The sequence below is a fragment of the Xenopus tropicalis genome, chromosome 10 (genome assembly GCF_000004195.4).
Source record: "Xenopus tropicalis strain Nigerian chromosome 10, UCB_Xtro_10.0, whole genome shotgun sequence".
In the NCBI taxonomy this organism is placed as follows: Eukaryota; Metazoa; Chordata; class Amphibia; order Anura; family Pipidae; genus Xenopus; species Xenopus tropicalis.
Genome location: NC_030686.2, coordinates 42,507,291 through 42,611,280, shown reverse-complemented (window position 1 = coordinate 42,611,280; position 103,990 = coordinate 42,507,291). Strand labels below are relative to the sequence as shown.

The following is a 103,990-nucleotide window of genomic DNA, read 5'->3' as shown; positions in this document are numbered from 1 at the left end:
ACTTCCATTTTGCCCTAATACAGTTTGTTTTTCCCCCAAACCTTAAGCTTCCGATATTTTCCATCTCCAGTTTGCCCTAGGAACCCCAATCCTGCACCCTATAATATCAATATAATACAAATCCATTACCCCAAATATCCATCTCCGTTGCTCCCATAACCCCTAATCTATCGCCTATAATGTATTATAAAATCTATATTAAAACAGAATAATAAGAAACCCTAATCCAGCTCTTTCCCACACAATACACCCTGGCCAAATTTCATTTAAAAACACTTACCCACTTTTATTCCTTCCCCCATAAACCCTAAACTACCATCAATAAAATAAAATTAGCTCTATCTAACATCGGTAATATAATTAAAAAGACCAGAAATCTAACCTTCCACCTATAATTTATAATCAATCTATAAAATCAATTAACATGAAAAAAAATTCAAATACAACTCCATATACCCCCCCAGAAGCCCCAATAGTGCTTGGGCTGTGAGTTTAATTCCAGCCTATGAGAAGATTTTCAGTTCCCCCCCCATGTTTAGTTACCATTAAATAAAGAAAGAGAGAGTAAGAAAGGAGAGTGGCCCGGTGGCTGAGGGGTAAGTGCGGCTGAGGGGTAAGTGCCACTGGGGGGGGTGGCGCTTGGGCTGTGAGTTCAATTCCAGCCTATGAGAAGCTTTTCAGTCCCCCCCATGTTTAGTTACCATTAAATAAATGAAAGAGAGAGTACAAAAAGAGAGCGGCCCGGTGGCTGAGGGGTAAGTGCCACGGGTGGGATAGTGCTAGTGCTTGGGCTGTGAGTTCAATTCCAGCCTATGAGAAGCTTTTCAGTCCCCCCCCATGTTTAATTACCATTAAATAAACGAAAGAGAGAGGTAGAAAGGAGAGTGGCCCGGTGGCTGAGGGGTAAGTGCCACGGGGGGTGGTAGCACTTGTGCTGTGAGTTCAATTCCAGCCTATGGGAAGATTTTAAGTCCCCCCCATGTTTAGATAACATTAAATAAAGGAAATACAAAGGCAGAAAGGAGAGCGGCCCGGTGGCTATGGGGTAAGTGCCACTGGGGGGGGTAGCGCTTTGGCTGTGAGTTCAATTCCAGCCTAGGAGAAGATTTTAAGTTCCCCCCGTGTTTAGATAACATTAAATAAAGGAAAGAGAGAGCAGTAACTCCGGGCGCCACGGTGGCTCGCTGGGAAGCGCTACTGCGCAGTAGTGAGTGAGTCCTGAGTTCAGTTCCAGCCGGAGCACGAACTACACACGGAGTTTGTATGTTCTCCAATGAGTGTGAGCGAGGGCCTCCAAAAACATACAAGCAGCTTGGAAGGGCCTCGCGGGACAGATTGGCCCCTAAGTGCGCAGAAACGCATGGGTCATGAGTTCCACTCTCAGCACCAACTAAAAGGACTAATAAGATCCCTTCAGAACATGGAGGCAGCCAAATGGGCTGGATGGATGGCCCGATGGGCCCGATGCCCCAATGCTGCACAAAGTGTTCAAGGGAACTTTAAATTGTGAGGGAATCTCCCTCATGTGGGGGGAGGGGTAACCCCCAACCCTGCTGCTACTCTGCACAAAGTAACTAAAGTACAGCTAAGTAAAATAAACAACTAACTTTCTTTCTAAGTAACTTACTAACTTTCTTAGTAACTTACTTACTTTCTATCTAAGTAACTTACTAACTTACTAACTTTCTAAGTAACTTACTAACTTTCTAAGTAACTTACTTACTAACTTTCTAAGTAACTTAGTAACTTACTTACTAACTTTCTTTCTAAGTAACTTAGTAACTTACTAACTTTCTAAGTAACTTTCTTTCTAAGTAACTTACTAACTTTCTTTCTAAGTAACTTACTAACTTTCTAAGTAACTTAGTAACTTTCTAAGTAACTTAGTAACTTACTTACTAACTTTCTTTCTAAGTAACTTAGTAACTTACTAACTTTCTAAGTAACTTTCTTTCTAAGTAACTTACTAACTTTCTTTCTAAGTAACTTACTTACCAACTTTCTTTCTAAGTAACTTACTAACTTTCTAAGTAACTTAGTAACTTACTAACTTTCTAAGTAACTTTCTTTCTAAGTAACTTACTAGCTTTCTTTCTAAGTAACTTACTTACCAACTTTCTTTCTAAGTAACTTACTAACTTTCTTTCTAAGTAACTTACTAACTTTCTTTCTAAGTAACTTACTAACTTTCTAAGTAACTTACTAACTTTCTTTCTAAGTAACTTACTTACTAACTTTCTTTCTAAGTAACTTACTAACTTTCTTTCTAAGTAACTTACTAACTTTCTTTCTAAGTAACTTTCTTTCTAAGTAAGTAACTTACTTACTAACTTTCTTTCTAAGTAACTTTCTTTCTAAGTAACTTACTAACTTTCTTTCTAAGTAACTTACTAACTTTCTAAGTAACTTACTAACTTTCTAAGTAACTTTCTTTCTAAGTAACTTACTAACTTTCTTTCTAAGTAACTTACTAACTTTCTTTCTAAGTAACTTACTTACTAACTTTCTTTCTAAGTAACTTACTAACTTTCTTTCTAAGTAACTTACTTACCAACTTTCTTTCTAAGTAACTTACTAACTTTCTAAGTAACTTACTAACTTTCTTTCTAAGTAACTTACTAACTTTCTTTCTAAGTAACTTACTTACTAACTTTCTTTCTAAGTAACTTACTTACTAACTTTCTTTCTAAGTAACTTTCTTTCTAAGTAACTTACTTACTAACTTTCTTTCTAAGTAACTTACTTACTAACTTTCTATCTAAGTAACTTACTAACTTTCTAAGTAACTTAGTAACTTACTAACTTTCTAAGTAACTTACTAACTTTCTAAGTAACTTACTTACTAACTTTCTTTCTAAGTAACTTACTAACTTTCTAAGTAACTTTCTTTCTAAGTAACTTAGTAACTTACTTACTAACTTTCTTTCTAAGTAACTTACTTACCAACTTTCTTTCTAAGTAACTTACTAACTTTCTAAGTAACTTTCTTTCTAAGTAACTTACTAACTTTCTTTCTAAGTAACTTACTTACCAACTTTCTTTCTAAGTAACTTACTAACTTTCTAAGTAACTTAGTAACTTACTAACTTTCTAAGTAACTTTCTTTCTAAGTAACTTACTAGCTTTCTTTCTAAGTAACTTACTTACCAACTTTCTTTCTAAGTAACTTACTAACTTTCTTTCTAAGTAACTTACTAACTTTCTTTCTAAGTAACTTTCTTTCTAAGTAACTTACTAACTTTCTAAGTAACTTACTAACTTTCTTTCTAAGTAACTTACTTACTAACTTTCTTTCTAAGTAACTTACTAACTTTCTTTCTAAGTAACTTACTAACTTTCTTTCTAAGTAACTTTCTTTCTAAGTAAGTAACTTACTTACTAACTTTCTTTCTAAGTAACTTTCTTTCTAAGTAACTTACTAACTTTCTTTCTAAGTAACTTACTAACTTTCTAAGTAACTTTCTTTCTAAGTAACTTACTTACTAACTTTCTAAGTAACTTACTAACTTTCTAAGTAACTTACTAACTTTCTTTCTAAGTAACTTACTTACTAACTTTCTTTCTAAGTAACTTACTAACTTTCTTTCTAAGTAACTTTCTTTCTAAGTAACTTTCTTTCTAAGTAACTTACTAACTTTCTTTCTAAGTAACTTACTAACTTTCTTTCTAAGTAACTTACTAACTTTCTTTCTAAGTAACTTACTAACTTTCTTTCTAAGTAACTTACTTACTAACTTTCTTTCTAAGTAACTTTCTTTCTAAGTAACTTACTTACTAACTTTCTTTCTAAGTAACTTTCTTTCTAAGTAACTTTCTTTCTAAGTAACTTACTAACTTTCTTTCTAAGTAACTTACTAACTTTCTTTCTAAGTAACTTACTAACTTTCTTTCTAAGTAACTTACTAACTTTCTTTCTAAGTAACTTACTAACTTTCTTTCTAAGTAACTTACTAACTTTCTTTCTAAGTAACTTACTAACTTTCTTTCTAAGTAACTTACTAACTTTCTTTCTAAGTAACTTACTAACTTTCTTTCTAAGTAACTTACTAACTTTCTTTCTAAGTAACTTACTATGTAACTTACTTTCTAAGCAGAAGTCATACTACAAGCGCCATTGCAACAAACACACAGGCAATTTTTGCTGGAACTTAAAACTCAAATTCAAATGTGGCTAAATCTGCCCCTTTGCATACAGAATAGAGAACATTTCAGTGCAACAGACTTACCTGCAGGAGTCATTTGTCCCAGGTGTGAAGCTCCTGCCCCAGGTTTGTTTCTTATGTACCGACGTCCTCAGTGCTCAGAAACAGAACCGATCAATTTGTCCCACTTTGGCTTTTGACTTTACTGACCGATGTAATTAAATCTTAATGGGTTAACTTTAAATATGGTATAGATGTCCTATTCCTAGAAATGTTGCAATTGGTCTTCATTATTTATTCCTTATAGTTTTTGCTGTATTTGCCTTTCTGTTCTACATAATATAAACCCACACGGAGGAACCAAAAGTGACCCGGTGACTCCATTTCTTCATTCAGTTTCTGGCTTCATCTCATTCTTCATCTCTCACCCTGGGAAAGTAAAGGAATCGGTCACATTACAGATTTAGGGCATGTAAAGGAGAACTGTGTGTGTATATATAGATATATATATGCCTCCCCGGCTGTATTTGAGCTACGGCTCCCAATAGCCCTCCCAGTGTACTTTAAAGGATTGCTGGGGGTTCTAGTATATCCCGGTGGGACCAGAGAAAGTAGTATAAATGAATGCAGCCCAGTTGCACCCAATGGTTCCACCAAAGCACCCATTGTACCCAGAGCCAGGCCTGGACTGGGAGTCAAAATAGGCCCTGGAATTCCAAGTACACAGAGGCCCAATGGAGAAAAGACACAGGTTACATAGCAGATAACAGATATTCTATAGAGCTTATGATTGGATTTTATCTGTTATCTGCTATGTAACCTGGGCTGCCCCCATGGGTACAAAGCAGCACTGTTTATATAAACTATATTAAGGATTTGAGGCAAACACACAACTATTATCAGTGCAGGGCAATAGAACATCATTTATTATTTTTATACTCATTTTTTGGTGTTACTGTTCCTTTAAAGTGTGTTCCGAGATATAACAGTCCTGCCTGCTTGAGTCCTTATATTTGGTCCCTCATTCATGGGGTCCCTGTCCCCCGACTTCTCCAAGGAGGACGGTCTCCTTAGGGCCCATACTTGCTACTGGGGACTCCTGCTCCAGGCCACGTGCCCCATTATATAACCTATGGGACAAGAACGTACCACATGGCACAGGTAACGGAACTGGGACTTCCTAGGCCAAAAGTAGAATTAACCCCTAAACACCATTTTGAAAACCTGCCCAGCTTGCCACAATAAATCCAGGGTAGGGGCAAGCAAGGAACCCTCATTCCCCATTTCCAGGCTTGTGGAACCACTATGGCCCACCAGGGGGGGGTCTCAGACCCTTTTAAATATAGTGAGGAGCAAGGATAAAGCTGAACTGGGAACCCCAGTAGGTACTTGAGAAAATAAGTCACCTTACCTGCAGTAAAACAAATAAGGAAGGTGAGTTCTGGCATGGGAAGGGTTAAGTGGGAAGCAGCGTGGGCCGCACTGGCATGTATATGCAGGCAGGGGGCGCCCTTACACTCTGCTATCTTTACCTCAAATCATGAGCATTCAGTTGGCCCTGCACACGTTCCCATTGGCTACTTCAGCTGTGAGTGACAGCTGGTGACGCCACATGAGCATAATCTGGCGCAAAGCTCACAGCGCTTACTGACTGAGCCCTATGGGGGCTGATTTGGTGCCCCTTGTGTCTCTAAATGAGCCCTGGAGTGTTAGTAGAATTATTAACGGAACAGGCAATATACACACAGTAATGTATGTGGCCAAACTATAGCCAGACACAAACACAGAGGCCAAGCTATGAGCCCCCCATGTATCGACTGACAGAAACCTAACTGCCATCCTGCTGTCCCCTCTGTACAGCCCACTCTCACTGCCACAAACTCACTTCTGTCTATGATCTGCCCCACCTGTTCCCCCTATAACCCGCCTGCTATAGCGCAAGCCTGGCACTGCCGCACCGGCCGAGGGAGGGCTACTCCTGAGCCACACCCCCAGGGATTTGCGCCTGCCCAACCAGAACACAGCTAATGCGTCAGCCTCCGACCACAAGCGCCATATAAATACAGATGGGTAAATAGCTCTGATAGCGCAGTGCCCTGTAGATGGATAACCAGCCAGTTAAAGTCAGTGTTTCATATGTTTATAAATAATCCCCTTTTGGTTTATTTCTTTTTGTTACCACTGCTCAGTCCAAATCTCCCTGGCAGAACCAACTGGGCCGACTGTCACCTCTTTAAAAACCTGCGCTACCCGCGGGTGCCAAATCTCACAAACATGCCTTTCGCTGATGCCCTAATCACTACATCCGCCAACTATCATGCCCAACCTCCCCCCTCGCCTTATCCACTTAGTGCTGGCTCAGCAGCTTCTACCTGGCAGCACTTTATCTCCTGAAGCAACCGGCGGCAAGCCATCCCGGCAATAGGGGCAGAAAGCAACAAGGGAATGTGGGAAAGTGGGTGTATTTACATCATCATCTTCTAGCAAATACCAGGGGAGAGATAAGGAAGAAGTCAATGACTGGGACAAATAAAGGCCCAGACTGGCAATCTGTGGGTTCAGGCAAATGCCAGAGGGGCTGCTGTAAGATGCCATAGACACTCACTATTTATTGGGCTGGGGGGGGGGGGCTGTTTGGGCCTCTGGGTACTTGGAATGCCAGGACCCAGGCCCAGACTGGCAATCTGTGGGTTCAGGCAAATGCCAGAGGGGCTGCTGTAAGATGCCATAGACACTCACTATTTATTGGGCTGGGGGGGGGGGGGCTGTTTGGGCCTCTGGGTACTTGGAATGCCAGGACCCAGGCCCAGACTGGCAATCTGTGGGTTCAGGCAAATGCCAGAGGGGCTGCTGTAAGATGCCATAGACACTCACTATTTATTGGGCTGGGGGGGCTGTTTGGGCCTCTGGGTACTTGGAATGCCAGGACCCAGGCCCAGACTGGCAATCTGTGGGTTCAGGCAAATGCCAGAGGGGCTGCTGTAAGATGCCATAGACACTCACTATTTATTGGGCTGGGGGGGGCTGTTTGGGCCTCTGGGTACTTGGAATGCCAGGACCCAGGCCCAGACTGGCAATCTGTGGGTTCAGGCAAATGCCAGAGGGGCTGCTGTAAGATGCCATAGACACTCACTATTTATTGGGCTGGGGGGGGCTGTTTGGGCCTCTGGGTACTTGGAATGCCAGGACCCAGGCCCAGACTGGCAATCTGTGGGTTCAGGCAAATGCCAGAGGGGCTGCTGTAAGATGCCATAGTCAGTCACTATTTATTGGGCTGGGGGGGGCTGTTTGGGCCTCTGGGTACTTGGAATGCCAGGACCCAGGCCCAGACTGGCAGTCTGTGGGTTCAGGCAAATGCCAGAGGGGCTGCTGTAAGGTGCCATAGACACTCACTATTTATTGGGCTGGGGGGGGGGGGCTGTTTGGGCCTCTGGGTACATGGAATGCCAGGGTCTATTTTGAAGAACAGTCTGGGCCTGGGCAAAACCAACAACAGGGACAGGAAGTAGGGGAATACACCTCAAGGACAATTAAAGGGGAAGTAATTGACAGGGAAGGGAGAGATGGGGAGGGAGCAGTGAGGGTGGGTGCAGATGAGGGGGGTGGGGGGATAAAGTCTGAGTCAGCAATGGGGGTTGTAAATGCATGGGTAGCAGTCAGGGCACTGGGCCCAATAGTAATGCATTGGGCTCCAATATTGCTTGCCCCGGCTCTGAGGCCATTCAGACTGCAGTCTGCTTGCAGAATGCTGAAGTTAGATGTCAGTTTACATTTCAAGCCAAATAATTCAAATATTAATTTGAAACAAAAAGGAAAAAAGAAAACTCTACTCAACAATCCAGAAAATTGAACCCAACCTCAATCTCATTGCCCACAGAATACTCAGAAGGGCTGGAACTAGGGGTATGCAGCAGAGGGGGCAATAGGGCAGGAGGCACAATCGAATGGAGAGTGGGAGAGTGTTGGGTCGGGCAGTGAGGAGCCATTTGGCCCAACCACCATGGGGGGGGGGGGAGCAGAGAAGGACTTTAGTATTGACAAAACACTGGTTCTGTTGCTTTTATCTGCCCGCCATGATATTCCCTGGCACATACCCGCCATGCCCAGGCCAAATAGTTGTTGTGCAATATGAACATGTGAAAGGGATCTCAGACCCCCACCCGGCTTTGCACAATAATCACATCTCATTTCATAAAAGGAAACAAAACAGAAGTGTCTGCATTAAAGGAACAGTAACACCAAAAAATGAAAGTGAAAGGAAGTAATAAAAACATAATATACGGTTGCACTGCCATGTTTGCTTCAGAAATACCCCTATAGTTTATATAATCAAGCTGCTGTGTAGCTATGGGGGCAGCCATTCAAGCTGAAATGGTACAGGTTACACAGCAGATAAGCTCTGCAGAATACAAAAGCCTCAGTTCTTACACAGAGAACCATTACATACTACAGAGCTTATCTACTATGTAACCTGTGCCTTTAATTTGTTGATGATACTGTTTAAGAAGAATATATATGCAATGGTTTCTAAGCAGCCCACCAAGCAAGGTCACATCTTGCTCCTGGCCAACCAAGACATTAACTGGGTTTACTTGGTGCTTACAAAGGGCCCAGTGGGGCCCCAGTTAGTAGGTTATTATTATTATTATTATTATTAGCATTTATTTATAAAGCGCCAACATATTCCGCAGCGCTGTACAATAAGTGGGTTTCATACATTGGACATACAGAGTAACATATAAAGCAATCAGTAACCGATACAAGAGGGGAAGAGAGCCCTGCCCAAAAGAGCTTACAATCTACAAGGAGAAAGGGTTGAGACACAACCATATCCCTACCATAGACAAATACATTAAGGAAAAATATACCTAATTGGCAGCCCATTAACCTGCCTGTATGTTCTTGGGGGATGAACCTGTAACCCCCAGAGGGAACCTGCTCAGATAAACACCTTACAGAGAGTTCCCACATCAGAACCAAACCCAGGAACTCTGTGCCGCAAGCTGACAGTCTAATCCCCCACAATACACTGCAGCCATTGGCACTGCCCTATTATTTCTACTGGTGAATAACAAAAGAGCAGCCGGTGTCATTTACAGACACATGCGAGAAAGTTCTGTACGGGAGGCTCCTATTCAGCTGGCAGATCAGCTTCATTCTGTTCCTTCCTGCTGTGCCCCCCGGGGTCATTAGCAACTTCCTGACAAACACAGAGGGGAAACTGTGTATAACAGCAAATCTGCCAGGGTTTCACCTATTTCTTTATACACCTCCCTTAGCTCATAACAAGGTTACAGATATATAGAAACATTGGGGTAACAGTCACCCTGCTATAGTTCCAGGGGTACCCAGGGCACAAATAAGCACTCACCCCAAATCCCCCCCTAACTGGCCTTCAGGCTGGGCCCCCTTAGCCCATAACAAGGTTACATATAGAAACATTGGGGTAACAGTCACCCTGCTATAGTTCCAGGGGTACCCAGGGCACAAATAAGCACTCACCCCAAATCCCCCCCTAACTGGCCTTCAGGCTGGGCCCCCTTAGCCCATAACAAGGTTACATATAGAAACATTGGGGTAACAGTCACCCTGCTATAGTTCCAGGGGTACCCAGGGCACAAATAAGCACTCACCCCAAATCCCCCCCTAACTGGCCTTCAGGCTGGGCCCCCTTAGCCCATAACAAGGTTACAGATATATAGAAACATTGGGGTAACAGTCACCCTGCTATAGTTCCAGGGGTACCCAGGGTACAAATAAGCACTCACCCCAAATCCCCCCCCTAACTGGCCTTCAGGTTGGGCCCCCTTAGCCCATAACAAGGTTACAGATATATAGAAACATTGGGGTAACAATCACCCTGCTATAGTTCCAGGGGTACCCAGGGCACAAATAAGCACTCACCCCAAATCCCCCCTAACTGGCCTTCAGGCTGGGCCCCCTTAGCTTTTTTTAAAAGAAATTTACTTTTAAAAAAAATTGAAAACAAAATTAGCAGTTTTCTAAAACAATATGTTTTGTAAAAGTGAACTTCCCCTTTAATAGACTGGTTCTTTTCTTATTTTATATATATTTTCATCGGCCAAGTTCATTTGCCTTCATGTTGAGAGTTGGCGAGTAGAAGGGCAGCAGAGAGACCCAGATGTTTTCGTTGGACCTAAATCTGTGCGCTGTGAAGGCTGAGATATCACAAGTTCATTAACCACCCGAATGCAGTGAAGAAAACATCCCCCCTCCGTTAGCGGCTCACTAATATTTCCTGCCTATGTAAGGCTAAGGGGGGGTGGCCGTGCAGAGGATGTGATCTGGAACTCCTCACACTTGCACTCTATACACTGTACTGCTCAGCCCACATCAGGTTCTGCCTGCCAGAGCGATACCCCCCAGCGAGCCAGTAAGGTAAGGACCTCTATGGGCAGAGGGATTATACATGCATGAGTATCGCAGGGTTAATCACATTGCCTTGTTATGGCTGATCCTGGTCACACAGGAGAAGGGTAGAACACTGTGTGTACAAGTAGTGCGATGGAAATACAAACCCATATACATATATATAAAATACACAAAAGCCATGAATATCCTGTAAATGATATCGTTAATGGAGTAATTTCTGTCACATGATCACTTGAACTTAAAATATGAGGATATTAGAACTCATGTCGGCCTCGTGCTTTTATATGATCATGGATTATGGGCTTATACTATGACTATTATATTATTATAATATACTGTGACTATTATATTAATAATATACTGTGACTATTATATTATTATAATATCCTTATTTTACAATAGGGAGTCATTTATTTACTCTGTGTGTGTATATATATATATATATATATATATATATATATATATATATACACACACACACACACACACACAAAGCAAAAAGGAGCCCAGCACATGAACATTTAGGTCACATACTCAGACCGTTATCAGGATGTATATATATATATATATATATATATATAGTGTTAGAGCCACACCAGTGGCGGAACTGCAGCAGATCAATGACTGCCAAGTGTCCCACAATTCTCCAGGGACACAATTTCAAAACCAGCTTTTCAGGCTTTTCCCATACAAAAAGAACTTCAGCAAATATAAAGCCAAAGTGATTTAACTGAACCCCCCGACACTGCTGCTATGGGGAGGAATCAGACAGAAATCTGTACCAGAGGTGTCGGGGGGATTTCATTGATATACAGTGCAAGGTGGCACAGCCAGTGGGGAAAGCACCACATGTGCCATAAGCCTTGAATAGTTTGACAAGAAGGGAAGTTAAGAAAAGCCGCAGAACCATTAAGCTCAGCCTTGTTTGTCCAAGGAGGCCCTGCTGCCTGGAAACTACACTTTGTTTCTTATTGACATTAAAGAAAGGTTATGTAAACTAAATGCACTGCAGGGACCAGGCCCAGACTGGCAATCTGGGGGTTCAGGCAAATGCCAGAGGGGCTGCTGTAAGATGCCACAGACACTCACTATTTATTGGGCTGGGGGGGGCTGTTTGGGCCTCTGGGTACTTGGAATGCCAGGGCATACAGCAGCCCCTCTGGCATTTGCCTGAACCCACAGATTGCCAGTCTGGGACTGGGCCCTTGCATTCCAAGTACCCAGAGGCCCAAACAGCCCCCCCAGCCCAATAAATAGTGAGTGACTATGGCATCTTACAGCAGCCCCTCTGGCATTTGCCGGAACCCACAGATTGCCAGTCTGGGCCTGGGTCCTGGCATTCCAAGTACCCAGAGGCCCAAACAGCCCCCCCAGCCCAATAAATAGTGAGTGACTATGGCATCTTACAGCAGCCCCTCTGGCATTTGCCGGAACCCACAGATTGCCAGTCTGGGACTGGGCCCTTGCATTCCAAGTACCCAGAGGCCCAAACAGCCCCCAGCCCAATAAATAGTGAGTGTCTATGGCATCTTACAGCAGCCCCTCTGGCATTTGCCGGAACCCACAGATTGCCAGTCTGGGACTGGGCCCTTGCATTCCAAGTACCCAGAGGCCCAAACAGCCCCCAGCCCAATAAATAGTGAGTGTCTATGGCATCTTACAGCAGCCCCTCTGGCATTTGCCTGAACCCACAGATTGCCAGTCCAGGCCTGACTAAATGAAATGACACCAACATTACCTACATCTCTTGTTTCACAAGCTAAAGGGGGCCCCTAACTAAATGCTGGCCCTGGTCAAAGGCTTGAAGGTCAAACCACACCATTAAGGGTCTCACAAAAAGGAGCGGGGGAAAAGCAGATGCCATTTTCAGTATCACTTCCTGGTTACCACACAACACAGGGCACAACAGGAAGTGACACGCGTAACATTTCATATTCTGAGCTGCTGTGTGTGTGGAAATATAAAGAACATGAACAGCAAAAATCTGCTCCTGGTAACTCTGAGAGCATTTCCAAATCTCCTAAAAGCTCAGCACAGCCACTATATACATATATTATAATAATGTATTTTTACTTTATTGTAACAGCCAAAATGCACAAATGACCAAAATTATAGTATTTAATTATATAAGGCTGAAGATTTAACCTAAAGTCAAACATGTTTTATGATCATATTAAAAGTTGTAGAAAATATACAAAATATACTTAGGGGAAATATTTATTTGTTAAATATCACAATGTGTTGCCAAAGGCAACTACACATGTATGTATAACTTTATTTATAAAGCGGTACTTATGTACGCAGCACTGTACAGTAGAATACATTAATATGTCCATGGTTATTGTGGCCTTTTTTTCACGCTGTTTTGTAAGGTAATTTATAGAATTCCCGATAGAGAGACCCCAAAAAGAAGGAGAAATTAATATCTTGTTTGGGGGGGGGTGGCGGCATGGAAACATCACCTCGGGGTGGCCGGGGGCCCAGAATCCCCCCGATAAGAAAGGTCTGAGTTTTTTACATTGAAAAGTTAGTAGTAATTAGGGGTGCCAGCAGGGAGCTGTGTAGCACCTATTCCCCCTAATCATTCAGATGTTTAGGTTAGGGGGCACCAGGGGCAATACCAGGGGCAGTAAGGGGTATGAGAGGGCTGCGTTCTGTGCATTATCACTAAGGGGACCCACTAGATAAAAGGTCTGTAGCAACGCAAAACAAGTTGTGTGTCAGGCTGATACATTAGTCAGAGGGGAAAGGATTTGGCAAGGACCAAATCAAAGGGCCAATGGGATATTTAAACTTGCCCTGTTTAGCTTTCCTTGCCCTTTAATTTGATTTTTTTCCCCCCAGGAGTGTAGCATTTTATAGATTGCTACTAGTTACCTGCATGCAACTAAAATGTGATGCTTGTGCAGGGCCACAGATTGTCAACTGGACTGAGATCAGTACCGGGCCATTGCAGGACATTCACCTTATTGTTCCTGAGCCCCTCTAGGCTATAAAGTCCAGCTATGAGCGGAACACTGATACCCAGCCCAAGGCCACAATAACACTGGAGCGGCCCCAGAACAAAAGGTGAATGTCCTACTTGGCCCAGACTAACTTCTGATATGAATCCAACTGAGACTCTGTGGTGCCCCTGCGTTGCCTTACTTACCTGAACAGCCCGGGGTAAGTCACCCAATGACAAATATCAAGAAATTAGATTTATATTAATAACTTTAAAACCATTATATAAATATAATAAATGCATTTTGGAAAGGCTAGAATGGTACATTATTTTGGGCAGAGAACCCAAGGCTATTCCTTCAAAGTAAAAGTAACTAAAAAAAAATACCAAATGTGAGAGGGAAATGAGGGAAACTGAGAGTAATGGAACCTGTGTCCATGTAACGCTGGGTGAAATTTAAAGAGACAGTAACATCAGCACAAACTCTCACTCTGGTTTATGGCCCCTCCCTGCCTGTCAGTGATTGAGATGTTACGTACATAAAACAAAGTGGGGGTCATTTAGAGAATTTGGGTTGTGCAAAATCATTGGCACAGTGAACATATTTGCCCTGCCCATGTTTATATTTATAAAGCTGGGCAAGACTGGTGCATTTAATGCAATTATTTTTTTTTTTGCAGTGCAAATGTCTGAAAAAGCTTTTTAAATAAGGCACATTCGCAACTTGTGGTGTGGCGTTGTTCCACCACTTGTGGTGGTGGAAAAAATATCACTAAACTGATTTCACAAATTGAAAGCCTACAGCCTCATAAAAATACTAAACAAGACAGGAAGTGGCATTGAACCTCCCAACAATAGACAGGAAGTGGCATTGAACCTCCCAACAATAGACAGGAAGTGGGCTGAAGTGCAGTGAAAGAGTCAGACTTGTAGCCATTTATTCAGGTCTGTAGGTACAAAGCAGCTATTTTAAGCTTTGATCAGCCCCTGTCTGGCTGCCTTTACGCTCTCATATAGTATATCATGTATTTATTACACAAACGTTATGCGCAGCTTGTAAATATACCCTTATAAATGGCGCGTAGTGATGTCATCAGCTGGCTGCTTAGTGGTGTCACATTCTCATTACAAATGGTAAATCAATGTATATTGGAAAGTCGCTTAGAATCTGAAATGTCTTTCACTGCGCAAAAAATACAGTTTTTGGACTGAGGGCCCCTTTAAAAAGAAAAAAGATCACGCTGTGCCTTCCCACTGTGGCTAATGGCTAATAAATAATTCAGGGCTGCAATCTTACAGACTGTATTGCCCAAGCCATGGGCTTCCTCTGAGGGTGGGAAAATTGCACCAATGTATTGATTTATTTACCCTTTAATACAAGATTCAGCAATGCAATTGATTGCCGTCATGTCAGTCACCATCAACCAATTGTTTTTTTTGCATGATAAAGGAGACTTTGGAGCCTGGAAATTCCCACCTCACTGGGATATTCAGCGGGCCACACACAGCTTCACAAACATACTGAAATTGTGCAACTGTCAGGGCTCTTTATACTCCTAGCTCAACCAGCTCAACCAGCAGCCATTGGGTCTACCTTACCATTTACATTAATACATGGTACAGACATGCTAGCTGCCTCCTTTAGCATTTGCCCCATCAGGAGTGTAACAACTGCCTCCCCTCCAATAGCAGCTGGGTCTTGATGTAACCCCCCCCCCCCCCCCCCAGCACTACAGGCTGTCAGTAGTATCTATCGCTGTGCAAATAAAACCACTAACAATGTTTGTGAAACAATATTGCTACTATATAATGAGATGAAAGGCAAACAAATCATTTCCGATTGCTTTATTGAACACCCCCTGTGCCACCACACACCATTGCGACATTTATTTCTATACAAGTAATACAGTGCAGCCAGCAGCCAATCAGAACCCCAGGGCTTGTTTCCAAGTACAAATTAAGCACAAATGTGAATAAAAGGGTTGGCCGCATCGTTCCTGAGACTGAAAGGAATGTCTTTGTTTCTGGTTTATAAACCGTTACAACAAGGCAGTGCTGCTATCTAGCTATACTTACTGTACTTATTATGCTGCCCCAGAACCCTCATTGGCCCAATTTATTTTGTTTTAGAGCCACGCTGGCCTCCTTGATGTGAGGGGTTAAACATATTAGAAATATTTAGCGTGCCAGTGCAAAATGCATGGGGGAGAAACAGAACCAAGGAGATCCAAAGTCAGCAGGAAGGCGGTACCGGGCAGCCTGCAATTACACATGGAGGGATCTCTTGCTCATCGTCTCTGCACTATAATTATAAACAAACGGCTCGTTCTGCCCAAGGCCCAAATTCTAAAGAAACGCTTGTTGGCAGGGAAACTTTCCAACCAATTGCACTGCAGGGAAAGGCGAAATAAATTGCCATTACATTCCAGAAGTGCAGTCATGCCTTCTTCACTCTCACCCTGCGCCACTCGCACCCTCATCCGACTGCAACATATGATCTGATTTTTTTATAAAGATAAATGTTCCACAGAAACGCAGTTCAGCCATCCCTGAATGAGTCTTAAGAAACCCAGCGAAAACAGACCCCTTCCCTTCTACCTGCTTGAGTCCCTAAGTGCCCAGCAAAGACAGACCCCTTCCCTTCTACCTGCTTGAGTCCCTAAGTGCCCAGCAAAGGCAAACCCCTTCCCTTCTACCTGCTTGAGTCCCTAAGTGCCCAGCAAAGACAGACCCCTTCCCTTCTACCTGCTTGAGTCCCTAAGTGCCCAGCAAAGACAGACCCCTTCCCTTCTACCTGCTTGAGTCCCTAAGTGCCCAGCAAAGACAGACCCCTTCCCTTCTACCTGCTTGAGTCCCTAAGTGCCCAGCAAAGACAGACCCCTTCCCTTCTACCTGCTTGAGTCCCTAAGTGCCCAGCAAAGACAGACCCCTTCCCTTCTACCTGCTTGAGTCCCCAAGTGCCCAGCAAAGACAGACCCCTTCCCTTCTACCTGCTTGAGTCCCCAAGTGCCCAGCAAAGACAGACCCCTTCCCTTCTACCTGCTTGAGTGCCTAAGTGCCCAGCAAAGACAGACCCCTTCCCTTCTACCTGCTTGAGTCCCTAAGTGCCCAGCAAAGACAGACCCCTTCCCTTCTACCTGCTTGAGTCCCCAGGTGCCCAGCAAAGACAGACCCATACCTTCTACCTGCTTGAGTCCCCAAGTGCCCAGCAAAGGCAAACCCCTTCCCTTCTACCTGCTTGAGTCCCTAAGTGCCCAGCAAAGACAGACCCCTTCCCTTCTACCTGCTTGAGTCCCTAAGTGCCCAGCAAAGACAGACCCCTTCCCTTCTACCTGCTTGAGTCCCCAGCTGCCCAGCAAAGACAGACCCATACCTTCTACCTGCTTGAGTCCCCAAGTGCCCAGCAAAGATAGACCCCTTCCCTTCTACCTGCTTGAGTCCCTAAGTGCCCAGCAAAGGCAAACCCCTTCCCTTCTACCTGCTTGAGTCCCCAAGTGCCCAGCAAAGACAGACCCATCCCTTCTACCTGCTTGAGTCCCTAAGTGCCCAGCAAAGACAGACCCCTTCCCTTCTACCTGCTTGAGTCCCTAAGTGCCCAGCAAAGACAGACCCCTTCCCTTCTACCTGCTTGAGTCCCCAAGTGCCCAGCAAAGACAGACCCATCCCTTCTACCTGCTTGAGTCCCTAAGTGCCCAGCAAAGACAGACCCCTTCCCTTCTACCTGCTTGAGTCCCTAAGTGCCCAGCAAAGACAGACCCATCCCTTCTACCTGCTTGAGTCCCTAAGTGCCCAGCAAAGGCAAACCCCTTCCCTTCTACCTGCTTGAGTCCCTAAGTGCCCAGCAAAGACAGACCCCTTCCCTTCTACCTGCTTGAGTCCCCAAGTGCCCAGCAAAGACAGACCCATCCCTTCTACCTGCTTGAGTCCCTAAGTGCCCAGCAAAGACAGACCCCTTCCCTTCTACCTTCTTGAGTCCCTAAGTGCCCAGCAAAGGCAAACCCCTTCCCTTCTACCTGCTTGAGTCCCTAAGTGCCCAGCAAAGGCAAACCCCTTCCCTTCCCAGATTTTGCATGGTTCCTATTTGAAACAGGTAGAAAGCTGCACATTCAGGACTGGAGCTCTGTCTGTGTGGCTCCCCGAGGAGCGGCTAATAGCCGGCAGAGTAATGGTGAGACAAGCAAGTCACAGGCCATCAATAACATCATTGCTTGCTAATGCAGTCGGCTATTGACTCTCAGCACTCTTCCCAATTAGTTTTGGCTGATTTTGTGCTTCCGAAGCAACCGCAGTATGATTCAGCTAATTTGTCCTGCGTTGCCGTGCCGGTCATTATTCAGAAAGAAAAACAGGACTGGGGACAGACAGCTCAGAATAATAATAAACGAGAGTGGGCACATGTTTAGTTCTGTTCAGTCGGCTGCTGGTAGAACAATGAAAGCAGACATCTGATTGGTTGCTGTGGGATACTGCCCTATTGGAAATTGGGCCATTGTTAGCAGATGAGCCCCAGTGGGGATAATTTCCCAGCACAGGTATTAAATTGCACCACTGGGATTTCCTTTAGCAACTGCTCAGCTGTTAGATTTAATCCATCTACTGCAAGTTGGAAGATAAAAGGAAAATTGCAATTGGTCTCTGCCAGTAACTGCACCGAGATGCAGTTTGCCTGAAAGCAAGAATCCATAGCAACCAATCAGCAGGTGAGCATTCATTTGTGACTCAGGTGTGAGTTTTGCTGTAATGTTTCAATTAGGAATGTTGTCAGTACTGACATGGGGGACTGGGCGCAAGTCTGGAGCACCTAGTGCAACAAGGACCAGGCCCAGACTGGCAATCTGTGGGTTCAGGCAAATGCCAGGGGGGCTGCTGTAAGGTGCCATAGTCACTCACTATTTATTGGGCTGGGGGGGCTGTTTGGGCCTCTGGGTACTTGGAATGCCAGGACCCAGGCCCAGACTGGCAATCTGTGGGTTCAGGCAAATGCCAGAGGGGCTGCTGTAAGGTGCCATAGACAGTCACTATTTATTGGGCTGGGGGGGCTGTTTGGGCCTCTGGGTACTTGGAATGCCAGGACCCAGGCCCAGACTGGCAATCTGTGGGTTCAGGCAAATGCCAGAGGGGCTGCTGTAAGATGCCATAGACAGTCACTATTTATTGGGCTGGGGGGGCTGTTTGGGCCTCTGGGTACTTGGAATGCCAGGACCCAGGCCCAGACTGACAATCTGTGGGTTCAGGCAAATGCCAGAGGGGCTGCTGTAAGATGCCATAGACAGTCACTATTTATTGGGCTGGGGGGGGGGGCTGTTTGGGCCTCTGGGTACTTGGAATGCCAGGGCCTATTTTGTATCCCAGTCCCACACCTGTGCTGGGGGTAGTTTACCAGCACCAAAACAATGCAGCAGGGAAAGCAGCCAAAAGCTGCCCCACTGGCATGTTGGATATAAGGGGATCTAGGGAAGGTGAGGAAGCAGAACAAAATCAGCTGGGAGTGAGGAGTCTGAATAGTGGGGAAATAAATGTGGCAGAAGTATGGAATGGGGGGGGGTAAGTAAATGATTTACACAGTCTGTGTGATAAGAATAAGGCTACATTTATACATACCGTGGCCAAATAAGCCAAAGGGCAGAGTACAAGGGCCAAATGCCATTTTCTACCCACAGTGCGGTTTGCCCATTTGGGGTTCTATTTAAAGGTACGGCTGTCTAGGGGGAGCAGTTAGGGGCAAATGGCTTAACTATAAAAGTGACTGTTTAAAGGCCCGGTAAGATTCTGACATATGAACTGTATGTTCTGTGTCTGCACCTATTTATTGTACAGCGCTGCTGAATCTGTTGGTGTTTTATAAATGTGTAATACATTCTAATAAACATTGTCTGTTTCCAAATGATGTTACTGTAGGGCCACATACCTTCTAGTTACCCCGCTGCCCTGGGCAGAGCACAAGTTGGCACCAGTATACACTATAGGGGGTCATGGGGCAGGTGGCATCTGAATGAGGTGCAAGTTAGGGGGTGGGAAGGGGGGCACCTACATGCCCTTCGTATGGGGCTCCATTATATATAATAATACCCCACACAGCCTGCTTGCCAGTCCCCGCCTTATGCCAGATTCTGAGCATCCACTAATAGCAATTGTCTCACTAAGGATGCTGGGAAATGTAGGCACAATAACCATATGTAAACAACAGTTTCACTAAGAGTATACATGGTTTCAATAGCAATGTAACACACGTGTGTATCTAGCTATGTATATACATATATATAGTTAACTATATGCCCAGAGACTGAAAAGGTTCATAAATAAAGATATATATATTGTACCTGTATCAGAAGAGTGAGATATGGAGATTTCTTCTTTCATCACACTGTGGGGTGTTACTCCCAGACCAGGTGACTGCCCATTAGCCACACCCCCAGCACAGGTGAGTCCATCAGTAGAACAGGTGTCTCTGACATTAGCTCGTTTACCTGAGGGAGGAGGCAGTTCAGCATGGAGCCGTTATATGGGATATTTTGGTACTTACATAGGGTTATGTGTAGCCCTATACATTCCTACATTCCAAACAATACATACATATATATATTTATATATATATATATATAGGTGTGCATGAGTGTTTTATATATATATATATATATATATATATATATATATATATATAAAACTACTTTCAAGATTAGGGTGTTAAATCATGGGTCCCCATGTGGTGGCTTTAGCTGTCTGACAATATCACAATGATTTCCTTTTCTTAACAAAGAATATGACTAGGAATAACTAGATATGGGTGTTTATTCAGGCCCGGCTAATATGTTACACTGTTGCACCACAGCAAGGAAGTGGATTATTAAGGAAGAACTGGGACCCCCTTATCTACTGGACAATTGCCCTGTTCCATACAGGGTTGGAAATAGGGGTGCGCAGCAGAGGCGCGTGCTGGAGCTTGGGGTGGTGTGTGGTGGCAAGTCACTGGGTTGGCCTATAGTGCCACATTAGAGTTGCCATTTTTGCTAGCCAAAGGGGCCTGTGCAATGATGTCAGGGGGTGGGCTGTTTACACTGGGGGCAGAGCCATGATGTCAGGGGGTGGGCTGTTTAAACAGGGGGCACAGCCATAATGTCAGGGGGTGGGGTGTTTAAACAGGGGGCAGAGCCATAATGTCAGGGGGTGGGTTGTTTAAACAGGGGGCAAAGCCATAATGTCAGGGGGTGAGCTGTTTAAACAGGGGGCAAAGCCATAATGTCAGGGGGTGAGCTGTTTAAACAGGGGGCAAAGCCATAATGTCAGGGGGTAGGCTGTTTAAACAGGGAGCAAAGCCATAATGTCAGGGGTGGGCTGTTTAAACAGGGGGCAGAGCCATAATGTTAGGGGGCAGGCTGTTACATTGAGGGCAGTGCCATAATGTCGGAGGGGTGTTCTGTTACATTGGGGGCAGAGCCATAATGTCAGGGGGTGGGCTGTTACATTGGGGCAGGGCCATATTGTCAGAGGAGTTTTCTGTTTACACTGGAGGCAGAGTCATGATGTCAGGAGGAGGCCAGTGACATTCATTGGTGGGCTGGGCTATGACATCACATGCCCACAACTGGTTGGCATTTTGTCTGGTTTTACAACCCTGGGAAACAGACAGAAGGTTTTGATCCAGACAGCTCTTTGGAAAACCAGACAGGTGGCAACCCTTTTGCATATAAAGTTCCAGCAAGGCATACAATCAGGGTAGGATGTTTTCCTAAGGACCATTGGTTTCCCCAAATGTTGTTGGACTACAACTCCCAGCATGCTTTAATCCTAGATCATATGCTGAAAAACTGCTGAGCGGCAGAACCCAAGCGTAATAGACCAAACTCTGCATAGCCTTTAATACCCCCACAGAGCTCACAATGCTCTTGTTCCCTGGGGGGGGTGGGGTATTAGTGGGAAGTTCCATACAGGGCTGGCACTAGGGGCAGGCAGTAGAGGCAGTGCCTGGGTGTAACTGGGAGACCCAAGGCACATAACCAGTACACCATGTTCCGGCTCTGGACACTTCCCCAGATGTTGCTGGACTACACCTCCCAGCATACTTTAATCCTTGATCATATTTTGTACAGCAAAGGAACCAAACATAGCCTTCAATACCCACTCTAGCATGAGTCTTTCCCCCCACCCCGGCTACTGCCTTACCAAGGGGGAAGAACTGGGTTCAGCATATAATCAGCAGGGGATGTTCTCCTTTAGCTAAGAATTACAGGCTACAAAGAGCATGGGGTAGAATGAGCACTTGGCTTCCTATAGAGTGCCTCCCCTCCCTCCCTTCCTTCCTAACTGCCAGCCTCCCAGCCCTCCCTATCTGGCAGCACAAGTCCCCAGTTAGTCGCTCTGTCTCCCTGCTCTGCTCAGGTTTCTGCTGCTGCTGCCCCCAGGGCTACACATTCTGTACAAGGCAAGACAGGGCAATTACTGGATTGTCCTGCCTGGGTGCTGCTGAGCACTCTCTTCCCAGGAGAAGAGGAGGCAGTTGGGCAGGGAGCACCTCTCTTCTGCATGTGTATTGGGCACTTTTGCCAAGGGACACCATGAGGAAGGATGCACACCAAGGCAGAGCCTATATCATAACACAGGTGAGCTGGGATTTAAACTGGACAACTCACCACTTCCACTCACAGGCTGTGGGGCAATCTATATAGCTGTGCATGAGTTTTACTTTCCCTTTGCTTAATTATAGGCAGCCCTTTCCCTGCACCTGCTTTTTTTTTCTTTTCAATCATCCTTGTGAGGATTATTGGGAGTTGTAGTTCAGAATCAGTTTTCTTCCTGTTGCTATGTAAGGGGGCCTGCCTGCATTCTCCGGCACTGCAAAGTAATCTTCTGCAGATTCAGTTACTCCTCTCTGTGCAAACAGCATGAATAATGCAGCCGACACTGGTATTTAAAGGGTAAATAATACCTTGGAGTAAGAAGTGGGAGAAATGTCACATTTATGTGTATTTGCTGTACTTTTTATTTTTAAATGAATTTATTTTGAAGCTAAATATTAAGCCCAGGCTGCTATAGCTAAAACTGGAGGGCTTCCACCAGGGGGGCTTTATATACCATACCAATAGGTTTGGCAAAACCAGAATGCAGCTGGCTTCCTTTTAACCATTTATCAACCGGTTCTGCTAAGGGTGTATAGTGTAACGTTAGGCATATACTCCCCAACAATGTCTTATATGTATCCCTTCATTTGCCTCTATGGTTGAGCTAGGACCTGTACTTCATACTTATAGCTGGCTATGTTCAATGCACCACAGTTGGTCTCATTGTTTACTATGGGGCATGCCACACAGACTACACATAGCACTGGCTCCCCACCCCATAGAAACAATGCAAACCACTCCAGGTCACACTCTGTGTGTACTTTGTGTTTTCCCATGAATCTGTGGGTTTCCTCTAGGTCTTCCAACCTAAAGCCAGTAGGGTGCATTGGATGTAGTGCGTAGTGTTCCCTTCTTTTTTTTTTTTGCGGGATGCTACAGGCGCCATGTTCCTAGTGACACCCACAGAAAGCAGGAGTCCTGGCTTATGTCCAGCACTTGATATCAGAGCCAGCTGATAGTAGAGTCATTGACTGCAAGCCTTATCTCTTGTGACCCTGGCGTTAGAAACACAAGTTTATAGCTCTGAATCAATAAAAACACTGCCTGTTATTAGTTAACTTGATGCCCGCACAGAAGGGGAGCTGCCGTGGGTAGCACGGTATGTACATAGCACTACTGTGCCCGCTTAGTACATGGGTATATGTCCTCTGGCAACAGGAGACACCAAGTCTGGGAAAGCTCTAAGGGGCTTAATTGATTTGTATAATGCCTGCAAGTTCCTGTACGGCTTAATAACACCCAGGGAGGAGGAGGAGAAGGAGGAGGATGCCTGTAATAAAAGTAGAATCAAAGGCAAAGTTGGCAAAGTTGCAGCCTGTCTGTCTGGGAAATAATCGGCGAGGGAGTCAGATTTAATAAGAAGCTGGAGGAGAGATGGGGCATGGGTTATTATGGAACAGGGAGCATTTAGTCTGATTTAAACCACTGCGATATTCATTGTATTCTTAGCAGTAGGGGAAATTTATATTTGCAATAAGCGTTTTTTTATTTGCTGAAGGGAGAATGTTGCGGCTTTGTGACTCACTGCACCTCCAGTAGCTCAGCTCTCAGATCTATGGATGCTGGGGGTTGTAGTTCTGCAGCATTTAGGGCACTGCAAGTTGCCTAGTCTCACAGTCCGACTGGGGTGTCCGGGGTCCACTGGGAGTGTGACTTTAAGGGCCCTCCATGCGAAACAAATAAGGAGGGTTAACAGTTCTTCTATTTATTAATTTGGCATTGTGATTGGATCTTGCCTGGAAGAGGGGCAGTCAAGGTGGAAGGGCCTGGGTTGGCATGGCTCACCAAGTTTTTCTCAGGTGTCCCACCGGCCCAGTCCAACACTGGATATTGCCTGGTCTTTCCAAGCTGGTAGCATGATTGCACCAATGGGAAGATATTCTTCATCCTTATTTCTGTGTAATTATTTATCTGTCTGTTCCTCCCCCATAACCTGAAATTGTGCCCAGCTGCCGGTGGTGGGAGCTAGAAAGTGAGGGTGACCGGAACCCTAGCAACCAGTGAACAGGGCAAACTGAACAAGGACTAAGTGCTGGAAAGCTGGTGGGGGTTATAAAGGTGAAGTACAACTGTGTATATAAATAAGCTGCTGTGGGGCCATGGGGGCAGCCATTCAAATTGAAAAAAGGCGAAAAGACACAGGTTATATAGCAGATAGCACATCAGCTCTATAGCTCAGTTTTATCTGATATCTACTATGTAACCTGTGTTCTCCTTTTCTCTAGTTTGAATGGCTGCACCCATGGCTAGCTTATTTATATAAACTAATGTCACTTTAATGAAGCAAGCACAGGAATTTTACCATTGCAGGGTATAAGCTGGCCACCCTTTTGCTGGCTTATTAAGGTCAACTGGATCATAAGGAGACCCTTTTGTGGATCAAATTAGTGTCTTCTAACCTAGCTGATGCCATTGATGTAGACCTCATACACCTTGATGCCCCCCCCCCCCCGGGCAACAAAGCTCCTGAAAATACCTTAGCATTGCATGTATGGGTACAGCCATGGGCAACTTCACATAATTACCCCTTTTTGCACATATGCCCCTTCGGAAAGGTAGTTGTGGTGCTTACTGTCCGCAACATGTGCCCTTAGTGCCAGCACCCACACACGTAAGAGTGACATTGCCTCCCTTGCTGCGTGTCTCGTGCTTTTGGATAAGGAGGATTTCATTATACGGCAGGTGTGAGGATGATTGTTCCTCAGTCCTCAATGGTTTAGTCCAACAAATAACACAAATCCTGTAGCCTTTGAACACTATTGCATGCTCAATTGATTGGGTAACAGGCAATCACAGGGTTTTTATTGCCCCTTTGCCAGCGATGAGTCTCTTCCTGGAACTACATACCCCCCCCCTTGTTAATGAGTCATTAAAAGCATGCATATAGCGCTTATCCACAGAGATATGTAATCCATTTTGGCATTAAGATTATCTGTCAGCACAATGTTGCTGCCCCAGCGTCCCATAATCCCTATGATGTCACCGATAAGAGCACCGTAGGGGCTAAAGGGGAACACAAACACATTTTCCTCTTACCTGAACTGATGGTTGTGCCGTCCCTGCACCTTCCAGTGAGTAAATGCCTTTCTTTTCATGTCTGTTTTCCCACCATATTATATAAATATATATAGATTCTGCCTATATACCTCTGCCTATATGTTATTTAATTCCTAGGCTCCAATTTTGTTCCGCACAGCATATTATACCTAGGTTTTTTTCTAGTTTAAAACAATAATAATTTGGTATTGCAGTGTTTCTAAAGGGACAATATAATCCCATGTCCAGCATGAGTGCAATGAACTTGGCTTACACACACTCTTGCCTATTATTGGTTTTAAAATCTATTGTTATTTCTTGAGCTAAACAGGTAAACTGAAGCTTTTCCATGTTTGTTCCTTGCGAGGTAGATAATTGGATTACCGGTATAACCCCCTCACCCAATCATATTTGTTATGACTGTTTTGTCAGTAGGAGTCCATTATGCATGGGGGCTTTTCTGTGCTATGGGAATATATTTATCTACCTTGCAAGGACCAAACATGGAGTAGCTTCAGTTTCCCTGTTTGCTTAAGAAATTGATGCTGAATCTATGGTTCTGGGCATCCAAGGCAAACCCCACCCCTATACCCACTCCGCGTCTGGACTCGGAATACCTGCCTCCCCACTGCATCTGCATTTATAAATGTCACATCTTTCCCTGCCACACCTGACCTGAAAGGATCATGGTATTAAAGGGGTGGTTAGCCTTTAATTTAACTTTTAGTGTTAATTTGAGAAGATTTCCAATTGGTCTTCATTTTTTATTATTTGTTGTTTTTTAATTATTCAGCTTTTTTTTGTTAAGCAGCTCTCAAGTTTGGAATGTCAGCAGCTATCTGGTTGCTAGGGTCAAACTGAACCTAGCGACAAGGCAGCGGTTTGAAAGAGAGACAGGAATATGAATAGAGGAGAGCCTAAATATAAAAATAAGTAATACAAAGTAACAATAATATTGTAGCATCACATGTCAGAAGAGCAAGGCAAAATAATTCAAAAACTATAAAAAAATATATTTATATATATATATATATATATATAAAAAGAAGACCAATTGGAAACATGCTAAGAATAGGCCGTTTTATAACATACTAAAATTTAACCTGAAGCACATTATATTTTTAAATACATTATCCTAGTTTACTTTACCTTATCGTACACGGTCTCTTGATGTAGTATTTATTTGCATACCTGAATGGGTGGGGCCTAAAGAAAGTGAGCCAGTCTTTTCAGTTGCTGGAGTCAAATTGGGGTAATTTATAAACACTGGGCAAATATACACCTGGACAGTAACCCATGGCAACCAATCATAAGTTTGTTCAACTTGCAGCTGGCTGAAAAAAAAGCTAGTCACTGATTGGTTACTATGGGTTACTGCCCAGGTGTAAATTTGCCCAGTGTTTATAAATGAGCTGCAACCAGATGGCATTGAAAGTTAAGGTCCCCATACACGGGCAGATTGTAGCTGCCGATATGGGTCCCTTGGACCGATTCGGCAGCTTATCTGCCTGTGTAGGGGCAGAAATGAGCGGGCTGGCCGACCGATATCTGGCCTGCTATCGGTCGGCCAGGTTAGAAAATCCAGTCGGATCGGGGACCGCATCTGCTCGTTGATGCGGTCCCCGAACCGACTGCAACATTGCCGCCTACATAATCCAATCGCTTTAACTTCAAGCTCCCCAATATCGCCCACCCGTAGGTATGGGGATGGGGACCTTTAAGGGACAGATGAAGGACATTGTCTTGTTAGATAAAGTGTATTGATTTGTTTCTATTCCCCTTTATTTTATAGGAAAACATTGCAAGACCAAGAGGCGATCATGTTTGTATAAATGTGTTCTAAATAAAGGAGGATGTAAAGGTTGCTCTGGATTTATCATAAGGACATAACAATTCCTAATTATTAAGTGCCGGCTGCACCCCAGGTAGAAGGAATGAGTACGTATTGCAACGTGTGGTAACAAAGCAAAAGAATGCAAGAACCCCAAGAGAGCTGACCTGATCACCCAAGGAACTTCTACTCTGCTCCAAAGCTCAGAAAATTCTCCCATCGTTTGTCTTGTTCAGCCCTTGGGTCAGGAAGTAGTAAAGAGGAGCTATTAAATTCGGACAAAACCATATTGGTTGTTCTATATTGTAATAAACTGCTTGGAGAATTCATGGAGAAAATGATCCCCAAGGAATCCAGGCTGTGACAAATGTAATTACCTTTCTGCTGGACGGGGTCGACCAAGGACACAGCTAAGCATGAATTGCCCTCGTTTCTGCTGCCGATTTCTCCATCACCGGAGGATCACGTGGGTTCCACCTGTGCTGTTTTTAGTGTTCTTCTTGATCTATCTCTCCTTCTTCATGGAATATTCCAGCCCAGTGGAGAGGGTGGAGACCACTGACAATCAGGGGTGCGTGTGTGGCCGCTGCAGGCAAGAGAAGCGGAAGCAGACTGAATTTTTTGAGAAACGTTTTAATGAGACAGTAGAGCCCTTACTTCTCGGGAAGGAACAAGAGATGCCAGATCATGTGAAGAAATGGTGGCTGGTAAGGCAGTCCAAGCTCTTAGATACCCGTTTGCTCAAACTTGCCCTTATGTGGCCCCCAGGTTGTACTGATGACCAAACAGTACTTATGTCCCCTGTGGGCCCCGCCAACCCAGACCTGATCCCTGCCCCCTGTGGCGGCCCCGCACATTCTAGTTCGACCCTAGTTGTCAGGATATTGTATCATTACGGGGAAAATAACCCCCATTTTTTAAAATGAACTCAATTGGGTTATGTAGAGTAGGTGAAAAAACACTTTCTGAACTTAAATAAATCTATTTCTTTTTTACACAGAGATACCTGGTTCCACAGATTTAAATGAAACCATGATATTTGCACAAACCCTTTTCCCAAGCCCCTTGGGGTCACAGTAGTATAATGCAAGGCCCTTCCCTCACCTTGTACCATTGTGAAAGGATGGATTCTGGGACTCTGCTTTCCATAGTGGGTGAGTACAAAGATACTCTACAAGTCCCAGAATCCATCACTTCACAATAGAACAAGGTGACAGAGTGACTGTTAAGGTAGCCATACACTATAAGATCCGTTGTGGGTTTTTCCCCCCCAAAATGCCTACCTTAGGAGGAGCAAGGGCCATGTCAATGTGCTGATGTGGTCCCAGATCTGATGGAAAAAAATCAATCCCACCCTATCAACATCTGGCCGATTTTCAGCTTGATATCGATCAGGGAGTCTGGATTGTCGGGACACAGGACGATAAGCTGCTGAATCAGTCTGAAGGACCTCAACAGGCAGCTTAAATCTGTCCATTTATTGCCACCTTAAGACATAGTGGGGGTCATTTATCAACATTGGGCAAATTTGCCCATGGGCAGTAACCCATGGCAACCAATCAAATTGTTGCATTCATTGTTTTAAGGTGCCCATACACGGGCCTATTCTAGCTGCCGATATGGGTCCCTTAGACCAATTCAGCAGCTAATCGGCCCGTGTATGGGCACTACCGACATGCCTGCCGGACCGATATCTGGCCTGAAATGGGGCAGATATCGATCGGGCAGGTTAGAAAATCTATTTGTATCGGGGACCGCATCGGCTCGTTGATGCAGCCCCCGGACCGACTTTTCCTATACCTGTCGTTATAATTCGATCGTTTGACCCCAGGGCCAAACGATCGAATTAGCCTGGATTCGACATCGCCAAGCGAGCGGATCTGAAGGTGTATGGGCACCTTTACCTGCAGCTGGGTGAAAAAAGCTAATTCTTAGTTGGTTGCTATGGGTTACTGCCCACGGGCAAATTTGCCCAATGTTAATAAATGAGCCCCACTGCATAAGTGTGTGGGAAACTGGTCCCAAAAAGCACAGGCAGATTATCATTCTGTGGGATCAGCTATGTCTGTGTAAAAAAATAAAAATTCTATTTATTTCTGGAGAGTGTTTCTGCACCTTTCCTTTATAAACCCATCTGAATGAGCTGTCAAAAGGGGAGGGGGTATATTTTACCTTTAAATAATAGACAGCAAATGTTCATTCCTGATAAATCCCAAGAAAGGGGCAGATTTATGGTTGTTTTAAATATTACATTTCATATACAGCTTAAAAAATATCCTTACAGTGCGCTCAGTGCAAAATAGAAAGCCTGGAGCGAGTGAATTTCCCAGGCCGGCTTATTAAATCTGTACAGATGTCACACCATCATGGCAGGAGAGAGAGTAAATGTGCTTAATGGGCTGAGCAGGAGTTGGGCTTGGCTGTCAGCTCTGCGGGGCCCTGGAAAATGACAGTGAGTGAGCAGTTACTCTGGAAGGCAAATCTGTGGATGGGGTTCAAAAGAAATGAGGTGCTTAATGATTAAAGAGGCCTAGAACACTGCATTAAGTGCAAAAATAGAACAGAATACTCTGAGGACTTTGTACAGATCCCAAGGGGAGTTTGGAGTGACCAAAGGATGTTTTTATTATTATTGCAGCATACGGAGCCATTATGGCTGAGCACAGTTTTCCCCTGCAGCACTCTTAATGACCATGAAGATTCCAAGCACTGATCTTCTACTGCCCTGTAAGCAGTTATTGCCTGGCAGTGACCAATCCAGCTGCAAAACAATTCTCTTTCTGCATCATTTGAAATCCTGGTAGGGGAGGAGGGACTAAAACATTGATGTTGATAAATTGGAATTGGTACAGCTGGGGTGTTTGCTACAGAAACCCTACTATAGTTTATATAAATACCCTGCTGTATTTATTTCGTAGCAAACACCCCAGCTGTACCAGTGCAGGAATGACTGCCCCCAGGGCTACACAGCGGGGTATTTATATAAACTATAGTAGGGTTTCTGTAGCAAACACCCCAGCTGTACCGGGGCAGGAATGGCTGCCCCCGGGGCTACACAGCAGGGTATTTATATAAACTATAGTAGGGTTTCTGCAGCAAACACCCCAGCTGTACCGGTTCAGGAACGGCTGCCCCCGGGGCTACACAGCGGGGTATTTATATAAACTATAGTAGGGTTTCTGCAGCAAACACCCCAGCTGTACCAGTGCAGGAATGGCTGCCCCCGGGGCTACACAGCGGGGTATTTATATAAACTATAGTAGGGTTTCTGTAGCAAACACCCCAGCTGTACCAGTGCAGGAATAGCTGCCCCCGGGGCTACACAGCGGGGTATTTATATAAACTATAGTAGGGTTTCTGTAGCAAACACCCCAGCTGTACCAGTGCAGGAATGGCTGCCCCCGGGGCTACACAGCGGGGTATTTATATAAACTATAGTAGGGTTTCTGTAGCAAACACCCCAGCTGTACCGGGGCAGGAATGGCTGCCCCCGGGGCTACACAGCAGGGTATTTATATAAACTATAGTAGGGTTTCTGCAGCAAACACCCCAGCTGTACCGGTTCAGGAACGGCTGCCCCCGGGGCTACACAGCGGGGTATTTATATAAACTATAGTAGGGTTTCTGCAGCAAACACCCCAGCTGTACCAGGGCAGGAATGGCTGCCCCCGGGGCTACACAGCAGGGTATTTATATAAACTATAGTAGGGTTTCTGCAGCAAACACCCCAGCTGTACCGGTTCAGGAACGGCTGCCCCCGGGGCTACACAGCGGGGTATTTATATAAACTATAGTAGGGTTTCTGCAGCAAACACCCCAGCTGTACCAGTGCAGGAATGGCTGCCCCCGGGGCTACACAGCGGGGTATTTATATAAACTATAGTAGGGTTTCTGTAGCAAACACCTCAGCTGTACCAGTGCATAAATGGCTGCCCCCGGGGCTACACAGCAGGGTATTTATATAAACTATAGTAGGGTTTCTGTAGCAAACACCCCAGCTGTACCGGTGCAGGAATGGCTGCCCCCGGGGCTACACAGCGGGGTATTTATATAAACTATAGTAGGGTTTCTGTAGCAAACACCCCAGCTGTACCGGTGCAGGAATGGCTGCCCCCGGGGCTACACAGCGGGGTATTTATATAAACTATAGTAGGGTTTCTGTAGCAAACACCCCAGCTGTACCAGTGAAGGAATGGCTGCCCCCGGGGCTACACAGCAGGGTATTTATATAAACTATAGTAGGGTTTCTGTAGCAAACACCCCAGCTGTACCAGTGCAGGAATGGCTGCCCCCGGGGCTACACAGCAGGGTATTTATATAAACTAAAGTAGGGTTTCTGTAGCAAACACCCCAGCTGTACCGGTGCATGAATGGCTGCCCCCGGGGCTACACAGCGGGGTATTTATATAAACTATAGTTGGATTTCTGTAGCAAACACCCCAGCTGTATCAGTGCTGGAATGGCTGGAGTTCCCCTTTAAGAAGGATTATGCCCTGCTTTCAGCTGAACCAAAGTAAAATCCATAATGCCATGTGCTTGTTTGGAAAGAAAAACCAAGCACAATTATTTATTGCCACAGTAGTGTCCCACTTTTTCCTTATTATGATACATGGACTTTGTTCTGGCATCATTTGGGCTATTTGTGTAAGTGCACAGGATGAATAAAGATGGTTTAAGAGCAGATGAGGGTACCCACAGTACCAGCACCAACATGCCAGGTAAGCATTAAAGTATAGCATGTACCGGCAGGCAGACTGGGGCAGGATCAGAGATTACAGTCTCCCGTTGGTGAATTTTAGGAGGCTTTTGGGCACACCCTGGAATGCACCTGGATACATCCAACAACATCCTAAACTCTAGCTGGGAAGCAACGCCAGCCACCTAGCCCCTGCACCCTTACCCCCCACATGTGTGCATGGACTGTGACATTGTGGGACACACACACCGCACAATGTAAAGTGGTGGAGACAAGGGAGGGCGGACTAGGGGTAGGCAGGAGAGGTACATGCCTGGCGCCCCACCATCACTGTACCCTAGGCAGGTCCTATTCTGCCTACCCCTAGTTCCAGCCCTGACCTGTTGACAATATGGGGGCCCCTAATATTAATTTTCTCTGGGGTCCAGTAACATGTACTTCTGCCACTGTCATGTCCCTTAATGCCCGGCCTCTTAATTCATACCCAGAGTTCTTGTTCTAGTCTTTTTATATGTATAACAAGATAATACAGCCTATGGTGGCTCTGTGTTAGTTCATGGTTTGCTGTGACGATATCCTGCTATTTGTTGGCTTGGGTGATGGGCCCTAAAACCCAGGCTGCAGTTACAGTTCTTGGTTAGTAATATGCAGAATGGAAATATAAGTCAGTAATAAATCACAAGCCGGGTCGCAGCGGTGCACTAGTTATATTATAGCATTAGTACACTAGAGTATCACATAATCATTATATTGTTATATTGCCACTTACTGCTCTTCTTTAATCCCGGGCAGCTCTGTCACCTCATTACTTGATTGCTGGTGAACGGGGCGGCTTCCATTACAACTTAATCTGCTTTAAGTGAGAAAGAATCTACTGAGTTAATAAATAATGAACAAAATGTTGTTATCTGACTTTCTGCACAAGAGGTGTGATGCTCAAGCAGGTCTCAAAAATGTTTCAAATGTTGGATTAAAGAATCATTTATAGAGATTTGTTTGGTCAGGTTGGATCTGAATGTTAGGTCCTCAGGCCAACAATCTGTTTATACTGGGGAACCATGTAACTCATTTAGGCCTGAACACTGGGCAAGTAGAGGCTTTCCAAATAGGTAGAGAAGCCAAGACAGCAGCCGCCATTATTGTGGGCACCTTTATACCATTTCAGATTACTATTTTGGCTGGTTTTCATGAATTCTAACATTATCTTGAGCAAGTCATCGGCAGTTTAAAAATATTTCTTCTCTGCCTAGCATAGTTGATCAAACGGATAAGTGAACATTCTAGTTTGCACCATTTGCAGCAAGGCCTTTGCCATGCCAACCCTACAATGTAACCTACGCCACATGGAAATGACAAGGGACATCTGCTTTTGCTTTCTAGAGGCTCCAAGGCAGGAACAATGGCAGTGACATTCAGAAGGTGCTGGAGCAGACCTTCAAGGTGATACCTACAAAAAACCTGTACGAGGAGCAGGACAACCGGCCTTGCAGGCGATGTGCTGTTGTTGGGAATTCTGGCAACCTGAAAGGATCCCGGCATGGGAAAAACATAGATTCCCACGGACTCATTTTCAGGTGAGTAATGTGCCTATAGGCAACTCTTTAAACAAAAAGGCTCCTTGGGAGTGTGGTAATTTAATTAGCTTGTGTCTTTGCTCTGCGGTGAGTCTGGGATTGAGGAGCCAATGTGGCCCCAGGCTTTCATAAAAAATATCTTCAGTGCGGTAATTTTTAAGGAAAAATATACCACATTTATGAATAAGAGTTGCAGTCACTTAGACTGCAAAGAATACCCATAATAACTTGAAAGCGTATACCTACCATACTAACTTGAAAAAAAGACATACATCCATCAAGTTCAATCTTTTTTTGTCTGTATAAAACCTGCCTAACTGCTAAAGGACGGCATTCCATTCCTTGCTGCATTTATATCTGTAGGTAGGGGCTGTTGCTATGGGTTACCAGAATTGGAGCACATTTTGCACCTGTTTTTTATACCCCTATACTTGCCCTTTTATTTTCTTCTTACAACAAAAATCTATTTCTCTAATCCAGTAATCCCTATTTAGTGGCTCAGGGGCAACATGTTGCTCCCCAACCCATTGGATGTTGCTCCCAGTGGCCTCAAAGCAGGTGCTTATTTTTGAATTCCTGGCTTGGGGGCAAGTTACGGTTGCATAAAAACCAGCTGTACTGCCAAACAGAGCTTCCTGTAGGCTGCCAGTCCACATAGGGGCTACCAAATAGCCAATCACAGCCCTTATCTGGTACCCCAGGAACTAAAAAAGCTTGGGAACCTAATCCAAACCATACTGGATTCAAGGAAAGCAAGAGTAACATTTTAAAGAACATTAGGCAAATATAGACTTTTATCTTCCATTTCAGAATGAACGGGGCACGTACCTATGGCTTTGAAAAAGACGTGGGTTCCAAAACAACCCATCACTTCATGTATCCAGAGAGTGCCGTCCACGTCCAACCAGGTGTCCACTTGGTGCTGATCCCGTTCAAACTGCAGGACCTCAAGTGGATCACCAGTGCGCTGACAACTGGAGAGGTCACCTAGTAAGTGTGGCTTGTATCTATATGGGGGTGCCCAGTGCTAGGCTGAAAAAGAGTATTCACAGATCAATGTCAGTTGATACCTAGGTGGCAGGAGGCACATATGTATGTTAGGGGTAATGGCCATGGGGTACACAATGCAGAATTGATATGCCTCCAGCTGTTACTGAACTACAACATCTATCATTTTGATGGGAGCTGTAGTTCAATAACAACTGGAGAGCTGCATGTTGCACCATAACTAAAGCGTTCCCACACAGATATTAAGCCATCGGTTGTGACATCACCGATAAAAAAAAGTATATAACCACTGATTTTATACAGAATTCAGATAATGCCTTGTAATACTTTGCCTTATATTACTTGTACTGCCCCCTAACAGACTCCACTGCTCCCCACCCACGGCCAAGCTACGGCCATGTAGCTGATATCCTTAGCAGTGATTACAGGAATGCGTGGGGTTGTACCCAGCACAGGATGTTTATACATTCCTTACAATATTATATTTTATAAGCTTGCACTTGTGAAACAGCCACATTAACTGTAATCTGCTGCACTGGCATGAAGGAATCATTATTGTGATGCCATAGAATCAAGCTTGCTATGTTTCTCTTTAATTTGTACGGCACCATTGGGCACAGGAGGCTGGTACCAGGAAAGGGTAAATGATAGGAGAAATAAAGCTGGCCATACCCTTTAAGATCTGCTCACCAAACGAGCGTATCTTCCACCAATATACCATACATTTTGTGCTTCATACTTAGCTTTTATTAAATAGTCTGTAAAAGGTTTGATTTTCCCGTTGGATTGGGAACCGCATCAGCTTATTGATGCAGTTTTCACTCTGATGGGATCTGTTTGCGATGTTTGGCATATCGGTGGAAAGATCACTTCACTAAACGAGCAGATCTTAAAGGGTATGGCCAGCTTTATTTTGTGAATGCTCCCTCTCCTATCATTTACCCTTTTCCTGGTATCGGGAATTAATTTGTTTAAAAAATCCCTCTGGCAGTGGAGTGGTTTGGTTCCCCACCATAGTGGCCCATTATGGGCAGGAGTGGGCACACACCATGTCACCCACAGTGGGTCTCTAGAGCACTAGTCCTGCCAACACGGGGTATGGGATTGCAGATATCAGTAAGTAGTATTACTGGGTGCATAGAGAGGAGCGCCTTATACTGTAGGTTGGTAGTGGAACCAAAAGAATGGCAGGGGGTGGGGATACCAACCATACACACATACTAACTGTCGGCCTTTCCCTTTCAGCACCTACACAAGAGTGAAGAAGTTTATCAAGGCTGATAAAGATAAGGTAATTGCTATGGTTTTATAGCCAGCGTTATGACAGCAGAGGGGGACTAAACACCATAAAGGTTACCTATATCCCCCAGATGACTTGTACTGATGTTTAATATTGAACAATAGTTTTTAAATTAATTTCTGAAATTTCATTAACCCCCAATCTCCAGTGGGAAACAAGTACAGAATATATATTACATCCAAGCACTGCAGGCATTAACACAAAACCTCTTTATATACAGTATTAGTTTGGAATGTCCATTGGAGTTTATTTTCTTATGTCACGTTTCTCTTTCTTTAGGTGTTGATATTTAACCCCTCTTTTTTTAAATATGTCAATGATAACTGGACTAACCATCATGGGAAATATCCATCTACTGGCATGCTGGCCCTGGTCTTTGCTTTACATATCTGCGATGAGGTGAGAATAGACTATGATACCGTCAAACATATCTATGTCATGTGGGCTGTCTTAGCTCTACCATTAAATACATCTGTGTCTTATGAGCTGTTTTAGCTATCCAATTAAACATATATTCCATATAAACTGTATTAGCTCTACTGTCAAATATATACGTCCTATGAGCTCTTTTAGCTATCCCATCAAACATATATATTCCATATAAACTGTATTAGCTCTACTGTAAAATATATACATCCTATGAGCTCTTTTAGCTATCCCATCAAACATATCCTTTCCCTATGAGCTATCCTAGCTATATGATCAAACATCTCTTATACATATTAACTGTTAGCTCTACTGTCAAATATATGATTTATTTTAGCTATTCCATCAAACATATTAATTCCTCTGAACTGTTTTAGCTATCACATCAAACATATCTTTTCTCTTTTTCCCATATCTTGGCTATATGATCAAAATGTATCAGCTCTAATGTCAAATATATTGTATGTCGTATGAGCTATTTTAGCTATCCCATCAAACGTATCAATTTCTCTTGACTGTCTTACTTCTACCATCAAACATATCTGTACATTATGAACTATCTTATTTTAATATCAAAGATATCGATTCCACATGACCTGCTTTAGCTTCACTATGCATTATGGATTATCAAAGCTTTTAATTTGTGCTCAAACTTAAATGGAATCTCAAGTGACCACTTTTATATTCCAATTCCCCTAGATATCTGTGTTCGGCTTTGGCGCTGACCAACATGGCAACTGGCACCACTACTGGGAAAGGAACAGGTTTGCGGGGGCGTTTCGCTGGACAGGAGTGCACAACGCTGAGTTTGAGTCTGATCTCATAGCTAAATTAGCGGAAGAGGGAAGGCTAAAATTGTACAAATGAACCTGAATGTTTCCAGAACCAAAAAAGCAGAAGGAATGTTATATTTTGGTACTTTTTTTTTGTACTTTGCTAATAAATACAGAAATGGAACTTCCATGTTGGTGCTATTCTTTGTGCCAAATTCAGTTGGTGGTCGCAAAGCTGATGACCTGGAGTTCAGAAGCTGATGGATTCCCACTATTTCCTTAATTTCCTGTTCTGCAAAGTATGATAATGGCATTGGCCAGGGGCAAAAGAAGGCTCCTGCACTTGACCAGTTTAAAGGGCAGCTACAGTTTCATATTTTATAGCCCCACTCCACAAGGACATCAAGCAGTGCTAAAGCCTAAATATGAATATGGCTAGAAAAGCTTTTTATTTTATTTAGAAACTTTACTGTACCAGTAGAGTGGTATAGCAGCAGCTTTTGTGTGTCCGTGGCATTGCACATGCTCAATGGGCTCTGAGTTGAAAAGCTGAGCTTAATCGTTGTGGGAAATCATCAAGCAGAAAATGGAGGCTCGTTTGTTATAAAAGCTGATGCTACAGGGCTAATTAATTAATTAAATTGTGAAACTCACTTTTGAGCTCCCATGAAATGTTACAGAGGCACAGATCTTCACTACTAATGGGCTGTGATATATAGAAACATTGGGGTAACAGTCACCCTGCTATAGTTCCAGGGGTACCCAGGGTACAAATAAGCACTCACCCCAAATCCCCCCTAACTGGCCTTCAGGCTGGGCCCCCTTAGCCCATAACAAGGTTACAGATATATAGAAACATTGGGGTAACAGTCACCCTGCGATAGTTCCAGGGGTACCCAGGGCACAAATAAGCACTCACCCCAAATCTCCCCCTAACTGGCCTTCAGGCTGGGCCCCCTTAGCCCATAACAAGGTTAGAGATATATAGAAACATTGGGGTAACAGTCACCCCGCTATAGTTCCAGGGGTACCCAGGGCACAAATAAGCACTCACCCCAAATCCCCCCTAACTGGCCTTCAGGCTGGGCCCCCTTAGCCCATAACAAGGTTACAGATATACAGAAACATTGGGGTAACAGTCACCCTGCTATAGTTCCAGGGGTACCCAGGGCACAAATAAGCACTCACCCCAAATCATTGGTGTAGCAGACACTATGCAGAGCATGTTCTGGGATGTCCATCTATAGGAAGCACCGTCTAGAGGAGGAACATAGCCACAAAATAATAAGAACCTTACTCATTTCTGTTTTCTAGTTAACCCTTATCTGGACAGGCCCTGGCATTTAAAGTACCCAACTGCCCCGCACCAGCCCAATAATAGTGACTATTGGCATCTTACAACAGCCCCACAGCTTGCCATTCCAGGCCTGACCCTCATTAGTTGAAAGAAATAGTTAGAATATAAAATAAAATAAGTGGGAGCATCATTTGAAGGAAGAAGCATGTGGAAAGAGGGAAGATTAGAGGTTAAGTTATGATCATAAAGTTGCCAAGCCAACATACCTATGCCAGAGTGAAATCCACACTGTGGTCTTTACCAATTTAGTTCTGGACATGGTTTCCTAGGCTGGAACCTCTTTGCTTGGGTGAACTTATTGGCGAGAAATTATTGGTCTCATTGGCTCAACCTCCCCCGCTGTAGCTTTTATAGGCGTGGTCTCCAAGGCCGACACCCATTTTTAAAGGCATAAGGCTACTGTTATAGGGACTGGTGTGGGGGTACTACAACCCCATGAACATTTGGCCTACCTTCCTGCAGAATATATCTGCTAAAAATACATAGATGCTGTGCAGCACTGCAAGTCTATAGTATAACGGAAGTGTGAAATAAAGAGGGGGCCAATTCATGCATCTCATTCTTATAAACAGGGTCTTACACAGGCCGGGACTGCCAATCAGTGGGAGGGGCTGTTTGGGCCCCTCCCACTATTTATTGATTGGGGGGGTGCTGTTTGGGTCTCTGTGTACTTGGAATGACAGGACCCAGGCCCAGACTGGCAATCTGTGGGTTCAGGCAAATGCCAGAGGGGCTGCTGTAAGGTGCCATAGACAGTCACTATTTATTGGGCTGGGGGGGGGGGGCTGTTTGGGCCTCTGGGTACTTGGATTACCAGGACCCAGGCCCAGACGGGCAATCTGTGGGTTCAGGCAAATGCCAGAGGGGCTGCTGTAAGATGCCATAGACAGTCACTATTTATTGGGCTGGGGGGGCTGTTTGGGCCTCTGGGTACTTGGAATGCCAGGGCCCAGGACCAGACGGGCAATCTGTGGGTTCAGGCAAATGCCAGAGGGGCTGCTCTAAGATGCCATAGACAGTCACTATTTTTTGGGCTGGGGGGGCTGTTTGGGCCTCTGGGTACTTGGAATGCCAGGGCCTATTTTGAATCCGTCTGGCCTGCACTTGCCCATAACAAGCCCCAGGTACACAGCCAAGTTCTTTAACATCACAAAAGCCGCTAATCCTTCTACCTATACCCATTGCTGGGAATGAGAATTAAGTCAATCATTGGACATCATAGATTAGTAAAATAGTTACATTACAACACAAACAGATGCTTAGAAATGTTTAAATCAGGTTCATAGAATGATCCGTACTATGATCCCTCCTATGTTTCTCCATAGCTGTGTAAAAGAGCCTACTATGGCTGTGATAAAAATGAATTTGAGAAAAGACCAATCATCTATCATCTACTCACTGACATAGTTTGTTGGGGAACTTTAACGTTGTGCAACCCTTCCCATGAGTTGTATCCTACTGCCCCCTGCTGGTTACACTGAGCAGTGCCATATAGGTTGCACCTGGTATTGGAACTGATGATAAAGGGTAGGTTGCCAATTTCTTACACACCCCAAGTAAATTAAATCGCTAACTTACTCATTGCGGAGGAGTGCCCAGGCATTTGAGATACTCGCCACCCATTATCAACTTTAAAACAAAGAACTGTTGCTTTCAGGAGGAGGAGGTTGCTTCCAGACTTGTGCCTGAATGGGACAATTTTAATGATGAAGAGTAACATCATGAAAGAGTTAAAGATGGCATTCTTTTGGGGGTGTCCCTCCCTCGCTTTTTGTTGCAATTTCTAGTAGGATGTCCTCCGCCTAGGTATTTTTTGATACAGATTCCAGTAGTGTCCAGGTTAGGGTTGCCACCTGTCTGCTTTTGGCCCGGACAGCCCCTTGAAAAGCCTCCTGACGTTGGCAGTTTGCCAGGCATGGACACATTTATAATAAGCCACCCAAGGGTCTGAGCCTAGGGTGACCCTCGGGTGCCATTTATTATTTTAAATAAAAATTCTGCCCCCAGCCTCCGCCAAGGATTTCCATAGGAAATCTGGCAGCAGAGCTGGTTAGCCGTAACCCTAACCATAAGAATGTATGGGAGGAGGTTGCTTCCAGTCTTGTGCCTGAATAATATAATGCAATAACGAACAGTAAAATGATGAAAGAGTAAGAGATAAAAATGTACATTTTTCTCTATGTCATAGTTTCAATCACTATGGGCATCTTATGCTTACAAGTATAATTTTTAGCGAGGTCTTCTGCAGTGGTAGCAACTGTACATATATTGCTTTGTCTCTACTGTATCTACTTGTCTTTTCTCTCTTTATTAAACCTAGTGTCTCATTCTTTTCTCCTCAATCAATAATTTGAGGAATGTGCTAGTTTAGGAATAAGCCAGGATTTCATCAGGTTTTCCAACTGCATTGCTTCTCGTGTCTTTGCATTACTAACTGCAGCCTAAACCTAGAGGAATAGGATGTCTGTGCCTTCACCTGGCCCTCAGATATACAGGGAGAAGCTCTCCTATTTTACAGGATGGAAAAAAATGGTGGAACGTGTGGGCCCATCTATCAACCAGAACAGCTAGCTGAGCCAATGGGTTCTCAGGGGCACTAGATCCTGATGTGTTTAAACTCATCCCAGATACTATAGAACAGTACATAAGGCAGCAGCAGATGGAGAACCTTACAGGGAATGACGATGGGACCTCTAGTGCTGACTCTTCTGGAAAGAGAACTAATAGCAGTGACATGGCTAACAGTCCCCAGTCCAAAAAAAGAAAGATCAGATTTGCATGATCTGCTTCAGCTTCTTCTTAACTTCTCATTTGTTCTATTAATTGTTTTTCTTAACTTCTACTTTACTGCACTGTGCAAACGGCAGTATGAATGGATGCAGCAAGCCCTGGAATAAAACCTCGAGGAGTTGTTCCCTCTACTTTCTACTGCAGTGAAGGCCATATTCTAGCTGTGCAGTTGTAGAGCCCTAACCTCTAATAACACCCTCCCTATGACTTATAGGGTTCATATGAATCACCCCATTGGTGTTTCAGCTAGCTTGAGTTTGGCATTGAAACAAAGTACAGAACATCTCAGTATTGTCTGTGGCAGGGTATTTTCTGAAACAAAGTACAGAACACCCACACTGCATATCACAGGAACATTACACCCATACAACAGCCATATCTATTCTCCAATTGAAGCCCTAGCTTCTTCCTGACAGCCATGTACCAGCCATGTACCAGTCATGTAGGGTTGCCACCTCTGCTGGCATTTGTTTCCGGGCAGGGGGCAGGCAGAGATGTAACAGGACCGAGGGAAGAGGCGGGCCATGGCATTACAGGGCAGGGAAGAGGCGGGCCGTGACATCACTAGGCGGGGCTATGACGATTGGCCAAACGCTGCGTCAATCTCAGTGAGTCATGGAAAGCTGGGCAGGAGGTTTTAAGAAGGGTTGTCTGGGTTAAAAGTGGACAGATGCCTACCCTACAGATATGGGATCCATGGGATGTAGTTTAGAAGCCAGAGTATTTATTTGTAAGACACCCTAGCCTTAAGGCAGCAGGACGGGTAATTTAACAATTCTAGAACCAGATGGAACCATCATACATTATACAGTGTATAAGGGCAAAGATACATGGAGCTACTAGTAGCAACTACTTGATGTGGCTACAAAAATAGACAATGCCAATAATTTAATAATTGTCTCTACATGTGTTTTAGCAGAGGCAATTCTCAGTATTGTCCATGGCAGGGTATTTTCTGGCCTTTACTAGCCTTGGCAGATAGCTGCTACTAAGTAGTGCTGTATGTTTTTATCCAAAAGGGTGAAATTAGGTACTAGTCATGGGAAATGTAGTCATATGTAGTCATCCAGAAAGCATGATCTGCAGGTCCGTATTTATATATAGGAACCCATGGGCCACCCCCAACACCTGCCGCCCTAGGCACAGGCCCTCGGGTATCTATATAGATAGGTCGGTTTAGGTTTATGCGTATGTCGGGTTTACTTGGAAGGGTTGAACTCAATGGACTTCGGTCTTTTTTCAGGCCAGCTTAACTATGTACCTATAAATAAATATGGAGCTGCTGATCATGCTTTCTGGATCCTAGGCTCACATTATTCAAAATAAAGCTGAAAGTACTGGCCACATATCTGTCATACAAGACAGAAGCCCTTCCAGCTTCAAAAGGGGCCCCCGTACCTGCCAGAAATAAAGATCTGTGCAACTGTATAGCCACTATAATGGGCCATGTCACACTGTGTACACACGGAGCATCGTTGGAACGTCCTCGTTTCTCCAGCAGCTGAGCCCCTGCCCCTTTTCCGCTGCAGGCTATTATGATACTGGTGATTTCAAATGCCTGCAAATACCCAACACTGTTTTGCATACAAAGAAACTGTAAATCTAAGCAACATTCCATTAGATGTTCATTACACATTTGTTATGCTAATGTTATTTCTAATTTAATTGCTTTTAAAAGCAGTACCTGTCTGTCTGCAGAGTCTGACTCCTGAAACAATGTAGGAAAAGCCAACTGACTATAAAGGTGCCCATACAGGGGCCGATTGTAGCTGCCGATATAGGCCCCTTAGTCCGATTCGGCAGCTAATCGGCCGTGTATGGGCACTACCGACAGGCCTTCCCAACCGAAATCTGGCCTGAAATCGGCCAGATGTCGATCGGGCAGGTTAAAAAATCTAGTAGGATTGGGGACCGCATCGGCTCGTTGATGCGGTCCCCGAACCGACTTTGCCGATACCCGTTGTTATAATTTGAGCGTTTGGCCCTGTATTCTCCCGATATCACCCACCCGTAGGTGGGGATATTGGGAGAAGATCCGCTCGCTTGGCAACATCGCCAAGTGAGCAGATCTGAAGGTGTATGGGGACCTTTACAGACCTGGAGAACTGACTTTTGCTGCAATGTTTACAGAATCAGAACCCGATTACAGAAAGAAATACTATTTTTAATCGTACTTATTATTTACAAATAAATTCAGAACCAATGAAAATACTATGTATATTGGGAAGCTGCTTATAAATGCATTTTCTTTCATTATGCCAAAAAAAATTGAGGTGAAATAAAAATAAAAACAAGAAGAATGTTTAGCATAAACACAGAAGATACAAAAAATATGGATTTATTAAAGCAAATACCCTGTAAGACAAGAGCTGTTGCTGACACAGTGTTATTCTTTGCATTTCCCAGGAATCTTAGAATTGGATGGTTTGTTCCATGTTATGCAGGACCCTGTCTTTCATTACTAACAAGTTATGACTATGGTGGTTATGTAATAAAAGGCACTACATTTGCCCAGGAGCAGTAACCCATAACAACCAATCAACAGTTAGACTGTACTAGTCACCTGTTTAAAAGTAGCCATCTTATTGGTTGCTATGGGTTACTGCTACTGGGCAAACGTAGTGCCTTTTATTACATATGGGGGTATTTGTGCTATAGAAATGTTAATTTGTTACCTGTCTGAAAGTCTCCATTTTTCCTGTCCCTCGTGAGTAAAGCTGTCATATTGCATTTAGGTACATACCATGTTTCTGACGGCTGGCGTTGCTCCTGCTCTGCTAAGGTGCTCTCCCTACTAACTCTGCCTTAGAAATGTGGAATCTGTTCCCACCAGATGTAGGCTCTCCTCTGACTGGTTGACTGGCAAGCCTGTTCTAGATTAAAGGGGTTGTTAACCTTTGAGTTAATATTTAGTATGATGTAGAGAGTATTATTCTGAGGCAATTTGCAACTGGTCTTCATTTTTTATTATCGCTAGTTTTTTTATTATTTTACTTTTTATTCCGCAGTTCTCCAGTTTGAAATTTCAGCAGTTATCTGGTTGCTAGGGTCCAAATTATCTTAGTAACCAGGGAGTGATTTAAGACCGTAATTGATATATGAAAAGTAGATGGGCATTAAAAAGTAATAATAACAGTAACATTTTAGCCTCACAGAGCAATAGTTTTTTCGCTGCTGGGGTCAGTGACCCCCATTTGAAAGACGCAGGAGGAGAAGGCAAATAATTCATAAACTATAAAAAGATAACAAGTGAAGACCAATTGAAAAGCAGCTTATAACTGCTCATTCTATAACATATTAAAAGTTGATTTAGGGCTCTGGCACACAAGGAGATTTGTCGCCTGCATTTTTTCCCCCTGGCGCTTTGGCGACATGTCGCCACGACAATACACACGAAGAGATTTCATGCGAGTTGAGCTCCAGGCGATCTGCTACCCATGGTACACTCAACAGTTACCCCTCCCACATGTTTATTCAAGTCGCTCAGAAAAGGGTCTGTGTGCGATTTGAAACAGCAGACGACTTGAAGTAGCCTCGTATGTTTTGACGCTGGTGATTTTCATTGGTTTAGCATTGGCGTCTTGTCGTTAGTCTTGTCGCCAAATCGTTTTTTAAAAAATCGCCGGCAACAAATCTCCTCGTGTGCCAGAGCCCTTAATGGTGAACCACTCCTTTAGGGCAAAAACACATGGAGCTACTTAGTAGCAGCTACTTGTCAGGGCTACTAAATGCCAGAAAATCCCCTGCCATAGACAGTAGTGAGAATTGCCTCTGCTAAAACACACGTAGAGACAGTTATCAGTAAATGATTGGCATTGTCTGTTTTAGTAGCCACGACACACAGATGCTACTAGTAGCTCCGTGTGTCTTCACCCTTAGGGCTCTGGCACACGGAAAGATTAGTCGCCCGGGATAAATCTCCCTTGTCGGGGGTGACTAATCTCCCTGAAATGCCATCCCACCGGATAAAATGTAAATCGCCGTTAGGATGGCATACGCGGTGCCGCGATTTGCCGAAGTCGCGGAAGTTGCCTTAAGAGGAAACTTTGGGCGACTTCAGGAAACCGAAGCAACGCGAATGCCATCCCACCGGCGATTTACATTCTTGCTGGTGGGATCGCATTTTGGGGAGATTAGTCGCCCATAATAGCGAAGATTTATCGTGGGCGACTAATCTCCCCAGAATCCAACAAATAAAATTGAAAAGAGGGGCACAAAATTCAGTGCTTGACACCAAAGCAGCTAGCACAGTGTTCTGGGAGTTATAGTTCTGCAGTACCAAGACAGATTGGATTTTCTGCACACATCAGTCATCTTTGGCTGTGCATGGCAGTTTCTCGGTGCCAGTTACAAAGTGGCTTTGCCGATGTGCTGTGAGTTCGAGCTTTCCCATGAAAGTCTCACCGCATTCATTGCACACTTGCGCATCACCCATGTGGGTTTTCCTGTGTACTACAAGGTAGGATTTGCGGGTGTATTTTTTCCCGCAGTCTTCACATACGAAAGGCCTCTCTCCGGTATGGACCCTCTTGTGCAGAACGAGCTGTAGCTTGCGACTGAAGCACCTGCCGCATTCACCACACACAAAAGGCTTGCTTGCATTGTGTGTTTTTACATGGCTGGCGTACGTTATGCGATTGCTCAGGCTTTTGCCGCATTGGTTGCAGATGAAGAGGGTGTTTTCGGCATGAAGTCTCTTGTGCGTGGCCAGATAGGACTTGCTGCTGAAACTCTTTCCACATTCCACACAGGAGTAGGGCCGCTCGCCAGTGTGCGTCCGTTTGTGAATGACATAGTGCGCACTGTTGCTGAAGGACTTGCCACACTGTGCACACTCATACGGTCGATCACCAGTGTGAGTCCTTTGGTGTAGGACGAGGTGGGAGCTCTGAATAAAGCACTTACCACACTCTGCGCACCCATATGGTCGCTCTCCGGTGTGAATCCGTTGGTGTGTGGATAACGTTGAGCTGCGTGTGAAACGCTTCCCACAGTTGGTGCAGCCATATGGTTTCTCACCAGTGTGCGTCCTCTGATGCGTAGCAAGCGTAGAACTGTGTGTGAAAATCTTTCCGCAGTCCAGACACACATATTTTTTAGGCCCATGACCAGGCCTGTACTTTCTGCCATGCACTGCCTTGTCCCCAATCTGACATCTTAAGAGTTCTAGGTTATCTGGTACATGGGTGTTCCAATCCAGGCCGGAATCATACACAGGGGGCACTGGCTGAGATACAGTGTCTTCTCTGGAGTCGTACGGATGGTTATCTGGGAGACAGGGCCCCATAGAGTAAGATGGCTCCGCAAGAGGCTTCTGTACACAGCTACTATGGTCCCTGCATGATAAGTCTTGTGTGGATGCTGCTTCACCAAGGGATCGCTTATCCTCCATTTCTTCCATTGGTCAAACTCCCCGTTTTCCGGGCTTAAAGAAAAGAGGACAATTTACAAGGAAATAGAAGAAATATAATTATAGAAATGCACATAATTTGTGTACCTAAACAGGGTCGGACTGTGGGGTGCAGGGCCCACTGGGCTGCCGCCCCAGGGACACTTCAGGTGCCCCAGCTGGCCACATCCCCTGCACCCCCTAACCCCTGGCTGAGCCTTCCTTATACCCCACACTCCCTGCTGAGCCTCCCTAACCCCCGACAGGGTCCCCCACCTGACGTCCTCCCTTGAGCACACAAAAGTTTAATGTGTCAAGGGAGGAACGGTTGGGCGGGGGAGTTCCGGCAAGGGTCGGGTCTGGGCCACCAGGGCCCACTGGGCTTTTTTCCCGGTGTCCCGGCGGCCCAGTCCGACCCTGTACCTAAAAAAGAACAAAACAGGCTGTGAGGGACTGATTTTATACATTTTCTTTGTCAAGACCCTCTCCTATTTATCTTCCATGCTGTCACCTGGTTGCTAGGGTACATAAGCCTAGATAGCATTCCAAATTCCATGTATGAGAGCTGCAGAAAAAAAGAACGGGAATGTATGATCTTCCATCCCCCCCCCACTATTCTTCATATTTCATGCAAAATATGTTACTGTTGATCCAAATAAATTCTGTTAATCCATCACCTTGTAAGTTGTAACTCCTATTAAACCGAATAAAAGCTAAAAATATATATATGTGAATGTTTCAAAAACCACAAAATAAATACTAACTGTATATTATATTTTTGCTAAATATTAAAGGGTAACTATTGCTGCAAAATGGTTTCCCTGCTGAAGCACTGACAGAGCCCACACTCCTATAAGGTAACTGCACCCTTCTGATGGGTTGCTATGGGTGACTAGACCAGGGCAAAGTTTGCACCTTTTATTACTTTCCTCCCTTCTCAGTTGTAGTTATTCATTGCCGTGTCATGGTTTCATTTGGTTGCTGTGCAGGCAGACAAAGTGCCTTATTGCTCAGCAGAAAAGGAGACTATAGATGATATGTGCCTTCCCTGTAACTGCAGCAATGAAATAAATAAAGGGAGAATTCTCAGGCAGCCCCTACAAGGGATGTTCTGCTACTCTGCATGAAAGCCATTTGCCTGCAGCTCCCTCTGGCTCCGCACAGTGCAGAACAGCCCCAAGGGCCCGGAAACAGGGCGCAGACAATCAGCTCCAGTCGCCTCAGAACTGGCCTACCTGTGTGCAGAGCAGCTGTTCAGTCAGACGCTCTCTCTGCAGTAATTGGCTACTTCCTGCCATGTGATCTCTTCCCTTCAGGGCATGGGATTATGGGATTCGTAGTTTCAGTGTAAGCATATAACAGCTGTAAGAGAGAGATGGAAACTACAAGTCCCAAAACTCTAAAGAGACAGACTGCTGGCAAGTGGGGGCATCTGAAGGGAAGGCTGTTATGTGCCAGGCAGATGCTGAGGGATGAGGAGAGGGGAAGGTGTATGGCAGATTGTATGAATAAAAATGTAATATGTGTTAGGAAGGTCCCTAAAGTGGTGTGCCCAGAGAAAATGAAAATGCACAGCTATTATGTTTTCTGGAGTTAGAGGTGAAAATTCCAACACCCCACTGTGGATGTCTATGCCCAGGGACAGTACCACCATCTCCACATTACTGGCCTACAGGTCAAGCCCACTTAGTCCAAATGTTACCTCAGCTATCGGCTGGCAGGCTCAGGGCCAGAACTAGGGGCAGGCAGAAGTAGCACGTGCCTTGGGTGCAAATTATGGAGGAGCGAATCACAAGGCTGAGTGTACAGAGTGCCTGGAATTGGCACATATACCAGAGGGGCTGCTGTAAGATGCAGAGCAGGGGTGTCAAACTCAATCACATAAGGGGGCCGAAATCTAAAACACAGGCTAAGTCGCGGCCGAATTTTTTATTAAGATACTTAGAAAGATACTAAGTCTTAGTTACTATGTGAGGAAAATGGAAATTGATCACGCCGGACAGTCAGACACACTCACTGAAGGCCACATAAAACAGCCAGGCGGGCCGGATTCAGCACCCGGGCCTTGTGTTTGACATATGTGCCATAGACAGTCACTATTTATTGGGCTGGGGGGGGGGCTGTTTGGGCCTCTGGGTACTTGGAATGCCAGGGCCCAGGCCCAGACTGGCAATCTGTGGGTTCAGGCAAATGCCAGAGGGGCTGCTGTAAGATGCCATAGACAGTCACTATTTATTGGGCTGGGGGGGGGGGGGCTGTTTGGGTCTCTGGGTACTTCGAATGCCAGGGCCCAGGCCCAGACTGGCAATCTGTGGGTTCAGGCAAATGCCAGAGGGGCTGCTGTAAGATGCCATAGACAGTCACTATTTATTGGGCGGGGGGGGGGGGCTGTTTGGGTCTCTGGGTACTTGGAATGCCAGGGCCCAGGCCCAGACTGTCAATCTGTGGGTTCAGGCAAATGCCAGAGGGGCTGCTGTAAGGTGCCATAGACAGTCACTATTTATTGGGCTGGGGGGGCTGTTTGGGCCTCTGGGTACTTGGAATGCCAGGACCCAGGCCCAGACTGGCAATCTGTGGGTTCAGGCAAATGCCAGAGGGGCTGCTGTAAGATGCCATAGTCAGTCACTATTTATTGGGCTGGGGGGCTGTTTGGGACTCTGGGTACTTGGAATGCCAGGGCCCAGGCCCAGACTGGCAATCTGTGGGTTCAGGCAAATGCCAGAGGGGCTGCTGTAAGGTGCCATAGTCACTCACTATTTATTGGGCCTGTGGGGGCTGTTTAGACCTCTGGGTACTTGGAATGCCAGGGCCTATTTTGAATCCCAGATGGGTATTAAACTATAAATACAATTTTTCTGTAGTTAAATCTTATTTTTGCTTTTCAAAACAAAAAAATCTGAGTGGGCAGGCAAGTGGGTGGGGGTTTGAGTGAATAGAATAAATATAGGGCACTACATTATTTCTCTATGGCCTGCTGTTCATATTTGTAAGCTTCTATCCTTTTTCACTGTTGCTTGTGATTTATCCAATTGCGGTTATCTATATTATTGTAAATGTTCATTGCAGGGACTTAAACAGGGCTGTGGTGTGGAAACAAATTTGATTACCTGATGCCAGAGTTACTATACACTGATAAGCTGGATTTATATACAGACTCTATTGCCCTGCCACGGCTGTTGAGTTGGATTTGTGGAGTCGGAAGCAATTTTGGGTGCCTGGAGTCAGAGGTACCATAAACAGAGAAGTCGGAGTTGAAGGATTTATGTACTTATTCCATAGCTCTGGACTCTAACCCAGAGGCCTCCAGATCTTGGCCATGTTTCTCTCTGCCCCAGCCACACCCCTGTTCTACCCAAGTCACATCCCTAATGTGCTCTAAATGCATCTGAGGATTCAAGTGGTACTGCTACCCATTGCTGCAGGCAACCAGGTGAAGGTGGTATGTCTAGCATTATCTTAAGGTGGCCATACAACGGCTGATCCTTTATATGGTATCTGACCAACTGGCCTGTGGGCTGAACGGACAGACACTGTATGTATGTCACACAACGCAGCCACCTTTGTTTTGTTCCATTCTAACAGCCTGACTATCCATAGTATACAGATATCAGTGGGGATTGCCTGGCCAGCATATTAGTACAGAGATTATTTTTTTTTTCTCCATTTCATCAGTATCTGCATGGGCAGTTTTAGAATATGTTGGAGTCTTGAGCCATATTTCAATTTAAACAAAAAAAAAAAAAAAAAAAAAAAAAAAGGATCCTTATTTCTTGCATCTATAACCCTACCCCCACAATACCAGATTATATTAGCCTTTGCAGTCCCTGAGAGAGTAAGCTCTTTATTTATGCTCCTGACTCTTGGCCATTCCAGCTTTTCAAATGGGGGACCCCGGCACTTTTATACTTTCTATTCAGTGCTTCATATAGTTATCTTCCATGCTCTTATTCCCACCATTGCCTGGCTACTAGGGAGAACCAGGCCCTAGCAACCAGATAGCTGCTGAAATTCTAAACTGGAGAGCCACTGAACAAAAAACCCTAAATCATTCACCAAAGTGAAGACCAGTTGCAAATGGTCTCAGAATATTTAAAGGTGAACTACTCCTCACAACCTAAATGTATTTCTGTATTTATTTTTACTCAATTGATCCCATTCTATTATTGTATTAAATGTACAGCACTGGGCACATAAATATAAATACATACATGACGTTGAACAAAAAAAAATGTTAACCAGGTCACACATCTCATAACAAAGTTGCCACATACCACAGCATCCAGTTAATGCATGAATGAGAAATGTTGATATTTTATAATATGGGGGTGATTTATCTACACTGGGCAAATATCTACCTGGATGGTTACATGTAGCAAACAATCGGTGATTGGTTTATTTTTCTAGTCAGTTGCAGGTAGACCGATTAAAGGAAAAATGTGATTGGTTGCTCAGGGACAAATATGCCCAATGTTGATAAATGAGCCCCATTAGAGAGCACCTTCTGGAAAGTATGGAAGTCATTCTAGGACTCATTTACTCACCAGAAAAGTTACCTGTAGCAACCAATCAAATTGTATTTTTTTGGTTCTTAAAAGTTTTGCTTTTTAGGACCAGTTTTATTGAGGTCCATCTCTGCTTTAGGCAAGACCATGATGGGTAAAGCTAGTTTTGATGGACTTACATTAAAATCATGCTAAGTACCTATATACCGCAACTAAGTGTGCTAAGTCAAAACGTACCCAGTCAGGGTACAGCAACTCTAGTTCTATACCATTGGTTCATCTTTAAATGGGATACAAAGCACATTGGCATAAACGTAATGTACAGGTATAAGATATACTATCCAGAATGCTCAGGACCTGGGGTTTCCTGATAAGGGATCTTTCTGTAATTTGGATCACCAAAGTTTGATAAAAATCATTGAAACGTTAAATAAACCCAACAGGATTGTTTTGCCATCTATATTGATCCATGCAGCTTAGTTGGGATCAAGTACAAGCTACTGTTTTAATTTTTATAAAGAAAAAGGAAATAACATTCAAAAAGTAGACTCCATTATAAGCAAATAATTCTATGGGGAGATGGCTTTCACATAAATTGGAACTTTCTGGATAATGGCTTTCCAGATAACAGATTCCATACCTGTATTTGCTATTGCATTGGGTTTGTCTTGTGTGCAACCAACCTTACACCAAGTGCATACGATTAAATAAAGTTCTATATTTTACAAAATGGGGCGATCAGCCCTAATAATTATGGGGGTACATGAATATTGCTTGCAGCTTTTGTACCATGGGGTTTTATGGAGTACAAGGCACAATAACCATAGGACCTATATGCTAAAAGTGGGTGGATCAGACCCAGAAAAATTAAACAAGATGTAGCTACTCCTATCTGTGACTGGCAGCAATTGTAGGCATGTCCATTTTCTCGCTGGCCAGATGTTGCAAGATCGTACCAACTGCTGAAGGCTGACATGGCCAAGGCTGGGAATGGTAGTTCTGAACACGTACTCTATGTCTGTAGAGCAGCAAAATAATTTATTATTTCTTACAATAAGAACATATTACTGCATATCCCCACCAATGGCAGCAAGATCGTATGGTAACCGAAAGGTTCATTTTTTTGTTTAATTTCACTCCGACAGCCCTGATTAAAGAATAACCTCTTCCTCAGAAGTGTTCCCAATAATAAACAATGTGCGTGTTTGGGCCTGGCGTTTGGGTACCTCCTTCGAATGTGCTCAGATGTCCATTACTGGAAGGTCTGAATGTCCTCCTAGGCATGAGTTCCACATCCTCCATCTTGGTGCGGCAGGAACTCACTCCCTGGTGTTGGTGAATGTCCCAAGGCATTATGGGCATGAAGCAAAACTGCATAAGTTGGAAGCTTCTTATAATTATGGTGCCCTGCTCCCCCCCCCCCACTTTATATTTGCCAGCTCCCATACCTGATGGGGAATGTAAACGACGTAGACGTAACTTGGAGGACGTGGCTGCTCAATATTTCCAAAAGGACAGTGGCACAATATACGCACATAGGCGCCAAAGGTTCCTCCCAGGCGTTTCTCAGTTTCCAGGCTGAGGGTACCATCTCTGTTCACAAAGGGGCTACCAGCCTGCGGACCACCGCACACACACATTCATCCCTGAAATTTTGAATATCCCCGTTCCCAATTTCCACAGAGAACCCATGCAGAGTAAGCAGTCTCTCTCCCACTTGAAGATCCAATTTTTCTTCCATTATGTGGCTTTTCCCAGCTCAATTTTCTTTTGGATGGCACGCGTGGAATAATAAACTAGGGAGTCGATGAGACCTGCAACTGTAGGCATACAAACAATTTTACTTTCATTTTATTCTAGAAGTGTCAGTATCAGTCAGTATCAGTACGCAGAGAAGGAATTTGCTGCCCATACTGCATCAGAAGCATTCAATGTTCTGGTTGCTAGGGTCATTTGGACTCTAGCAACCAGATAGCTGGTGAAATTCCAAACTTGAGCGTTGCGAACAAAAAGCTAAAAAAATTCAAAAACCACAAATAGTAAAAAATAGATATCAACTAATACTACTACGATATTAAAAGCTAATTTATGGGTGAACAACCCCTATAATTCACCTATTGCATCAACAGGTTCCCTTATTAATCAATGCTTCTTGTTTCAAGGGTCAGAGCCTTTTCATTCCATTAAGAGAATAATATATCCTGGTAATAAAAACCAAAACAATGACCTATGAGTACACAGTATGGGACAGGTCGTTATCTGTACATAGGAGTGTGAGCTGCCAAATTGCTTGTCTATTCATAAGCTATAATACATTTTGTACTGGTCATGGGAATAGCGAACGTCCAAAAGGAGAGAAATAAAATGGCAACTCTGTGTACTATGCACACTATGAAGTGGATAATGAGCCCTATTAAATAGAGTAAATGTGATATATACACTGTATTTATTCCAACCCCTCCCCATTTTTTTTTAATTTGCAATCATATAATAATATCGTAAGCCAAATTAAATTATAACAGTGTTATCAGAGCTTCTTTATTAACCTCTAAATGAGATCAAGCAGAGCCACACACATAATATTTACCTGTAAACACGCCTCCTATAATAGCACATACTCCAGTTAAGAAATGCGTAAACGACCTAGTAGAACAAATGAAACAGAAATACAATTACAAATGCCATTATGTCACAGCTCAGGCTAGGATTATTATTTTTAACACTTATTTATAAAGCGCCAACATATCCCGCAGCGCTGTACAATAAGTGGGTTTCATACACTGGACATACAGAGTAACATATAAAGCAATCAATAACCAATACAAGAGTTGAAGAGGGCCCTGCCCAAAAGAGCTTACAATCTACAAGGAGTAACATATAAAGCAATCAATAACCGATACAAGAGGTGAAGAGAGCCCTGCCCAAAAGAGCTTACATGGAAGCAGGAGAGGCCCCTGTGTGTTATAATATATGTGCGTCTATAATAGGACTCACCTGTGCTTCTCCGTGAGTTTTACCATCATCGGTGAGAGCTCATAGAGGACAAAAACCCCAGGTAGACCCTGATCCCCTATTAGTCCGTTAGTCATCTTCTCATGTCTGGTAACTGAAAACTGATTGGTCCGTAGAACCTGCAAAAACAAAAGAAGAAATTTGCCCCTTTATGAAACTGAAAAGCTTAGCTTAAAATTAATGTTTGTGATTACTGTGTTTGTGTTGCCAGGGTCAGTGACCCCAACAGCCAAATAGCAATTATAGCTGCAGTCTAGAAAGAGCAGAATAAAAATGCAAGGGAGGGGTAATAGACAGTTGAAGATATATTCAAACCCTGTACTGCAAGGCTCCTGGATAAGCAAGTTAGACAAGGAATGTCTAATTATGCATGTTGTGTTATTTTTATCACTGACTCCACCACAAACAATGGCACTTACCTCTCCATCGACTTTAACATAAACGGTCGGCACAATTTTCACAAAGTACTGGAACATCATAGAGGCTGTAGGCAAGAGGTTTGAGAAAGACATAAGTCAGGACATTGTCCCCTATAGGAAAGGTTATGGAATAGGCCGTGTTTACACAACATGCATTATATAGCAAGGGCCAGTTTGCTTATTTTAGGCAATCAGTGCCCTGACTGGTATTGAACCTAGGACACCAGTGCAATTGCTCAGTGGCTATAGCACACATTCCCTTGCTATGCTAGGCCCTATAATAATATAGAAAACCCATTTTCAGTGCTCAAAGTAAACATAAAGGGGAACTAAAGATTAATATGATATTTTAGGTTGCCGTTACAGCCCTATGTGGTTTGTATGTTATAAAATGCACATTTCTTAGCAGCTTTTCAATTGGTTTTCACTTATTTGCTTTCCTTTTCTGACACTTTCCAGCTTTCCCCCCTCAGTGACCCCAGCAGACAAAAAAAAAAACCTATTGCTGTTTGAGGCTACAATGTTATTGTTACTTTCTTTATTACTTATCTTTCCATTCACGCCCTCTCCGATTCGTATTCCAGTTTCTCGTTCAAACCACTATCTGGTTGCTAGGGTTATCTGGACCCCAGCAACCAGATAGCAGCTAAAAATTCCAGTTTTAATACAAATATACCAGGAAGCAGTTACTATATAGAGAAGGTTGAGCCTACAGACGTCAACTGGGGATTTGGGGATCATTAATAGGATTGTATTTACATTGCATTGCTGCTACGCTGGACCCATCCAGAGGGTTTACAAGACCGGGATAATCCCTTCCAAATGAGAGATGCCTGATTTCATGCGTCATATTTATCTGAAACAACAAGAGGTCACATTAATATAATCCCTCGGGATAAAAATGACAGTCGGACTATGCGCAATATATTCATCTTCCATACACAGATTAAGAGCCTAAGAGGTTGGGTATATCTATACTCACATTGTCAAGCCCAAAGCTCTGAAGGTCATGTACTATAAAGAGAAAGAAAGGGTTTAGGTTAGGATTTTGTATTCACATTATCACACTGCATAAATGGGGCTTTAAAGGTAAAATATGCCATTTGCACATCCACATCCTATGTAAGTCCCTTTAAAGGTGGCCATACACGTTACAATTACAATCTTTCCTGCGACCACTGGTCATTCGTTCTCTCCACTAACATTCAGGGCTGAATTGTCAGATATGGAGGTAGAAACAATAGGAATTCTACCCCATGTTACAATTCAGCCCTAAACGCATGTCTTTGCTCGGACGCCCAATCAGAATCTGCCCCACCCAATTGACCGATAACCAAGGCTTTTGCAATTTCAGTTGCCTTGTCAATCTGCCATACATGAAACCTCATTTTGTACGATAATACTGGTGTGTGTATGGCCAGCTTGAGTCTCTTTGATGCCAGTATTTATTAGTTCAAAATCTGGGGCGGTCACTGTTGGCCAAGTATATCTAGAATCAAGATTACCATCTTATAAATAAAACACACAGTCGCTCCTCGGTGGATAACACAGCCTGGATATTGCCTTTTAATATGTTATATAGAATGGCCCATTCTGAGAAACTTTTCAGTTGGTCTTCATTTTTTGTTATATTTTTTCAGCTTTCAAATAGGGGTCACTAGTTCACAATTTTATTTTTATTGTTGTTACTTTTTATCTTTCTATTTAGACCCTCCTCTATTCATTTGCATGTGTCTCTAGCCGGTTGCTAGGTTAAATTGGACTCTAGCAACCAGATACCTCCAGAAATTCTAAACTGCTGAACAAAAAGCTGATTAAGTCAAAAACCACAGATAAAAAAAATGAAGACCAATTGCAAATTGTCTCAAAGTGGCACTCTCTACATCATAATGAAAGTTAGTTTAAAGGTAAACCTCTTGAAATGGGGGAGAGGTGGCCAAGATTTCACCATACTTATCAGGCAGGTAGAAAAAAGGTTAAGGAGTGAGCAAAGCCAGGCAATTGGACAGAAGACTACAGCAGAGATGTTTAACCTGTATTGTTTAATTTCCTAGTATCCCCGGACAGCTGAAGACCATCAGGGGCTGCTGGGACATGTAGTTCTTACAGCAAATAATGGGGAGCAACTTGGACGGCCCGGTACTAATGTTACACAAACATTTATAGGTGTAAGCAGCAACATGGTGCAAAGTTTAACCCAGGGCAGCAACACACAGCAGCCAATCAGCAGTTAGCTTCTACTGGTCCAGCACAGTTAGAATGATGAAAGCAAGCATCTAATTTACTACAGATTCACTGACTGTTTAAAAGAAAGAGGCACAGTATGGGATCCGTTATCCAGAATGCTTGGGACCTGGGGTTTTCCGAATAAGGAGTCTTTCAGTTATTTCTCAATATCTTAAGTCTACTAAATAATCATTTAAACATTAAATAAACCCAATAGGTCTGTTTTGCCCCCAATAAGGATTAATTGTAGCTTAGTTGGGATCAAGTACAATGTACTGATATATTACTGAGAAAAAGAAAATCATTTTTAAAAACATGAATTGATTAAAATAGAGTCTATGGGAGACGGGAGCTTTCTGGATAGAATGGGGTACATTGTGTAGGGCACTCCCAATATTTAGGTGTATTTTGCCTTTATTGATAAAAGTTTATTGAATCTAATGTGTTTATTTTGCCCAAACTACCCCCCCCCAGCCCAATAAATAGTGAGTGTCTATGGCACCTTACAGCAGCCCCTCTGGCATTTGCCTGAACCCACAGATTGCCAGTCTGGGCCTGGGTCCTGGCATTCCAAGTACCCAGAGGCCCAAACAGCCCCCCCAGCCCAATAAATAGTGACTGTCTATGGCACCTTACAGCAGCCCCTCTGGTATTTGCCAGAACCCACAGATTGCCAGTCTGGGCCTGGGTCCTGGCATTCCAAGTACCCAGAGGCCCAAACAGCCCCCCCCCCCAGCCCAATAAATAGTGACTGTCTATGGCACCTTACAGCAGCCCCTCTGGTATTTGCCAGAACCCACAGATTGCCAGTCTGGGCCTGGGTCCTGGCATTCCAAGTACCCAGAGGCCCAAACAGCCCCCCAGCCCAATAAATAGTGACTGTCTATGGCATCTTACAGCAGCCCCTCTGGTATTTGCCAGAACCCACAGATTGCCAGTCTGGGCCTGATAGAGAATATCAATCTGGGCTCAAGCTCATTTTAGTTTTGGTGATCCTCTTCCCTTTAAACATTTTCAACACATATGAGGAGGCAAAAAAACTGCTATGGTAGGAAAACAAAAAGCACAGGATTTCACTTACTCTCGACTGCATGCACTGCGCAGGAGGAGGAGAATGAGGCAAGGAGAAAAACAGACAGAGACAAGGTCTTAATTAATGAGAACAGAAGCTGCCATAAGCCATTTTAATGTTCCGAGGCAAAGCAGTGCTCCTAACTTCTGGCCCTTGGGCACCTGGAAAGTTTGGTCAGACGCACAAGGAAATCTTGCAATTGTAAGCATATGGGTTGGGAATGTCAAGATGGACCCAATTCCCAGCAGCCTCTGAGAGCACTAATTCAACAGCAGAAGGACTGCAGCTTGGGCAGGTGTGATATAGGCCATTCAGCCCTCGGCACGCTACACAGATTCACCTAGACCGGTGACTGCTAGCCCAAGCTGAAGAGGTTCTGCAGCAGCTGTGGGCCTTTACAGTTATCCATTGAGTTGAACAGATACTTTTAGACAGTGAATTTCTCATGCAAGGCTGTTCAACTGAGGCACACAGGAGAGATATGGCATTGTTATGGCTCCCAGACTGTCAACTATATATAAACTGAGCAGAAATATTCTGAACCATGATGTTCCAGAGAGGAAGCGCTTGTGTACAAGGCACGCGAACATGGCCCCAAGGAGCAGGCAGAAATCAGAAAAGAAGAAAACAATCTCTAAAATTACTCTGTATGGCCCCCAGAATAACATACCTTTCTCCCTGCATCCAGATTTATTTGGTTTCTCTATTACAAGCAGCTGAACTGCATCTCTTTTACGGACTTCCTTGTCTAGCATGAAGCTCCGCCCTGCTTTGCTATCTGAGCCCTCCTTCTCTCTCTCTGCCCACGCCCGATTGATTTTAATTGGAACAGAAGCAGTTCCAGGAAGTCAGTAAAGGAGATGCAGTTCAGCGGCTTGTAACAGAGAAACAAAATAAATTTGCATGCAGGGAGAAAGGTATGTTTTTGCTCAATGGCTCTCCATTTTGGAATTTCAGCAGCTATCTGGTTGCTAGGGTCCAATTTAACCTAGCAACCAGGCAGTAGTTTGAAAGGGAGACAGGAATATGAAGAGGAGAGGCCTCAATAGAAAGATAAGCGAAATAAAAGGTAACAATAAAAATGCAGGGTGTTTGCCTGCTGGGGTCAGTGACCCCTGTTTGAAAGCTGTAAAGAGTCAGAAGAGGAAGTTAAGTAATTAAACTGTAAATAATAAACAATGAAGACAAATTGAAAAATTGCTAAAAATAGGCCATTTGATAACATACTAAAAGCAATCGTGAACCACCCCCTTAAGAATGAGTCCACCTTACATAACATGGACATTTGTGGCCGCTAGCTTTCCAAAGTGGGCAAGTGAATGCTCCTATGAGAATTCTGCCTTGCTACAATGTCACTGTTTGGCAGTTACCTAAAAAGAGACAATATAGGAAAGTATAGAAGGGGTAATATAGTGCTGTTGTGTGGCTACAATGTGAAACCGTATGTAAGTACCTGCAGCGTTAATCGTTTGAAACAAAGACCACAAACGAACAAACAGCAGGCAGGATTCTTATAGAAGGATTGACTTTAAATTAATTGGGCAGCTGGCCCTGGGAGATATGAGAGGTTTTATTGCTTATATAGTAAAGTACAAATAGAGTGTTCATTCTGTCTCTGATTATTTGCTTTTATCCCAATATCTAATAGCATGAAGCGTGCTGTTACTGGAGTCTAGATATGCCTCTGTGAGTACACGATGTCTCTACCCATGAGCTAAAATGCATATGTGCAGAGAATGAATGTCTATTTCCCCTTTAACCCTTCAGATAGTGTGTTTTACCCAATGCAAACTTGTCCAACGTGAAATGGCACAGTAATAATGTGCAGGTTGGCAACAAGCTGACCTGCCCCCACCTTAACCTGCCCACTCTGAACCGGACACGCTTCGCCCCCATCATCATTTATATACCCACATCTGACCTGCCCATCTCTGACACCACTAAAAGAGGCAGGAAAGGCAGAGTTTGGGCAGCCATCCACCTATATCCCGCCACAGAGGCGCTAAACTGGCCCCCTCACCACTACTGCACAACTATGCCCTATATATAAGCTGCTACAGGAAAATGGACACAAATACTGGGTCACTACTACTAGAGAGGATGTGCAGCTCTCAATAACCGACACACTCACACAGATAGTGGACATAGATTTCACAGACAAAGCCACCCAATGGACACATTGGCAGTACCTTTCCTATACACAAAGTGCTGCGTGCACAAAGCTACTTACCATGGACGTGAGATTGCTGGAAACTTTTTCCGGGGGCAAAGTGAAAGTTCCCAGCCACCTGTATGAAGGATAACAACAGATGCTTCAGTATAGTTTACAGTTTATCAAGGGAAAAGAAGGCAAGTTTAGGGCAATACAAAGACCCTAACACATCAATGTGTGACCAGTTCAACAGTGAAAAAAGGCTTCTTAAATTGATTCTGGCTACCATAAACATGGATAAGGCTAGATATACTGTACCCTATATACTGAGCTACTGTATCAGCAGAAAGGATTAGCAGCCCTATAACAGTATAGGTACAGTTGCCCACAGAAACTCACCACCTTGGATATTGTTAGGGCACCTTTTGTGTGCCAGTGACACTGCACGTGCTCAGTATGCTGCACTGTATGTACTTGTTCTGTGGCTGTCAACTTGGGCTACTAAAGAAGCCCAAACAAAGCATTACTTGGCAATTTTTAAGCTATAGGTCTCCAAGCAAGCTCTATCACAGAGGTATGGGGCAAATATAGAACTAGCTTGATGTAGAACTAGCATTGCACTGTATGTGCTACTATGGCCTGTAATGCACAGTGAACAAGGCTTTTTTGTAGGTTATTCTTGAGGTTCTGGCAACTAATTGTTTGTTTTTGTACAGAGCTGATCTACAATTAAATGGGTTGTTTACCTGTAAGTTAACTTTTACTATGTTATAGAATGGCCAATTCATAGCCACTTTTAAATTGGTCTTCATTTATTATTTGCTATTTTATTTGCCTTCCTTATCTGCCTCCTTCCAGTGAGGGTCACTGACCCCAAATAAGGGCTAAAATACCAGACTGGAGAGCTGCTCAACAAAATAATTCAAAACCACAAATAAGAAATGAAGACCAATTGCAAATTGTCTCAGAATATCACATTCTATGTCATAGCATAGCCTTATAAAGCTGGGATGTTAGACCTCTGGTGATCCTGTATAAAGAAGCAGAACATTACCTTGTTGACTTCAAGAAATCCATAGACTTGGCACCCTTCGTTCTTCTGTTCCTGCATCTTCTGGCTAAAGCCCTCTCTTTTACACTGTTCTATGGAATCTGGGGTCTTAAATGCCCAGCCTCTCCTCCGGTAAGCTTCCCGCACATCATCACAAGTGTTACAGCAGCTGCAGAGGAGGATATTTCAAATTAAAAACTAATTCCCCAAAGTTTGTACCAAAGCATTATTTTATTTTATTTTTTTTTTTACTGTGTATGGTTACTGTTCTAGAAGTTCACCTTTACATTAATATGATGTAGGCATTGATATTCTGAGACAATTTGCAATTGGTCTTCATTTTTAACGTTTTTTTCAGTTATTTAAGCTTTTTGTTCAGCAGCTCTCCGTCTGGTATTTTAGCAGCTATCTGGTTGCTAGGGTCTTATTTACCCTAGCAACCAGTGGTTTAAACGAGAGATGGGAATATGATTCGTAGAGGGGCTGCATAGAAAGAGAAAGTAATAAAAAGTAACAATAATAATAAAATTGCCTCAGAGCAATAGTTTTTGGCTGCTGGGGTCAGTGACCCCCATCTGAAAGCTGGGAAGAGGCTGAAGAGAAAGGTAAATAATTAAGACACTATAAAAAAAAATAATGAAAACCAATTGCAAAGTTGCTAGGAATAGGGCATTCTGTAACATACTAATAGTTAACTTAAAGGTGAACCACCTAAAACTGATGCTTGTTGGAAATGGAAAACAAATGTATTCTGGGCAATTACCTGAAGTCATCGGTTTCAGCTCCGTAGCAACTTTCACAACGATTGGGGTCTAAGCTTTTTGGATCAAATACGACATGTTCTTCCGATTTACCTAGTTCTGTAAGAGCAAGAGAAAGGTAAAAGAACTTTACTTTATTGAAATGCCAACATGCCCCAATTCTCTTCTCACTTTCAGCAGGGGCTAGGGGATGCAAAAGGACAAGACAACTTCCAATTTTACTTCCTAGTCTTGGATTAAGAGAATGAGTAGCACAGGTATGAGATCCGTTATTGAGAAACCCGGTTTTCAGAAAGTTCCGAATTACGGAAAGGCCATCTCCCATAGACTCCATTATTAATAAATAATTCTAATTCTTGAAAATTATTTTCTTTTTCTTCATAATAATAAAACAGTACCTGTACTTGATCCCAACTAAGATATAATTACCCCTTATTGGGGGCAGAACAGTCCTATTGGGTTTATTTAATGGTTAAATGATTCCTTTTTCTCTGTAATAATAAAACAGTACCTGTACTTGATCCCAACTAAGATATAATTACCCCTTATTGGGGCAGAACAGCCCTATTGGGTTTATTTAATGGTTAAATGATTCCCTTTTCTCTGTAATAATAAAACAGTACCTGTACTTGATCCCAACTAAGATATAATTACCCCTTATTGGGGGCAGAACAGCCCTATTGGGTTTATTTAATGGTTAAATGATTTCCTTTTCTCTGTAATAATAAAACAGTACCTGTACTTGATCCCAACTAAGATATAATTACCCCTTATTGGGGGCAGAACAGCCCTATTGGGTTTATTTAATGGTTAAATGATTTCCTTTTCTCTGTAATAATAAAACAGTACCTGTACTTGATCCCAACTAAGATATAATTACCCCTTATTGGGGGCAGAACAGCCCTATTGGGTTTATTTAATGGTTAAATGATTCCCTTTTCTCTGTAATAATAAAACAGTACCTGTACTTGATCCCAACTAAGATATACCGTATTTTTCGCCGTATAAGACGCACTTTTTCCTCCCCAAAACTTGGGGGAAAAAGTTTGTGCGTCTTATACGGCGAATGCTCCTTCCTGTATATGCCGCGGCTCTCTGCCGCATACTCGCTTTTATAAGGTTGCGCCCGTGCGTACTGACGTCACACGCACAGGGCGCAACCTTATAAAAGCACAGAAGCCGCGGCACAGAGAGGAAGACATCACAGGAGCCGGAGGCCGCTGGGGGGAAATGGAAGGTGCTTGGGGGCCCGGGGGGGGGGGATTCTGAAGTATGCTGTGGGTGCCGTGGGGGTGCTGGAGGATGCTTGGAGGCCCTGGGGGACGCTGAAGGATACTTGGGGGGGCCCAGGGGGAAGCTGAAGGATACTTGGGGGGGCCCTGGGGGAAGCTGAAGGATACTTGGGGGGGCCCTGGGGGAAGCTGAAGGATACTTGGGGGGGGGGCCTGGGGGAAGCCTCATTATGTGCGAGTCCAGAGACAATTAACTTTATACAGTTGATATAAAATATTTTACTACAGTATTTGCTTCAGAATCTTTTTTTTCTAGATTTTCCTCCTTTAAAAATGGGTGCGTCTTATATTCCGGAGCGACTTTTTGGGGCGAAAAATACGGGTAATTACCCCTTATTGGAGGTAAAACACTACTATTGGGTTTATTCAATATTTAAATGATTTTTAGCAGACTTAAGGCATGGAGATCCAAATTACAAAAAAATCCCTTATCCGGAAAACACCAGGTCCCAAGCATTCTGGATAACAGGTCCCATACCTGTAGTAGTAACCCAGACTACACTGGAAATCAGGAAATTCCCATTTCTGCAATAAATCACCATCCATACCATGTCTGTCTGCCTCCGACGTAACTGGCTTTTTGTCTTTATCCAGGCGCTGTTTGAACAGATTGTGCTCCACGTCGAGCTGCTGCTCCCCAGCAACATCCATTGCATCTATGCTCAAATCTGTCAGCAAATAAGAATGAGAAATAACCTTATATCTGCTAGTTCTATTGTGACGCATTTGAGGGAAAATGCAGCAACAAGAGAGCAGGACTTGCCTCAAAATGCCTCTCATTAAAGAAGTAAACAGCCCATTCCCAACATATCATCCACATTCCTAAAAGGGGACCCGTTCCCCTGTACCTGAGGGCCCACTGCAGAGCATTGCGGCAGGCTTGTCAGCTCATGTTTGGTTGCTTTACACCAGTGATCCCCAACCAGTGGCTCGGGGCAACATGTTGCTCACCAACCCCTTGGGTGTTGCTCTCAGTGCCCCCAAACCATGGAGTTATTTTTAAATTCCTGACTTGGGGGCAAGTTTTGGTTGAATAAAAACAAGATTTCCTACCAAATAAAGCTCCTGTAAGCTGATAGTGTGCATAGAGGCTGCCTAATAGCCAATCACAGCCCTTATTTGGCTCCTCCATGAACTTTTATGGTGCTTGTGTTGCTCTCCAAGTCTTTTTACATTTGACTGTGGCTCATGAGTAAGAAAGGTTGGAGACCCCCTGCATTACACCATAACTTCATGGCTGTCATTATTTATCTGGAATAAGTGGAAAGCTGGGATTAGGTTGGCTTTCATTACACATCAGTGTGCCAGGGCCCTGGTTAATATAAATGAGTGGGAAGCCACTACTACCTGAATATACTTAGCTCCATATTTTGCAGGGATAGGGGCACATAAACCTTAATTCGCATTTCTCAATCATGGGAGAAAATGCTATCAGTTTATTCACTCTACATGATGGTACTGTACTAACGGCACCACAGATTCCATGGTCAGTGGCATTTAAATGGTTATTCCCTGAATCAAACATCTCCTCCATTTGCACGATTCTGGCATCCCCCAAAATGACTATAGTGGAGCTCCCTCTGTGTACTTACAAGCACAAGGCATGTGTGGGAAGATAACATCAATATTGATCTTTAGTTTATCTCCTCTTGATTTATCTACAAACAATTCTGGGTAGATCTGGAAAAAGATAAACATGTTAGCACAATTTGCAGTAAGGCTGAAGACACACTGAGGGACTAGTAGCAGCTACTTTGTCATGGCTACTAGACAGAAAATACTCTGCTATAGACAATACTGAGAATTGCCTCTGCTAAAACACACGTAGAGACAGTTATCAGTAAATGATCAGAATTGTCTGTTTCTGTAGCCACGACAAGTAGCTGCTACTAGTAGCTCTGTGTGTCTTCACCCTTAGTCATATCATGTATTTATTTTAAACTCACAATCATGTGATTTCATGCTCACTTATGCAAACAATTAATAATCTATTCCTTTTGTTTAAATACAGTATTTTATATATATCTATATCTGTCAGGGGTTATGCAATCAGCTGTGCTGTTAAATGGGTGCCTGTTGCAAAAAAAAAAAAAAAATCACAGCTGACACTCAGGATTGGGGAAACAATAGTTTCCGGATATGTGTCTTTTTTAACCTCAACAACTACAGGGAACCACAGAAGGTGCTCTTACTTCTTTCGTGAGGTAGTACTGGAGCTCTGAGAAGAAGAGTATCAGCATGATAAGGCCACTGATCACTGTAACTAGAAACACAAAACAGGACAGGCATTAGGAAACTTCACACACACACACACACACACACACACACACACACACACACACACACACACACACACACACACACACACACACACACACACACACACACACATATATTAGTATAGTATAGTATTTATAGTATTCACACCCTCTGGAGGTTTAACAAAAATATCTCTGTGAATTGATTTAATACCAATGAAAACACAAATAAATGACTTATACCCCCTTTATGTCAGTATTTAGTAGGTCCAACCTTGAGTCTGTGTGGATTGGGGGACTCTATCAGCTTTAAACATCCGGCGCTACCACCTCCCCCCATTTATCTTTGCAAAACTGCTCAGGTTGCAGTGGTAATGTGTGACCACACATGGTGCCAGCCTACCCCACTGTACCCACATTATGGAGTCAGCCTTCTTCCTACCCAGTAATGACTAAGTGCCTCTGTCTATTAGGCTGACCCTCCATAACTAGCGGCAATCTATGAATCATGTGGCACTAAGCCGTCCCTGCCCAGACACATCAAACCATCCACTCTACTTAGTGATGCCAGTCTGTGCCAATCTGTACACTAGGCTATCTCTACCCAGTGACTCCATACCATCAAGACTTGGAATAATGGTAGTACCAGTCTATCAGTATATTAGTTTATAGTATTCTTTACAAATATCCCCACATTTGGTGCCAGCCTCTCTACCCAGTGATGCCAGTCTGTACACATGTGGTGCAAGGATCTCTCTACCCAGTGATGCCAGACTGTACACAGGTGGTGCAAGGATCTCTCTACCCAGTGATGCCAGTCTGTACACAGGTGGTGCCAGCCTTTCTACCCAGTGATGCCAGTCTGTACACAGGGGGTGCATGGATCTCTCTACCCAGTGGTGCCAGTCTGTACACAGGTGGTGCCAGCCTTTCTACCCAGTTATGCCAGTCTGTATACAGGGGGTGCAAGGATCTCTCTACCCAGTGATGCCAGTCTGTACACAGGTGGTGCAAGGATTACTCTGCCCAGTGATGCCAGTCTGTACACAGGGGGTGCAAGGATCTCTCTGCCCAGTGATGCCAGTCTGTACACAGGGGGTGCAAGGATCTCTCTGCCCAGTGATGCCAGTCTGTACACAGGGGGTGCAAGGATCTCTCTGCCCAGTGATGCCAGTCTTTACAGAGGTGGTGCAATGATCTCTCTGCCCAGTGATGCCAGTCTGTACAGAGGTGGTGCAATGATCTCTCTGCCCAGTGATGCCAGTCTGTACAGAGGTGGTGCAATAATCTCTCTGCCCAGTGATGCCAGTCTGTACAGAGGTGGTGCAATGATCTCTCTGCCCATTTATGCCAGTCTGTACAGAGGTGGTGCAATGATCTCTCTGCCCAGTGATGCCAGTCTGTACAGAGGTGGTGCAATGATCTCTCTGCCCAGTGATGCCAGTCTGTACAGAGGTGGTGCAATGATCTCTCTGCCCATTTATGCCAGTCTGTACAGAGGTGGTGCAAAAATCTCTACCCAGTGATGCCAGTCTGTACACAGGTGGTGAAGGATCTCTCTACCCAGTGATGCCAGTCTGTACACAGGTGGTGCAAGAAGCTCTCTGCCCAGTGATGCCAGTCTGTACACAGGTGGTGGCAGCCTCTCTACCCAGTGATGCCAGTCTGTACACAGGTGGTGGCAGCCTCTCTACCCAGTGATGCCAGTCTGTACAGAGGTGGTGCCAGCCTCTTTACCCAGTGATGCCAGCCTGTACACAGGTGGTGCCAGCCTCTCTACCCAGTGATGCCAGCCTGTACACAGGTGGTGGCAGCCTCTCTACCCAGTGATGCCAGTATGTACACAGGTGGTGCCAGCCTCTCTACCTAGTGATGCCAGTCCGTACACAAGTGGTGCCAGCCTCTTTACCCAGTGATGCCAGCCTGTACACAGGTGGTGCCAGCCTCTTTACCCAGTGATGCCAGCCTGTACACAGGTGGTGCCAGCCTCTTTACCCAGTGATGCCAGTCCGTACACAAGTGGTGCCAGCCTCTTTACCCAGTGATGCCAGCCTGTACACAGGTGGTGCCAGCCTCTCTACCCAGTGAATCCAATGCTTTCAGCTCTGCCATTAAATGAGTAGCAGCCTATTGTCTGCCCAGTGACGCCTGTCTGATCCACTGCCAACCTCCCTCTGTAAATCATGCTGTCCTGCCCTCTCCCGGTCCCAAGCTGTGTCCCTGCTGAGTTTGGCCACAAACAGCTTGTCACTCTGCGGTTTGCCCCATGCAACCCCTGTACATGCCCCCAGCTTACCTAATGCCCCTCCGCATGTTTTAACCCTGAAATCCTCCAAGGTTTTGGGATAGGCATCAAACTGCCGGAGCCGGTGCAGCGATTCCATCTTCCCCCGCCCCTCAGAGAACACAAACCTACTAGCTGGGCTCACTGCAGCGTCTGCTTCCTGTGCCTGGACTCATCCTGTGTGACATCAGCATCACGTGATTGGGAGAGCAGGAAGCGGCCAGAGAAAGGGGCGGGTATTTCAACCTGGCCGCTCTGTGACTGGAATGTCGACTCATACATAAACCAGACCACGCCCCCTAAGCTCCTATAGGCTTCTACTATTGTAGGGGGGGAGCAAAGCTGTGACAGGCTCTGTGACTGCTTCAGGGGGCTAACTACAGAGGGAGCCCTGGAACATAATAGAGGGGCAAGTAAAGCCCCAAAGGGGTAATTCACCTTTAAGCTAACTTTTAGTATATGAGAGAGTAACCTATTCTAAGCAACTTTTCAGTTGGTCTTCATTATTTATTTGCTACCATTTTTGAATCATTTGCCTTCTTCTGATAACTTTTTGCAGTTTTTAGATGGGGGGTCACTGACTCTGGCAACCAAAAAACTATTGCTCTGTGAGGCTCCAGTTTTATTCTTATTGTTACTTTGTGTGCCTTTCTTTTCTATTCAGTCCCTCTCCTATAGATATAATGGTTTCCCATCCAAACCACTCCCTGGCTGCTAAGGTAACGTGGACCCTAGCAACCAAATAACTGCTGAAGTTCCAGACTGGAGAGCTCCTGAACTGAAAATGAAATAACTACAAAAACTACAAATAAAAAAAATGAAGACCAATTTTAAATTGTCTCAGAATATCACTCTCTACCCCCCCCCCCCCCCATAAAAGAATGTTCTACAGGGGCCGGTGCCCACGTCAACCTCTCCAGCCTTCCCCTCCCTGTCTGCTTTCTCTATAATGAAGCCACTACTTAGGGGCCCTAAGTTGAATTTACTGTGGGGCTCAGTAACCTCTAGTTACACCACTGTACTGCTTGAATCAGTTTGTCACTGTTTTATGAGGCTGAGGTGCCCTGGGGCAAGTCCCTTTACCCCTGTTCTGCTTTATTGCTCCCCCACCTGTGCCCTCTTATTGCTGGCATTCTCTGCCAGTCTGGTGTTTCCTTTCAATGTTGCTGACTTCCTGATGATTAACCTGAGCCATTTCACATTTTCTTACTCTTCTGTAAATAAGAGAGATATTGAGCTTTGTATAAACAACCCCCTCCATTCAACCCCTTTATTGTGACTGTTTTGTTTACAGATTAATGGATGTCCATCATGCACTGGTATTCTTATTATCTAAACTGCAAGCCGCAGGCATGGAGTAGCTTTCCTTTCCCTGTTTGGCTGAAACACAGCTTGCTCCTGGGGTTTTAGGCAGCAGAAAACACAAATTCCGCAGATTTCATTCCCTTTAGGTGCAGGAAAAAAAGCCAAGTTGTTCCATTTGCATTGGGGATCTAGGATATTATAGGATGTGTGGCCTAAATACACATTAATCTCAACAAATCTCTGCAATACTAATATCAAGCCTGTTCATTATCTTACAGTGGCCACAACCTTAGGCTGGGGCAGTAACAGCACCCCGGCACCCCCAGTGGGGGGAACAGATATTTAATTAGAGGTGCCCTTTATAAGCTGCAGTTTACAGATGAATCCGCTATGTCGCTCTGAAATGACATTACTATAATAATATACCATTTTTTTTTTATTTGAGAGGGGAAAAAACCCTGAGTGATCTGAATCAGTAGGTTGCGACAGGGGAAGAGGCTACTGCTATTCAGACAGCACCGGTGTAAGTTTTGGAACTTTTGGCGCAGTGTGCTTTTCCCTGAGGACTGGCTCTAATTCTGCACCCATTGGCACACAGGCTCAGTAGCCAAATAGCATTCTGTATGACAAGCACAGAGAGCTGTGTTGGGAATAGCTGGGACCAATGGCACGGGGTGATACGGAGGGAAATTAGTAATAAGGATACAGTTTTATTGTTATTTTTAATTACTCATCTTACTATTCATGCTTCTGCTTTTCATCCTGTCTCTCATTTAAGCCATTGTCTGGTTGCTAGGGTAATTTGGGCCCTAGCAACCAGATATCTACTTCACACTAAGCTGGAGCGCTACTGCATACCTCCCAACATTTGAAAAATGGAAAGAGGTACAAAAAGAAATGCTGTGAAAATGTTTTTGACCATACCCCCTAAATGCCACTCCCATTTTACTAAATTTGGCAGGTTATGTAAAGTTTGAACACAATTCTGTGGGTTTTGGGGTCTTGTTTTATGTGGTATTACAGCTTTGCTAATGAAGATGAAATTGCCCTTTAAGCTGCAAGTCTCAGTTCCCCCAAGAGACCTGTTCAGCTTATTAGTTACAATTGTATCTCAGTGCGGGGGTTGAGTATTCTCTGTGCAGGGGGGGGGGGCTTTTTAACTTTCTGGGAAAGTTAAAAAATCTGGACAGTTGGGAGGTATGCTACAGGACAGAAGATGATGCTGGTGTGCAGTTTATACTGGGCTTCAAAATAGGCCCTGGCATTTTAAGTGCACGGAGGCCCAAACAGTCCCCCCAACAGCCCAATAAATAGTGACTGTCTATTGCACCTTACAGCAGCCCCTCTGGCATTTGCCTGAACCCACAGATTGCCAGTCTGGGCCTGGGTCCTGGCATTCCAAGTACCCAGAGGCCCAAACAGCCCCCCCAGCCCAATAAATAGTGACTGTCTATGGCATCTTACAGCAGCCCCTCTGGCATTTGCCTGAACCCACAGATTGCCAGTCTGGGCCTGGGCCCTGGCATTCCAAGTACCCAGAGGCCCAAACAGCCCCCCCAGCCCAATAAATAGTGACTGTCTATGGCATCTTACAGCAGCCCCTCTGGCATTTGCCTGAACCCACAGATTGCCAGTCTGGGCCTGGGTCCTGGCATTCCCAGTACCCAGAGGCCCAAACAGCCCCCCCAGCCCAATAAATAGTGTCTATGGCATCTTACAGCAGCCCCTCTGGCATTTGCCTGAACCCACAGATTGCCAGTCTGGGCCTGGGTCCTGGAATTCCAAGTACCCAGAGGCCCAAACAGCCCCCCCAGCCCAATAAATAGTGACTGTCTATGGCATCTTACAGCAGCCCCTCTGGCATTTGCCTGAACCCACAGATTGCCAGTCTGGGCCTGGGTCCTGGCATTCCCAGTACCCAGAGGCCCAAACAGCCCCCCCAGCCCAATAAATAGTGAGTGACTATGGCATCTTACAGCAGCCCCCTGGCATTTGCCTGAACCCACAGATTGCCAGTCTGGGCCTGGGTCCTGGCATTCCAAGTACCCAGAGGCCCAAAGAGCCCCCCCAGCCCAATAAATAGTGAGTGACTATGGCATCTTACAGCAGCCCCTCTGGCATTTGCCTGAACCCACAGACTGCCAGTCTGGGCCTGGGTCCTGGCATTCCAAGTACACAGAGGCCCAAACAGCCCCCCCCCCCCCAGCCCAATAAATAGTGAGTGACTATGGCACCTTACAGCAGCCCCTCTGGCATTTGCCTGAACCCACAGATGCCAGTCTGGGCCTGGGTCCTGGCATTCCCAGTACCCCAAACAGCCCGGGTCAGGTGTGACTCCCCCCAGTGAGCACAATGATGCAGGAAACTTATGTGATTTTTTTTGTGCATCAATTTGAAAAGGTAGAGGTCTCGGTGAGACAATTCCAAAAAGTCACAGTTTCATAAATTTTCTGCGACTTTTTTCTGGGTGTACAGTTTCAGTTCAGACTTTTTAGTAAATGTCAGACATTCGTGGAAAATTTTAAGTTTTAAAAATAAAAAATGAGAAATGTTACTTTTAGTAAATCTGCCCCTAGGTGATTAGTCACCTGCGACGGATCTCCTCTACGTGGGCGAATAATCTCCTGTACATGTTTCTCCACTGATAGTAATAAGAATTGCCGGTGGGGAAATGCCCACAAGTGGGAAGAAGTAGCCTCTCAAGGAAACTTTGAGCTAATTCAGAACAGAATTCAGACGCACCACTTATGTTTCCCCACCAACCATTCCCATTATTGCCGGTGGGGAAACATACACAAGACATTAGTCCCCAAGGTAAAATTGAACTCTAAACTTAGATTTTTTAAATTTTTGAGATGCGCAAAAAACTTGAGAACTGGAATAAACAAATTGAGCAAGTCCACACATAAACCCATGGGAGTTGTATTTGTAAAACTCAAATTATTTTTCAGTTTTTTTTGAGAACAATCAGAAATTTGGTGGAGTCATTGAAAATGATGATATTGGAGAAGATGCAGAAGGCTTGGAGGCAGTGGGAGAGGGTGTGGGACACTCTGTGCACCTCTCCTCCTCCCTCCTGAGGAATGAGAAGGGGTTGCTGAGGAGGGAGGGGGGCTGCTGAGGATGGAGGGGGGTTTCTGAGGAGAAAGGGGGACTGCTGAGAAAAGGGGGTTACTGAGGAGAAAGGGGGACTGCTGAGAAAAGGGGGACTGCTGAGAAAAGGGGGACTGCTGAGAAAAGGGGGACTGCTGAGAAAAGGGGGACTGCTGAGAAAAGGGGGACTGCTGAGAAAAGGGGGACTGAGAAAAGGGGGTTTCTGAGGAGAAAGGGGGACTGCTGAGAAAAGGGGGTTTCTGAGGAGAAAGGGGGACTGCTGAGAAAAGGGGGTTTCTGAGGAGAAAGGGGGACTGCTGAGAAAAGGGGGTTTCTGAGGAGAAAGGGGGACTGCTGAGAAAAGGGGGTTTCTGAGGAGAAAGGGGGACTGCTGAGAAAAGGGGGACTGCTGAGAAAAGGGGGACTGCTGAGAAAAGGGGGACTGCTGAGAAAAGGGGGACTGCTGAGAAAAGGGGGTTACTGAGGAGGGAGGGGGGTTGCCGAGGAGAAAGGGGGGCTGCTAAAAAAAAGGGAGTTACTGAGGAGGGAGGGGGGCTGCTGAGGATGGAGGGGGGTTTCTGAGGAGAAAGGAGGGTTACTGAGGAATGAGAAGGGGTTGCTGAGGAGAAATGGGGGTTACTGAGGAGGGAGGGGGTTTCTGAGGAGAAAGGGGGACTGCTGAGAAAAGGGGGTTACTGAGGAGAAAGGGGGACTGCTGAGAAAAGGGGGTTACTGAGGAGGGAGGGGGGTTGCCGAGGAGAAAGGGGGGCTGCTGAGGAGAAAGGGGGGCTGCTAAAAAAAAGGGGGTTACTGAGGAGGGAGGGGGGTTGCTGAGGAGAAAGGGGGGCTGCTGAGGAGAAAGGGGGGCTGCTAAAAAAAAGGGAGTTACTGAGGAGGGAGGGGGGTTGCTGCTGAGGAGCAAGGGAGGCTGCTGAGGAGCAAGGGGGGTTATTAAGGAGAAATGGGGGCTGCTGAGAAAAGGGGGTTACTGAGGAGGGAGAGGGGGTTTCTAAAGGAAAAAGGGGAGCTGCTGAGGAATGAGAAGGGGTTTCTGAGGAGAAAGGGGGGCTGCTGAGGAGAAAGGGGGGCTGCTGAGGAGAAAAGGGGGGGTTACTTAGGAGAAAGGGGGCTGCTGAGAAAAGGGGGGGTTACTGAGGAGAAAGGGGGACTGCTGAGAAAAGGGGGGTTACTGAGGGAGGGGGGTTTCTGAGGGGAAAAGGGGGCTGCTGAGAGGGAGGGGGGTTACTGAGGAGGGAGGGGGGCTGCTGTGTGTGGCTCTCTCTAATGGCCTCTCTAATCTGGGAGGGGGAGCTGTGAGTAGTTGAATCGGGGTTGAGGGCTGTAGTTCCTCTTGCCTGCACTGATTAATGAGCCTACAGTACCAAGTGGTACGCTCCCCCCTGTCATTCCTTATGCCTCACTGAGCGGAGGCGAGGGGAGGGCCGGGTCAGTGCTAGTCCGCTCCCCCTGTAGTTACTTATGCCTCACTGAGTGGAGGGGAGAGGGAGGGCCGGGTCAGTGCTAGTCCACTCCCCCCTGTAGTTCCTTATGCCTCACTGAGTGGAGGGGAGCGGAGGGGAGGGCCGGGTCAGTGCTAGTCCGCTCCCCCCTGTAGTTCCTTATGCCTCACTGAGTGGAGGGGAGCGGAGGGGAGGGGAGCGGAGGGGAGGGGAGGGGAGGGGAGGCGAGGGGAGGGGAGGGGAGGGGAGGGGAGGGCCGGGTCAGTGCTAGTCCGCTCCCCCCTGTAGTTCCTTATGCCTCACTGAGTGGAGGGGAGCGGAGGGGAGGGGAGGCGAGGGGAGGGCCGGGTCAGTGCTAGTCCGCTCCGCCGCTCTGGTTGTTCATTTGAAGTTGCCGCCCGTGTGCCGACCCTCCCCTGACGTGACCCGACCCAGCTGCAGACGCAGGCACGCCGATGGGGGGGCTGGTTCGTGCTTGTGGGGGCTGCTGCTGCCGCTGCTGATAGGCTTCTGCCTCCCCCGACACTCAGGCTGGGGAACCGGCCGCCTCTTCCTTTTCCTGTGCGCACTGCTGCTAGCTCCTGGCTATGGTTCCTGATGCTGTTGCTCTGTGCTGCGGTCAGTCAGCTCTCTCCGTACTGCTGCCAGCTCGCACAGTATCCTGACAGAGATGCGCCATAGGAGCAGAGCCCTGCCGAGTGTCAAGGTGAGAGCGCCGCCAACTTTCCAGCGCATTTATACCCTCTGAAGGGCCGCCGCTACTGGTCATGTGGTCCCTTGCTCCAATCCCAAATATTGTCAATATTCCCAGTGTTACTTCTACCCCTTATCAACAAAGAGCCAATCCCAAGCCTGCTTCCTGCAGGGACAGTTACCTCACAGCAAGTGAACTACTGACCAACCCCATGCCTAGTATGTAGGGGTATATTTATCATGCTGTGTAAAAAGTGGAGTAAAGCATTACCTGTGATGTTGCCCAGGGCAACCAATCAGCAATTAGATCTGATTGGTTGCTATAAACAACATCACCAGTGATGTTTTACTCCACTTTTTACACAGCATGATAAATATACCCCATATAACAACCTTGTCTTCAGAGCCCACCATCCTTACAGAGGCCATATATACCCACACCTTCCCTTTATTCTTTTCTTCATCACTCTGTCAGTTATACACAAGATATCCCACAGCCTCTGTGCTTTTACAGTCACGTGACCATGATATCATTCTAAATGGGGTTATGTAATAAAATACACTAAGTTTGACTGGGTGCAATAACCCATAGCAACCAATCAGCAGGTAGCTTTATTAGTTGCTATGGGTTACTGCTCCTGGGCAAACAATGCTTTTTATTAAGTAACCCTAAGAATAACCCTAGAATTGGTCACACTACAAGTCCCATCATGCCCTGGTCTTCCAACTTCCAATATGCCTTTAATATTCACTTGATATACTGTACAATTCTGGGATTATCAGGTACAGGTGCCTTGGAGAACGGGATAGGTTGTGATCTATTATGGTTATATAGGGGTATAGTTCCTTATTTTTTATATGGGGGTATGGTAGCCCTATTTAATTAGCTCCTATTGTTCACGTTAGGGGGTGTGAGTAGGAGAGGCATAGACCCTATAGCTAATCAAGGGCAGCAGGTTTAGGAAGGAGCTATAGCTGGGTAAGGTGCTCTCAGTAACGCTCGGGTTTCCCCCAAGATGGGCCATTCAGTCTCCCCTCGCATAGCTGTCAACTCCCCTGTGCTACTTGGGACTTACCAAGTTTTAGGCCCTTCCCCTGGCCTTGTGTCACTATATGCTGTTGCCCTGGTTTTTAAAATTCCCCTGCTGAGTTAAGAATTACATATGCACAGCGAGATTTTTTGACCATGGAAGGCATACCTCTTGAGGGAACTGAGACTTGCATCTTAAGGGTGAAGACACACTGGACTACTTAGTAGCAGCTACTTTTTCACGGCTACTAAGGGCTCTGGCACACAGGGAGATTAGTCGCCTGCGGCAAAACTCCCTGTTTGCGGGCGACTAATCTCCCCGAGTTGCCTTCCCCTGCCATCCCATCCGCGACAATGTAAGTCGCCGGTGGGATGGCAGACGCGGCGAGTCTTTTTCGGCGATTTGCGCGAAATCGCGCCGCCGCGTGTGCCATCCCGCCGGCGACTTACATGTTCGCCGATGGGATGGCAGGGGAAGGCAACTCGGGGAGATTAGTCGCCCGCAAACAGGGAGTTTTGCCGCAGGCGACTAATCTCCCCGTGTACCAGAGCCCTAAACTCCAGCAAATATTGCCATAGACAATACTGAGAATTGCCTCTGCTAAAACAAACCTAGAGACAGTTATCAGTAAATGATCAGCATTATCTATTTTAGTAGCTGCGACAAGTTGCTGCTACTAGTTGCTCTGTGTATCTTCACCCTAAAGGGCAATTTCACCTTAATTAGCAAAACTGTAAAAACACATAAAACAAGACCTCAAAACTCCCAGAAATGTGTTCAAACTTTACATAACCTGTCAAATTTTGTAAAATGGGAGTGGCATTTAGGGGGTGTGGTTACAAAAGTGGGGTTGGTCAAAACATCTTCTTGTCCCTCTTTGCATTTTTCAAATGTTGGGAGGTATTCATGGAAGTAATGGTGCACCTGAGTAGTGAGTGGTCAGTGGCAGAACTAGATGTTATTGGGCCCCAACAGTGAATTCAGATTAGGGCCCCAAAATATTGTTGAGTTGACCAATTCTACCAAAGTATATTGAAATCACTTATTATTTATTATTACTGCAGCACGCCTATTTTTGTGACCACACCCCCTAAATATCACTCCCATTTTACAAAATTTGGCAGGTTATTTTAAGTTAGAACACATTTCTGGGGTTTTGGGGTCTTTTTTTAATGCATTATTACAGTTTTGCTCAAGTCTCAGTTCCCCCAAGAAACCTGTTCAGCTTATTAGTTACAATTGTATCTCAGTGCAGGTGTTGAGTATTCTCTGGGCTCTCTGCCAAAAGCCTACTTATCTAATTAAGTTTGAGAAACATTGTATCTTTTGGCATTCAGTGCAGGAGATCAAAGGGAAATGAAGGACTTTTCAATAGGAATGCGGGACTGCGGGCTGAGCTATTCGGAACAGTTGTGAGGCATGCTATAGTTCCATATAAATCAGCACAAACCAAACCTTTTATTTACCCTGTCCTTAAGAAGACCCAAAGTTCAAATCTTTCAATTTCCAACGTTCATTGGGAGTACCCGAAGCACTTTCTGGGGCAGTAATATAATAGTTATGGCACAAGGATTATAATCTCAGTTCATTTATATAACAAGAGAAAGAGAGGCTACTAAAACAGTAGCAGAGTATAGAGTGGTGCATAAGGATGTAGATTGTAAGCTCTTTTGGGCAGGGCTCTCCTGTATCGGTTATTGGTTGCTTTATATGTTACTCTGTATGTCCAATGTATGAAACCCACTTATTGTACAGCGCTGCGGAATATGTTGGTGCTTTATAAATAAATGTTAATAATAATTTTGTGTTTTGCTAAAAAGGTGAAATTGAGATCAAAGGGAAGCTGTTAAAAAGTTGGTAAAAGAAGGGGCTGTTGGGAGGTATGAAAGGTGGCCATACACGTACCAATAATGATCTTTCCTGCAACCATCCTAATAATTATTATTAGATTGAAGGTTGTCAGACAACAGGTCCCACACCTGTAATTGTATATTGTATGCTGCTTATATGTGATTTCTGGAGGGATCCATTTGGGGCGTTTGCACGTGAGCCGCAGTTTTTATAGTGGCGCATTCATGGTCTAGTTGATCATTTAAACACCAACTTAATATTATTAGTAGCTGCCATTTAAATTCAGCGATTCGGGGATATTTCTCCATTTTAATGGAATAGTATACAACATTTCTGTGTCTTTATCCATTGATATTCGTAATGCTAGAAGCTGGTTGGGGTAGATTTTTTGTGTGTTTTTGACTGTTCAAGATATCATGGAGAAGGTTAGTGGGCTTGTGACTGATGGTGGATTAGAGAAATTGCACATTATGCTCATGGAAAGTGTATTTGCAACAGGGCAGTCAGGTATGTGGGATATTAGCGTGGATGATATGATGTAGAGCAGGGGTCCCCAACCTTTTTGGCACCAAGGACCGGTTACTACCAGGAAAATGTTTCCACAGACCGGGGGAGTGGGGGGTGGGGTCATTTGCGAAGCGACATTCTAGTGAAAGCACAGTGAGATGATGCGTGTACGGTGTGTTCAATAGCGCCTCTATATGTGCGGCGCGTTCAGTTACGCCTTCAGTTGCACGGCGCGATCATTCACGTTGGGCGGTGCTTGCCGTTCGTGGAAACGTCAGCGGCCCAGTAGCATGCAGTCCGCGGCCCGGCAGTTGGGGACCCCTGATGTAGAGAATGAGGTGCCAAAGTGGCGTCTGTATCTTTATAATGGCAGAGCGGTAGCTTAGACAAAAGATAGTAAATTGCTAAAAAAGACCCCAACTGATTGTCCCTTTAAAGGAAAACTATAACCCCCAAACATAAACACAGCTCATATGTAAATCCCTGCTTCATCTAAATAAACCATTTTCATATAAATATACTATTTTAGTAGTATGTGCCGCTGGGTAATCCTAAATAGAAAACTGCCATTTTAAGAATTAAGGTGCCGCTCCCTGGGATCATAGGAGTCACAGTGCACGCAAACAAGCCAAGGCACACATACATGCTAGGCCCCATCAGCCAATGAATGGGCAGAGTTCTGCCTTTTGCTCCCACATTACTTCCTGTTACAGTTAGAGCTGCATCACTTCCTGTCAGCTGATCTCTGAGGGAGCACACAGCCCATCACTAAATGGTGGCTCAAGGGAAAGGATGTAAAAGGGCAATATTTACTGATATATATGTATTCCAGTTTGGCAAGATTTTTTAATAGGTCACTTAACATAAAATAAACTGTTGGTTAAGTACTCATTCTGGGGTATAGTTTTCCTTTAATGCGTAACTCATTTTACTGGACCCCACAGCATTGTAGGGCCCCAAAACATTGCTAAGTTGATCTATTGTACTAAAATATATGAGCCCCTGAAGCCACAGAGTCTGCTTTCTTTCTAGTTACACCCCTGTTCAGTGGGGCCAGAAGGTCCCGTACCCATGTGCAGTGCTGTCATTGGACCATTTTGACAAGCCACACCCATAATTTACTGAAGCTCCATATTGACATCTCTGCTCTCGCCCCTTTGTATCGAGCCAAGACCATGTGGGGGTACTGCAGTCAGGGGCCCTGTTGCAGAGGGTGTTCCCAAGGCTAAAGAGGGATCTGTGGGTTGTGGAAGGATTGGGGCTTGTGGGAAACTGAGAAGAGTTTGTGTGGATCCTGGGTGGTTTTTGAACAACTATCTAGAAGCACCTTGGGGGCAGAAAGGACAGCGAGACCAATGATCTGGTTGGGGAAAAGAATGATTATCCATTAAAACTGATATTACGTGGTGTCAGTCCAAAAAAACTATATTAGAAAAGGGCCCTGCTTATATTTCAGTATAACCCAGCACAATGCATTCTATATAAAGGGGAATATCACATTATTATAAATAACCAAAAGCAGTCCGTCTGTCCTTACTATTTCCTGCACTTCTGTTTCTGACCACTTGTACCATTGAATCCAAGTACCAGCTCTCCCCCAGCCAATGCCCACAATGCCTTGCACCCGATTCAACTTCACGGCACTGTTTAAACTGTGCTACTGCTATATTAGTTCCGTTACCCACCCATACTCACTGAAAGGATCATCAAAACAAAAGTCCCAGCCTAGGAAACCATTTTAAAGTGACATGGCTCATAAACTTAACAGGGAAGCATCATTTGATTAAAGAGGATTTTGTTTAATTAATAATTGCTAAACCTCCCCTAGTTAATTAAGTATAGATACTGAGTTCTGTATAAACAACCCCACCCTTCATCCCACTGATGTGACCGTTTTGGTCCACAGAAAAACAGAAGTCCGTCATGGGTCTTATCAATATTTCTTAAAAGCTTTCTTCCTACCACCTCCCACTTCTGACGATGGTTGCAGCAACAGCACTTCCTGGTTAATGGTGGTCAGTGGGTTGTGGATGAGGCAGTTGCTGGTGGGGTTGGGTAGCAGGTCAAAGTGGGTAAAAATGCAGGTTGCGGCATTACAGGAGGGCAGTGACTGGTAAGTGGGGGGTGCCCAATTAATCAGGCACCCACTGAAAAGTGCTTCCATCTTTTTCCCATAAACCCCTATTTCCAGTATAAAAAGACTTCAACAGTCAAGTGCTTAGAACATTACCCAGCCCCCACCCGCTGCAGCTACATAGTGGACAAACCAGTTTACCCCAGGGGGTCTGGCAAAATCACTCCCTCTACTAAAGCAAATGACTGTTGGTCTGGGGAGGTGGGTGTTGTTCTTGTGGGACAGGGTAAGATGTGCAGCTCCTGCCTGGGACCATATTCTCCTGAGACTTTGGGGTGCACCCCGGCTGCAACAAGACCCCCCCACCTTAGATCCCAAAGAGGGTTGCATACTGCTGGCAGTCGGCAATGATACAAAAAGGTACTGTTATTCTGTGACTTGTATAAGGGGGAATACTGTGTCCTGTTCTGAGTATTGGCTGCAGCTCTGTGCTGGGCAACAGTGGATTTGCCCAAGGGATTTTCTGACTGATTTAAAGGGAGACTCTTCCCGTATTACCTGTGGATTGTACAAAAGGGACTGTGCATTAGGGACTGCTTAAGGAGGCCACTGTGTTTGTTATCCTGTAGCCTTCCACCATAATAAACTCTACACCAGGGGTCCCCAACCTTTCTTACTCATGAGTCAAATAAAAAGACTTGGGGAGCAACACAAGCACCATAAAAGTTCATGGAGGTGCCAAATAAGGGCTGTGATTGGCTATTAGGCAGCCTCTATGCACACTATCAGCTTACAGGGGGCTTTATTTGGTAGGAAATCTTGTTTTTATTCAACCAAAACTTGCCCCCAAGTCAGGAATTCAAAAATAACTCCCTGGTTTGGGGGCACTGGGAGCAACACCCAAGGGGTTGGGGAGCAGCATGTTGCCCCTGAGCCACTGGTTGGGGATCCCTGCTCTACACTATTAAGCTAGGGATTACATTATGGCACTGCGCTACACAACTTGGGGGTCTCACTTGGTATTATGCTCCTTTTTCTCCTGCCTTTAAACCCTGGCGTATGTCCCTGTTTTGTGTCAGGTTCCGACACATCACACTTGGGGTACAACTGAGGGCTTTTCTGTGGACTGGTAATGTGGGTGTTTTTCTGCAATGTTTGCCTGCCCACCCACCCCCCACTTTGTATACTACTGCATACCTCCCAACTGTCCCAATTTGTGCGGGACAGTCCCTCTTTTAACAGCTCAGCCCAGTGTCCCGGATTCTTTCTGAAAAGTCCCTCATTTCCCTTTGATCTCCTGCACTGAGCTAAAAAAACTTAAATTAAAAAGTAGCTTTTGGCAGAGAGCCCATACATCTTAACAAGCTATACTTGCACTTACATTGTTTCTCACACTTAATTAAATAAATGGGCTTTTGTCAGAGAGCCCAGAATCTTAACAAGTTACACCTGCACTTTGATACATTGTTTCTCAAACTTAATTAAATAAGTGAGCTTATTTAACATGCTATACCTGCACATAGATGCAAACATAATTAAAAATGTAGCTTTTGGCAGAGAGCCCAGAAAGTTAACAAGCCACACCTGCCCTTAGATACAACTGTAACTGATAAGCTAAACAGGTCTCTTGGGGGAACTGAGACTTGCAGCTTAGGCGCAGCTTTTTTTTTTTGTCCCTCTTTCCATTTTTACAAATGTTGGGAGGTATGTTAGTGTATTATAAACATACAGTACTGCATAGATAAAGTTGTACTAAATAAATGGCTATAAATGGGGAATTAAGAGAATAATGTTGTTCTCTCTCTCTCTAGCGTTGCTGTTCTGCTGGACCCACCCAGAGTCACTATAAATGAGGCATGGAGAAATCACACTTGAAGGACCCATTCCTAACGGTAAATAAATACTTTTCTGCAGGAATGAGGGGGTAAAGGGGGCTTGGGAATACTCAGCACGCCTTTACTATCTAATTTGCTCTTAATTACACTGGTTTCTGTTATGATTTTCATTTTCGAGATCCTATTTGTGAGTATGCGTGGGATGTCACACTCGTGTACATAATTAGTGAACTCGTTATGCGCAAGTGTGTCAGCAAACATGGCTGTCTGTACCGGGAGCGTTCTCTTGGTGGAGTTGGCATAGCATCACTAGGAGCATTATTTGGGCATAAATACGATAGGTATTATTGTAAAAGGCTAATGGTTAATTCACTGGGGCTGGGCGGGGGGGGGCGGGGGGGGGCTGGATGATTGGTTCATCGTTATATAAATGTGATTTGTTCAATTTCAGATACAAATCAACTCTGAGCAGGACTGGGAGTATATTGAGGACAAGGAGGCGTCATCCTCAGACGACAATGAAGATGCCACCCCAGCAACCTCAGGTACACGTAGCTGTGTATATACTTACTAATAACATGATTTAGTCGGGTGGTTGTTCAGCAGACCCCCTGTTATTTATATATAATATAGAATGTCTCATTTTAAACTCCAAGTCCAAGTTTTCAGGGGAAGGCAAAGGGGAACTCCACCTAAACACAACATAGGCTTTTTTTCAGCATATGAATATGGTATTTAGTTGTACTTTTTGAAGAAGCAGATTACAGGGATAGGTACAGTGGTGTGAAAAACTATTTGCCCCCTTCCTGATTTCTTATTCTTTTGCATGTTTGTCACACTTAAATGTTTCTGCTCATCAAAAACCGTTAACTATTAGTCAAAGATAACATAATTGAACACAAAATGCAGTTTTTAAATGAAGGTTTACGTTATTAAGGGAGAAAAAAAACTCCAAATCTACATGGCCCCGTGTGAAAAAGTGATTGCCCCCCTTGTTAAAAAATAACTTAACTGTGGTTTATCACACCTGAGTTCAATTTCTGTAGTCACCCCCAGGCCTGATTACTGCCACACCTGTTTCAATCAAGAAATCACTTAAATAGGAGCTACCTGACACAGAGAAGTAGCCCAAAAGCACCTCAAAAGCTACACATCATGCCAAGATCCAAAGAAATTGAGGAACAAATGAGAACAAAAGTAATTGAGATCTATCAGTCTGGTAAAGGTTATAAAGCCATTTCTAAAGCTTTGGGACTCCAGCGAACCACAGTGAGAGCCATTATCCACAAATGGCAAAAACATGGAACAGTGGTGAACCTTCCCAGGAGTGGCCGGCCGACCAAAATTACCCCAAGAGCGCAGAGACAACTCATCCGAGAGGCCACAAAAGACCCCAGGACAACATCTAAAGAACTGCAGGCCTCACTTGCCTCAATTAAGGTCAGTGTTCACGACTCCACCATAAGAAAGAGACTGGGCAAAAACGGCCTGCATGGCAGATTTCCAAGGCGCAAACCACTTTTAAGCAAAAAGAACATTATGGCTCGTCTCAATTTTGTTAAAAAACATCTCAATGATTGCCAAGACTTTTGGGAAAATACCTTGTGGACCGACGAGACAAAAGTTGAACTTTTTGGAAGGTGCGTGTCCCGTTACATCTGGCGTAAAAGTAACACAGTATTTCAGAAAAAGAACATCATATCAACAGTAAAATATGGTGGTGGTAGTGTGATGGTCTGGGGTTGTTTTGCTGCTTCAGGACCTGGAAGGCTTGCTGTGAGAGATGGAACCATGAATTCTACTGTCTACCAAAAAATCCTGAAGGAGAATGTCCGGCCATCTGTTCGTCAACTCAAGCTGAAGCGATCTTGGGTGCTGCAGCAGGACAATGACCCAAAACACACCAGCAAATCCACCTCTGAATGGCTGAAGAAAAACAAAATGAAGACTTTGGAGTGGCCTAGTCACACAGGGCCATGTAGGTTTGGATTTTTTTTCTCCCTAAATAATAAAAACCCTCATTTAAAAACTGCATTTTGTGTTTACTTGTGTTATCTTTGACTAATAGTTAAATGTGTTTGATGATCAGAAACATTTTGTGTGACAAACATGCAAAAGAATAAGAAATCAGGAAGGTGGCAAATAGTTTTTCACACCACTGTATATTAGGGGTTTCTGTGTTGTGTGGGGATCTGTAACAAATGTTGGTTTGGAGGCCAGAGTTCCCCTTTAACTAAGCAAGTTAAGTAATAGGTAAGTTAATACTTCTATCTAATGTGCCATATACTTTCTTATGTATGGAAAGCAGAGACACATTCAACATGGTTATAAATGTTATTGTGATCACTACAAGAAAACCATAATCCTTGCAACGTTTAAATTATATATATCTATCTCTATCTAAGAAAACTTTTCCTAAGCCCCTAACTATATACAGTGAATAATGTACCCCCTGCTGTACAGAGCAGAGCAAGTTCCATGACCATGGTCAAGGAACTCCGAGGTGACTTCTAATATCCTTATATTTTACAACAGAGGGTACATTATTTATAATAATAAACAAGTTTCAGTGAGTCATGTGACAGAAATGACATCACAAAGCATTGATTATAACCAATGGCATCATTAAGCACCATTTATAAGGATATAATTTACAAGATATTCATGGCTCTTGTGTATTATATAAATATAATTTTCCTAAAATAGCTCAATCTGTTCCTGCAGGTCAACAAAGAAAATCCTCCAATGCGCCAAAGCGCGGGCAAGGACGAGGGCACAAAAAGAAAGCCAGATTCACACCAGAGGAGTTGGCTATCGTTGTGGAAGAACTTTCTGCCCACAACAAGCTCCTGTTCACCATCCATCAGGATCCGGTCAAGGCCCAGTGTAAGGCAGCCAAGTGGGCCGACATATTGAACCGGGTGAACGCTCACCAGGTGACTTTCCGGACTATAGATGACATCAAGAAACGATGGCACGACTTGAGGAAAACCGCCAGGAAGAAGCTTTTCAAGATAAGGAGGGAGCAAGGGAAGCCGGGCGGAGTGTCACCGAGGAAGAAAACGCGACTCACTCGCCTAGAGAAAATGGCCGCCAAGACCATGACGCCAAAGATGAGCTATTTTTTCAGTAGCGATGATATATTGGATAGTAATGAAGATTCTGATGTATCATCACACGAAAGGTCACCTGAGTGTAAGGTCCCTCAACGAGAGCCATACATGACTAGACGCAAGAGTCAGGTGCCCATATCCCAGATCAGCGATGAGAAGAATTCAGAAGCCAGCACATCTTGTAAGTCTTTCAGACTCTATTTTATCATTCTCCAAATTCCCTTAAAAGGGAACTAAGGCCTCAAACCAGACCTTACAGTGGGTATCACATTAGACTTGTGCCACTGTGACAGAATGCTCTGTTATACAGATAGCTAGAATCTCAGCCATAAAGCAGGGCAGGACTGCTGCTTACAATGGGGGGATCAGATAGGATCTGTGCCACTGTGACAGAATGCTCTGTTATACAGATAGCTAGAATCTCAGCCATAAAGCAGGGCAGGACTGCTGCTTACAATGGGGGGATCAGATAGGATCTGTGCCACTGTGACAGAATGCTCTGTTATACAGATAGCTAGAATCTCAGCCATAAAGCAGGGCAGGACTGCTGCTTACAATGGGGGGGATCAGATAGGATCTGTGCCACTGTGACAGAATGCTCTGTTATACAGATAGCTAGAATCTCAGCCATAAAGCAGGGCAGGACTGCTGCTTACAATGGGGGGGATAGGATCTGTGCCACTGTGACAGAATGCTCTGTTATACAGATAGCTAGAATCTCAGCCATAAAGCAGGGCAGGACTGCTGCTTACAATGGGGGGATCAGATAGGATCTGTGCCACTGTGACAGAATGCTCTGTTATACAGATAGCTAGAATCTCAGCCATAAAGCAGGGCAGGACTGCTGCTTACAATGGGGGGGATCAGATAGGATCTGTGCCTGTTGTGACATATTTCTCTGCCATAAAGCAGGGCAGGACTGCTTCTTACAATGGGGGGATCAGATAGGATCTGTGCCACTGTGACAGAATGCTCTGTTATACAGATAGCTAGAATCTCAGCCATAAAGCAGGGCAGAACTGCTGCTTACAATGGGGGGATCAGATAGGATCTGTGCCACTGTGACAGAATGCTCTGTTATACAGATAGCTAGAATCTCAGCCATAAAGCAGGGCAGGACTGCTGCTTACAATTTAAATGTGTTTTTTTCTATATTGCCCAATTCAATAGGTCACAGTTCCTACTCTGAAGACATGTTCAACGGCAAAACAGAGAGGTCTCCAGAGAGTGCAGCTCCTGATCAGCACCAGTTAGCAGCACACAGAGCATCGAATAACCCACCGACTGCCATGTCTGTAAGTATTTAGCATGCACAAGCCATCGCCAAACTTTGCTCGGGACCTGGGGTTTTCCAGATAATAATTTTCCGTAGTTTGTATCTCCATACCTTAAATTTACTAAAAAAAAGGCATTTAAAGACTAAATAAACCCAATAGGGCTGTTCTGCCCACAATAAGGGGTAATTATATCTTAGTTGGGATCAAGTACAGGTACTGTTTTATTATTACAGAGAAAAGGGGATCATTTAACCATGAAATAAACCCAATAGGGCTGTTCTGCCCCCAATAAGGGGTAATTATATCTTAGTTGGGATCAAGTACAGGTACTGTTTTATTATTACAGAGAAAAGGGGATCATTTAACCATTAAATAAACCCAATAGGGCTGTTCTGCCCCCAATAAGGGGTAATTATATCTTAGTTGGGATCTAGTACAGGTACTGTTTTATTATTACAGAGAAAAGAGAATCATTTTTAAAAAGTAGAATTATTGGCTTATAATGGAGTCTATGGGAGATGGCCTTTCCATGTTTTGAAACTTTATGGATAACTGATCCCAAACCTGTACAATGAAACGTCCTAAATATGAATGCCAGGGGGGTCACAGTTTTATAACATGTGCCATGTAGAGGCTCCTAAAATATAAATATTGCATACAACTAAGCGGGCACTGGGGCCAAGTAATATTGCCTTGGGTGCTGATACTGCTTGGCCTGACTGAGTTGAACACTTATGCAGAACTGAAAATTTAATAAAATGCCTAAATGTGTTTAACTGTGCATTGTAATTAGCAATCATTATACTCACGCTGGCAAAAAAAACATTTTTAGAACTAAAAAAAACCCGGTTATCTAAAAAGCTAAAAATTGCACATTTTACGCATACGCTTGGTGTATATGAGTATATGTTTGTTTATAGAAGATGTGACCTGCTTCGTGGGGATACTTTGTTTCATCTCCAGGTAGAATCCGAGGTTGACTGGGAGTATGTAGAGGAGAAGAAGGTCATTAGAGAAGAGAGAATCGTACGCAGGGGCCAAGCTCACAGTTCATGGGGTAAGGATATAGCCCAAGGGGCTACCTGCTGTAAGTGGTCCAGACTGATATTACCAAGATCCATTACATTGTAATATTGACTGGGGAGGGGGAAGTGTTTAGTAGGGATAAAGAGTTTCTGTAGGGGCCTCTCCCTGCCAACTGTGGTTTCCTATTTTATTTCAAGCACCACTTTGCCCCCCCATCTTGTACAGCACCAGACCTCAAACATGGGCACCTTTGTTATAAAATTAAACTAAGCCGACGCAGGTTGCCCCTGTTCCACCACCTGTGACCTGCCTAAACTTTATATCTTCCTATGCAATATGGAGCAGAGGCAAAATGGTTTATAAATACTTCATAATAATTATAATAAAGAAATCCAACAGAGGGTACCCTTGGAAAGTAAGCCTTAATAGGTGCATAGGAAGAGGAACCCCAGAACAGAAGTGAGTTAGTGGTGGGGGTCTTGTTTCTTAACTCTAGGTTCTCATGTGTATATATCCTAAGTGGAGCACAGGTAAAAGGTAGAAAAAACATGCTAGGGAGTGGAGCATAGGCAGGTGTAGGAGAAGAGACATGGACAGATCAAGGGCTAGTTTAGGGGAAAGCATTTGGTGGAGGTTCCCATTTTGAGATTATATTATATATATATATATATATATATATATATATACACACACACACACACATACATACACACAGGGATTTGCTAAAGGTTTCAAGATGGCGGAGTATTTTGTCTAACCCCCAATATCCTTACTGTAGGGGCTTCTGCTGCACAGCCAACACAGGTAATGAGCCGCTGGCAGGCCAAAGTGCACAAGAGGAAGGCCAGGTTCAACCCAGAAGAGCTCGCAATTGTGGCCGAAGAGTTGTCCTCGTATAACAAGCTGCTGTTCCGTGCTCAGCACAACTTGGCAGACGTGCAGCGCAAGGCACACAAATGGGCCGAGATCTTGCGGAGGGTGAACGCCGTAAGCATCACTCACAGGACTATCGGGGACATAAAGAAGAGGTGGCATAAGCTGAGAAGAACAACCAAAAAGAAGCTCCTACAGATGAGGAGGGAGATGCAAGAGAAAGGAGTGGAGGAGACCCATTTAACAAAGTTTGAGGAGATGGCGGCTCGGACAATGACCCCACAGATGATCTATGGAGTGTCTGAAGGGTTGGACATTATGGAAAGTGAGGAGGAGGCGCGGATTCCTCTGTTGACCAATGGCTTACATGGGGAAACTTGTGAGATAACTCATGTGGTTTCCTGTGAGCAAGCTGAAGAGTCTACCAACGAGGCAGAGGCTCAAAATAGCCATCAAATACTGCTAAAAATGGTGCCCACATCAACCAATAGTAAGTCACCTAAACATACAATGGATATTTGTGGGTGTGTCAGTACACTTACATTTCTTGTCAAGTATAATAATGGGGTGAACAAAGGTCCCGGATATTTTAGGTACCTCAAATAGTTTCTACTCTGTGTCTGGCTCCAGTCTGCCATTAGTTATCTGTCAGAAAAACAGCATGAGATTTGTGTTATTTACGGCCAATGCTGACTCTGCCTTTCAGTTTTGCTCTTCTTTATAGGCAGCGGCAGACAGGGATACTTCAGGCACTTAAGCCCTACTTTTTTAGTGGTCCACAAATCTGCCACCAAAATGCCTGAAGCAGCACCTAACCAATTTATGTCCATCTAAAGAGCCTGAAAGTGGTTGTGCCAATTACTTAGGCACCCCTCCAGTGAGCACAATTGCCCCAGGCCAATGTTCCTCTTCTATAAGAAAGAAACCGCCCCAAGGCGGTATCTAGAATATGGTCTTTGGTTATGGTTTGCATTTCACTTTTTAATATGGCTGAGCAGTAGATATGTTCCTCTCCTTTCAGATCACGATATTCCTGTGGAAGACCCAGACCGACCCATTTCTATTATTGCCTCCCCCGACACACAACAAGGCTTTTCTAGGCATTCGCCGACGCCTCTGATGAGAGGACACGAGCCTGTAGAAATATCGATGCAGCCGGATCTGCTGGCACACCACGTTGGACAGCTGGTGGAAAGCATTCGGGAACACAACGACCTCATTCGCAGCCAACGTAGAAATGAACTCTTATTAGAGAGCAGAATGGTGTGCCTGGAAAACGCAGTAAAAACCATGGTCCAGACAAATCATGCGTTAATCCAGGCACAAGCCCAGCACACGCAGGAACTTGGACACCTGACCCAGGCTGTGTGCCAATTGGTGGAGCAGATGGCTTCTTCCCGACCAGGAACTTTTGTCTCCAGTGCACACCAAGACCTGGCATCTAGAACAGCCGTTTCTTTCATGCCCCCTTCGTACAATCCATCTTTCCCTCTATGACTGGATTTTATTAGTAGGTGTATGGAGTGGACATCCTCCCTATTTTTATTCACATTTCTCTCTTCTGTTCCAACAGATTTATGAACAAATGCCCAGAAGACTGATTTACTTATTATATCTGCTGCTACAGAAAAAAAAATATATTACATATATATATATATATACACTACACCTTATTTTCTCTACTCCATCGCTAACTGGAATTGGGATGTTGGCCCCACACTAGACATAACAGGGTATATTTCTTATTCAAAACCTACTCTAGCACTCTTAAAAGAACACTCCATTTTGGCCAGTTTCTACAATCTGTTGGAAAAGTAATCAGTACTACTTGTCTAGGCGTACTATGTGCCAACTCCTTTATAATATGCTGTAGTGGGTGCAATAGTGCTTTGCACTGCTGCGTTATAGGGCTCGAGTTCAACCTTGGCACTGTTTGCAAGGTACGTTCTCTTCGTGTCTGGTGTGTATAAAGCGCTGTGTAAGAGTGGTGACCCTATAGAAAACAGGATAATCAGTGAGGAAAGAGGGGCATGGTGGTTTAGAGGTTGGTGCTACTTCTGCCATTTATGGAGATCAGTTCTGGCCTTGGAAGTATTGGCAAGGATTTTTGTATGTCTCCTTTCTGTAATTTAGGCAGCATGGTGGGTCATTAGCACCACATTTAGTGTTAAATGGGCTCTTCCAATAGTGCCGGTATCAGGAAAGTACAACAAGCAGCACTTAGCACCATCCTATAGGGCCACTCCATGTTCATCCTTTAAAATACTTAGTGCTACCAAGTTTAAATGGGCCTGTGGTATAACAACATCACCCCTTGCAGATAGGACTGAGGTCAGAATAAAACTTAGGAGGGAAGTATGGCAGCAGCAGTTACCACAGCACTGCCCCACAGAACTGCACTCACAGCACTGCCCCACAGAACTGCACTCACAGCACTGCCCCACAGAACTGCACTCACAGAACTGCACTCACAGCACTGCCCCACAGAACTGCACTCACAGAACTGCACTCACAGCACTGCCCCACAGAACTGCACTCACAGAACTGCACTCACAGCACTGCCCCACAGAACTGCACTCACAGAACTGCACTCACAGCACTGCCCCACAGAACTGCACTCACAGAACTGCACTCACAGCACTGCCCCACAGAACTGCACTCACAGAACTGCACTCACAGCACTGCCCCACAGAACTGCACTCACAGAACTGCACTCACAGCACTGCCCCACAGCACTGCACTCACAGCACTGCCCCACAGCACTGCCCTCACAGCACTGCCCCCACAGCACTGCCCCCACAGCACTGCCCCCACAGCACTGCCCCCACAGAACTGCCCCCACAGAACTGCCCCCACAGAACTGCACTCACAGCACTGCCCCCACAGAACTGCACTCACAGCACTGCCCCCACAGCACTGCCCCCACAGCACTGCTAACCACCAAACCTGCACTGTGTGTAATGATTATGATGTTGTAAACATAGATCTATAAAAAAAACTCTGAACTTCAACTCAGGACCCAAGGCAGTGGCATAACTTTGTGGGCCTGGCTCCCCCTTCAGAATATATTTTTTTTCTGCCCCCCCCCCCCCCCCCGCACGAAATCACAGGTCACCTTTACATGCATTCATCGTGGGTCACCAGTGATTTCACATGCATAGTGGCTCACCCGTAACGCCCTGCATAAAGGGAGCAGACCCGGGCCGCAGGGTATGCTTTCTCTCACCACTGGCAGCGGCACTAACCACTTTTGACTAACCAAGCCCCACCATTACTATATCCTCAGGCACTGCAAGGAGTGTGCATATTCTCCTCAAGTATTTGTATGTTTCATCTGGGTGCCCCGGTTTTCTCCCACACTCCAATAAAACCCTGAATTACTGTGGGTCAGCAAACAGTTGACAGTTTCACTTGGACAAAAGGTTGACCTTGATGGATATACATCTATTCAACTTCACCTACTATGTTACCATACAGGCAGGTTATTTGCCTCCTGATAACACTGACCAAAGTTTGCTGGGGCAGGGATTGATGGGAATGACATATAATCTCTGAAAAGCGGAACCGCGTACCTCGGAACTGTTATGCTTTCCGTGGTCAGTCCCAATTTCCAACTGCAGTCTGGGATGGGGTTTTATTCTGCTCAGAGCAAAAACTGTGTCTGTCAAAAAATGCAGGGGGGCACTCACGGTGGTTGTGATGAAATGTAGGGGGGCACTCACTGTGTTTGTCATGAAATGCTGGGAGGTGGGGGGCACACTCACGGTCTTGAAATGCAGGTACAAGAGTGTGCCATAAAATGCTTGGGGACAGAATATATCCAGATAAAGTGGGGGGCTTCTGTATCCGTCATAAAACACTGTAGCACTTAGTGCTTCTTTACTCCTTATCAGGAAAACCACTGGGGGGCACTGCAGTTTGGGTCCCAATGGCAGAGGGGGGCACAAAAAATGACAAGAACATGATGATTTGCTGATGGCAAAGGGGATGGGCTTGTGAAGGATATGGCAGTGTTTAATTGGATCATATGCAGAGTTTTATCCTTATTGGGTAATAGCCAGGGTGGATTAAGGTGTGTAAGGGGCATTTTTTTTTACATTTTACTTATTGGCAGGGCCCAGGATACCAGTGGACTAATAAGTAGGGTGAGGATCCCACTTATTTAGTAGTATGGGGTGCCATGATTACTAATGGTTCCCAGTTAGGGTTGCCAACTGGCTGGTAAAAATGATGCTTGACACCAATGTTATTAAAAGGGAAATATATAAATAGGCTGGTATTTTTTCCAGCAAAGGTGGCAACCCTATGTCTTGCTCTTGCCATCCCAACCATTTTTTTTGGTTCATTGGGAGTGGTATCTGGAGACGTGGCCAAGGGCAAAAATTCCACTGCTGCTTACATCCCTCCTTATATTTTCATATGTTGGTTGGAGGTATGGACTGTGTCTGTGCTACATAAATAAAGGACAGTAAAAGATGTCTGGCTAGTTTTCTTCAAGAAGTTATATGGACTAACCGGCTGACTTTCTGAAGGCTCACTGAGAAACTGCTTGATAAGCAGTTGAATATATCTAGCTGAAAAATGTCTCAGAAAATGATATTGTGTAGGAGATCAGGGTGGCTATCAAGGGGGCACAGGTTAAATCCTGTGAGGGGCTCTGTGGTAGTAGTAAGCACTTAGGGTCCAATCTATTGACCAAAAACGGGCAGGCTTGAAAGAAGTAGGGTGGAGTTTGGAAACATTGTGGGTGTGTCTGGTTGTAAGTGGGTGTGGCTTATACAGATCAGGCATGCACTATACAGGTGGGTGAGATTTTATTTTTTTAATTTAGTTGCCAGGGTCTACTGGTCAGGGGGCCCAGACAGGCAGCAGCATGATAACCTGGGTACCATTGGGGAGGACTTTGATAACCAAGGAGTATGGGGTCCCATTATTTTTGATAACAGCCCTGTAGCTTCTAATAGCACTGCCATAGGTCTGTTATTAAAGAGGAGTGGACTGGGGGCATTTCTGCACAAGTGGCAATATTATTATAAAGTTAAAACTTCTGAGCCACTGGCAGACCCCATTGCGGGACAGCAGGATGTGTGAGCAGCTGGGCCTTGGCCACTGATTGCCAAATTACAAAAATCCAGTTGCCCTGAATAAACAAATCTATATGTCCACCTTGCAGGGGCCTGTGCACACTGTGCCGATTCGACCAATGAGATTTTCCTTACAGCCACACACATCCCAGTTGGATAAGTTAATGGAAAATCAAATCATACTTGCCGAGATTTTCTTTTCCTGGACTGTAACATGGCAGTGGGTACTAATGGGTTAATTCCCTGGTCACGTGATTTGCAGAAAATTACATAGCAGACAAAAAATTTGAATCCCTGGCCCACCAATGCATCCTTATTTGACTGTAAGCAGAGAGCTCCCCTTATTAGGGCCAGGAAAGAGTTACCCACTGCCAGTCCAGAAAAAGAAAATCTCTGTAAGTATGATTTGATTTTCCATTTACTAATGGTATGGGTACTAATGGGATATACCAAAGCAACACACACACTTAGGGGCAGATTTACTAATCCACGAATTCGAATCCCGAATGGGAAAAATTCGGATCGGAAACGAAAATTTCTGAAGATCGCAAATATCCAGAAAATGCTTACGAAAAAATCGTATTAGTCACGATAATATCGTATTGGCGATCCGAAAGTCATGAAATTTTCGTACCGAACCATTGTAAACAGCGATAAAACCTTTCCGATATTTTCGCGCAAGCGTACGAAAAAGTTGTGCGGATGCCCGAAAAATTAGGCGAAAATACGCTCGGAGCATTCGAATGAACGCTCCGAGCGTTTGTGCTTTTGTAAATGTGCCCCTTAGGGAGGGAAAAGGCAACCTGCACCACAATAATATACAGCAGTTGTACAGGTATCGGACCCCTTATCCGGAAACCCGTTATCCAGAAAGCTCCGAATTACGGAAAGCCTGTCTCCCATAGACTCCATTTTAATCAAATAATTCAGAATTTTTAAACTGATTTCCTTTTTCTCTGTAATAATAAAACAGAACCTTGTAATTGATCCCAACTAAGATATAAATAATCCTTATTGGATGCAAAACAATCCTATTGGGGTTAATTAATGTTTTATTGATTTTTTAGCAGACTTAAGGTATGGAGATCCAAATTAAAGAAGGAGAACCCTTATCCGGAATACCCTTGGTCCCGAGCATTCTGGATAACGGGTCCTATACCTGTACTAACAACCACTGCAACCTTACTAATGTGCCACAGTAACAATACTGTAATGGAACAAATACACATAGTTCCTTAAGAACAAATGCCACTTAATCAAAATATTGTGCTTTAGATCTTCTTTACTGAGGAAAAGTAGTGCACCGCAGATTAGATAGAACCATCGAAAGAGCCACTTTGTGGTGAAACACCTGCAGTACTATAGGGATCTGTATAACTAACCAGGATAATGAATTTTCATACTTACAGGTTGAATAAACAGCTAAAAAATTAGTTAAAGCGATTTTAGCCTGTTAAAGGATAGATAATACATTTTAGAAGTTGCAGACAAATAATATGTGAATATACTAGATAACATCATGAAAAATCAAGGAATAATGCATTAGGCAAGGGAACATCCTAGGAAGAAAGTCACGTCATTGAGATGCTGAACTGCAAAAAGAGAGAAAACAGAAAAAAAAAATCAATAATATCTGCTGTACTGTATGTGCTAAAAAACAGCAAACAGTTAGACAGCCCCATAGATGAACTATGTACATGCAGTATACAGTAAAAGAAATGGCCTTAACTTCAGGTTACAGCAGGAATCCCCTACCTTTAGGTAGGTGACCAATAAGGACTCAGATGGGTTGATAAGTAGCCCAGTGTGGTCTGGCAGACTATTTTAGAGGTCTTTATGCCTCAAAACTGAAAAATTAAAAAAAATGGGCACCAAGTTTGAAGCCACTGGGAGCAACATCCAAGGAGTTGGGGAGCAATATGTTGCTCCTGAACCATTGGTTGGGGGATCACTGGGTTATAGCTTACCTGGTCAGAATGAGTAAACAACAATGTAAAAGGTAAAGTAAAATACAATATTAGATATTTGTATAAATGTATATACTGTAGTAAGCCCTTAGAAATATTTCCATATATTATCCCCATGATCTATTATGATAACACTGTGGACATTGCAGTAAAACCTGCAGCAATCCATCCATGCAGGAAACACCTGAATGAAACCCCTACTGATTTGAACATCCTATTAAAATGGTAGAAGATAAATTGTAATGTGCAAATAAAAGCACACTAAGGAGCAGACCAGTAGTACAATTAAAAGAACAACTAAATTGATTTGAACATCCTATCAAAATGGTAGAAGATAAATTGTAATGTGCAAATAAAAGCACACTAAGGAGCAGACCAGTAGTACAATTAAAAGAACAACTAAATTGACAAATGTAAAAATTGACAGCTGCCATGTGGTAACCATCTGCATATGGAACATCATATATCTAAAATTGTATATAATGTGGTAGAACCTAAACAGCCAAATGCAATACAAATAGTTAAGAAATCAATTTGTACTTAACACGGCACCTTAGTAGGATGGTTAATTACAGAGATGCAAAAGCATCAATGCCCTGTGATTTAGCTTCATATGAAATACAATGTGATGATGCTGAGCTACAAGGTACACACAGGAGTAATATACTGTAATATACTGAATACGTTCTACAATAAAATATATAAACAGCACATTAATAACTGAATAGTTACACCTAGAAAAAAAAATACAGATGCAATAACAAACTGTAAATACGTACGGAAGTTAAAACAATATAATTGTGAATATACAGTAGTACAAAAGCAGTAGTATAATAGCAAAAGCTGTATAAAATAAGTATAAGTTGTAAAATAAAAAATGAGTATATTGCTTGTAGTAAAGCTAATCTGCAGAATGCACAGTATCATACACCAACTACAGGGTTTATATATTAAGCAGCTGTGTTATGGTGGTATGGTAAATAATCCGAGCAGTAGAAAAATTAAATAGTTGCAATACGATAAATTTATCTACAGAATATACATATACTATATGTGCATTGCAGTATGGCAAGGAACTATTTAATACACACTATATAACACACTAAATTAATGCACAGAGTAGTAGCAGCATGGTAATAATAGTGAGCTACATAAAGCGCAGTATCTATATAACGAGTAGTAGCAGCGTGGTAATGAACTGTATGATGCACAAAATATATGTACTGAGTGGCTACAATATGGCAGTATTAATGAACTGCATAAAGCACAGTATTTATACACTGAATAATTGCAACTGAAAAATTAACTGCATTATGCACAGTATTTATACACTGGATAACTGCAACTGAAAAATTAACTGCATTATGCACAGTATTTATACACTGAATAATTGCAACTGAAAAATTAACTGAATTATGCACAGTATTTATACACTGGATAACTGCAACTGAAAAATTAACTGCATTATGCACAGTATTTATACACTGGATAATTGCAACTGAAAAATTAACTGCATTATGCACAGTATTTATACACTGGATAACTGCAACTGAAAAATTAACTGCATAGAATAGTTGCATAGGATAAACCAACTGTATAATACATAGTATTTATGTATTAACACAGGATTGCACATGATTATCAATCTGCAATAATGCAAAGTATTTATACACAGAGGAGTTGCAAAAACACGGTAGTAAAAAAATCTATAATTTGTGCACAGTAAATAGTAATGGCTGTATAAAGCACTGTATTTATACATCTACAAAATGCAACATAATTACTGTAAAATATAGAAAAATATACACAGAAGGATTGTAGCCTAGTGCACAGTATTTAAACTATATACAGTGCTGGATTTCACTATTGGGCGCCCTTAGGCCGGCCCCCTTCTCCACTCCCCCCCCCCCCCCCAATTGTGCACATATTTCTGCTGCAGTTTTCTGCGCATCCCATTCCCTTTGTTCCTCATGGGAGCAACATTTACATGCGGCTGGACATATAGTTGCAAACTGTATAATACATAGAACTATTCACAAAGTAGTGAATTCACAAAGTAGTTCATATGAAAATGAATGTGAGGACACAGTAACTCCTTCATGAACTACACAATGTGCATAATTGAATGTTTAGTGCTGAACCTGGTAAGCAGGGACGTCAAGTGTTATCGGCATAACATAAATACGGATTAGTGGCCGGCACTCAATTACATGAGCCAACCTGTCCATAGTGTATGCACCCAGTATAATGCTATATGGTACTTACCCAGAGTTGTGGAAATACTCATTTAAAGAGGAAATCTTCTCTGCACAACAGGTTTCAGGAATAGAGCTTTGTTGTATGGGTTTAATTACACACACCTTACCTGCCTCAGGTGAATCCAGAGGTAATTAGGCAACACAAGCCTATCTTATACCCACAGATGTAGGTTATACCGGCTTGCAGGCTGCAGGTGAATCCAATAAAGGCACAATGGCTGAGCATTAATTACATGGTACAAGCCTCTCCTTCATGGGACAATGTAAATAGATTGTCAGCTTAAAGGAATACTGCCATGGGAAAACATGTTCAATTAATAGAGCTTCACCAGCAGAATCCTGCATTGGAATCTGTTTTTCACAAACACAAATTTATATTTAATTTTGAAGTGTCACATGGGGCAAGCCATATTCCTAATTTCCCAGGGTGGTACAGCCATGTGACCTGTGCTCTTATAAAGTTCAGTCACACTTTACTGCTGCGCTGCAAGTTGGAGTGATATCCCCCCCAGCAGCCGATCAGCAGAACAATGGGAAGGGAGCAAGATAGCAGCTCCCAGTAGGTATCAGAATAGCACTCAATAGTAAGAAATCCAAGTCCGGCTTAGGACTCCTCCAGTTACATGGGAGTAGGAGAAACAATAGGTTAGCTGAAAGCAGTTCTAATGAGTAGCGCTGGCTGAAAGCTCAAACTCAGGCACAATGCACTGAGATGGCACCTACACACCAATATTACAGCTACAAATACATTTGTTGGTTTAAGAATAACATTTTAAATGGCAGAGGGAATTATTTGACAGAATCCCTTTAATATAGCACAGAAGTTATGATCTTAAAGGTGATGTCACATCCAGCAAAACTACCAGACTCTGTAGCAGCACATAATGTAGATTCTATCCAACAAAGGCACCCTGATTCTGCCGCTGCTCACCCACGTAAACACAAAAACTTCCACCCAGGATACATAGCTGGGGGGCACATTTGAGAGCACTCGGTGGCATAGAACAAATTGCCCATGCATATATAGCTTTATTGTGCTAATAAGACACTTCTCTGAAGTCCCGTAAGTCCAAGAAATCATCGACTTACTGAACTTAAGCCCAACACCTTACTGCGACACATTGGGGTATATTTATCATGCTGTGTAAAAAGTGGAGTGAAGCATTACCGGTGATGTTGCCCAGGGCAACCAATCAGCAATTAGATTTTAACAGTCAGAAAATGAAAGCAAAGCATCTGATTGGCTGCTATGAGCAACATCACCAGAAAAATTTTACTCCACTTTTTACACAGCATGATAAATATACCCCTTACATATAGTTAGTTACATAGGGTTGAAAAAAGACCAGAGTCCATCAAGTTCAACCCTTCCGAGTAAACCCAGCACCCACAGCCTATACTTACCAATCTATACACTCACATACATAAACTATATATACAACCAGTAATACTAACTGTAGATATTAGTATCACAATAGCCTTGGATATTGTTCAAGAACTCATCCAGGCCCCTCTTATAGGCATTAACAGAATCTGCCATTACCCCATCACTAGGGGGGGCATTCCCCAACATCACTACCCTCACCGTGAGGTACCCCCGATGCTGCTTCAAATGGAAGCTCTGTTCCTCTAATCTAAAGGGGGGGCCTCTGGTGCGCTGATTGTTTTTATGGGAAAAAAGAACCCCCCCATCTGCCTATAATCCCCTCTAATGTACTTGTACAGAGTAATCATGTACAGAGATACTGTACTGGCAGCGGAAGGCCCTGCTCCGGATTGGACTCTCACAGGATATATCAGGCATTACAGCAGTCAGAGGCCGGGGACCCTGCTGGAATTGGGGTGAGCTCTCATGCTTCCGCAGGAAAAATAAGGATGCATTGGTGGGCCAGGGATTCAAATGCATTGACTGCTATGTCATTTCCTGCAAATCACATGACCAGGGAATTAACCCATTAGTACCCACTGCCATGTGAAAGAACAGGAAAAAAACAGTTGCATTGTCCAGTTTGGCTGAAAGCTACTAACTAATTTAAAAGGGGAAGGTCACATTAACAAAGAAAAACCTATTCTTAGCAACTTTTTTATTGGTCTTCATTTTGTATAGTTTTTGAATTGCCCTCTTCCTCTAACCCTTTCCAACTGTCAAATGGGGGTCACCCCAGTAGCCAAAAAACTATTGCATCAACTTCGGTTATCAACTATAAAAAAAATAAATAATGAAAACCAATGCCAATAGGGCATTCTATAACCCTCTTAAGCCAAGCAAATGTTTTTTTGTTATGTTTTAAAGTTTTAGGTTTAGTTGTGGTGGAAATTTTGATAAATGGGCTTCCTCAGTAGTACTAATAATAATAAATTCAACTTGGGTATCCAGAAGCTGCTCAGAATAAGATGGGATCATTTTCAATCCACACACACATACAGCATGCAAGCTTGGATTGAATTATGATCCATAATTTGTCTCCTGTGTACATCCAGTAATGATATAAAAATATAATATAATATATTACACTAAGTAGTTACAGTCTATACTTAATCACATAACCCTTATGAGTGATACTCAGAGTTCCCTGTATAACTCAGCCTGCAGCCTTGTGCCTTTATATGGGCACAGAACCCCTCAGTGACTGCTAATATCCTTATCATTTACAGTAGGGGGTACATTATCCCTTATAATACATGAGTGATACTCAGAGTTCCCTGTATAACTCAGCCTGCAGCCTTGTGCCTTTATATGGGCACAGAACCCCTCAGTGACTGCTAATATCCTTATCATTTACAGTAGGGGGTACATTATCCCTTATAATACATGAGTGATACTCAGGGTTCCCTGTATAACTCAGCCTGCAGCCTTGTGCCTTTATATGGGCACAGAACCCCTCAGTGACTGCTAATATCCTTATCATTTACAGTAGGGGGTACATTATCCCTTATAATACATGAGTGATACTCAGAGTTCCCTGTATAACTCAGCCTGCAGCCTTGTGCCTTTATATGGTCACAGAACCCCTCAGTGACTGCTAATATCCTTATCATTTACAGTAGGGGGTACATTATCCCTTATAATACATGAGTGATACTCAGAGTTCCCTGTATAACTCAGCCTGCAGCCTTGTGCCTTTATATGGGCACAGAACCCCTCAGTGACTGCTAATATCCTTATCATTTACAGTAGGGGGTACATTATCCCTTATAATACATGAGTGATACTCAGAGTTCCCTGTATAACTCAGCCTGCAGCCTTGTGCCTTTATATGGGCACAGAACCCCTCAGTGACTGCTAATATCCTTATCATTTACAGTAGGGGGTACATTATCCCTTATAATACATGAGTGATACTCAGAGTTCCCTGTATAACTCAGCCTGCAGCCTTGTGCCTTTATATGGGCACAGAACCCCTCAGTGACTGCTAATATCCTTATCATTTACAGTAGGGGGTACATTATCCCTTATAATACATGAGTGATACTCAGAGTTCCCTGTATAACTCAGCCTGCAGCCTTGTGCCTTTATATGGGCACAGAACTTATCGCCTAAATCCCTTTATTTCTGGTAATTCATATATATTGCAGAAACATTTTATTCAACATATGAAAGCCATATATGCGTGTTATGATGAGAGGTGAACCACCCCTATAACATGGTCTGTTCTCATTTAGTGACATCACAATGGCACGCTGCTGCCCACAGAGATCAGTCACATGATGTAAGTCTGTGACATCACAATGCCTCAAGTTTGTGACAAACAGAATCCCAGTTGGGAGTTGGGTCAGTGCGTGAGTGATAGCTCTTGGCTTCACATCACTGTCACTGCTTTTATTTCTATTAATTTCTATTTATCTTTATTCATTATATTTATCTTTTTAATATCAATATGAAGAAAAAGTGTATTACAGGTTTAGCCTTATTACCTATAACGTGGACGGTTTGGACTACCCTTGGCCTTGTAGTGGGTTATACTATAGCCCTTACTCTGGGACACATAACTCATGCAGTGCCATTTATAAGGTAATTCTATATTCTCTTCCGATATGTAATGTACTTGGGCAGGGGGGCACCCAGCAAAGCAGCCAATAACATACGGTTTCTATTTATACTTTAGTGAATTAGCGATGAAGCTGCCAGAGATGACTTTTACCAAGATTTCAGCTACAATTTCCTGCATTTTAGGTAAGTGCCACTAATACATAAATATATATAACTACTTTCATTAATAAGGGGAGCAGTTTGCTAATGTCTAACCCCATAACCCACGAGCTAATAAGATTTATTTCCATTTTCCAGATGTTGCCATAAAGATTGTGAACTATAAATTTATCAAGCTGTACCGACCCAAAGTCAGTCGGAAATATAATATATTTATATTATGCTGCGGACTCCTATCCTGTGTTGGCTTTGTCCTGGCTGCTTATGTTAGGGTAAGAAAACTCTTCCTATTTCCCAAATTCCATATAGAAAACAGAAATGAGGGCACTAATGGCTGCGTTTCTATTGTAGTGCCTCGAATCAGAAGTTGGACATCGAGTAGGAGGAGCTTTGGGATTTTCCATGACGTGTTTATACAACCTATTGCTATGTGTGATCTACATCAGGACTCCGGCGCGGCGCAAAAACCTACGGCTGGTTTTTTACCGGCTGTTTGTTGCTGTGCTCACCCCTATTGTACTGATAGCATGTATCCTTTCTTGGGGAAATACTATGAACCCCCACCACCTTATTACTATTCCATTCTGTTATTTATTTACAGTTGTTAAATTTATATAGAAATTTAAAGAGAAATTTGTCTGTATATGTCTGTGTATTTTCCTTAACGCATTCACCTTTTAGTTCCAACATCGTGGGTGACTTGTACCATACTGCAAAGCTGCAACGCGGACCATTTGGTACGTCATTATCCATTTATATTTTATTTGAAAAAGTATTATAGAAATGTTTGCCTGCCCCCCCCCATTGAATTGAGGGTGAATAGGAGTCACCTTGGATTCTATGACCTGTATATAGCGTTTGACCAGTGGCTTGATCCCTTAATATGGTCATAGAACTCCTACTTTCCCAGGAAAAGCATAAAAGTCCTATAAATAATAACCCATATACATCCCATCCACTAATTACTATTCTAAGAAAATAAACTTTTTTCCTTTTTTAATAGGAAAATGCAATTTCCACATTGGAGTGGATAGTAATGTTCGGGTTTCTCTGCTATATGCCTACATATTCCATGGAATTTCAGGTAAGAGAATGAACTGATAGATTTCTATGTTGTGTGTGTATAGATATATATTTATAACTGTATTGGCATCATTATTTCATCTTATACTTTTTACTTCTATTCAGAACCTGAAACTAAAACGCCCCAAAAGCCTGAAAGACGAGTGGATCTGCAAGCGGGAGGGATCTGCTGATGTCGAGTCCCCCGAGACTGTAATCTACGTGCACAAGATAACGCTGTTACCCCCCGATCAGATCACATCTTACCAACTGACAGTAATAAAAGAGTAACAGGGGGAATCATTCTGCGCTAGGAACACAGGGAAGAGCAAAATACTTGGATCCAAGCTCAGTGGGAGGCGCCGTCAGGATTTGCTCGTTCCAGAAGACGATTTCTATAACGTTTCATATCTCAGTAACGTGACGCTGACACCTGCATAAACGCACACGTAAAATCCTCAGTAACGTCGGTTTGCCATTTCCCTGGTAAATTCTCCTGAGAGCGGGTATCGGTGATAAAAAGAGAGGAATATATGTGCAAATTAATATAACACCGCGCTATAATAATAAAATAGTCCGGCAGCACCAGCAAAACGTGGATTCACTCCTCCACTTATATTCAGTACAGATCCTTCAAAGGTGCTCAAAAAGTGTTCAGTCCTTCGTCCTGTCCTGGGGATTCCTGGTACCATGTGATCACCTACAGCCAATCACACTGCTCCTTCTCCTACCTGGATAGTCACAACAGAGCAGGGAGGGGGGAGCTCGATCGAGTTTTTAGCAAGCAAAGCAGGACTGATTCAATCTATATGTTTAAAACCAAATATTTATTAACTACATAAAATGTCCCAACGCGTTTCGTATCAACATACTTCATCAGGGGCGTTACCAGACAGCACTTCCGTCACCCTTTTACGTTGTTATCAATTAATTATGTAAATTCATTATACAAGGTCTATAAAGAAGAGTGAAGATCGACCAATGCAGTCTCCCCATTTATGTAATGACGACATCTTTTAAAATAAATGTGTAAAAAGTAGCTTTGCTACAACTGTAATTTTTCATGTTTTATAGAATTGTAAATGTGTTTTTATTAAAACACAAAAAGCGTAAAATAAATAATGTTTATTTTTTAGAAAGAAGAACGGTGGTTCTTAATATTTTACTGTAATCTACAGGACATCGGTTAATAAACGGGTGCTAATATTTGGGAGGGATAGAGGTAGAATATTAAAAGTGAATTTCATGGCTTGGGGTGTAGAAAGGGACTGATTATGTTATGTACTGACACCATTCATTCATTAATATGGGCACTTGGGTGGAAAGAAAATCCTTCCACTTCCCCACAGTAGCCTTCAGCATCGGTCTATCCTGCAATATTGTGTCTATTGGCATAGGGGAACCTTCCAGTGGCGTAACTACTCTGCGCTGGGCCCCCCTGCAAAAATAGCTTTAGAACGGCCCAGTGCAGAGTAGCAAACTCACCCCCGCCCCCCATGGACTTGCTCCCCGCTCTCTACTGCACTCGCTTGTAAATCCCAACCCCCCCTCTGATCTACCTGGAAGCCAGCATGGAGCGGGGATTTATGTGAAAAATGGAGGAAGCGGGTCTGTTACGCCACTCGAAGCTTCCCAATTTACCACCTCAAGGACTTAAGAAATAAATACTTATTAAAATAGTAGATACGTTGGAAAATCTAGTTCAAATTGGAATTTTCTTTACATTTTCCACAAACAAAACATGCGATAGATCTAGCGATGAGCGAATATGTCCCGTTTGGTTAAACATTTGTGAAACTACCGAAAATTGACAAAACGAAGATGTCAGGTGACTTTTCTGTCGTGCGTGACTGCCCATTTTTACGCAACCGCACCCATTTTGAGCCGACTGGACTAATTACTTGCTTCAAATTTCGCCAATGGTGAAATGCGGAAATTCGCTGAAAATCCATCCCTGGCCAAAAAATTTACTTATCACTAGATACATCCCATTTAATATAAAAAGGGCAGATTTATTTGTATTTTTTT

General features: G+C 44.0%; 4 protein-coding genes across 13 annotated transcripts; 2 read left to right on the top strand and 2 right to left on the bottom strand.

Annotated features, from left to right (window-relative positions):
* The first annotated feature begins 10,498 nt into the window (after positions 1–10,498).
* Positions 10,499–36,926, top strand: st3gal2.2 (ST3 beta-galactoside alpha-2,3-sialyltransferase 2, gene 2). 6 transcript variants are annotated; one of them, NM_203567.1, is given in 7 exon segments: positions 10,499–10,541; positions 26,923–27,668; positions 33,038–33,231; positions 34,042–34,221; positions 35,485–35,530; positions 35,819–35,938; positions 36,665–36,922. In NM_203567.1, coding segments are annotated over 6 exon segments (999 nt in total). In that variant the 5' UTR covers positions 10,499–10,541; positions 26,923–27,377; the 3' UTR covers positions 36,833–36,922.
* Positions 36,927–45,002: 8,076 nt separating this feature from the next.
* LOC100485218 (gastrula zinc finger protein XlCGF17.1-like) lies at positions 45,003–47,565 on the bottom strand. The gene is made up of 2 exons (XM_002932887.5): positions 47,510–47,565; positions 45,003–46,310 (listed from the first exon to the last, which is right to left on the bottom strand). The coding sequence occupies exon 2, from the start codon at positions 46,284–46,286 to the stop codon at positions 45,192–45,194; it is 1,095 nt and encodes a 364-aa protein (XP_002932933.1). The 5' UTR covers positions 46,287–46,310; positions 47,510–47,565; the 3' UTR covers positions 45,003–45,191.
* Positions 47,566–52,020: 4,455 nt separating this feature from the next.
* ergic3 (ERGIC and golgi 3) lies at positions 52,021–96,794 on the bottom strand. Of its 4 annotated transcripts, none has more exons than XM_018097692.2 (14): positions 96,758–96,794; positions 64,954–65,024; positions 64,354–64,441; positions 63,310–63,429; positions 61,472–61,568; positions 60,712–60,877; positions 59,736–59,793; positions 57,515–57,529; positions 55,190–55,221; positions 54,967–55,063; positions 54,208–54,272; positions 53,771–53,907; positions 53,364–53,419; positions 52,021–52,596 (listed from the first exon to the last, which is right to left on the bottom strand). In XM_018097692.2, the coding sequence occupies exons 1-14, from the start codon at positions 96,777–96,779 to the stop codon at positions 52,517–52,519; spliced, it is 1,104 nt and encodes a 367-aa protein (XP_017953181.2). In that variant the 5' UTR covers positions 96,780–96,794; the 3' UTR covers positions 52,021–52,516.
* MGC145685 (uncharacterized protein mgc145685) lies at positions 73,612–91,919 on the top strand. 2 transcript variants are annotated; one of them, NM_001079327.1, is given in 8 exon segments: positions 73,612–73,867; positions 81,129–81,209; positions 81,604–81,697; positions 83,877–84,446; positions 85,436–85,560; positions 86,506–86,599; positions 87,347–87,931; positions 88,463–89,077. In NM_001079327.1, coding segments are annotated over 7 exon segments (1,980 nt in total). In that variant the 5' UTR covers positions 73,612–73,867; positions 81,129–81,173; the 3' UTR covers positions 88,939–89,077.
* Positions 96,795–103,990: the final 7,196 nt, after the last annotated feature.

Coding starts and splice junctions, on each gene's coding strand:
- MGC145685 (XM_031894178.1), top strand. CDS start 81,174: ATGGAGAAATCACACTTGAAGGACCCATTCCTAACG. Junction 84,447..85,435: donor TTCAGAAGCCAGCACATCTT/GTAAGTCTTTCA, acceptor CCAATTCAATAG/GTCACAGTTCCTACTCTGAA. Junction 87,932..88,462: donor GGTGCCCACATCAACCAATA/GTAAGTCACCTA, acceptor CTCTCCTTTCAG/ATCACGATATTCCTGTGGAA.
- st3gal2.2 (XM_012971579.2), top strand. CDS start 27,378: ATGAATTGCCCTCGTTTCTGCTGCCGATTTCTCCATCACCGGAGGATC. Junction 33,232..34,041: donor TCCCACGGACTCATTTTCAG/GTGAGTAATGTG, acceptor CTTCCATTTCAG/AATGAACGGGGCACGTACCT. Junction 34,222..35,484: donor ACAACTGGAGAGGTCACCTA/GTAAGTGTGGCT, acceptor TTTCCCTTTCAG/CACCTACACAAGAGTGAAGA.
- LOC100485218 (XM_002932887.5), bottom strand. CDS start 46,286: ATGGAAGAAATGGAGGATAAGCGATCCCTTGGTGAAGCAGCATCCACA.
- ergic3 (XM_012971618.3), bottom strand. CDS start 67,403: ATGGAATCGCTGCACCGGCTCCGGCAGTTTGATGCCTATCCCAAAACC. Junction 64,442..64,953: donor AGTACTACCTCACGAAAGAA/GTAAGAGCACCT, acceptor ATCTTTTTCCAG/ATCTACCCAGAATTGTTTGT. Junction 60,878..61,471: donor GCTGAAACCGATGACTTCAG/GTAATTGCCCAG, acceptor CCTCCTCTGCAG/CTGCTGTAACACTTGTGATG.